This window comes from Panthera tigris, chromosome A1 (assembly GCF_018350195.1).
Source record: "Panthera tigris isolate Pti1 chromosome A1, P.tigris_Pti1_mat1.1, whole genome shotgun sequence".
Taxonomy (NCBI): domain Eukaryota; kingdom Metazoa; phylum Chordata; class Mammalia; order Carnivora; family Felidae; genus Panthera; species Panthera tigris.
This window is the reverse complement of record NC_056660.1, coordinates 176,050,210-176,172,105: the sequence shown is the minus strand read 5'-3', so window position 1 is coordinate 176,172,105 and position 121,896 is coordinate 176,050,210. Positions and strand designations below refer to the sequence as shown.

Sequence of the window (121,896 nt, the reverse complement as noted above, 5' to 3'; positions counted from 1 at the left end):
AGGGAAACACTTACATTTACCAGTTTATTAAAGGATATGATGAAGGATATAAATGAACAGCCAGATGGAAGAGATCTACATAGTGAGGTCTGGTAGGGTCCTGAGTGCAGGAGCTTCTGTCCTTGTGGAATTAGGGTGCGTTACCCTCTGGGTGTGGATGTGTTTGCCGATTTTGAAGCTCTTTGAGCCCCATACTACTGGGATTTCTGTGGAGTCTTCATCACGTAGGCACATTGATCATTAACCCCATTTTCAGCCCCTCTCCTCTCTCAAGAGAAAGGGGATGGGCTGAAAATGCCAAGTTTCTAATCATGGCTTGGTCTTTCTGGTGACCACTCCCCTTCCGGAGCCATCCAGGAGCTCACCCAGAAGAACCTTATTAGAACCAGAGCTATGCCTCCCACCTGGGAGATCACAAGGGTTTCAGGAGCCCTGTGTCAGGAAACTGGGATCAAAGACCAACTATTAGAACAAACATATTCCCTGTACTCTTATCATTCAGGCAATTTACAAGGGTTTTAGGAGCTCTCTGTGGGAACTTGGGGCAGAGACCAATATAAATCTCTTATTATCTCACAGTAGTGAGAAACTATGTCTTTTAATTTTTTTTTAACGTTTATTTATTTTTGAGACAGAGAGAGAGCATGAACAGGGGAGGGGCAGAGAGAGAGGGAGACACAGAATCAGAAGCAGGCTCCAGGCTCTGAGCCATCAGCCCAGAGCCCGACGCGGGGCTCGAACTCACGGACCTCGAGATCGTCACCTGGGCTGAAGTCGGATGTCTAACTGACTGAGCCACCCAGGTGCCCCATATGTCTTTTAATTATATATTTTTTAGCTCATCCTTCACTTTCAATTTTACATATGTGTTTTATTATTATAATATAAAAACTGCTATAATAAATCAGCTAAAATTAACTTCATCAGTAGCCAATAGGGTACTATTTAATGTTTATTTACTTTGACAGAGAGACGGAGGGAGTGGAGGATGGGCACAGAGACCGGGAGACAGAGAATCCCAAGCAGGCTCCATACGGTCAGTGCAAAGCCCGACATGGGGCTCTATCCCATGAACTGTGAGATAGTGACCTGAGTGGAAGCCAAGGATTGAACCAACTGAGCCACCCAAGGCGCCCCTATAGGTGGTTTTTAAGGAGCCTAACATATAACTTGCCTTTCTCCACACCTGAATTTGGAATTGAGGGAGACAGAAGGACCCAGGAATTGGAAAACAAAATGTCAGTTTTCTTCTTGAGACAGCCATGGGAGAATCTGGCTTAGGTGAGATGGGCAGCAGTCATGGGTTTCCTATGCCTGGGTCCTAGAATTAGACGTGCTCCTGGAAAAGCACAGGTCTTCTTTTGTGGGGGCTCCTTTTACCACTAAGCCTCCCACTGTCTGGGGCCAGCTGGAAGGGGTGCTCCCCGAAGATATCTGACTCCACACAGGAGAGAAGGAGGAGTGTGCTATGCCCTACAGAACTACTGCTACCCTAGATATCAATCATCTAGAGAATGTCCTCTTCTTGTCTAGGGAGAAAGAAAGCTGGAGTGTTGAGTGAAGTTTCTTTTTTTTTTTTTAATTTTTAAATTTTTAACGTGTATTTATTTTTGAGAGAGAGAGAGAGAATGGGGGGGAGGAGCAGAGAGAGAGCGAGACATGGAATCTGAAGCAGACCTCAGGCTCTGAGCCGTCAGCACAGAGCCCGGTGTGGGGCTTGAACTCACAAACAGTGAGATCATGATCTGAGCTGAAGCCGGATGCTTAACTGACTGAGCCACCCAGGCGCCCCTCTAGTGAAGCTCCCTTTAAGTGGAAGGGAATACCAAGCCTGGAGTGGAAGAATTTGCTACCTTAAAAGATAGTCCATGATATATTCATTTCATAAAACATATATAAATATATGCCACACACATGCTAAAATTTTTTATTGATTATACTCAGTGAAAACTGATGATGACTATTGTAAGCTACACTCTACACGTGTGGCCAATTTTCATGCAGTTAAAAGGAAGCCAGAGGACATAGTGAATTGTAGGATCTGGGCCCCGAGTCTTAAGAGGAGGTGAACCTAGACTTTATTACCTTGACTTAGAATGCTCTGAATACTGCTATTAACTTAAAGATCTCTAAAGGAGAATTCGGTTATGAGGTAGAACACAAACTGCATTCCTGGAGGCTATTTTCTGAACAGTTTCCTACATGGGGCAATTTCATTATGGAGAAGCCCATTCAGATTGCTTCAGGTTAGACCAATAGCCAATAAGAAACCTCCACGTTCACGAGCAGCTCCCCATTCAAGGAAGTATTTTGTACTGGTGATGCTGTGAATGTCAGCATTGAGGACTGGGTTGCGGTGCGGGGCAGAGTCACAGCTGGAGTCAGGGTGATGAATCAGCTAAGAATGGTGGTTCAGACAGAATTCAAGGGAGAGTTGGATTGCAAACTTTGACATTTTCCAGAGTTTATTGCATGAAACCAAGCTCCTGCTAGATGCCCTGTGAATGGTTTCACTGTCAAGTCCATTTGAGGGACCCACTATAAATAACCCCCTCTCAGCCGTTCACACTGCATGTTATTATATGAGGCTTTGAGACATCCTGTAATAAGGGAACTATTTAACTTTACTTAACCCAGTGTTTCTCAAGTTTCCCCATCAGTGTCTTATTTCAGGATATCTATTAACATTTGTTCTGGAAAACACTTTGAAAAATGCTGAATGGAGGGATTACAAATTTGGAAGCTGCGATGGTTTATTATATTCACGGGCTTTGGAGCTAGATATTGGATAGTTCATCCTCTTACTAGCTGTGACCATAGATACACTTAATCTCTCAGACTAATTTCCATCCATAAAATAGGCATAGCAATTCCTACCCAGAAGAACGGTAGCGGAGGCTTAAGAGATAATATCTGTAAGGTACCCAGCCAACAGCGTGTTCTCAACAAAAGTTAGACCTTTGCCCTTAATTACAGAGTTAGGTTTAGGGAAGAGAAAGCATTCCTTGAACAAGATTTTGCATCCAGGAAATAGTTATAGCAGGATGAGATATGTGCTTTGATTAGCATGCGGGAGGGGGCATAGTATGGCATGAGAAAGTCAGCTTTAGGATGAGTCACCACGCATTAGCTATGTGAGACTTTGGTCCCATGCCTTCACATATAAAATGCAGACATCTACCTTTTAGAGCATTTTGAGGATGAAATCAAAGTGTATGTAGCGTATCCCACAGGCCTGGACCATAGTAAATGCTCAGAAAAATAAGGGTGACATTGCTAATAATAGTGTATGAAGCACCATTTGCAACACTTAGACTACGCCAGGCAATGTGCTGAGTCTGGCCATTTCTCAAAAGCGGAGCATGCAGACCATTTCCTCACAATGTACTTTTAAAGGATGCAGTTTCTTGCTGATTCTGACTTTCAGGGGGTGCAGCCCAGGGGGTGATTGGGAGGCATGGGTTGCAAGATGGTGAGGAATCACACCTGGACCAGATGGATACTAACTAGAGAAGTGATGGACGTTAAACACCTTGGATTCAGAGAAGAGTGGCCGCATGACCTGGGTCTTATACACACAGCTTTACCATGACCCCTTAGAGGAAGGAGAGTGTGTGCAGGTGTGTGGGTGCAGGTGTTTTGTGCAAGCTGGGTCATGTTTGGCCTGGCACTTCTTAAACAGTATAAAGGGAATGGCGAATGTACCAGTTCCAACTGAGTCCTGAGGGCAATGGGGTAAGAACTGCCCCTCCCCCCCCCCCCCCCCCCCCCAGAGAGTCAGCCAGGTTTGGTTCCTGACCATGGTCCAATCCCATCCCATCAGGGTCAGGTGCCCCTGCATGCCTGCTCCAGGAATCCCATGCCCTTATCACTTGTATTCTTACGAACAACCACAATTAGTTTGGAAGATTTGGGAGAAAATGCTCCCAAGGGGGGGAGGGGGCTGAAGCACATGATTTTCTTTTTTTTTTTAAAAGGAAACAGAGACTAACACACAAAGGACCATTATCCTTAAGCAAGGTCCAGAAGGTAATTGCATTCTTTGAAATCTTTCATCCAAGGGAGGGTGAATATCAAATGTAAATTTCCCCTTTTGATGTTTTCTGTTCAGGGACTCTGTTGGTTCTCTTCTTCTCTCCCTAGGAAGGTGGGTGGTGGTGTCATTTTGTTTAATGATTCACCTGAGGCCAAGGAGGCTGGGGGTAGGTTTGGCCTTGCCTGTGCCCTTGGGAAGGTGATAACGCATCAGACAATGCCCTCCCTCTCCCCAGAGCAGATGGCTTGGGCAGTCCCCACAGCCCAAGCGCGGCTGCCCCTCCCCTCCACCCCACACTCTTGCCCATGGGTAGGCAACACCAGCGAGAGGTTCAAGACACCTCAGATGTGCTAAATTTTCCACCCTTAGGCACAGAGCTGAGGATATGTGGGAGATACCCAGTGAACACAAGGATGTTTTCCCTTAATTTCTGGACATTGTGATTCAAAGAATCAAGATGAACTAGGAGGCTGACAGAGAAGTCCCCCCTCTTGGCCAAACAGCTCACAGGCTTCTCTGTTTTTTGATTCCCCAAACTCAAGCCCAAAATGCCAGGGCACAAAGCTATGTAATTCTTCTTCAGCCAAATAAAATTCGTCGACACTGCATCTTCACAATGAAGCTTGAAACCAGTCAAGCACTTTTTTATTAAAAAAAAAAAAAAAAAAGTCTAATGGTATATAGTCTATACATGCTACAGCTAAGTGTTCACCACCCTCCCCCCCTCACATTACATATCCTCGTGTATTTGTGTGTGTGTGTGTTAAAAGGAAACAAAAACCACCACCAGAATTCGTCAGTTTGCCAAGAGGGTATGAGGAGTGCTGTGACATTCAGGGATCTCCAGTGTCACTCCGTGAGCAGATAGGAGGCGGTGGGGCAAGGTGGTCAGAGCTCCCCCGTTCCTGGAGGGATGTGAGAGATGGCCTAGTTGTTGGTGGCGCTCGGAAGCAGGAAATGTGGGGATCGCTAAGGTGACCATAGTTTATCATCTCCCCTGGACGAGTGAAAGGGGCACTATTAACAGCTACATGGGCACAAAGGCATAGACAGGCACGCACTGGGATAAAATACGGACACCTCAGCTGTGTTAGAATTGCTTATTGCTGTAACAAGCCTGGTGGGGGCACCTCCTTTTGTACGTTTATAGAAGACCTGGAAGTGAAGGCTACTGGCTGTAGCACTGGGTTTGGCCTCTTCAAGGATAACAGCAGTTGAGTCACTGAGAGGCCTAATTTGGAGGAGGGATGCAGACAGGAAGGAAGAGGGAAATGCTGAAGCGTGATGAGGGTGTGGATAACTTGGCAGGGTAGCACCAGAAACCAGACATTACCCTACGAAGCTGGACATTCAAGTCTGTGGGAAAGGGTCCTCAGCAGGTGGTCCATGAGCAGGTGAAGACCACGGAGCCTTCTGGGTTTTCGCTCTGCAGTGCTGGGACTGGCCCGTCTGGGACCCCGGCTGTGGTCCGTCTCAATGTCAGAACCTCAGCCAAGTGAGGAGCAATTCCTCCAGGCGAACAGAGGGCATCCTACACCCTCAGGCCTCAGTGTGAGCCAATTTCCCACTCCTCCAGGCCACAGAGTTTGACATTAGTTAATCTTTGGTCTATGGTGTGGTGTGGCTGGTTTGCAGCAGAAGCCTGGACAACTAAGGGGGAGGGATAGGACTGCAGTGCAGGGCTCAGGCTGTCCCATACCCACTGACGCAGTCCAAAGAGAAGGGCGAGACCTCCCAGGGAGCAGCCTGACCCAACACTTAAGAGACTTGGGCACAATGAAAGGATGGCAGCCAAGCCCCGAATGTTCCTGTTCCTGATGATGTCGAATTACCAGCTACTTGAAGGCAGGAGTGACTTCTTGATCCCACACAGTGCTTTGTACTTGATACAGGCTGTAACAATACTACACAGTGTGTCCCTCAGCCTAAGGACCATCCAGATCCTGGGGAGATATGGCGCCTGCCCTTTCACGTGGCAAGTTTGTTTTCCTACGTTTCGCCTGGTAGGGGGATCCTCGGTGGGCTCAGAAATGTCTTAAGGCCAAGAACTTTGCCTAAGAGATTGGTTACATGGGAAGGCCTTGTGGTGGAGGCTTAAGATGATTGATTAATGGGAGCTCATGTGGGCTCCAGCAATTTTCAGCGGGGTAGGGCGTTAACAGTGGTCCAAGCGAGCGCCCAGCTCCCCCGTCTCAGCCTGGGACAGTGACATAAACCCACCAAATGGCAGAGATTTTTTGCAAAGGCCTAGTCTGCCAAGTGGTGATCCTACAACTCAGATTTTCCAGAGAGTTGGTGGCACTGTAAGCTGTGGTTTGGTCGTAGGACGTAGGCTGAAACAGTCATCACGAGGAACGAAGCAGGGGTGAGAAGAGAAAACAAAACCCACCTCCGCCTGCCTTTGGCCTGTGGCCTACTGCTACGTGTGATCACGAGGTGAGGGGAGGAGAAACCGAAATTATGAGCGGGGGTGACCCGCTTCACGCACATTTCATTGCCATTGGCAGAGGAAAAGTCCCGGGACCTGGGGAGAGGGCACCCGTTGACGCAAGTCTCAACTCGGTCACAACTTGAATGAAACTGGGCACGTGGCTTCACCCTGTGAACCTCAACTTTCTCTCCACCGCTCAGGGCTGATCCTATGCCCTCACAGGGCTGTCGTGAGAGTTAAGTTAAAGGAAGGAGTTTAAGCACCAGTGACCTGCCCTGAGCGTGGCATGGGAGTTTTAACTGTGGTCTTGGGCATTTTTCTGTGGGCATCACCTCAGGGGAGTTTTGCATAGGCTTCACCAATTGCTCGCAGAATGGTGGCCACCAGGCTGAATGCTGTAAACCTAAGTTCCCGAGCAAGGACAGCTAGGGAGAGCCACAGGGCCATCAAGACCCCCTACTTCCAGTTGCCTGAGGAAGGGCCCACCACTGTGGCAAACGGAGCCGGCCCGAGAGAGGAGTCCTCAGGCCCTAGACGTGTCCTGAGCAAAGAACGGTGAACAGAGAGCAATGTGGTTTCAGTACCTTCAGTTCGCGTCAGAATACTACTAATAACAAAAAAGCAAATTCTTTCATTTGCAGGAACACTTCTGCCCACAGGGAGGTGGAACCAGTCTGTTCCCACCCGCAGACCTTCGGGAGGAGGGAGCGGAGCCAAAGATAACCCCTTCAGTGGAATCAGCAAACAAAAGCCAGAGCTCTCAGAGCCGGGCTTGGAGCCACACGTATCCTGGTGTACCCAGTGCCTAGCACGTGGTAGGCACTCACAAAATACTTGGAAAGGTCAACGGAAGCAGAAGTGAATCAGCAAAAAAGAGACCGAGTTCTGTCTTTGGAAATGTAGTCGAATCCTGCATAACAGCTTCATAAAAGCTGTTTAAGCCAAAGTGGGTCAAAAACTCTGAAAACCATGCTACGGGCTCTCTCCCTTCCAAATGAGGGGATGTCAAAGATGTGGGTGGCCCTCTCCTGGCTCCCCCTTTCCCTGACTGCTGTCCTTCCCCACGGTTCTGGGCAGAGGGCCAGGGGGCAAGCGGGCACTGCCAGAAGCACCTCGGGGCCCTGCCCGGGGTCCACGGACTGACTGAAGGAAGGAATAAAGATGCTACTGTGACTCAGGACGCTCCTTCTCCCGTAGAAGCATCCAGAGCCCACGTGGCAGTGCGGGCAGCGGAGTGCAGAAGAGGGCTGTTTGCACAGAAGTCTTTGGCACTGCAGGGGGCCAGTGGGCGTCCCTGGGAAAGCTGGCCCTGTGGTCCACAAAGCATCACAGCAGACGATCACTGAATTGGAGATTGCAGCTGGATCCTCTTCTGCAGGGTAGGGTGGGGCGAAGAGGGGTTCTGCCCTCTCACCCCGCAGGCAGCCTGGCCCACAGGCAAGCACTCTGGGCTTGGAGCCAGAAACCTCGGGGCCCGATTCTGATTCTGCAATGCAGCTGTGCCTCCGTGAAGCATATCTGTCCAAATGGGTGGAAGTGAGATGACAGAGAGGGAGAGTGCATGCAAAAAAAAAAAAAAAAAAAAAAAAAGAAAGAAAAGAAAGAAAAGAAAGAAAGAAAGAAAGAAAGAAAGAAAGAAAGAAAGAAAGAAAAAGAAAAATTGCTCTGTGAATGCCAGAGAGGAGCAGGAAGCAGCAGCAGAGAGGGCCGGGAGGCATCTGCCTGTGGAGATGCAGCTGCTGGCCCCTGAGCCACCAGGGCCCCTCAAGGCTGGCACGTGAGACCATCTGAGCTCCCTTGGCTCCACGAGCTTTATCCCCCAGAGCGGGCAGCAGCACAGGAGGAGGAAACAGGGCCCTGTGGCAGCCGCCAGAGCCCTGGGCATCCCCACGCTGCCGAGAAGTAGCTGTCCACGGTGTAGGGCAGCCTTCGGTGCAAGCTGTGATGGGTTGGAGGCGTGGTGGGTGTGGGAGCAGCTACTGGTGCCCACACCACGAGGAAGCCCTTGGCCACCTGCTCCTGACACTGTCAGCTTCTCCCTTTCCCCTGCCTGGTTAGCCTCTTACTGGGGGAAGGGCACCGGCATCGAAGTCACACTAGCTCGATTCAAGTTCTCGTTCTTCTTCTGCCCAGCTCGTGTGCCCCTGGGCACACTGAGTCTGAGGTTCTTCGTCCGTAAAACAGGTATACTACAAGAGAGGGTTGATGTGAGGATTGAAACATGAATGTAAAGTGCCAAGTACAGAATCTGGCACCTACTAGCTACTCACAAGGGGCATGGATTGGGATTAGCTCCTTTCAAACCGACTTTGAGATTCTGGCTCTATGGAGACAAAGCGAAATGCCCCATGGTGGGGCGGGGATTCCTATTTAAAAAGCCCTGCTGTGGGAAAGTGAAGCGTGCTGGGGCTGGGACCATGCCCTCAGGATCAGTCAGGGTCCCAAGACAGAAGATGGGAGGCAGAATGGCTCAGCAGACCTTCAGGTCCACTCCTGGGACAGCTGCATCTGGTCAAACCTGAGAGGCTCCCGGGCCCCGAGCCTCGAGGAGGACATCTCCTTGGGATTGGCAATGGAGCCAACTTCCAGGGGATGGAGTTCTTTCTGGTACCAGGCATTTTGGAAACTGAGTAAATAAAGTCACTGGGATTTTAGAAACACGGAGAAGTTGGGGGCCAGCCATCACGGACTGGGTGGGGTGCCAGCAATGAGAGACCCTTTCTGCAGTTTCCAGATCATGGGTTCTGGTCTTGGAGGCGTTGGAGAGTCACGGTCCCGCTGCTAGGTGGCCTACACAGGGTGGCAATGCCACCGGCCTTAAGGCAGGGATGCTGGCTTGGAGAGGAAGCAGGGGGTGTGGCCTCTGACCCTCTGAGCCTCCAGGGAATGCTGTGATGGGAGGGAAGAAACCACAGTACTCCAGAGCCTTCCTTCCTTTGAAGCTGCATGAAGGTTGATAAATTAAGAGGCATATTAAATATGTGGGTAAAGCCAGCAGGGATGCACGGGACCGCCACACAGGGAAGGAGGTGGCTACGGCTTCTTTCTGAGATAGTTGGAAGGAATCCACCCTTCCCAGGAAGGGGCCCCGCTCAGGACCTGGCAGAACCACCAGCCACTGCTGTTCTTTTCCCGGACCTCGAACACCGTCCCCTCCTGGAAGCTGCTGGTATCTTCGTCTCCTTCAAAGTTGGCCACAGCCACATATAAAGAGTCCTTCGGGCCATCTGCATTGGGGAAGGGGGTTGCGGCTTTCTCCCTGTTTTCTCCAATCTTGCCCGCCATCCGTGGTCCCGGACCACCTTTGCCTCTCATGTCGTCTTGGCCACCTGAGGAATTGGAAAGGAAAGGTTTGGCTTTAGGAGGGACCAGCAGGGCCCGGCCTGGGGCAGGAGGTGTCTTGCCTTCGTTGGCTTCCCGTTGTGGTCCTCTGACCTCTGGGAGGGGCCTGGAGGATGAGGTGGTTTTCTTAGGGGGCGGTGGTCTGCGGGGCAGGACCACGGGTCTCTGCGGGGAAGCCTCCTGCAGCGGGGCGGGCACACTCTTAGGCACAGGATCTGTGGTCTTGGCTGGCCTCGGAGGGGCTCTGCAGGACATCTCCTTTGGGCTGAGCCCATCCTGTTTGGCCGTCCTGTCCTGGGTGCGGCCAGGCCCGTCGCCTGGGAGGAAGCCCCGGCTGAAGGCTGCATCTTGGCCCCCAGCAGCCTGGTGGCCGCTCTCTCCGTCTAGTAGGGGTTTCTCTTGGGACTTGGCAGGCCTCAGCTTGCTCCTGAGGTTGCAGATGTCTACTTGGTCTTCGCCCTGAGGTGGCTCTGTCCTGGGGGAAGGAGTTGGTTTGGGCCTAACCTGAGGTTTGGACTTCAAGAAGGGATTCTGGGGAACAACTTCCGGCTTCTCCTCTGGTGGCTCAGCTTTGGGTCTGGAGATGGGTCGGAGGTTGGGCTTCTTCACTTCCTTGGCCAAGACCTTGTGGCCACACTCCAGCCCCATCTCGTTTTTCAGCTGGAACAACTTGCTTTTGTCAGGTTTGGGCTCTGGTCTCCTGCTGTCTCGGGACGGGGGGGTGTGCTTGGCTGGAATCATGGGCAAAATCATGCCCGGAGGCTTGGGTGAGGAGCCCCGGAGCTGTTCCATCCTCTGCCGCCCCCTCTCCTGCAGCTCCCCTTCCGACTTGACGATGGATTCTTTCCGGGGAGGGAGGCTGGGCTTCTCCTCCAGGTCGGGGCTTGAGATCTCTTCGTAGCCTGCGCACGAGGACATGTCGGAAGACGCCTTCCTCAGGACCTCCTTGCCGCCCTTCCAGTCTTTGGACCACGGCATCCCGGAGTCCGCGGTACCATGTGGTGCGTCGGGCAGGGGCCGGGAGGGGCCGACGGCTTCACTGCCCGTGTTGTTCTCCGCTGCTGCTGCATCCCCCAGACGGAGCTGGGTCACCTCGTTGGGCAAGGGAGCCAGGAAGTTGGGTCTTGAGGCATTGCTTGTCTTCTTATACTTGTCAATGAAGGTGGCTGGGGCCCACCCTTCCTTATCTTCGATCTGAATGTACCACCAGCCACTCAAGTTCTTCTCGATCACCTGGAGGGGAGGACACAGGAGAGCACTTAGTAGGGTTGGTCTGAGGGCCAGTGGACCAGAACAGTCTGGGAGAACCCACATGTGACTGGATTCTGGAAGCAAGCACTTTTCACTCAGCAGATCCCCAGACAACGGCTGTAGTGGACCATCTATGGAGACCTTACTGTGGGTCAGAAACATCTTACATGGGGGTAGGTTCTGGTCTAATCTTGGATATCCCCCAAAGCAGTCCTGGAGACATGGACTTGGGTATAAGTAATTAATCTGAGAGGTGATTTCAGGAAGTGCAAGTGAGAAAGTGGGAAAAGACAGCCAATTAGGAGTATGTTATTGTTTCGGGCCACGGGGGCTTAATCTGCCAGGACCCTTTGAGATCATGCAGAACTCATCCCAACTTGGGGGATGGGGACATTTATCTCCTGATTCCTAGTCCCTGCCCCCTTCACCCCCCTGGGGTATTAATCCCCTGGCCTCTCTGGGTGCTGCCCTAATGGGGGTGTAGGAGATGGGAGGCTGTCATATTCAGGGACCTGTGTGCGGCTGCAGGAGGGTCGGGCTGCAGGACTGGCAGTGTCTGCTCCAATTCCACACTCAGCTCATCTTTAGACAGAGGGGAACCTCTGCTGATGAAGGTAAAAGAAACTTTTATCTCCTCTCCTTCTCCCTCTGGGTCAGACACCCATGGGTGGAATCACCCATGGTATTTAAGATCTTATGTTTCCTGTCTCCTTTTTGTTCAGTATCATATGGCTGAATTGACTAGAAGGTGTGTATGTTGCATGTTATGGGCTGAAGTGTGCTCTCTCCAAATTCATAGGTTGAAGCCCCAGCTCCCATGTCTTAGAATGTGACTGCATGTGGAGGTAGAACCTTCTAAGAGGTAATTAAGTTAAAATGAGGTCATATGGCTGGGCCTTGATCTAACATGAGTGGTGTGCTTATAAGAGGAGATTAGGACACAGAGAACACACAGACTGAGGGACGACCACGTGTGAACACAGTTAAGAAAACAGCGGTCTCTAAGCCAAGGCGAGAGGCCTAGCGAGAGACCAAATCTGCTAACCCTTTGATCTTGGACTTTCAGCCTCCAAAACTGTGAGGAAATAAACCTCTGTTGTTTAAACCACCCAGCCTGTGACATTTTGTGGCAGCAGACTGAGCAAACCAATACTCTGCAGTTCCCTGGCAGGCCCCCTCCACAGGAGACCCGATTAATGCTTGCAACCGCTGTGTGAGATGGGGATTATCATCCCATTTTACAGATGCAGAACTGAGCCTCGGGACAACTGAGGGACTTGCAGAGGGTCTTACGGAAAGTTAATGGAGGAGGCGGGAGCCAAAGGCAGGTGTGTGGGTTCCAGAGCTGGAGCCTTTACCACTACACGACCATGGCCGCCGGGAAAGGGGACCTGCCTGGGGAGGAGCTGTATTCGAGGTGAGAAAGTGCTGGGGGCAGAGAGGGCCACGGGTGCAGTCCTGCCGCTGCACTCCTCCGCCCAGCCTAGCGCAGGAGGCAGAGGCTGGGCTCTGAGGCCCTCGGTGTGGGTTCCAGTTCTGGCTCCACCTTTTATCGCCTGCGTGGCCCCGCACAAGCCGCATGCTTGAGATTCCACAGCGTGAGATGGAGGACGGTGGTGAGAACAAGAACACCCCTTACAGGATTTCCAGGAGCACTGCATAAGTGAACGCACACAGTGGCCCTCGGTCAATGCCGAAAGGTAAATGTTTCCTATTATTAAATTACAGTGGAGATCACTGACAAGGCAGGATGCGTGTGACAAGTGTATATTTAACAAGCCCCGCTGGTCTCCCAGAAAGGGTATTGATACAGGCAAGCCCTTTGCGTGAGGGTGACCAGCATCTCCCTGACACCCAGTGGCTCTGGTAATAATTAAAGGTGACTCTGGGCATACAAGTCACTGTCAGCACACCCACGAGTTCAACCACTCCAAGTGTGTACATGAGAAACTGAAAACAGGACGATAATCGCGGTGAAATACATCAATGAGGATTTGCTAAGCTTACGCTCTATGCAAAGTCCTACGGCAGAAGCACTCAACATGTGTGTTCTTGATCACAACTTACAGGAGTTTTCATTTACCAGAGGGAGGCCGAGAGCTATCATGAATAAAAGCCAATGCCAAATCACAAGAATGAAGGGGAAGGAAAAAAGCCTGGGCTTTAACGCCAGAGACGCCTGGGTTCAAATCCCAGCTCCGCTTACTAGCAATACAACCTTGGGCAGTGGACCTAACCTCTCTTTGTCTCAGGTGCATCTGTAGAATAGGCTGAAGATATCGACCCGTTGGGACTTCTGTGAAGACTGTTATCAAGGGCGTAAGGTCCCCGGCACAGAGAGGTGCCTCTATCATCATCATCAGCAGCAGCAGCAGCAGCAGCAGCCGCACATGTTTTGAACATACACAGACCAGGCAGGCAAGTAAGGTGATCCTGGGCATCGTGTTGGAACACTGTGGCTCCATTAACGAAATCTGAAGGCTAAGAGGAGATTGAAATGAGCCAGGAAGCAAAGTGGGGAAGAAAGTAGAGGATACAGAACTGCTCATGAGAATACTTGGGTAAGCCAAAAGCTTTAGTGCCTTCCCACCGGAGGCCCCCAGGCCACCACTGGCAGAGCCGTATGCTGACATCATGGAACAACGAGCAGTTAAGTTTCAAGGTTGGGTTATGTCTGTGTTTTCTGGAAAAGAATGTCGGGTATGTGAGCTTTTAAAATGGATCAGCTTCAGCAAAGAGAGACAGGATAAAGGCCAGAAATAAAAAAGGGGACTGGTTCTAGTTGAAGTGGGGGGTGGAGACTGGCGGGAGGCACCCCAACACCCCCAGGAAACTCCAGGGATCCATGAGCTCCCGGCTGCACACAGAGTCAGGCCTCAGCTTTGGCGTATGGTCCACAACATCCTGAGCTGCGCTTGGCTGATTTCAGAACATTCTGAGCCAGGTAGCGGTGGTGCCTGTCAGCAAATATTGTTTGCCGACATGCTTGAACAACGGTGTGTGTGTGTGTGTGTGTGTGTGTGTGTGTGTGTGTGTACAAAATGCTGGAAACTTATTGTCTTGAAGGAGAAGGTGGTTTTATCATATTTTTCAGCACTCCAAGGAAAAGAAAACCAAACCTTTATACTATGCAAGTTGGATTTCTGGTTTCGAGAGGAGGGTGAATAGCAGCTTCCCCTCGATGCGAAAAAGCCAGGGAAATAAATAAATACAAAGCCAAGCTCAGAAGGAGGAAGGGGAGAAGTTAGCGGACCAGGAATTGTGACGACTCACAGATGGACAGAGGCAGCAGAGGGAGGCTGTGGCCCAGGGCTGCTGCAGGGGTACCTGCCACCAAAGGTGGAGCAGGGCTGAGGTCTGCCAGACTTCAAGGTGGCGGAGCCTGGGAACAGGGTGCCCAGGAGCAAACAACAGGGGATTAACTGAGATACCAGAGCAGAAGCAGCCAGGCTGGTTGATTTCCTCACACCCCTTCTTGCCATTCTTTTAGGGCAGGCAGAGTAAAGAAGGTGATTGCTCATAAGTGGAAACAGGGAATGTGAGAGCTTGGGTCAGAGAGACCCCACACTATTCAGTGGCTGGCTTGGAAGTCCCCAACCTAGCGCTGGAACTGGTGGGAGCTGACCAGCACTTTGTGTACAAGCCCCCGCTGGACTGTCTGACTGCTACCTCTTCTTGCACAGCCCAAGGCAAGTACTAACACCATGAGAAGAACGGAAATAAACCAACAGCACTGCAAAGGATATATGGCTGAGAAAAGAGATAATGGACTATAACAGTAGGACCTTAAATTCAACATATTTAATATTCTCAGAGTGTGATGGAAGGGCACCAAATTTGCGAAAGAACAGGCTCTGCTGAAACAAGAACAGGCGCCCAGGAAAAAGAATCATTACTGCACTCTCAGAAATGAAAATAATTGTGGAAATAAAACCAGCAACAGACTGAACTGTTAAACAGCAAATGAATGAACCAGAAGATGAGGCACAATGCTGGGGCACCTGGGTGGCTCAGTTGGTTGGGCAACTGACTTTGGCTCAGGTCATGATCTCACGGTTGATGAGTTCGAGCCCCACATCGGGCTCTGTGCTGACAGCTCAGAGCCTGGAGCCTGCTTCAGATTCTATGTCTCCTTCTCTCTCTGCCCCACCCCCCGCTTGCATTCTGTCTCTCTCTGTCTCTCAAAAATAAATAAACGTTAAAAAAAAAAAAAAAGATGAGGCCCAATGCTCCAAGAAGGCAGCACCAAGGGACAAAGATAGAAACGTGAAGAAAAAGTCAGGAGACGTGGAGAACAGGGGCAGAAGGTCACAAAGCTGTTTAATAACTGTTCCAGGAGGAAAGAATAAAGACAGTGAATGGAGGCACTGTTTAAAAAAGTAAAAGTGGGGAACTCTCTAGGAAGATCTCGAGGCCTAGATCAAAAAGGCCACCACAATGCTAAGCAGGTAAAAATAAAGAAAGTCACACCTAGACGCACTTTCGTGAAATCCAAGCATTTTAAAGATAATGAGCTCCTGCGAGAATCAGAGAAATGACAGATTATGAACGAGAGAATAAGAATTAGGGAGGTAGTAGCTCGTGACCAGCAGCACTAGATGTGAGAAGGGAACAGAGTGATCTATGCAAAGTGCCAAGGGAAGGGAACTTTCAACTTGGATTACAAAACCCAGTCACTGAAGAAGAAGAAAACAACACTCATTTCTCATCATGTCCAGAAAGCATGTACAGAAGTGAGGGGCTTGCTCTCAGCTGAAGACTGAGACATAGGGCCCAGATAAGCCATACAGGGTAGGGAAGGGAAACCAATGTGAATCAGGGGAGGCTTCCTAGAGGATTTAAAGAATGAATTTGATTTTGAGATGCCAAGTTCAGTTCAAAAAATGGCCTTCAGTGCCTTTTGTTTGTTTGTTTACTTATTTATTTTGAGAGAGAGTGAGAGAGAGAGCACAAGGTGGGGAGAAGTAGAGAAAAAGAGGGAGAGAGAGAAAATTCTAAGCAGGCTCCACATGGTCAGCACAGAGCCTGATGCGGGGCTCGAACTCATCAACCTGGAGATCATGACCTGAGCTGAAGTCAGACGTTTAACCGACTGAGCCACCCAGGCCGAGTGCCTTCTATGAGAAGGCAGGTGGAGTGCTAGGAGCTGGGTTAAAGCAAGGTCAGTCCTGGCAGAGAGAGTAAGAGAGCTGGAGAAGGGCCAGCTTGACCAGTGGGGTTCGCAGAAAAGCTGTGGAAACAGGCTTTGGTCGGAGACACGGCCTGGGGTGTGAAAAGACGCTCGGAAGAAGGCACATGTTTCATGTTGAATCGGATGTATATGTTTTACAGCAGCAAAATGGGGAACTGGGCATAGAATGATCTTTTAGCACAAATCAAGATGCCTTGAGTTCTCTGTAGATATGAAGTTGGAAAGGCCAGAAAGGCCAAAAAAAAAAAAAAAAAAAAAAAAAGGCAAGAGGAACAGCTATGAAGTCTTCTTAGAACTTTGTGGGTGTTTCTGCTTTCCCCTTAGTCTGTCTACCTAGATTGGGATTTGCATTTTATAAAATTAGCTGGAGAGACTTTAGCTCTCTGCAGATAGCCCTCCCTCAATGGGCTGAAAGACATTTGGTTGAGGATGACTTTCTGGAGATGCCTGGGTAGAATCGGTGGTGGAGAGGCCCAGGACGCAGCACCTTTGGGGAGCCACCTTCTGCTGAGCTGCCTGGGCAGCTGCCCCAGGGCATGAGGGGAAAGAGAGAGAGAGGCAGGAAGTGTCAGAGTGGGAGGGAACCAGCAGGTGCTTTGCAGATCTCTTAGAGAGTGATGAAAGACCCTCAGGGCAACCACACTTGTGCACTGGCTCAACAGTCATCCATCCACTGCTTATGTCCTGCAATCAGCCAAACGTTCACTTCTAAAGCACCCACTACGGACCAGCCCCAATGCCAGGGCTGTGGGTAAGAATGAAGAAGATACTCCCCGGCCTTCTGAGTGTTAGGCAGGAGGCTAGTGGGGAGACAGATTTTCACTGAATCGATATTCCTTGCAAACCTACCATGTGCCAAGCACTGTGCTAGCTGTAAGGACACAGGAGTGAAAAACAGATAAGGTGCCCGCCCTCCCGATGTTCCCAAATGTCCAGCAGATGGCTAACAATAGGAGGTTAACAGTCCTGGCTCAAATCTGGAGACAGACATGGGTTCAAATCCTGCCTCTGCCACCTTTCAGCTGTGTGACTTTGGACAGCACCTTTTTTCCTGAGCCAAAGCTTCCTCATCTGAAAAATGGGGATTGTTAATGGTCCTGCCTCACCAGAGTAAATGATTAAGAGAGAGACTGTGTGAAGTGCTGAGCTCAGTGCCTGGCAGCTGATTGCTATAGCATTACTTCCAGGCTCTCCGGGAGATACGGGAAACAGCCTCAAGCTCTGACTCCACGAGGAAAGGAGAAAGAAATGGAAGGAGAGAGAGGATTTATGTTGGCCTTGGTGCAGGAACAGAGCAGACAAGCAAAGGAGCGGGATGAAAAGGAGAGAGAGAAGCAAGAAGGGAAGTAGGTGGTGATAAAAACAGAATACAAGGCAGTCACAAAAGATCACATAGTGTATGGTTCCACTTATATGAAATGTTCATGTAGGCACAGCAACAGAAACAGAAAGCAGATTAGTGGCTGCCTAGGGCTGGGGGCAGGGGGGCTGAGAACAGTTGAGGGGAAACAGGGAGTGGCGGCTAATGTATACAGCCTTTCTGTTTTGGGTGTTGAGAACGTTCTAACACTGAATGTGGTTGCACAATTCTGTGAATATACTAAAAAACACTGGATTGTATACTTTAAGTCAGTGATGTGTATGGTGTGAATTATATATCAGTAAAGCTGCCACAAAGAAAGGAGAGAAGGGAGGAAGGGAGGAAGGGAGAGAGGGAGGGAGAGAGGAAGGAAGAGAGGGAAGAGGGGAGGAAGGAAAAGAGGAAGGGAGGGAGGGAGGGAGGGTGAGGAGAGAAATGAGAGAAGCAGGAGGTGGTGCCGTGGTTCAAGAGTCACAAGTAGGCAAAGGGACACCAGGTCCACTCACCTCGACCTTCAGACCCGCCTGGAAGCTGATGCCATCAGGGATGGTTGTCTGGAACTCAGCAATAGTGTAATACTCTTCCTCCACTTGGGGTGGAACGGGAGGCTTGGGCAGGTTAAGACCTCGAGGCTGGCACAATCAAACACAGTGCTAAATCCAGGGTAAGTCCATTGTCATTGGCTGAAGGGGGGAGGCGCTAAGGGTCGGGGGCACACGATCACCCTCGAGGGGAGCTGGTGGACCCATTTGGATTCTAAGGGACAAAACACAGAGGACCATCTGTGCAGATCGTCTCCTAGATGGTTCACTGGACCATCAGCTTCAGAGTGAGGAGGAGAAACATGGGACATTTACCTACAATCATGAAAATCTGGGGCAGGACAACAGTCTCTGAATTCAAGAGGCAGTGAGGGTTGTGGAAAGAACACGGGCTTGCAGGTCAGACCCATCTGGGTTGGGAATACTGCTTATGCGTGCTGTGCACCTTTGGACAAATCACTTCCCCTTCTGGAGCCTCAGTTTCATCTCCTGTAGAATGGGGATCTACCTGGTGGGATCACTGTAAGCATTCAATAGGTCCACGTAATGAAGCACCCAGCACACTGCAGGGTGCCCAACTGGTGCTCAATAAATGGTAGAAGGCTCAATTTTCAAAGTATTGGTTAGAAAAGGTACCTAAAGAATTAAAAACAGAGTCTGAAAGGAAAATACCAGAACGGCACCACAAACAATACTTATGCCTCATCCCAGCTTTGGTTTCGAGTTACCTTCTCTGAGAAGACTGATCTACAATAAAGCAAAGTGGGCTCAGGAAGCAGAGGGCACATCCTGAGAGCTAACCGTGGCAGAGCCATAGGTAACTTGCATCACTCCCAGGGGACCCTAGCCTTTCCCCCTCTGACCAGACCAACACTTGTCTGGTCTGCGACACTTGTCCAGGCAGCTGTGTGGAGAGGCAAGAGAACATCTCTGGAAAGGGCAAGGTGGGAGTGAGGGGCCAGATTCGGATTAGGGCCTGGCTTCCCGGCAGCAAAGGTCCACTTACTATGGTCATATCTCGGCGAGGAGGGGGTCTCTGCCTCATCTTGGGCGATCCTACAAAGAGACGAGAGCTTACTGCACACACATGCAGAATTCTGCAGATGGAATTCTTCAGGGGGACACCAGGCAGGCATTCGTGAGCCGCTGTGACCCTTCTTGTGGGAAGAAACAGCCTGACTGGGAAGGGGCCGCTCAGACTTGGCTCGGGACTATGAGGACTGCCCGTGTGCCGGAACGGCGTGAGGCTCTCCAGACAGGCCCACGATGTAGGCTTTGGTGGAACACAGGCGTGGTAATGCCTGCCTGCCACCCAGGGGCAGTGGCAGAGATGAAAGGAAAGGGTGCAAACGAGGCCAGGGGCACCTGGTGGGCGTGCAATGTTAAACCACACGTAAACAGAACAAACAATTGTGGGCTGACGACATCAGGGGTTTCTACTCTGGAACTGGGCTGCCCTTGCTCTGAGTCTCAGGCTCAGGAGGATGACTGCGTAATGGTCCAGGCTCCTGGCTCAAGGCGGAACATGTGTCATCCCCTGAGCTGGCTCAGCACAGGTCCACACGGAGGGCAAGTCTGGCAGCTGGGATGTACTAATCTCTTAAATCCCCATCTCCCCTGTCTTCTGTTAGAATTAGTTAGCGATGGAGTTTTAGCCAGCCACTAAGCTGCCTATGTAAAGACTGCACTTCCCAGACTCCCTTGCAGCTAGGTATTGCCATGTGACTAAGTTCTGGCCAGTGGGACGTGACAGAGTGGAGAGCATGTAGCTTCTGAGTCAAGTCCTCCACTTCCCCCTGCCTTCTTCACTGGCTGGACTAGTGGGGCACCACCCTGGACCAGCAAGATGAGGGCAACACAAGATAGCGTCTAATAAGACCTTTGACTGCACAGAGCTGCCCCAGCAGCCCTGGACGCAGAGCTGGACAGCTTTGTGAGAAAGAAATGAACATCTAAATGATCTGAGCCCCTGTTACTGGGGGTGGGGGGGTGTGAGGCAGGGGTAGGGAGAGTTTGCTTGAGCATCGGAACCCATCTCCTAACAAAGACATGGGGGTTCAGATTCTTATTTGCTCAGCGTTAATGGGAATCCTGTGCTCTTGGCCATGATAGATTAGAATCACAAAAGCCAGGGGCTGGCCAGAACCCCCGCCATGGCATGCCAGTGTTTTTTTTTTTGTTTTTTGTTTTTTTTCCTGAGACATCAGCTGAGCAGAGAATGGAGAAATTCTTGAGTTTCAAGAATTCACTGACTTTTACAAGTTTGCTGAGCTGCTGTAAACAATTGGAGAAGATTAGCTGGGCCAGGGGACTTTCCCAGCAGACGGCTTCCTCCTGCCCTGCACAACTGGGGCAGGGTCACGTGCCCGGGGGTGGAGTCCCATGCTCACTGCAGACAAAAATAAGGAACCCATACTCTCAGGTGTGTTGGGAACATTCAATGGAAGCATATATACAGAAGGCTTTGGAAAGTAAGATGCATAAAGAACTGTTGTTCGAGTCAACTCAACGCAAGGTCAACAACTTCTGGCTCAGAAACGAGGCCCTAAAGAGAGGGCACAGGTGTTGGGGTCAGGTGGGCCTGGGTTCAAGTCCCAGCCCTACCATTTACTAGCTGGTGGCCCTGGACAAATCTCATCTCTCTGGTTCCTAATCTGTAAAACAAAACTAATTTAGTCCCTCTGAGGTTGTTACAAGGAGCCAATGAGACTAATTGTAAGATTCCTGGTACACAGTAGGGCTTGAGAGATAGAAGCTATCACGATCAGCGCAAGATCGTGGAAAAACCATGGTCTGGAACAAGCTCCCCAGGGTTTCTGGGACTGTTTTCCTGTCTACAGGATGTTGGGCAGCAGGGCTGTTGTGAGGATGAGGGACACGTGAGGAGCTCCGAGCACGGAGCCTGGCACATAGTAGGTCCTCAGCCCCCGAGAGCTCGGTGGGGCGTCACTCACTCTGCTTGATGTCGCTGTCGGGCCCCGGGCGGCCTTCAAACCGGCCGTCCCTCTGGTTGTTGAGCAGCTCTCTCTCCCTGCCCACCGTACTCTGCTGCCGGGAAACTCCGTCCAGGTCGAGAACGCCGGTGTGGGCGGACGAGCCGGGGCCCAGCTTCGGGGGTGAGGGCTCCCCACTGCTCTTCTTTAGGTAGGAGGCTGGGGCCCAGCCCTCTTTGCCCTGGTACCTGGGAAGAAGAGGGATGCTGGACAGGCTGCTCTGCCAGACGCACAGAAAGAAGCCGTGTTCCTACCACGCACTGCACTTCAAGTCCCAGACGGCAGGAACGATGGGCCAGAGGCTGGCACACCCCTTGCTGACCTCAGCTCGGCATTCAAGGCCTTTCCAACCCGCCCTCTGCCTGCCTCCCCAGCCTCATCTCTTAACAGCAACCCCCATGCCCCTCCTACCACACGAGGCTTGCAGTCTCCCAAACGCACCACCATCGTTCACTCCGGCGGCCTCTGCTCTTGGAAACTCTGTGTCGGGAAAGCCCCTTCCCACTGTCCTTCCTGTTCTTTCTTCCCCAGCTCTGCTTACTGTCATTTCCTTTCTCAAGCCTTCCCTGAGCCTCACAGAGAATGAACCCCTCCCTCCACGGTGACCCAGTGTCTCCCGCACACAACACCACCCTAGCACCTGGGACACACAGTGCACTTGGCTGTGGCGGTTCTGTCTCCCCAGCTAGAACACGAGCTCCTGGGGTACGCTGCACCTGACTGATCTCTGTGTGGCAAGAGCCTCGGTGCCAGGGAGTTGAATAAAGAAATAAAAGGACAAGTGGACAAACTGCCCACGGGCCTGGCAAAGGCGAGCAGCCATAAAGCTCTGCTACACTCACTGTCCCATCACAGTCATCGCAGAGATGACAACAGTGATAACTGCCACTTAGTGGGCACCTACTGTATGCCAGTCTGTTCTACCCACTTTCCCGCTGTTGACGTACTTCACGCATCCAACCCTGGGAGGCGGCAGAAACAGACTGAGACCTAGGTAGTCGGCACCAGTCTAGTCTCTGCTCCTAACCTGTTTTGCTGCCTCTTCCCAGCAGCCCCAGCTTCTGGCACAAAGCTTGGCACAGGCAGGGCATGGCTCCAGTCACACTGGTTAACATGTAGATTAAACACGCATTCAGGGGGCGCCTGGGTGGCTCAGGCGGTTAATTGGCAGACTCCTGGTTTCAGCTCAGGTCACAGTCTCAAGTTTTCGTGAGTTTGAGCCCCACGCTGGGCTCTGTGCTGGCAGCATGGAGCCTGCTTGAGAGTCTCTCTCTCTCTCTCTCTCTCTCTCTCTCTCTCTGGCTTCCCCCACTCATACTATATCTTTAAAATAAATAAACTTAAAAAATAAAAAAACAACCGCCATGCATTCAGATGGGAACCAAGCCGGTCAGGAGCTGGTTCCACAACTTGCTAAGAGTCAGCTGGTGGTCACTGAACTACAGAGTGACCGAGACCCTGACGGACAGCTCACTGAATTCCAAAGGGATTCAATGAATGCGATCGCTCAATTCTCTGCACAACAGAGCTCAGTTTCATAGCATGAGCCGAGGGGTCAAATTGGACTAGAGGGGTGCTGGAGCCTGCTTGCACCAACTGGTGAGCGTCAACTGTGTTCGTCTCTTCCGAACTCCACATTTAGTGACGTTGCACGGGAGGCTTGGAATCACCCGGTGGGACTATGTACACTTTGGAAAACACCACAACTCAAGGGTAGTTTTCCCTTGAGAACCGGATGTCAACTATTTGCAAGCACCCCGCTGCTCTGGCCCACATAATGCATGCCCACACCTTTGGGGGAGAGTGGAAGAGACCCGAATGGCTGGAGATGATATATGGCAAGGCCAAATCTCTCGTCAAGAATCACTTCAAGAACTAAATAGCACTGTTTCAGTGACGAAAAAGGTCCTTTATAACTGGAAGCCAATTTACAGGAGACAGAAATCTGCAGGATGTGATGCCTTTCAATCTTAAAATATCTTCTGAGAGGGAGCAAATCTTGTCCTAACTGGAAAATGTCATGCTACCTAGAATCCAGGCCCTCGGCACGAGACAATTCACTGTCTGGGGTCACAAAGCCACAAGCAGAGCAGCACACGTAGAGGTGAGTGGCTCTGGGGTGAGAAAGGTACAGGTTTAAATCCTGGTTTGTCACTTTCCAGCCTCAGCTGAACCTTCAGATGATGGCATGCGTCGCTGACATCCTACCGCAACCTCAGGAGGGACCCAAGTAAGTCACTCCTTGAATTCCAGAGCCACTAAGTTTTGGGATAATTCGTAATGTAGCTGACACCATATACACTCAGGATATGTTAGGTGTCACTGTCACTACTCCTGCTTCAAACCTCAGTTCTGTAGACCCCTCCCAGGAAGCCATCCTGCCCCCTGAGCTCAGGAGCTCCTCTTCTGTACTCCAGAGTCCCCATGCATCACCACCCTGCCAGGGGACTGAGCCTGCCTGCTGTGCCTGCTGGTGTGAACCTCCGTGTCTTTCTCACTGTTGACTCCCCAACTCCCAGAAAAGGGCTTGGCCCAGTACAGATTCTTGGTGTGTGTTTGTTGAGTGAATGAATGAAATGCCACAGGCTGAACCCCGATGAATGGCCCTAATATCCTGCATCACATTGCTGTATAGACACCAGGTCCCAAGGACTTCTTTTTTTGCCCTGATGTCTTGTTGCCACTGCCTGCCTACTAAGGTAACCAAGGAGGGGTTCCCAGGACTAACACTGGGGAAGTGGCAGGCAGGCCAGGAGGAGTTGGCGCTCATAGGGTGCTGACTGCATCACATAGGCAAAAGAGCTGTGATAAAGAGTTCGAAAGCTGGCCTCCAGCTTATACTACTGAACTCTGAGATGAGGGCAATTTTTGGCTCTAGGATGAGCTGCGGTCCTGTGGTGTTATGCATCCTGTTGGTGTCAGAGCAGGGCTGGAGTGGGAAATCACCCGCACAGGGCAATGCAGCGTCTCCTTACGAGAAACACATGGGGGTGGAAACCAGTCTTGCTCAACAGGGTTACCGCTATCTGTGGTTTGGGGCATTTGGAGGTTTTGTCTATTACGGATTTTTAGAGAAGGATCTGGATAGGGAGGGAGTCTAAACGGCATCGAGGAGAAGCATCCTTTTGTGGCTCAGGCCAAAACCTCATCCCATCCATCCGTAATCACTTACAGACCTCTGAGCAGCCAGAGACCATGTGACCACTCAGTTGCAGCAGGTACCTGATCTTCCACCAGCCTTCCAGGTTCTTCTGGATCACCTCCACCACAGCCCCTCGCTCTAGATTCATTTCATCCTGGTCTCGAGCTGTGTACGGGTAGATGACTGTGTACTTCTCCTCTGCAGGGACAAAGGGATGCTGGGTTAAGTCAAAGACAGTGAGAGTCCTGGGATGCTGACGGCCAAGGGCATGAGACGTGATACATGAGACGTCCTTGCCCACTGAAAGGAAGGATTTCCTCCAGAAGTTTCTGGGGACCCCCTAGGCCCTCATTTAGGCCTGGATGACCCTGTGCAAGCAGCAACAGGACACAGGTTAGGTCCCAATCCCTCTGAAATCCCTCAGGGTCATGCAGTCATCCTCATCTTCCTCAAGGTCAAAGCTGTGCTTCAAGGTTACTTTCCTTGACCTTGCTTTATGCAGTATTCCAACTCATGGCAATCTCATCCCCCTTACCCAGGTTTATTTTTTTCCTCATACCAGGAATTACCTTCTAACACACCATACAATTTACCTGGTGACTGTGTTTTGTGTCTGTGTTCTCTGCTAGAATACAAGCACCACGAAGGTAGGGATTTGTGTCTGTCTCAGTTACTCCTCTGTCTCTAGCACTGGGCACGGTACTGGCAATACTGTGTAACTATTCAGTAAATTAGTCAACGTTTAGTAAATGAATAGTTCCCAAAGGCCCGGTGGGAGCCACCTAGCTCATGCCAGAGGGGGTTAAGTCATCTGTGGCTCCTCCACAGTTCTTGCTGGTAGAGGGTTCAGGGGTAAGCTGGATTTGGCAACAGCTGGTTTCAGGCTGAAATCCCTACCAAGGAGGCTACAGCTAGCAATTTTCTTTCTTCCTTTAATTTTTAAAAGCAATTGTCATTACCTAGTGGGTAACTGATCTTCATTTTTCATTAATTATTTTCAAGCCGCTGGATCCAACCACGCCTGAAGCTTCAATTTTATTTTTAATATTTTGTTTTTTTAATTGAGATATAATTGACATTTAACACTGTATTCGTTTTAAGCGTGTCACATAATAATTTTATGCACACACATGACCGCACGCGCGCACACACAGGTGTGCGCAGTGAAATCACTGCCTGCTTCAACTTTCGTTAATGTGACTGGGGTGCCTTCCACCTCACTCTCAGTGGTGCCTCACTCTTTCCCCTCAAAGCCATGGGACTATTTCTCAGGCTCTGCTTGGAGGACTGCTCACTGTCACAAGCTGGCAGGGCCCTCTGGAGAACAAGAGAATAGCTCCCGTGCTCAACACTGTCAGCAGGGACTCCTGAGACAGAACAGATGAGTGTCCCCAGGGACCCTGAAGAGGACACGGAAGGGCTTTCCTATTTAGCTTACATTCCGGCCCCCAGGGAGTGACCAAGCCAGCTGTGGGCTGGTGTTGATGGCCAGCGTGTTGGGGCCAACTCTCTTCTCTTTGGGAAAACACCACAAGCTGTCTGTGGCCTGCCCAGCTGGTGTCGAGGGAGGTGGAAAACACAGAGGGAGTTTATTTATTTATTGATCTAGCCCACTGACCTGCTCTGTGGGGGCTGAGCTGACTCAAGTTGCAGATATCCTGCGTACAGCAGAGTCAGCTGCTCTCCTCACTCATGGTAGCTGCAGGGTGGGTGTGGGTGCCGTGAGGGGTGCAGGGGGTAATTCAAACCCGTAGATGCACAGAAGTTCTCTCTGGTTGGGTGGGAAGGGTTGCTGCTTCAGTCCTAGACTAAATGCAGTCAGTCCTACGGGCCCTGGACTCCTGGGGGCCCACCCCTCACCTGAATTACACAGGGAGATTCTCCGGCACCCGGAGGCGCCCTCTGGGCTCCATTAAACACTTAGTGATCCCGAACAAACCTTACGGTGGGAAACCTTGCAGACTGCATGGCAGGTGCCCGCTAACACTGCATGCTTAGCGTCCGTCTGCCCTTCCTCTGTCACCACTACCAGCCTCCATCCACATGGTTTGGGTAAGGCTGACCTCACCACTGCCTTGGAGGGACGGGGAGGGTGCAGGACCCTGGCCTGGCCAAAGTGCTGTCTTCCCCTGGCCACTGTGATTGGGTCAGGGATAGCATGGGGGTCGGTCAGAACCAGTCCTAAGACTTGTGTTGAAGGAGAAGCACTTTCTTTGGTAGGTATCTCTGAAAGGTGCCTGGAATTGCTGTCATGAGAAAATGGTGTCGGCAAGGTAGACAGCAGAGCAGAGGGGAGGAGAGTTAAGTCCCAGGTCCCCATAATGTTTTCAAGCCCCTGGATCCAGCCGTGCTTGAAGCTAGTCCTTCCCCAGACTTTTCAGTGATGAGCTGATACATTTCCCTTTTGGCCTAGGACAGTTTGATGTGGGTTTCTTCCCCTTGTGATGTGTCTGCTAAAAGAAACAGGTCACTGGCTCAGCATTATAGAGGCCCCAGGCATTATTTTTCAACCTGGTAAACTTTAGAGCCCCAGGCCGAGAAATACTGCCCAAACCTACATACCAAAACACGCAGAACAGGCAAGGTCACTGTTTCTCACATGCAACAGGCATGGGCAGTCCCCGAGCAGGAAGACGCATGCAGATGCAGGGACCCAGCTCCAAACACTGAACAGGGAAGAAAACCCCAAGGTAGGCACCTTGACGCCAGCTGATGGCATACAAGTCCCCCAGAGTCCGGCGGCGGCCCACAGGCCGGGGCAAAGACCAGTACCTCCATGAGACTGGACAGGCAGCATGTAGAGGTGAAGGGCAGAAGGCAGAGGTGAGAAGAAAGCACTCCCAGTGTCTGGAGGCAAAGGGGACGCTGAGTGCGCGTTCCCGTTTGGGAGGAATTATTTCTGAGCCTACGCCAAGCCCCAGGTATCTTAAAAGGACCAACTTCCTGAGTATTAACCTTGAACTCGGGTGCAGAGGCCACCAGTAGATATAATTCTATTCCTAGCGTGACTTATAAAGAGGCACTAAAAGAAGCCCTTGCGTCAAGGGAGAAGAAAAATGTGCAAACTTAGGAAAATGTGGTATCTCTCCACCTTTTAGCTGTGTGACCCCAAGCAAGTGTCTCTACCTTTCTGAGCCTGTCTCCTCATCTATCAGATGGGGTTAACAATCAGTCTCTTACAGCGGGGTGCCCACAATGGTCATCATCAACTGCCTAAGGGAGCTACAGCTCTCATGTAGAACACCACAACCCCTGAATCTGAGTGGATTCTTTGAGTTGGCCCAGCCCCTCAGAGCTTGGGGGCCCCACAAAACCACCAGTAAAATGACATATGTTTTCGATGAGGGGTGCTGGCTGTAATAAAACTAAATGCAAACCCACATACACATTTTTTATTAACCTTTCAGCACAGAATTATCCCCCTTCTTGTCACCCTCTTTTCTGATAAACACAAAAAGTGGTTTTGTGCTTTCCCCCAAACAGTCAGCTAAAAGCCCAAATAGTCACCCCTGGGTAAGGCATAGTTATTTAATAACTGTTCCTAGTTATTTATTGTCTCTGGTTCTTTGCCAAATGCTTTGCATGTGGAATCTCCTTTAATTAAGAAAAAAAATCTCACGGTACAGACATCATCATTTCCATTTTTAGAGGAGGAGGCTGAGGTGGAGAGAGGTTAAGGTGCTGGCCCGACTCAGCTAACTCACATTCAGGTCTGACTCTAAAACCCTTCGATTTATTAGCTAAGATGGACTCCTACTCTAGTCTCAGGAATGCTTCTAGTGGGGAAAACAGAGTCAGCTGGGCGTTAGCATTTTTGACATTGTAGGAACCACCCTTCAGGACACCTGTAGGGTAAGTTCTCCAGGAAACGGAAGTGTGCGTGGAGAGGGTCAGTCCTAATGCTGACACCCAGACTGGTCGCTGAGAAAGCACATGTTGATAGATACTTTCAGATGTCTTGCGAATGAGCTGGAAGGAGCCCAGCATCTTGGCCATCAGAATGGTTCGAATGAGGAATAATGAGGTGCTGGGGTGATCAGGCTGGGGCCCTCCTGGGGGTCCCATGGAAGTGTTAGGTCCCCAGCTCTGGCCAGCCTCACCTGGGTTGGCTCCCAAAGGCCCCTAAGGGTGGGCTTGCTGTTAGTCCCAACCCCACGGCAAGTGCAAGGCTGCAACTCCTTCCTACCTTCTTCAGGCTGTAGTGAAAACTCATCCTGCATACCATCCTGCCCTTCCAGGCAGGTTGCGGGGACCCAGCCTTGCTCTTCAGCCGTGCTGACAAACCACCAACCTGGAAAATGAGAGTGCAGACTGATGTTAGTTGGGTCAGATGTGAAGCTTGGGGGTCAGAGTATAATAATATGTTCAGCCACTATGAGTCCATGCTTAGGGTAAGGCAAAAAAGTTGCCATTTTATCATAGAACACAACTACCTATGTTAGCTGCCTGCTAACTGCTAAGAATAGCCTAAGAAGAAACCCACTTCTGGGGCACCTGGGTGGTTAAGCATCGGGCTTCAGCTCAGGTCATGATCTCACAGTTTGTGAGTTTGAGCCCCATATCGGGCTCACTGCTGGCAGCACAGAGCCTGCTTTGGATCCTCTGTTCCCCTCCCTCTGTGCCTGCCCCCCCTTCTCTCTCTCTCTCCCTCTCTCTCTCTCTCACACACACACACACACACACACACACACACACACACACACACACTCTTTCTCTCTCTCTCAAAAATAAATAAACATTAAAAAAAAAAAAAAAAAAAAAAAAAAGAAGGGGCACCTGGGTGGCTGAGTTGGTTAAACGTCTGACTCTTGGTTTCGGCTCAGGTCATAATCTCATGGTTTTTTGAGTTTGAGCCCCACACTGGGCTCCACGCTGACAGTGTGGAGCCTGCTTGGGATTCTCTGTCTCCCTCTCTGTCTGCCCTTCCCCTGCTCACGCTGTCTTTGTCTCTCTCAAAATAAATAAATAAACTTAAAAAGAAAGAAAGAAAGAAAAAAAAACCCACTTCTGAGCTGGGACAGGGGAGAGAAAGGTCGTCCTGAATGGTGAGAGTAAAGAATGTAGCTATCTTCACTAAGGTATGCAAGGCACTAACCCTTTTACTTACACTGTTTCATATAATCTTCAGATTATCATCCCCATTGCACAGATGAGGAAACTGAGGCTCCAAGAAGTCAGTACACTTTTCCAAGTTCACATGGCTCAGGGCAAAGCTGCTATGTGCACCCAGGGCTAAGAGATACTGAAGCCACTGCCCTGATGACTTATCTGAGACACTGAGTTTGCATTTGCTCGTGTCAATGTAAACCTGGCTGCAGTGTAACTGAGAGGCCTCTCACCCAGACTCAGGTCCTCCTCCTTTCGAGAAGGGCTTGTACCCTGTGGCAGGCAGAACAGTGACTGGCCAAAGATGTCTGTGTCCTAATCCTGGGAACCTGTGCCTATGTTAAGGAAATAAGGTTGCAGGTGGTGGGATCAAGGTTGCAAAGCAGCTGAACTACAAATAGGGGGTTATCTGGGGTTATCAGGGTGGGCCCCATGCATTACAGGGGAGGCAGAAGAAGAGTCGGGGAGGTGTGGCTCTGGAGGAAAGACGAGAGAGGCACAGTACTGCTGGCTCTGAGGACTGGGGAGGGACCATGAGCCAAGGGATGGGGTGGCCTCTAGAAATTGACTGGAAAAGGCAGAGAAGCAAATCCTATCCAGAACCTGCAGACAGGAACTCAGCCCTGCCAACGCCTTGATGTTAGCCCAGTGGGACCCAATTTGGACCTACAGAACTGTAAGATAAATAATTTACATGGTTCGAGGCCACTAAGTTTGTGGTACTTCGTTGCAATGGCAACCGGAAATTAACACAGGGCCCAACAGGCTCTGCACAGTATAATGGAAAAACAGGATCTGCTCCCCAAGATCACGTACCTCCAAGCCCTGGAGACCCCAAAAAAGAAGAGAAGGAAGGGGCAGCCTACTGAGTAGCCTTTCTGGTTTTACAGGGAGGCCTTTGCTTTTGACCTCCCTGACTTGGAAGTCACCTACTTTACTCGGCTGGACACTCCTTTTGCAATACAAGTTTTGGTGTGTGTGTGTGTGTGTGTGTGTGTGTGTGTGTGTGTGTGTGTGTGCGTGCGCGCGCGCGAGTGAATGGGGTGGATAAGTCTGTGGAAAACCAGAAATTAGAAGATACATCGTATGTCTTCCTAAGAACTCGTATCTGCCGGTATTTGTGTGGGGGTTCAGGAAACTCACTATATAACAACGACAGTAACGTGTGCCAGACTGTCGCAGTGCTTGACATCTGACTGGCGGGATCCTCACAATAGCCCTACGAGCTGCCTACTATTACTGCCTCATTCTACAGATGAGGAAGCCGAGGCTCAGAGAGAGGCAGTGACTTGACTAAGGTCACAAAGAAAGTGGCAGAGCCAGGATTCATTCCTAGGCTGTCTTAGCCTCACAGTCTCAGCTCTTAACTCTGCACCAATGCCTCATGCGTTGCTAGAGGGAGAGTAAATTGCCATGACCAGTTTGGAGGCAATTTGGCAGGATCTTAAAATTCAAAATATGTGTACCTACGGTCCAGTAGTTCTATGTCTCATTGTCTAACCTAAAGAAACACTCACCAGTGTGCACAGATATTCTATTCATAGTAGAGAAAAATATGGCTTATGTAGATCAACAGTAGGCAGATGTTAAAGGAATAAAAGCTGAATGTTGACTAAAAAGCATGTTGCAGATCAAAATGATCAAAAGGTACAGAATGATAACACTGGGGTTAAACTATAAAGTTATATCAACACACACAAAATGTTGTGTGTGTGTGTGCATATGGTTATGTATCTATGTATGGGCACACATGTAGACATACAGTTCACACACATACACACATGCACAAAGACACATATATACATATACGTATATGTACGTGTATACAGTTATCAAGAAGGATTCGGAGTGAACCGTTAGAGGGTCTATTTGGGGTTTTGAGAGGGGACTAATGTTGAAGCTAGTGGAAAAAGCAGATTTTAACTTTATGGTTGTTCTAAGAAGAATGTGTCCAGTATTATTTGGCTGGTAAAATACAACTAAAAATAAATGTTGCCAGTTTTTTGGCCCCAGGAAGATTTCACTGTCTGCCTCCTTTCCCCTGCCGCCTTCTGGACACACCAGGCTTATCCTCAACACCCCATCCTGGCTTCTACTCTCCTCCCAGCCACGGAGTCTTCCCGACTTCCCGCAAGCGGGCTGCCCAGAGGGGTGGGGGCTGCCTTCCTTCGTCCCTGCGAAGCACATATTCATTCCCAGGAATTAGAAAGTCACGTGCCCTTGGGGCCAGCTGGAATTGGTTTGGAATTCCAGCTCGGTAACCTGTCATGAGATCCGGGGTGAGCGACCACGTCACTTAGCGTCTTGTTTCTTTGGCTGTGATGCGGGGATGGTAGTTGCTATATTGAGTAATTAACGAGTTTGGTTGGCTAATGCAGATCTCATGACTGTGGTAACATGATTCAGATGCTGCTGCAAACACAGCTTTCCCTCTGTTTGTTGGCCGTTTGTTGGTCCTTAACTGGCCAATGGGGTGTCACAAAGACGGGCCTGCCAATCATATTATTAGGCAAGGTCACATTTTAGCCACAACAAAGCGGGTGGGTTTATGCCACTTTTTCCTGGAGAGGAGCTGCTCACCCCCTACTCCTTGCCCTTTTCTTTCGATAGTGCTGATGGCTACTCTGTGGCTAAGGAAGGCAACCGGGAGGGAAACCCACATCCTTGAGTACCTTTTGTGTGCCAGGCACACTCTAGGCACTATCTCATTGGATCCTTATAATAGCTCTTTGAAGTAGCAGCGTTTTCTATTTTGCATATTTTGCATATGAGAGAATTGATGGTCTGAGAGAAGCAGCAAGCTGGACTGCTGTGAGATGCAGAGTTCAGGCTAAGTGTCGGATCATACCACATTCCGTCCCAGACCTGGCCAGTGTACATGACCAGTGGCCCCTGTGATGACAGGTGGGCCGAAGAGTCAGGTGGCGTGTCCATCCCACCAGAGCCCACAGCTGGCAGAGCCTTCGTGAAGACTCCCACGGTAATCAAAGGCAATGTTCCAGTGGAATGCTGGACTCCATGTCTCTAAGTGGCTTTGAAACCAGAAGACACGTTCACGAAATGTGACCCGCAGAATAAATCGGTAACGACGGACCCAACAGGATGCTGGCGAGTGACCAAGGGGGATATCTGAGCCCCGTGATCAAACAGAGGCAGCTTTCTAAGAGGTTGTCAGCTGGATCTGTGGAAACGGCCCAGCTCAGATCAGCGATTGCTGTTTCTGTGTTTCTAAACATCTCCTGTCCTAGGGGCTCGGGGACAGTGTAGGGCGGGGAGGGAGATGGTTTAGTTCCCCTACCTGACTCGTTCTTCTCGATGATGTCCACCACCTGCCCCACGCTGAGGCTGATCTCCGAGCTCTCCTGCTTCTGGTAGTCTGCCACCACCACATACTGCTCCAGGACCATGGGGTCCACTGAGGTCAGGTCACCCCCTGTGGATACAAAACCCACATGCAGCCACTGCCCACACGTGAAGGAGCGAGAGCCAGGGAAGAAGGGTGGGTCAGGAGAACATTCCAAAGAGAGAAAGAAGCTATCATAGGACTTACCTTGAGGGTCACCTCATCCATTCATTCCTGCATAATTTGCTCGTGCAACCACCAAAATTTACCAAATACCTATTCTATGCAGATACTGTGCAAGGCTCTGGGGATTCAGAGTTGGTCAAGATATGGTACCTGCCTTGAAGAAGCAGACAGCCTGATGGGAAAGTGCATTCATGCATACCAATCCTTCCTTCCATCCATTTATCTGTCCATCCACCCGCCCATCCAAAATCACTCATCTCGTAATTCAGGAAGTCACCAGTGATGTTCCAGACCCTCTATTAGGTGCTGGGGGTACTAAAGTGAATGAAACAGACATGACTCCCAGTCTCAAGTAAGTTAACCTAGTTGGGGCACATAAACAAATATACATCATGACAAGTATACAGGATAATAGAAGTATTAATTTTTGATAGCTACATTGCTGGAAACAACCAGGAAGCTGGACCAAGACTGGGAAAGGGGATGCCACATTCAATGGGGTGGTGAACAAGACCTCCCTAAGACAGGGGCATGAACAGGAGACATGAGAGGATGGGGAAAGAACGGTGCAGGCAGACTCTCGGATGGGAAAGGGCCCAGAGCCTTCTAGGAACTGGGAGGAGGGTAGGGGACTGAAGTCCAGTGAGTGAGGACAGCGGTCCCGTATGAAGACACAGGCAGGCAAGGGCCAGAGCAGGCAGATAAGAAGTTTGGATTTTTTTCACCCTCAAGTAGAAAGCCAGTAGAGGACTTGAAGAAAGGAATGGCAAGTACAGATTTACATCTTTAGAAAGATAATTCTGGCTGCCACACGGAGCCCGGAAAGAAAGCAGGAGACCAGACGGAGACCAGCTGTCAGGCAGGAGACGGCGGTGGCTTTGGACCATGGCAGTGGCAGTGGGAGAGAAGGGTGTGGACAGGTCCGCCAGGAGAGGCAGTTTCCACAGGACACGGTGGATGGTGCCCTCTGGAGTTGTGTGGTCCTGGTTAAGCAGTAAATCACACCTGCCTAACAAAAGAAAAGATATTGCAGACTATGGCTGATGTAAAGGGAAATCTGCATTCAGAGACTCCAAAGAGAAGGGAATGGCCCTCTTAGAGCAGCAGACGGAATGCGGTGGGAGGGCAGCCTGACATTTCTGGCCACAGGGTCTTCGTTTTCTGCAAGTCCTGATTCACAGCATTTCCTCCTATTGTTTCCATAAACAACTGAAATAGCCAAGAAATCCCACCTCTCTGTGTCCAAGCACACCCGGTAACGGAGTGGTGTGTGAGCGCCAGGCCACCCTGAGCCCGTTTTGTGCATCTCTTCCCAGCTCTGTTGGGTGGCGCCTTGCCGGTAGCTTGAAATTGGCCACCGTGGGAGTATTTACACCATGGATATTGGCAAATGCTACAAAGCAGGGCTTTCGACCAGAAAGCTGGTTGTGAAGTATTCACCAGCACGCCAGTGCCCTCCAGCCTCCGGCATCCAGAAAGAGCACAAAAGCCCTTTGTCAGCACCATGCGCTCTGAATTTTTGATGTGGGAAGCCAGAATAGGGCATTGTAGCAGGGTGAAGCGTTACTGCCTCTTGGCTCTGTGACTGAGGCCAGTCCCTCTTCCCAGCTGAGGTTGATGGAGGGAAACAGGAGTGGGAGGGTCCCAGGGCCACCCTGGGTAGAGAAAGCACGGGAATAGAGAAAGAGCAGAGGAGAGAGAGGGAGATGTAGGCCGAAGGTTCAGGAGCAGGTCTGGAGGGAAGCAGCCCCACACGAATGCCCGTCACATCACACGTAAACTGTATGGCTGCACACCATACATAAACTATGTCAACACAACCACCTGGAAGGTGGCTACTACCTTGTTTTACAGACACGAAAAGAGAGGCCCCGAGATATCAAGTGACTTCCCTCGGGTCCCACAGCTGGATGGTGACAAAGCCAGACTTGAATCAGGTCCACCTGGCTCAAAGGCTCCCAGTGTGGTGGGGTGTGGTGGGGGTAGGTGAGGAAAGAAAAGACGCTAGGGAAGGAAGTGTGGTCTGAGGCCCGCTTGCTTTCCTTCCCTGTGGGTTCCCATGAGCACCTGTGAGCACCCCCGGGGACCAGTAAGGCCAAGTTTTATTTCCTTGTGTCTCTCAGGGGTATCTTCTCTCCTCCAGCACCTCTCCTGAGGCTGGCCTGCAGGGCTGATTTCCTCATTGCCTTGAGCACAACAGTCCGCCCCAGCCAGCCCAGCTGGGCTTTCAGTCGCCTTCGAGCAAGCTGATTATTGCCCCTCCCGCTACCCCCACTAGATAATAAGCTCTGGACAGCAGAAGTCTTGACGGTGTCTTGAACCACCTGGCACTGGGCCCACAAAGATCCTACCACGTGAGTGAATGGAGGTAGATTCTGGCTTGCTGGAGGCTCCTGGCCATTGCGAGCTGGGGACAATTTCCCCAGGGAATGCAAGAGGTAGAGACTCCAGAGTCTAGAGTTTTTACCCCAGGATATAGCCTGCCTTGGGGATCACAATCCCAGGAATGCAGCTACTCTTCTGATTTGGCCCTCCGGTGGGCTGTATCCAGGCCAACTGTGTTTCTGTGTGCCTTAACTTGAGAGAAAGAACTGGAGAAGACAGGAGAAAAGTATCCACTTCACAGTCAGGTTGGAACTTGTGCCCACTGCTCAGGTGCCCAGGGTCTTCCAGGCAGGAGGTCAGGGGGCTGGTGGAGTCACAGTGCGGCTGTACTCATGCCTGGGGGTTCTCTGCTGCCACCTGGAGGCAGGTCGGGATTCTTTGTCACAGAGCCACAGGTTTGATGCGGGTGGACCTTTTTAGTGCTTCGTCACCTGACTTTACTCCTATCCTCTGCACCAGGGACTGAGTGAGGCTTCTTTGGGATGGTGGTGGTGGGTGGGGGGAGGGGGGAAACGACACTTATAACTGGTCTCTATCCTGCCCCTCTGGTCTGTCCTCCATATTGCAGAGTGCTTGCTTCAAAAATGCTACTCTGATCATGCCTCTCCCTGCTCAGCACCTGCTGTGGCTCCCCAATGCCCTCAGGTTCTCTACAATCTGGACTCTGCTGGCCTTTATGGTTGTGTCTTTTGGCTCCCTCATCCCAGGTGTACCTAGAAAACATCATAGGCTGTTTTCAGGATGCCTTTTCCTCTCCTCTGCATTCACATGGGAACCACCTATTCTTAGCCTCCTAACTCGTCTCTTGCCTCAGACTTGACTGCTACGATTTGCTCTGGACACAGCAGCTATAGTGATCCTTTCAAAAGATGTGTAAGATCATGTTCCCCAAAGGTCAAGACCCTACAATGGCTCTGCCTCACTCAGGAAAAGCCCAGTGGCCTATGGGGTCCTGCCTGATCTCTCTGACCATTTCTTTTCCACTCTCCCCAATGTGGCATAGGAAATTGCATGGTTCAGCGTCCTGCTCAAGTGGTATCTCATCAACGGAACCTTCTCTTGACCACCCTGCACTGCCTCACCTAATTTTATTTTGCCATAGAGTTTAAAAAAAAAAAACCACAGAGTCTGTGTAGTCATTAGTTTTCCTGTCTGTTTTCCCACTCTAGAACATAAGCCCCATGAGTGCAGGCTCTTGTTTAGTGTTGGACTCCCTGCCTAAAGGCTCACAGGCCCACGTGGTCTGCTTTGGTGCAAAGGGAATTTGGAAAGTTGTTCTATTTTTATAGGGTTGTAAAGGAGAAGGAGAGGAAGAGGAAAAATTATTATTACTGACAGAACCTGTATGTGGCCTGCAAACCCTAAAATATTTGCTTTCTGGCCCTTCAGAGAAAAAGTTTGCCAACATCTGGCCTAGAATGTGAAGGGCACCTACTAGGCTCAATGAACATCTGAAGGAAAAAAAAAAAAGAATATTCTAAAACTCACCCTTGGCAGACTTCCTTCCTCAGAAAGAAATTAAAATGTCTTCCTTTGCCATACCTATGACATTTCATTTTCTTTATCCACCTATTCATTCTACCAGACTGTAAGAAGGCTTCCCACATCTTATTTACCTTTGCATTCCCTGGGGGCCTAGAGCACTGTCAGGTACACAGTAGGTGCTTAGTAAACATTTAATCAACAACTGCGTCTGTCCTGTTCACTCGCCACTTAGCACAGACACTCAACGGATATTTGTGGACAAATGATGAAGGGAAACTTCCAGAAACTCTTTGCTTTGCATGGCGCCAGGCCTCCTCCTGTGTTGAGAGTTACAGAAGGCACCTGTCCATCTTATGGGCAACCAAAGACTGTTCCTTCTTGCCTACAAGTAGGGATAGAGCTTCGATTAGGTCAGGGTCCAGTTAAGTATGGTTGCTCTTTCCAAAAAGTTAATTGTTGCCACCCAGTTTTAACAACTGATGGTGGTACACCTGTACCATATAGTTTTCAGGAATCTGATCAATGGAGTGATCTATTCATTTTTGCACCAACTCTCCCAACCATGCTGCCAAGGGGATTTGGGAGAACCAACAGCAGTGACAGAATCAGAAAATCATGGGACTCACTGCAAACAAGACACAAATCCAGGAAGTGAGGAGGTCAGGGAGCAAGGGTTAGGACTCTGGGCTGGCCATGAGCAGATCTGTTACTGGCACAGGGCTCAGGGCTGGCACTTCCTCCAAGACTTGCTCGGGGGCCACGTCTCTGTCTTACATCTCCTTCTTCTTCTTCTATGACAGCAGCTTTTATACCGAAGTACCCTGCCATTAAGTGGTTCAGAAAAAAGTGCATGGGGCTGCCTTTCCAGCAGTTCTTTTGCCTTCGTTTTACCCAGAGCACTCAACTATGAAAACCTCACTGGTTTGACTACCAGAATTCTCACACTAGGCTTCAGGCCACACTAGGCTTCAGGCTTTAGGTGGACACCTACCGGTGGACAGTGATATTGCACCCAAGCTCTATAATGCATAGTAATAGCAATACCTCAAGTTGATGCAGGTAGCTAAGTACTAGGAGCTACAAGTTTGAAATCAAAGTGTTCCTAGGTAAGCAGTGTCATTCTTGTGGTCCAGCAGGAATAAGGGAAGGAAAAGGTCAGCATAAAGGAGGAGATTCGACAGCAGAAGGGTGATTTTGACATTGAGGAAGTGCTATAAAATATTCTCAAGAGGTACAGTGCCTAATCTACCACAGGATTTCCTAGTTGGAATGTTTCGATTCATGATGACATGTTTTGAATTTTATTAAAATTTTTTTTAATGTTTATTTATTTTTGAGAGAGAGAGTGAGCAGGGGAGGGGCAGAGAGAGAGGGAGACACAGAATCTGAAGCAGGCTCCAGGCTCTGAGCTGTCAGCACAGAGCCCAATGTCAGGATCAAACTCACGGACCGCAAGATCATGACCTGAGCCAAAGGTGGATGCTTAACCGACTGAGCCACCCAGGTGCCATGACATGTTTTGAATTTTATTTAAATTTTTTTTTTAATGTTTATTTATTTTTGAGACAGGGAGAGACAGAGCATGAACGGGGGAGGGTCAGAGAGAGAGGGAGACACAGAATCTGAAACAGGCTCCAGGCTCCGACGCGGGGCTCGAACTCACGGACCGCGAGATCATGACCTGAGCCTAAGTTGGACGCTTAACCGACTGAGCCGCCCAGGCGCCCCATGTTTTGAATTTTAAAGATAACTGCCATGGACTGAATTCTGTCCCTCTAAAATTCATATACTGAAGCTTTAACTCCCATGGGATGGCATCTGGAGGTGGGGCCTTTGGGAGGTAATTAGGTTTCGATGAGGTCATGAGGGTGGGGCCCCTAGGATGGGGCTAGTGCCCTTACTAGAAGAGACACCAGAGGGCTTGCTCTTGCTCTCTCTCTGCCATGGGAGGACACAGAGAGAAGGCAGCAGCCTAGAAGCCAGGACAAGGGCTCTTGCCAGAACCTGATAATGCCGGCACCTTGATCTCAGACTTCCAGGCTCCATACTTGGAAAGAAATAAGCTTCTGTCGTTTAAGCCACTCAGTCAATAGTTTTTTTGTTATGGCAAAATATAGTGAGCAATGATAACATGGGATTTTCTTTCCAGAAATTGACCATACTGCCAATCTTACTGGAAGAGCCAGTAAATCAGAGTATACTTCAATAAGTAAAGGGTAGAAAAATCAAGAAGAAAGATGCTCCTTAAATAATCAGATGACCTCTTCAATTTTGGTGGGAGGATTTTTTTCTTGCAAGATGAGCAGAAGTTGAGACCACATTAGCCAAAGTCTGCTGGCAAATTCTGGAGACAGGTGAGCTTTCTCCAATTCAGAGTACCAGCACAGAAATCTCTGGGTTTGGGCTGTCGACCTTAAATCCCTTTCACACTCAATCAAGAAGGCCATTTCTAACACAGAGGAAGAGTTCAAAGGTCAGATAAAAAAATAAGGCTCATCTCCGCATGGGTCCTTAGTCTGAAAAGAAAAATGTTATTTTCCATCCAGCTGAACTATAAATAAATCCACCCCTCCATCATTGCAGGTGAATGATGTAATAGTCATCACCACAAATTAGAGCTTCTTCTCTCTTTTCCAGACCAGTCCCCTCATCAAGCCTGTTCCGACCGGACACTTTGGTTTTTGCAAACTAGAGCTGTCTCTTTCCTCTCTTCCTTCAGCCGTTCCCTCCAGGAAAGTCTCTGCACACTCAAAGCCAGAAACTCTTGTCATCAGCCCAAGAGTTCCTCTTCTCCTCTCTGTTCTTTTCTAAGAAACGTATCATTATCCTCAGAGCCCAAGGGCCACGCACAGCTTGAACAGGATGCCATGGCTCTGGCCAGTACTTATTAAACGCAAAGTGCAGCTCTAAACAGACTGGCTGGGGAAAGGCGGGCGTTCATTCCAGACACGAGACCTTGAGGCAGAGACCTAGCTCCTCTCTACTTTCCCTTGCAAGCACAGCTTGGGCCCTGTAAAGTTGACCACAGGCCCTGTACCCAGGGGGCAGTAAAGGGACCAGGGCTACTGAATTTGGAATTTCTACTGATGCTGGACAGGGACATCCATGTGCTTTGAATTAATGGCAGCAGTATAAAGACGGCAGCAAACACGTATCACTTAAAATGTGCCAGGCACTGGTCTGAGTGCTTTATACATATTACTATAAATCCTACAATAACCCTCCAAGATGGATTACTATTATTATCCCCCATTTTACAGATGAGGAAATGGAGGGCCACGAGAGGAGGCAGGCATCCTTTTTTACTTCTGGGATCTCTGCTTGGCCCTTCTCTCCCCACAGCATTATCAATGCCCTCAAACTTCCTGGAGTCCTAGATACATAAAAGAACTTGGAATTCTGGAAGCTCTGAGGACCATGCTGGCTCCAGGTGTGGTGGTATGGGTAGGGGACTCTGCAGATACGGGGGGGGGGGGGGCAGATAATACTGGGTTTGCAGAAGAAAAGGTTGGACTATCGTGAGTCCAACCCCAGGCCTGAGATGACTCAATCATTCCTCTATGCATACCTAAATCCCCACCTTCTCTTTTCCTATCACTGCTCTAGGGAGTGGAAGGGGTGCTGGGAAGGAAAGGAACTGGTGCCCGGGAGAAGGGAGTGAGTGCCAGAGGTGGTGGAAAGAGTGGCTCTTATTGCCCAGCAATAACAGCAGCCCAGAGGCTGGGCCCAAACCTGTGCCTCCCGCCTGCGCACCTCCCCGCAGCCCTAACTGCCCCTTCGCTCTGTGGAAAGCTCCCGTTCACTCTTTAAGACCCAGTGTCCCTCCTTTTGTGACCCCTTCCAACACCTGAGAAGAATGCTCTTAGCTGTGAGTCACCACATTCCTCTGTCTACAGCAGAATAAAGGTATTTAACCCCCTACAGGTGGTCAGGAGATATCGGGCTCCCCTATTCCTCTGAGGCATTCTCAGGGAAAGACAGCAGGTCTTATCCACTCTAACTTTTTGACACAGGATGCAACAACCTCCAATACTTTTTTTGGAAAACAGGCTGGGGTGTCAACCAATCAATCAAGCATCAACCCATCCATCCACCCATCCACCCACCCAGTCCCATGCTGTATCCCTCAGGCAGTGCCCAGGGACTGGCAATCATCGGTGCAGAGTAGGGGTATGCTCACCATTGAACGAACAGGAGAAAATGGAAAAATATTCTTACCAGATTTCTTTTTCCCAACATGCTCCCTGCACAGGAAAGAAAGGGGTGGGAGAGGATAACAAGTCAGTACTGTTACATAGCGACACGAGTTATTCCATTAGGAAACAGAGATTCTCCATTCCACATCATCTCCAGTGAATGAAGAAAAGCCAAGTCAGCCCCAGGGACCCAGACTCTTCAAAGAAGAAAGAACTCCTTTTCATTTACTCCTTTTGCCTGATAAGTGCTCCGGTGCCCTGGGGACTAGCATCTCCACTCTATTTGTAGAGTAGGGGGCCCTGGGGAGGAGCCGCTGTGGGGGCATGCAGTATAAAAGCAAGAGTAGGCCCCCATGTTGCACTGAGCCTGATGCCCACCTCGTCAGGCACAGCAGAGGCCCTGTCCCACCTCCTGGGGGTGCCCTGAGCCATATACATGAAGCAGAAAGCTCTTGGCAGTTAAGTGGTGAGGGGAACACACTATAACACTGGGTAGGAGTCTCGATAGCAGCGAAGAAAACACATCTCCCTCGTGGTGACAGAGAGAACACTACCGTGGGCTAGAATTCACACCGAACAGTGAGTAATGTATTTGTCAACCCTTGTATTTGTCAACCACATCAGAATGTGTACACATCGCTGCATCACAAGTACAGTATGACAAATCAGGGTTTACACATACTTTTTAAGTAAATTATCCCAGTAGTAAAAAGGTTTCCAATGCTATAAAGAGAAAAGGGAGGTGACAGGGTGGTTGGGTTGAGACAGATGTTGTGGTGGCAATAACATTAGCCAAATGTTATTACCATATGCCAGTACCCTGCTAGATACTGTTTAGTTCACTCACTTAACACTCAGAACAGCCCTTGGGAATAAGTACTCTTTTAATGCCTATTTTATAGATGAGGAAAATGAGGCCCAGAGAGGTTAGGTAACTTGCCTAAGGCAACACAGCTAGTAAGTAGCAAGCGGAAGCCAGCTCTACCTACGTAATTTTTGTTTTATGTTTATTTATTTTTGAGAGAGAGAGAGAGAACGCGAGCAAGCAGGCGAGGGGCCGAGAGAGAGGTGGACAGAGGATCGGAAGCAGGCTCCGCGCTGAGAACAGAGAGCCTGACACGGGGCTTGAACTCACTAACCATGAGATCACGACCTGAGCCGAAGTCAGGCACTTAACCAACCAAGCCACCCAGGCGCCCCAGATTTACCTACTTTTTAAAAATTGAGCTATCATTCACACATCATAAAATTCATTCTTTTAAAGTGTAGAGTCCACTGGTTTTTGGCATCTTCGTAAGGTTGTGCAATCATCACCCTAATGCCAAAAAAATATTCATCATTCCACAGGGAAGCCCTGTACCTATAATGGTCACTTGCTATCCCCACCCCTCCGAGTAGCTGGCAAACACTAATTTGCTTGCTGCCTTTAAAGACTGGTCTATTCTGGACGTTTCATATGAATGGGATCATACAGCAAGAGGCTTTTTGTGATGGCCTTCTTTTGGGTGGAATGTTTCCAAGGGCCATCCATGTTGTACCATGTGTCAGTATTTCATACCATCTGATGGCTGAATGCTATTCCCTCATGTGGGTAAACCACACTTTGCCGATCTGTTCATCAGCTGATGGGCATTTGGGTTGTTTCCGCTTTTTGTCCATTATGAATATGCATCTATCAACATCTGAGCTGAGGTCAGATGCTTAACTGACTGAGCCACCCAGGTGCCCAAATTTAGTCTCATTTTACAGTCTGGCTTTTTAACCACCGTGTAATGATGCTTTCACCGTTATCTTGGAAGGGGGTGAGGGGCTTAGACAATCCCCTGAGCCTGGGGCCACACTCCTGTGCAGCTGGGAGGAGTGGCAGGGCCCCAGTGCTGGGCTGCGCAGGTCGATCGTGATGTCCCCTGGCCAGGCACTACCTCAGTGGGGCTAAACTTCATCACCCGTGTGTGGGGGGTTGGGGGTGGTGGTGGTGAGAGCTATGGAGGAATAATGTAGCTCAGGCTTCCTGGCACTTGCTGTGGAGACACTGCTGGTCAGAGTGCTGTATCTGGACTGCCCCAGTGAACCCTCATGACAATCCTTGAGGGTTACTCCATTTCACAGACGGAGACACGGAGGCCCAGGGAGGCGAAGCAACTCAGCCAACATCAGAACCCAGGAGACCTGGCTGGGGCCCACTCTCCTGCCCGAACCCTGGCCTGGCCAGGGGCAAGGGTGCTGCAGCTGGGGCAGGGGTCTGGGGGCAGGAGGGGGCTCTTGGTTTCCAGCAGCAGCAGCATGTGTGGGCTCATGTAGGCACATTACCTCTCTGTGTGACATGCTTGGCACGGTCCCAAGTTTTCCCGTGCATGGCAGCAAAACCTTCCTTTAACAGCACCATTTGGAATCCATCTTCTGTCTGCCTCAAGACTGCTGAGAACGACCCCCCAGTCTCCACCTTCAGCCCTGACTCGGGAACGAGCTTCAGGAGGCTGACCAAGGGACCAGCTGCTTTGCTGCTGTTCATTCCTCCCTAAGCCAACAACCAAGGCCCACCAGGGACTGCCTGAGGGGCCCCAGAGCCATCCCCTGGGCCCTCAGCAACCCTCCTACCTTCCTACCCTCTTCCTTTCCCCTTCAAAGCCTGCTTTAAAGACAGGAAGACGTCGCCAGGTAAGTACCTGCCGCGTGCCAGACTCTCCTTTATCGGCAGGGTGGTGTTCAAGCCTCACAACCACGATGCGATCAAGGTTAGCCAAGCCCACCTTGCTGATGAAACAGAAGCTCAAGGAAGTCAAGACACTTGTTCAAGGGGACAAGCAGGAAAAGGAAACAGAAATTGGGAACTTTTCCTTCTTTCCAGGAAGCCTCTTGAAACTAGATGCATATCCTCCAGCAGGATGCTGGTAAGCTGTGCTTTCTTTGGTACAGTCCAGGCGATGTTTTGTATTTTTAGTGGATGTTCTACTGGTGTGCATGTGTGTGTGTGCACGTGCTCTCTCTCTCTCTCTCTCTCTGGTCAAAGAGCCTGGCTGGCACTTCTCAGCCCTTCCTGACAGGTGCTGTCTCTTGCTCCTAGGACCCCATGACGGCCCTGCACCTGTAGGCTGGTCTCCCCTCCCCTCATGGCGACTGCAGACACACATGGTGGTCTCCCCCACAACAAAACTTGTCAAAAAGCACTATGTGTATATCACTGTCTCACTGGTGGGGCATCTGGTGCCATCAACTCCTGGTATGTGAAAGCTAGAAGGCAGGTGGGGAAATTCTTTGCCGCGTGCCCCAAGCAGTGGGGACTATCGGCTGTGCACGGACAGGCGCCAGGAAGCGTCGTCTGTCTGCTGTAGGGGCTGTGGTGAACATTTTGGATAGCACTGGACCCTGGACGACCAAGATCAAATCCTGGCCCCGGCCCCGTAACCCTGAGCGGGTCTCGTCACTCACCCGTCCATCTCCCTCACGGTCCTGAGCACATGCACCCTTGTGGGCAAGGCACTGGGATGAATCTCCTGCACAGGCCCTGCCTCAAGGGCCCGTAGCCTCCTGTTTCTAGCATGCTCCATGCGTTCCGTGGTTAAGTGTGGATCTGTAGGGGGTTCCTTCCCTGGGAGGGCCACATGGAGCAAGTCCCCACCAGGGCTCAATCAATGGGATCCAGCTCAATTTTTACTTTGCTTCAGCGGCATCTGGGTGGCTCAGTCCGACTCTTGATTTTAGCTCAGGTCATGATCCCAGTGTCGTGGGATTGAGTCCCACATCAGGCTCTGTGCTGAGTGCGGAGCCTGCTTGGGATTCTCTCTCTCCCTCTCTTTTTGCTCCTCTGCCCCACTCGCATGTTGTCTCTCTCTCTCTCTCTCTCTCTCTAATTAAGAGAAAATCTTTACTTCGCTATACTCCCGTTCTTCTTGGGGCTGGCCTGGCAGCAGGGACGGCTGTGAGGGCACACTCTGGGAAGCTGTACACACGCCAACTTACTCTTTGGGGGGATTCAGGTCCTCAGGTCTTGTCTCAAAGAACTGCAGCACCTCGTCACACTGAGAGATATAGGGGGGCAGCTGGATCAGGGCCTGGAGAAGAGACACAAGTGAGTCCAAGGGAAGGAAAGGGGTGTCGGGAACGCAATGAGCCAGGGGTTCTCAAACTTGGGTATGATCAGAATCTCTTGGCGGAGGGCGGGGGGTGGGGTGGCGTGTGAAAACAGATGGCTGGGGACCAGCCCCAGATTTTCTGATTCAGTAGATGTGGGGTGGGGCCTGAGAATGTGCATGTCTGACACCTTCTCTGGTGCTGCTGCTGGTTTGCGGACCGCACACACACATGCATGCACACACACGCACTCTGTATGCACACACACACATGTGCGCACGCGCATTATGGGCGTATCTGAACAAATAACATGCACACATTTAGATAAAACAGTCAACTATGGACTTCATGCCACGTCATCATTCTTATACAACTTCAACTCTACTGGATATTGGGTGTCTACTGCACAAACGTATCCTACTTTACTGACCCAGCTGCCTAGTGGTGAACGCTTAGCTTGTTTCCAACACGCCCGCATGGATGTCTTAACTCACAGATCTGCAGTGTTAAAGTGAAGGCGCAGCTTTAGGATTTGGGTAGAGGTTAGAAGTTCCCAAGTTATGGGGCATGTGGGTGGCCCAGTAGATTAAGCATCTGACTTTGGCTCGGGTCATGATCTCACGGTTCATGAGTTTGAGCCCCACATTGGGCTCGCTGCTGTCAGCACAAAGCCTGCTTTGGGTCCTCTGTCCCCCCTCCCCCACTCGCTCTCTTAGATAAATAAAAAAAAATTTTTTTTTTAAGTTTTACATTTTTATTTTTTTTAATGTTTATTTCTGACAGAGAAAGAGAGAGGGAGAGAGAGAGAGAATAAGAGAGGAGAGCAGAGAGAGGGAAACACAGAATCTGAAGCAGGCTCCAGGCTCTGAGCTGTCAGCATAGAGCCGGATGTGGGGCTCGAACTCACAAACCAATGGACCATGACCTGAGCCAAAGTCGGACACTTAACTGACTGAGCCACCCAGGTGCCCCCCCGCCAAAAAAAGTTTTAAAGAAAAGAAGTTCCGAGGTTACTGAGGGATTGAAACACCTGGTATCTCCCACTGCCCGAGCCATAGAAAGTTGCCATCCCAGCTCATCAGTTAAGGGACCCTCAGAGGTGTGCCAGCGGACTGGATATGGGGTGGGTAGAAAGCACAAATGGGACTAGGTGTCGTGCTAATTTACCTACCAATAGGTATCCATTCATTGATTCAACAGACATGATCTTTGTGCCCAGAACTGCATGGTTTCTGTGTCCAATACAAGAAGGATAGGGTACATCCTGATCACGAAGGGATTTGAAACTAAGACATGGCTCCACGACGAATAAACAGCTCAGCTTAACAAATCTATTTAAGCCCCTTCTGGCGCAGCTCCTGAGGACGCGGATCTGTGTGCAGTAACGCAGCTTCGTGCACGCATTTTATTACAAACTTCTATGCAGGGAGGGCGCCTGGGCCCATGCACAGATTTGAATAGCACAGGCCATTCTGCCAGCCCACAGTCATGCTCTGGAGTGGGCAGGACTCCCGTACCCCCTTACCATGCTGAGTGTGAGCTGGGCATGGAAAAATCGTGTCTTGTATTTTCTACATGACAAGCCTCCATAAACTCACCTCCCATTCATCCCCTGCAAAGTGACCCCCCCCCCCCCAGCTACAGGGCTGTGATGGACTAATGGGGAGACGGATGCAGGGGAGGTCTCAAACGGCACCCTTCTTGGAGTCTCAGGAGGTGTTCTGAGTTATTTTTCTGGTTTTTAAAAAGTTAAAAAAAATTTTTTTTTAAATTTTATTCATTTTTGAGAGACAGACAGAGCGTGAGTGGGGGAGGGGCAGAGAGAGAGGGAGACACAGAATCCGAAGCAGGCTCCAGGCTCCGAGCCATCAGCACAGAGCCCGATGTGGGGCTGGAACTCACAGACCACAAGATCATAACCCGAGCAGGAGTTGGGACGCTTAACTGACCGAGCCACCGGCGCCCCTGGTTTTTAAAAAGTTTTAATTGTGGTAAAAGACACATAAAATTTGCCATTTTCATCATTTTTTTTTAAAGTAGGCCCCATGCCTGACATGGGGCTCGAACTCATGACTCTGAGACCAAGAGGTACATGCTCTATTGACCGAGCCAGCCAGGTGCTCCATCATCTTAACCATTTTTAAGCATATGGTTCAGTGGCATTAAGTACATCCACTGTGTTGTGCAACCATCACCAACACCCATCCCCAGAACTCTATTTTGCAAATCTGAAGCCCTGTACCTATTAAACAATTCCCCCTTTCCCCAGCTCCTGGCAACCGTTCTGCTTTCTGTCTGTATGAGTCTGACTACTCTAAGTACCTCATACAAATGGAATGATACAACATTTGTCCTTTTGTGACGGGCTGCTTTCACTTAGCCAATGGCCTCTAGGTCCATCCATGTGGCAGCATGTGCTGGAATTTCCTTCCTTTTCAAGGCTGAGTAACATTCCACCGGAAGGATATGCCACATTTTGTTTATTCGTTCAGCCAAAGATGGTCACTTGGGTTGCTGACCCTGCACAGCCTTTGAGTCAGGCTCCTGTCCCGGATCTAAAGTGGGAGAACACATGTGAAGCGGGTGGACATGTTTTTAGTAGGGTGATGTCCCCAGTTACCGTCCATGCTCTATCCTTCTGGGTTGAAAGATGTTGACCATACGGGGCCTGATATTTGTGGTTCGTTGATTTTATTAGCCTTGAAGTAGCTTCTGCTCTGTAGCAAATCCCCAGGAACTGACCTTTTCCAGGCCGGAGGCAGACAGCCCAAGAGGGAGAGGGTGGGCCCTCCCCTCCTCTGCCTCTGGTCCCTGACCGCCTTCTCCTTCTGGTTTAGAGTATTCATTCTTCCTGGGACGAGCTGCCATCTTGGGGACCCCTGTGGCTCTCTCATTCCTCCGAAACCCTGCAGTTCTTACAGTTAGAACCACATAATGAAAGAGCTGATTATATGCTGGACCGTGGCTGCTTAGTGGGCAGAAATCTTGCGGCTCCCCCCCGACTGCAATAACACCATTCATTCCCTTATGTGGGCTCAGCACTCGATGGCTCCTGAAACGCGCTTGTCTGTGTCATTCCATGTAATCCTGGGAGGGCTGGCCCATTTCAGAGATGGGCAGATGGAAGCTCTGGGGAAGCAGGGAGGACTTGAGAGCCCAGGACTGGCTGACACCAGCTCCTCTACCCCAAATCTACAGAGGGCAGGGGTACATAGTTGCTCATCCTGCACCTTTCTTCATGCCTAGACAGTGCTGGGGAGACCTTCATACCTGGTTGAAAGTATTCACTGGATCAATGACACGAGGAAATGGCCTGGATGTGGCCACGTGGCCCTGTTTGGGGACAGCAGGGTGGGCCCCGAGGTGGCCATGGCCTCTGCCTACAGGGGCTTCCCAGGGTGCTCCTTGCTGAAATGAGCAGAGGCTCCAGAAGGACCAGCGAGGGAAGGGACAACAAGGCCCACGGAAACTTCCTGACAATGCCAGGTTCTCTTTTGGTTTTGAGTAATTCCTGGGAAGTAAAAGCCAAACCTCCAAACCATAAAATACAGCCAAGTTACTAATAAAAGGCAGCCCGAACGCTTTGATGTTTGCCCCTTCCATTCTGGAAGGACAGGCTAACAGTAAAAACATGACCTGGGGCAGAGCAATACTCCAGAATCATCTTGTGTTTGGTCAGTAAAGACAAAGAACCATAGTTCCAGGAAAATTCGGTTCTTCCCTGGATAGAGTCCGGGCCTTTTGGATAAACGTGGCTGGTCAATGCAGGGAGGAGAGGAGAGGTAAGAACAAGTGTTGTTTGCTGAGGGTGACGAGGAAAGGTCAGACAGACCCAGCTCCTCATTCTGGCTCTAGCCATGTCCCATCACCTCTCTGAGCCTCAGTTTGCTCATCTGTAAAATAGAAATCACTAACATCCATGTCAGAAGGTTGTGCTACAAGACTTTAAGACTTCCATCATACACCAGCCCCTTGGTAACATTAAGTTAACCCTTTGTCTCTCAGTACTGTATCAAGTACAATAGGGTGGTGGTTCCCAGAGGTGGTTTTGGAGCCAGCAAGAGGACTCTTAAATAACAGCGGCTTGGCTAATGAGGGAGTTTTCTCAGCTTCAAAAGAGTGCCCCAGAGAATGAACACTTCTCTTTACATTTTATTTTGATCATGTTTAAAAATTGACTTATTCTGAGTGAGGGGAGAGAGAGAATCCCGAGCAGGCTCCATGCTGTCAGCAGGGAGCCTGATGCGGGCTCGAACTCAAGAACTGTGAGGTCAATGACCTGAGCCCAAATCAAGAGTTGGATGCTTAACCGACTGAGCCACTCAGGTGACCCTCTCTTTATATTTCAACAATTTTATTTTAGGGTGATAAGAACAGTCCCCACGAGATCTACCCTCATAGGAAATTTTAAGTGTACAATGCAGTATTGTCGGCTGTAGATCTCTACAGCTTATTCATCTCGCTTGCCTGAAACTTTATGCCCGTAGGTTAGTAACTCCCCATTTTTCCGTCCCTCCAGCCCCTGGTTAGCACCATTTCGCTCTGTGAGTCTACGAGTTTGACTATTTTAGATACCTCATGTAAGTGAAATTATGTAGTATCTTATCTTTTTGTGACTGGCTTATTTCACTTTAGCACAGGTTCATCCACATTGCCACATATTCAGAATATCCTTCTTTTTAAAGGTGGAATAGTATTCTATTGTACGTATATACCACATTTAGGTTGTTTCCACATCTTGGCTATCATGAATGGTGCTGCAATGAACATGGGAGTGATTATATCTCTCCCAGATCCTGACTTCAATTTCTTTGGATGTATACCCAAAAGAAGTGCGATTGCTGGATCACATGGTAGTACTATTTTAAGTTTTTTGAGGAACCTCCATACTGTTTTTCATAGTGGATGCATTTTGCATTCCCACCAACAGTATGCAAGGGTTCCAATTTCTCCATATCCTTACCAACACTTGTTTTTTTGTTTTTTAATAATAGCCATCCTGACAGATGCGAGGTGATATCACATTGTGGTTGTCACTTGCATTCCCCTGATGATTAGTGACATTCAGCAGTTTTTCATATATACAGTTAGTCATTTGTAGATCTTCTTTGGAGAAATGTCTATTCAAGTTCTTAGCCCATTTTAAAATCAGGTTATTAGCTTTTTTGCTATTGAGATATATGGGTTCTTTATATATTCCGGAGATTGACCCTTTCACAGACACCTGATTTGCAAATATTTTCTCCCATTCTGTAGGTTGCTTTTTTCCCCACTCTGCTATTTCCTTTGCTTTGCAGCTTTTTAGTTTAATACAGTCCCACTTGTTTATTTTTATTTTTGTTGCCTCTGCTTTTGGTATCAGATCCATGAAATCACTGCCAAGAGCCCTGAAATATATCCACACATATGGGCAACTGATTTTTGACAAAAGCGCCAAGAACATACAATGAGGGAAGTGACAGTCTCTTCAACGAGTGGTGCTGGGAGAACAATATCCACACGCAGAAGAATGACATTGGGCTCTCATCTCACACCACACACAAAAATTCACTCCACGTGGATTAAAGATTGAAACATAAGACCCCAAACTCTGGAATTCCCGGAAGAAAAGGCTTTTCTAACTTGCCGGGCAGGCAGGCAGCAGCAGCTGGCTAGATTTAAAGACATATCCTTTGTTGCTGTCGTTTCATTGCTCTTTTATTTTTATGGCAAATGATGCCAGTTTTATATTATGGTCGTGTTAGAAAATTTCCTCTAAAATGTGTATTTTTAAGAAGTTAAAAAAGTGAGTTAATTTGAATAATAATAATACAGGGGGTAGCATATACTAAAACTCTTGAAGAGAGGTCTCAAATGACTGGTGTCTGGTGAGCACTGCTGTTAGATGCCTACAGTTTACTTGTTTTTTAATGTTTATTTATTTTGAGAGAGAGGGAGAGAGCATGCACGCATGTGAGCAGACGAAAGGCAGAGAGAGAAGAAGAGAGAAAGAATCCCAAGCTGAGTCAGAGCTGTCAGCACAGAGCCCAGTGCGGGGCTCAAACCCACCAACCGTGAGATCATGATCTGAGCCAAAATCAAGAGTTGGTTGAGTGTCTGACTCTTGATTTCGGCTCAGGTCATGATCCCAGGGTCGTGGGATTGAGCCCCGTGTCAGGCTCCATGATGAGCATGGAGCCTGCTTGGGATTGTGTCTGTCTGTCTGTCTGTCTGTTTCTCTCTCCCTCTGCCCCTCCCCCCTCTTGTGCTCTCTCTTTAAAAAACAAAACAAAACAAAACAAAACACTACATTATGGCTGTGCATACTCACGTGTGTGTAAGCTACACTCCAATGATGGTGAAAATCTGAAGCATCTTCACTAGAAATGATCATTTTTAGCAAGTAAAAAACTCTAATCACAAGCCCTCCCTCCTGAAAAGGCTACTTCATGGCTTCTGTTGTCTTCACCTCTGATCAACACCATGGCCTTTATCCATCAGCATAACAGTTGTTAGAAATGAAATTCTTTACTGGTGGAATGAAGAATGTTCTAGAAATATTCTCAGATACTCTAACCCTTGCATAAAAAGAACCTGACACATCCATCCTCCAAAATGGTGCACTGGGTCTAGGATTCTGAATCCACTGTGTTCTGTTTCTTCTAGGGGATTTTACTGTCACACCAGCTAATCACCAGTGGGATTAGCTGATCCTGGCACAGGGATAATCATTCCATTTGTTTTGAGGAAACGTTCATGTGAAGTGGTGTCAGACAGTTGGCATTCCAGTAAGCTTGCAGAACAACTTGAGAGGCTGTTTAGGGAGGTGCATGATAATAAATGTTTGTATATGTGGCAGAATTTGGCATGTTTCCACTGTGTTCTTCAATGAACAGAGGTTCTTAAATTTAATGTAGTCAAATAAATCAATCTCTTTATGGTTGGTACTTTGTGCCTTTAGAAAGCCTTCTATACCTAGAGATTATGAAGTTTCCCCCCCTATTTTTACCTTCTAAAGCCATTTATAGTATTGCCTCTTACATTTAGGTCTTTAATTTCCTTGGAAATGATTACATGTGTGGTGTGAGGCAGGGATTAGTTATCTTTTGTTTGTTTTCCTCATAAGGATTCCCATTTAAATTTTTTTTTTTTAATGTTTATTTTTGAGACAGGGAGAGACAGAGCATGTACAGGGGAGGGTCACAGAGAGGGAGACACAGGATATGAAGCAGGCTCCAGGCTCTGAGCTGTCAGCACAGAGCCTGACGAGGGGCTAGAACTCACGGACCACAAGATCATGACCTGAGCTGAAGTCAGCTGCCTAACCGACTGAGCCACCCAGGCGCCCCATAAGGATTCCCATTTACTGAAGAATCCAACCTTTCCTCAATGACCTGTAAGGCTGCCTTTGCCAGTATTAAAATGTCCAAATACACACAGGTCTGTTTCTGGATTCTCTATTTTGTTCCAAAGGTTTGTTTCCTTATGCCAACACCATACTATGTTAAGTACTGTAACTTTATAATAGGTCTAGCAGAGCAGAAGGTTTCTTCCTAGCTGGTAACTAGGTCTAGGGATACCTACGGCCTTTGTCTATGTTTCCCTATTGGAGACTACCAATTTCTACTAAAATAAGGCTAAGAGTGATAGATTAAATTGGCTTAAGTCAGCTCACAACAATGTCAATAACAGATACCCAAATGCTAAATAAGTCTATGTAGTCTGTAAAAGATTTTGCAGACTGTGTGAATAGATAGTTTCATCTCCCTCCAGGAGGGCAGTTCCCTTGAAGCTAAGCCAGGGACTTTGGCCAACCAAAACCCCAAAATATCTGCTCTGCTTCTTATGATGCATTAATAGCAGGGGGTGGTAACTTCCATGTGGCTCATACAACATAAGCGGCTTCTTCCCTATGGCTAATCCAAGTGAATTCATGATCTCCGTACCATTCCAAGCATCAGCCAGATGCAGGCAGCTGCTGCTCTCTGTTCGTTTCAGGGTTTTATTAAATCTCCTTTTCAAAATCAAATGTCTAGAGGTTCGTGACCCCCTGGGTATGAGGAAAGTGTGACTCTGGAGAGGAGGTGGGTGGGCAGGGGAAGAAGCAGGATAGCACAATTTGGTCTGAGAAATCCCCAGCTGGCCAAGGTGACCCCAGAGGTCCAAAGTTCTTGCCAGCAGGGCTGGCACAAAGGACTTTTAGGCTCTAGAGGTTTGAAAAGACACAAAGCACAGATGATCCGAACTTTCCTCTGAGAGCTGGGAGGCAGTAGTAGCATCTTTGTGCCTGGGTGACCTTCTCTGTGCTTCACTCCCCAATCCTTTTTTAAGGGTATCTTTAGGAGAAAAAGAGTCTGAGTTTATCTACGTCTATGAAATATATGCTTGAATATTTTGATCTCTTGAATTTTTACTTTCTTAAGAGAGGCCATATGTGGTATGTGAGTGCCAAGGCCTAAAAGGCCAGGGTTCAACCATCAAACTCTGTAATACTCTCATTGTAAGTAACTTTGTCGGGCCTCTGTTTCCTCATCTACACAATGGGAATAGTAAAACCTACTTCTCAAGGTTATTGGAGGGATGAAACGAGGTTATGTCCAGTAAAGAGAGGACAGGAGTGATCAGGAATGATTTTCTACCCTTCCATGACATCTCCTGCCAAGACAAGGGTCATCTATGCCCACACTGCCTCCTTTAAATTTTTTTATAGATGTATTGAAGTATAATTTATGTACATAAGAACCACCCATTATAAGTGCACAATTCAATGATATTTAGTAAATTATAGACTGTGCAACCATGACCACAATCCAGTTTTAGAACTTTTCCATCACCTCAAAAATTTCCCCCACCTAATTTGCAGTCCATGTCTGCCTATGCTGTCTTCAGGCCTAGGAAACCACTGATCTGCTTTCTGTCTCCGTAAAGTCGCCTCTTCTGCACATTTCATGTAGATGGAATCATGCAGTATGTAGTCTTTTGCATCTGGCTTTTTTCAGCATCATGTTTTTGAGATTCATCCAAGTTGCAGCATTTATTGGTCTTTCACTGCATTTTACTGTCGAATAATGGTCGATTGTATGATTATTCCACATTTTCTTTATCCATGCGCCTGACGATGGACATTTGGATTGCTTCCAATTTTGGGCTATTATGGATTAGTACTGCTAGAACATGTACATCCGAGTCTTTGTGTGGACATAGTTTTTCAATTCTCTTGAGTAGATATCAAAGAGTAGTTATACGGTAAATTTCACTTTTTGAAGAAACTGCCAAACTGTTTTCCAAAGTGGCTTTCCATCATGTATACCCTCCAGATTGAGGGCTCTAATTTCTCCATATCTTTACCAGCTCTTGGTTTTGTCTGTCTTGTTGATTATAGCTATTCCAAGGGCTGCGTAGGGTATCTCATTATGGTTTTATTTTGCATTGCCTAATGAATAAAGAAGCTGAACACCTTGTTATGTGTTTTATGTGCTTCCTAGGTGAAATTTCTATTCAAATCTTTTGCCTATTTTTAAACCAGGCCATCTTTATTGTTGAGTTGCAAGAGTTCTTCATATAGACTCAATACAAGTCCCTTGTCAGAGATATGATTTACAAATATTTTCTCCTAATCTGTGGTGTGTGTTTTCATTTTCTTCATGGGATCTTTTTGAAGTACAGAGTTCGGAAGTTTAATGAGTCCCATTTATCAATTTTTCTCTTTTGGTGTCACAGCTAGGAACTCTCTGCCTAAACTACGGTCATGAGGATTTTCTCCTCTGTTTTCTTCTAGAAGTTTTATAGTTTTAGCTCTTACGTTTAGGTCTGTGATCCATTTTGAGTTGCTTTTTGTGCATGGTGTGAGGTAGGGATCCAACATAATTTTTTTCTTCTGTTTGGTGTACGGATGTCCTACTATCCCACACTGTTAAAAAGATTATCCTTTTCCTACTGAATTTCTTGGCACCATTGCTGAAAATCATTTGACTATAAATTTCACAAAAGTTTATTTCTAGCCTCTTACTTCTGTTCCGCTGATCCACATGCCTATCCTTATGCCAGTACCACACTGTCTTCATTGCTATAGCTTTGTAGGAAGTTTTGAAAATGGATAGTAGAAGCCTCTAATTTTGTTCTTTTTCATAACTGTTTTGGCTATTTTGGGTTCCTTGCATTTCTCCACACAATTTAGGATCAGCTTGTAAATTTCTCTAAAAAAGCTTACTAGGATTTTGCCAGAGATTATATTCAATCTATAGGTCAACTGGGGGAGAATTGCCATTTTCTTTTTTCTTTTCTTTTCTTTTCTTTTTTTTTTTCTTTTCTTATTTTATTTTATTTTATTTTATTTTATTTTATTTTATTTTATTTTATTTATAGTATCTTTTGTTTTGTTGGTCATTGGGAAGTTTGAGACAGACAGCGTGAGAGGGGAAGGGGCAGAGAGAGAGAGAGGAAGAGAGAGAGAATCCCAAGCAGGCCCTGCACAGAGCCTGATGCAGGGCTCAAATTCACTAACTGTGAGATCATGACCTGAGCTAAAACCAAGAGTTGGACTCCCACCAACTGAGCCACCCAGGCGCCCTGGGATTTGTTTTTCTTTGTATTTCTAGTCCTGTCTTTCATCCATTTTTCCTATATGGTTGTTTGTCTTTTTCATATCAATTTCTCTACACACACACATACACGTGTATATATTATACACACACACAAATATACAATATATTGTCCTCATTAAGACATTCATCCTAACACTCAAATTCTAATTTGCCCTCCTAGATTTTTAAAAAGTTTTTATTTAAATTCCAGTTAGTTATACAGTGACTCAACACTTCCATACAACACCCGGTGCTCATCATAAGTACCCTCCTTGATCCTCATCACCAATTTCACCCATCCCCTCCCCCTCCCACCCCTCTGGTAACCACCAGTTTGTTCTCTATAATTCAGAGTCTGTTTCTTGATTTCTCCCTCTCTCTCTCTCTCTCTCTCTCCCCCTTTGTTCATTTGTTCCACATATGAGTGAAATCATATGGTATTTGTCTTTCTCTGACTGACTTATTTCACTTAGCAATATGCTCTCTAGCTCCTTCCATGTGGTTGCAAAGGCAAGATTTCATTCTTTTTTATGGCTGAGTAACAACTGCCATTTTAACACTATTGAATCTTCCAATCCATGAGTATGGAATGTCTCTCCATTAATTTTGAGCTGGTTTAATTTCTGTCAAGTGTTTTGTAGTTTCAATGTATAAACCTTGTAATTCTTTTATTAAATTTATTTCTAAGTATTGTATTTATTTTGATATTATTGAGAATGGAATTACTTCCTTAATTTCATTTTTGGATTGTTCATGCTTAGTGCTTAGAAATACAATTGATTTTTGATATTGATCTTGTATCCTGTGATCTTACTAAACTTTTGTATTAGTTCTAGTAGGTTGTTTTTTTTTTTGTGGATCCCTTAAGATTTTCTACAATAGAATCATGTCATTTGTGAAGGAAGGCAGTTTTACTTCCTCCTTTCCAACCCATATGCCTTTTATTATTTCTTTTTTTGTCTGCTTACATTGGCTAGATCCCCCAGCAAAATGTAGAACAGAAGTGGCAAGAAAAATGTACTTGCTTTGTTCCTGATCCTAGGGAGAGAGAGCATTTACTGCTCCATTGTGATAGTATTTCTTGCTCTTCCCACCCTCTCCAATCAGAGCTTCTAGTGATTTGAAGCTAGAGAAATAAATACTAAAGATAAGGGAAACTAAACAGAGGAAAAGCATGCTTTTTTTCCCCAACCACAGCCTCCAGTCAAATGAAATACAACCAAAAGGCAGGCACCTTGTGGTTTAGAACATTCAAGGGATTGGAAGCCAGCTGCACTGTCCAACAACAGGGGCTGGCTGAATAACTTCTGGGACATTCACACACAGTAGAATACCATGCAACCAGTTACGGGAGGTTCAAGAGAATGTTTTTATAGCATGGGGAAATTCTTATATTACAATATTAAAGGAAAAAGAAAGAGCAACAAAAATAACACATGTGGGATAGTGTCAAAACCATAAAGAAATTCATGTAGAGAGAAAAGATAGAAAGGAAACATAAGAACCTTAATAATTGTTGCCTCTGAGTTGAGGGATCATGGGTGTTTGTTTTTCTGTTTTTACATTTCTTTGAACTGCAGATGACTATTTTGTAGCCAGAAAGGGAAAAGAAGGAAAAAAAAAAAAAAAACACAACCCAATGAAAGACATGAGACACAGGGCAAGTGTTGGCATTTCTTAGACCGACCTTACAGTATTCATCAATTGGGATCAGGCGTTTGACAGCAACATCCCGGATGTGGCTTCTTCGGAAGAGAATTTTGCCTGCAGAAAATGAAAGCACACATGACACTGTATGCGAGCAATGACAAGCTGTCAGCAATCCTGGAGGGTGTGGATGTGGCTGCCTCTGTTAGGTGTGAGTGGTACCCAAATTCCCGGCTTCCATTAATATCCCCTGTTGGATGTCCACAGGGCCTGGATGACCCCATGCATGGTCCTCCAAAGCCTTGTTCACAGATCAAGTGCAAGGGCTTGAGTGACTGGGGTCGACTAGACAAGTTTTGGTGAGATAAGGGAGGCTGGACCAATCGTGTGGAAGGAAGGGGCTCCTGCCAGATGAAGAAGGTAGGTCAGATCTGATGATCCAACTCCAGGGTTCTCAGATGGAGCGAGCAGTAGAGAGGACACTCTGATATGTCCAACCTAACAGCTCAGTCTCCTTTCTTCCTCTTTCCTCGTACACCTAGTCTAGTCTTACATTCCCCAAATACTCCACAGTCTTCATTATTTTCTGTCTTTTGCTCTGTCTGGAAAACCTTCCCCATCCAACGTCACCCACTCTCCCAGTGGGAAACTTTTACCCACTTTAAATGGACTAAGAGTTCATGTCTCTTTCTGACTGCACACATCACATTGTTGATTTACATCTTCTTCTTTCCTACTAATCATGGAGCTCTGCACAAGAAGGGATGGACTGGGCCTTAGTCAATTGTGTGCCCTCACCACATGGCACTCACGTTTGATGAATGTATAAAGGGGGATTTCACTTGCCAAGATGACAAATCCTTCAATTGACAAATCCTTCAAGATGACAAATTCCTTGCAATCAGTTCTCTCTAACAGAAGAGTTCCAAGCCTTCCTATTTCACTGAAAACGAACTGAGAATCAATTGATGACTTGCTTGGTGATATCCAGAGCTTCTAGTGTGACATGTGGGCAGGTCACAGGCAAAGACAAGTATATAAACGATGCCGCTGAGGATGTCTGGAAATATCCAAGATGCTAAAATGTTATGGGTGAGCTTTGTTTAAAGCAAATTGGTGAGGGGCTCCTGGGTGGCTCAGTCGGTTAAGGGTCTGAATCTTGATTTCGGCTTAGGTCATGATCTCATGGTTTGTGGGAGGGAGCCCAATTCAGGCTCTGCCCTGACAGCACAGAGCCTGCTTGGGATTCTCTAGCTCTGCCCCTCCCCGCTCATGTGTAGATGCACATGCTCTCTCTCTCCCAAAAGACATAAATGTTAAAAAAAATTAAGCAAATTGGTGAGTTCCCGTGAGTCTCACAGGGGAGAGTCATGGGCAGATGGTGGTCAAGTACATGCACTGACCATTAAGACAGCTCGGCCTTACCCTTTTGGACCTGTCACACAGGGAGGGGGTGAGCAAAATCAGAAATAAGACACCAAGGGGAGGCCAAAAAGGTGGGGGATGGAGACAAGCTCCTCTGCCAAGCTTATCAGAGTGTCAAGAGGTCTCCAGGGGGAAGTCAAAGAGGAAGACACAGGGGGGCCATAGCGTTTCAGACAGCAGAGTACAGACAGCTATGGAGAGCTTCACTTACTTCTGGCCTGAGGAGGCAGGTCAAGGAGAGGAATTTGGGCCACCAGCCTGGCAGGGTAAGGAGAGATCAATCAGCATGCCAACATTGCTCTGGTGAGACCGCATAGAATGAACTTGGGTGAGCAGGAACTGAATAGCAGGAAAGGTCCAAAGGAATTTTCGTAATAGGACAGAACTGGAAATGATGATGGGAGACAGTGTACTGCCTTTGAGATGTTTCATGCAAACTGGTAAGGGAGATTTGCACCCAAAGAGACTGTGTGGCTAATCTAACATTTAAAATTATCTGACCACTTGCTCTTGGGCAAAAGGGCACAATTAGGATATTAGGTAGATATGGTCAGCCTCATAGTGAGGTGTTTTTTTTTGTGTGTTTGTTTTGTTTTGCTTAATGTCTACCAATTAGAAAGAAAACAACAACCCACAGTGAGATAAAATACATCTTCCTCATATTCCTTAATAACAAGGAATCTCCTTTGTGTATTATGGTGATTGTTTTAATTCTGCTCATGAGTCAAACTTCGGACATACCATGTCTATTAGGAAAGAAAAAATCGAGAAGAAAATGCATCACAGGATTCAAAGTGCTTGTCTCCAAGGGGTAGAAGACAGAGCCTTTTTGTTTTCTTCTTTGACTTTCCCCAAATTTCCTACCATAAACATGCATTGCTTCTGGAATCAGAAAATCTTCTTGTCCTTTACAATAAAAAAGTAAATTACGCAGCCAAGTGGGGAGGGTTTACAACCTGGCATCCCTGCTCTTATTCAGTTGATAGATAAGTCTCCACGTGAGCCCTCTGCGGGCCAGCGCAGGGGGCTGCCCTCTTGGCACTGAGTCAGTGTTTCCCAACAGGGAGGGACCCTGCTGACATTTCGGGTGGGGCAGTCTTTCCTTGTGTGGGAGGGTTCCCCACCCTGCAGGATGTTTAGCATCCGTGGCCCAAATCCAGAGAAAGCGCACAGCCTTCCCAACCCCTTTCCACCCCCAGTCACTGTGATAATCACATTACCACCCTCATGGGTGGGACCATTTGCAGTTTAGAACCCCTAGGAGAATCCTGAGCCTTGAGGAAAAACAAGGAATGCATGCCTGTGAAGAGAAATCTCCTACAGCAAAAACATTTGGTCCCATTTCGATATAACGTCCCTTTCTGTAAATCAGAGGAAGGGTGGAGAGTGGGGTTGTTCAGGCCTCTTACTGGGGAGATCGTGACCCGACTCAAACAATTCACAACGGGCATGCTGCTAGCACCGGCCCATGGGAACAGCACAGGCTGGTCCTGGAGGCACCACCATCAAAGAGAATTCACCCAAGGCCCAGCCTGCAGGGGCGGAGAGAGAAGGATGGAGAACTCAGGCACCTTCAATGTCTCCTGGATGGGTGACACAACAACAAAAGCACCATTCCTCTCCCTGCATGGCCTCCGTGGGATAGGAGTCTCTGGGTAGATGTCTGGGGACAGGAAGCCCCGTGGCAGCAGTGGCACCTGCCAGGGAGGTCACAGACTCTGCAGTCAGAGAGGCCCTGGGCCAATTCCAAGGTGGTCTCTTACTGACTATGCTGCCTTGGGAAATTCATTTCTCTCTCAGATCCTCAGTCTCCTTATCTGTAAAATGGGAGAGCAGCCCCTATTCCTTAGTAGTACCCTCCATGACACACGCAGCACAGGGCCTGGCCCTTCCTAGGTGCTCACAAAAAGAGTAAATCACTTAAAAAAACATGGGTTAGACGATATGGCCTTATATTCTGCAATTAAGAGCACACGTTCTTTCCTCAACCTGCAGCTTAGTTTGTGAAGACCTGTCTCCAATGGGCTAACTCATCGTCTATCCGCAGCAGAACTGGAACCTGGCTCAGGCCCTGGGCTGCGGGGCAGAAGCACGTGGTCAGTACCTCCTTGACCGGTGGCTCTGAGTGAAATGCCAGTTGGGCAACGGCCCCTCGTCTGCACCTGATGCCTTTTGGTGTGAGCTGTAGGGAAGGAGGGTGAGCCCGAGGCTTCCCCGGCAGGCCAGCTTTCCTGGAGTGGAAAGGGTGCTCAGCGGAGAGCACAGCCTTTGGTGGGAATGGGCAGGCTTTTGTTTTCCACAGCGGTGGAAGGCCAAACTGTAAGTCTTATTTTTCAAGCTGCATCCTCTGCCAAGTTGGCTTCCCCAGCTCTTGCTGGGATGGAAAATTGTACAGGGCTCCTTTCCCCTCCCCCTGCCTTTGTGCTAACATGAGACTTGCTTTTGTTCTGCTGACGCGGCAGTCCTGGCAGAAAACTGACCCCGAGGAGAGGGGATCTGTCTCCCGCGTATCCCTGCCGTTGGCCTTGGCTTCAAGGAAAAGCCAAGGGGTGGGCTGGGAAGGAATGCTCTAGGGGTCCTGGGGCCCGACCAGACCACTCCAAGCTGCAAGTCGGTACCCTGAGCAGAGCAAATGGGGCTGAGTCTCTGAGAAGAGCATTTTCATAAATTCGTGGGTGGAAGATTACGTAACCACAAAAGCTTTCAGGGGCTTGGGAGAGGGTCGGTTCAAGTTCTTCCCTGTCCTGGGAAGTTTTTTCAGAGCTGGTTTTGCCTTTCATCCAGTGAAGAGTTACAACTTACTGCTTTCCTTCGTTTCCTTGAAGAAAAGCCTACATTTAGAGTCCAGTTCAACTTGAATATTCAGACTGATCATTTATGTATGACTCTCAAATATCAATAACAAGACATTCCAAAGGAATATCCCAGGATCCTGGTTCTGACTTTGACAGAGAACCCACTATATCCAAGGGCAAGAAGCTTGTAAAAGGGGGTCATGGTCCCATTTTATAGATGTAGAAACTGAGGCTCAGGGGCAGGGGGATGTCATCTGCTGGAAGTCACACAACTGGGTCTGTTGGACTTTAAAGCACACGCTGTGGGGCACTGCTATTTGGCAGCTGCAGTCGGTGCACTGGGTTTTCTCCAATAGGAAACAAAAATTCCAGGGTGATTGCACACTTTCTCCGTGGAAGAACTAAAAACATTAGCTTTTTTAGGCAAATGATTCTCCCAGTGGATGGGAGCCTGGCAAATACATCTACCCTGTCTCTAAACCCACTCGATGATGCTAACATCTGGAAGAACCCACTCGATGTGTTGCCGACTGCAGAACTCTGGGGTGGGGGAGGGGAGAGTGGGCTCCTGTGTGACCCAGGGAGTCCCCCTCCTCTCTGGGTCTGCTTCCTGTCTGCAAAATGAAAAAGATGGAAAGGGCCCTCAGCGCTAAATATTTGTGATTTGGGGCGATTGTCAATTTGCTGATTGTCTGTACATCAAAATAGTAAGTGCTTGGTTGCTGCTAGTTCTGTGCCAGTCCCTTAGCTAATCCTCATAACAACTTTATCATTTAAGTATCATTATTATCTCCAATTTGCAAATGGAAATAATGTGCGTGCTTAAATAATTTACCGAAGGTAACCGAGTGGATCCGCAGGGCACTGGGATTTGAACTTGGGCCCTCTAACTTCAGGCATGAATTTTGGGGCCAGCCCTACCAGTGTTTAACCCCAGCTCTGCTACTTGTGCAAATGCTTATAATTCCTCTGAGCCTCAATTTCCTCATCTGTGAAATGGGCACAGGGTTGTTCTGAAGACTAAATGTGGTAATGAATGTAAAGCACTTAGCCCAGTGACTGGCCTGCAGTAGACATCCAATGTTACTACTTGAAGCAATAACTCTGGTTCGGGTAGCCCCGTTTTTTGAGCTGAAGCCTTCATGCTGTTCCTTCGGTAAGGGAATTTTTGCGGGGGAAAGGAACACTTAATGTCTTGACAGCAGGGACCAGCCATGATTGTATTAACTCCTCCACAGTGCCCAGAGTGGTGCTGGGCACTCAGAAGGTGCTTGGTAGCTATGGTAGATAGGCAGGCAGAATTTCTCAAACGGACCCCAAAGACGTCCCATCCTAGTCCCCAGAGCCTGTGAATATGATGAGATCTCATTCCTGGGCTCATGTTACAATATATGCCATAATTCACTTTAAGTGAGGGAAATTATGCTGGATTAGCTAGGGAGGTATACTGTAACTGTATGAGCTCTTAAAAAAAAATTTATTTTTAATGTTTATTCATTTTTGAGACACAGAGAGAGACAGAGCGTGAGTGGGGGAGGGGCAGAGAGCGAGGCGGACACCGAATCTGAAGCGGGCTCCAGGCTCTGAGCTGTCAGCACAGAGCCTGATGTGGGGCTCGAACTCACAGATGGCGAGATCATGAGCTGAGCTGAAGTTGGACGCCCAACTGACTGAGCCACCCAGGCACACCGGAAATAGTACTTAAGCTCTAGAGGTACAAGGAAGTAAATTCTCCCAACAACCTGAATGAGGCTGGAAGTGGATTCTTCCTCAATCCTCCAGCTAAGAGCCAGCTTGGCCAAGATGATGACTTCAGCCTTATGAGACCCTAAACAGAGAACCCAGCAGAACTGCCTGGCCTTCTGACCAACTGAGCTGTGAGATAGTAAATGAGTGTGGCTTTAAGCTGTTAAACTGGCATTAATTCGTTATACAGAGATAGCAAATTAATACTGCAGCCATAATAAAGATGCCACTCACTACAAAAACTTTATGAGCTCTAATTATTCCCCTTTTAGAGACAGAAAAAACTGAGGATCCTGGAGGTGAAGTATCTTGCCTAAGTAGATGGTGTGCTATCTAACCAACCCCGAAGCCCATATTCTCAGGCACTAATTTCCACAAATGACTGGGACTCTGGTCATTAGTATTATGCCCCAAGGAAACTGAGCTGAGAGATCTGGGGGCGGTCCTGGAACCCCCAGAAGCCCCTTCTGACAGCATGTGTCTCACCTACCTGGCAGAAAGGGAATGATCCGCTGTTTGGGATCCTTCTGTCCTCCTTCCATGGGAAATTTGTCCAACATCTGCATCTAAACAGGGAGAAAATAGCAAAAATGGAAGCCTTTAATATGATACATGCATCTCTGACATTTTAAGGGAATTATGTGAAATATGTGATTTGATACATAAAGGCTCACTTTGTTCAGCTTTTCAGAAACCCAGACATGTGCACATGGGAAAGACAATGTCAACTGGACTTAGGTTCTCCATGAAAACAGTTCTTTATGTCCACAGCCGCCATATAAGTGAAGGCTCAGAGCTGGGAGAGACCATTCTCAGTTTTCTTGGGGTTCTCTAGCCACAGGACCTGAAATGTGAACAACACCCCCAGAGCCACCAGAATCCCACTGACAGCAGGCCAATCTGCTTCCTAAGAACTGCAGGTTTTGTTAAGTAACAAACCAGTACGACTCAGTCTGGTTAGGTCTATGCCTGTGAATCATTACACTCCCATGTCCCACTAAGACTCCCCAGGTTGGCTCAACAGATACATCTGTGCCTGAATCTGTGCTAGGCGCATGGGGTACAGAGATGGAAAGATGCACAGTCTAGAGAGAGACTGCAAAGGAAACGGATCGTTACAGGGTGGTGTAGGCGGTACCTGCAGGGAGAGGTGTAGGCTGCTGTGGGGGTGAGAAAGAACAAGGGCAGAGTACCCGAACTGAAAACCTTTACCAGTGGGACGACGCTTCGGATTTGATACACAAAATCACAAGGACCTGCAGCTGTGGTCTTGGGGAAGTGACATACCTTGGGCCTCAACTTTTAATTGGCCGTAATGATACCAACTTGCAGCCTTACTTTATGGATTAAGGCCGGGTCGTGGTGGTGACTAAAGCTGTCGTCGGATTTCTGGTTCTTCTCACGGTAGATGCGCACATGGTAGGTTTGTACTTCCCACCCCGCACTTGAGCTGGGACATGGCCAGTTAAATGTGAGGGACAAAAGACACACGTCACTTTGGGGTGGACGAGTTACGAGCGGTGCGTGATTCACTACCCCCCACTTCCTTCTGCCACGTGACTGGCCACACTCCAGACCCTGGCTTCTCTGCCACTGAGGGTCCGGAGCCCCCAACAACCTCTGATGGACAAGCAGCCCGAGGGAGAGCTGACCCTTGTTGTATAGAGAGGCTTTGTCATGGTGGTATGACCATCCTCCTGGTATCTGGGCCCAGGATTCAAGCAGAGGGAAAGGGAGTCTGGGGTGTCCCAGAGTGATGGCTGGAATGTGAAAAGTCTGCTCATTATTTCCCCTAAGGAGAGAGTCACCCTGGCTTTCAAGATGTCCCTCCAATAGAAGGAGAGAAGCTCTGACCAGCCCTGGAGAAATAAGCAGGGCTCTTGCGCAGGGGGAGGGAGAAGAGGCCGGAAGAGCAAGAGAAGCAGGTTGTCCGTGCCAGGCATAGACTCGATTCTTTAGACACAGGCTCTCACTAAATCTTCAGAATGCTCCTTCAAGGTGGACAAGATTAGCCAGGAAACTGAAGCCCAGAGAGTGGAGAAACCTGCCAGAGGCCTGCAGCCAGCAAGTGGACGGGCCAGAGATGGAAGTCCATGGCTTCTCCGCTGTCGCACACCCCGCCTCTACGAAGCGGCAAAGATAACAACTAACACGGACTGCTCCTCAGGCTCGAGAAACGGGCTGGGGTTTCACGCCTCCTCCGCGCTGTCTTATGGGATGCCCCAGGGAGGTGGGTCCCCCTCAGCTTGGCCAGCACCCTGAAGGGCTGCCCGGAGGCCATGGTTTTATATGTGGTTCCCCCCCCCCCCAAACCCCGGCCCTACTCTGTGCTGTGTGGTGATGGGGAAATGCTTGGTTCACATCGTTCAGCAACTGGCGAGGCCACGGCGGGCCTTCTGGAAAAGGCAGGCTTCTTGCTTCAAACCCAGGAGTTTTTCGAAGCCAGCACAAAGTAGGCTCTCAATAAAAACCGACGAAAGCAACCAATGTTCACTGAGTGAACACTGTGGAGGACAGCTGTACATGTTTGCCAAGTACCCTGCTTAATACTATTCATGTCACCAATATTAAGTAACAATCAGTAACCTCTACTAACATTTGCTTGGCAGTTTACAGTTAACAAGACTTCTCCTATGCATGATTTTACCTGCCCTTTACAATAACTCTGTGATATAAACGTATGCTCCCCATGTCACAGAGGGGGGAAACTGGGGAGCAGAGAGCGACGGCTGCCTTAGGTCGCCCAGCTAAGTGGCGGTCCGGCCAGTTCAAGTATCTTAATGTAAATCCCATTCTCTTTCCCTAAGATCACCCTCAGAGGTGGCTTTGGAATGTCATGCCAACGTGAAAACTCAGCCCGAGATGTAGTAAGTGTAACATTCTGGGCACAGGTGAACATGTTTTCTTCTGAAAAGCGGGGTGACCCATCAGTCCCAGCTGCAGTCTTTTAGCGATTATAGGTGTTGCCCGACACCATCTTTTTTTGTCCTTCTCAATTATATTTGTTAAGACACTGCTGAAACACCATTACAGGGAACTTAGGGGGAAAAAAAGGGTCTGCACCAGTAATCCATCCACCCTCTCATGCCCGTTCTCCATTCTTCAGGCTTCCTTCTGAGCCCCTGTCCGAATGTGCATGCCAGCTGAAGAGGCCTCCCCCCAGTGTTTCTTATGGTCAACAGTCTGCTTAGGAAGCTATTCTCTCGTTCTCTGTCCTGACTTGCTTTTTTTTTTTTTACCCAGACAAGCATGGCCCAAAGAGCTGAAGTGTCCCCCCAAGTGTTATTTATTAATTTGAGGCAGCAGACCTGGGTTTAATGCTGCAAAGAGTAACCACAGATTATTATTACCCCTGGGGACCAGACAGCCCTGGGGTTAAATCCTGATGTTTCCTCATGCCAGCTGTGTGTCAGCGGCCAGACTCCTCACCCAGGGAGCCTGATTCATCATCTGGGGAACAAGGACCACAGCCTGCCTGTCAGGGTCCTTGTGTACATGAATGCTGAATGTGAGCCCTTTAAGGACATACAGGTGCTCGCAAACAGATCCTCCCTCCTTGCACTCTGTTCATAAGGAATACATTATTCTGAAAGTTCTTTGGGAATAATTAGTAGTTTGTGAGGCTGTGATTTTCTTTTTCTTTAATTTTTTTAAAGTTTTATTTACTTATTTAGAGAGAGACAGCATGAACAGGGAAGAGGCAGGGAGAGGGAGAGAGAGAACCCCAAGCAGTCTCCGTGCCACCAGCGTGGAGTCCAATGTGGGGCTCAAACTCATGAATCGTGAGATCACGACCTGAGTCGAAATCAAGAGTTCGACGCCCAACTGGCTGAGCCACCCCCGGAACCCCGAGGCTGTGTGTTTTTAAAAACTGTGTTATATACACTTAACATAAACCATTTCGACCATTTTAAACATACAATTAAGCGGCATTAAGCACATTCATACTGCTGTGCAACCATTACCATGATCCATTTCCAGAATTTCTCCATCTTCTCAAACTAAAACTCTATCCCCCATTAAACACCAGCTCCCTGTTCTCCTTCCTTAGCCCCTGGCAACCACCATTCCACTTTCTATCCATATGAATCTACCTATTCTAGGTACTGCATATAATGAAAACACACAGTATTTTGTGTCTGGCTTATTTTACTCAACATAATGTCCTCAAGGTTCATCCGTGTTGTAGCAGGTGTCAGAATCTCTTCCCTTTTTTTTTTTTTAATGTTTATTTATATCTCAGAGAAACAGAGAGAGAGAGAGAGAGAGAGAAAGTGGCAGAGGGACAGAGAGAGAGGGAGACAGAATCTGAAGCACGCTCCAGGCTCCAAGTTGTCAGCACAGAGCCCGATGCAGGGCTCGAACTCATGAGCTGTGAGATCAGGACCTCAGCCAGTCGGATGCTTAACTGACCGAGCCACCCAGGTGTCCTTTCTTTTTTTTTTTTTTTAATGTTTATTTTTGAGAGACAGAGCACATGCATGTGCGAGTGCACGAGCAGGGGAGGGGCAGAGAGGGGGACAGAGGATCTGAAGCAGGCTCTGGGCTGACAGCAGAGAGCCCAACGTGAGGCTTAAACTCACGAACTGTGAGATCATGACCTGAGCCATCGTTGGACGCTTAACCGACTGAGCCATCCAGGCGCCCCAGAATTTCCCTCCTTTTTAAAGCTGAAGAACATTCCATTGCAAGGCTGTGTTTTAAACTTAGCAAAACTCCTCAGACTATCCAAGGCCCCCCACAAGCCAGAGCTGGGTTGTCCAACAGAACTTTCTGCAACCATGGAAATGTTCTCTATCTGCATAGACCTTTTACGGTCGCCACTAAGTCCTAGGTTGAGCTCCAAGATTGAGCACTTGCAACAAGGCTCTGGAGACTAAAGAATTGAACTTTTAATTTAATTTAATTCTTATTAATTTAAATAGCCTCACATGACTACTGCCATCATAGTGAACAGTGCAGGGCTGGACTAGAACATCCATCCTCCTCGTTTAGCCGTATCCAGGTTTATTTCGCTTTCTTTATCACCCTGTCAATGGCAACTATAGTCTAAGACTGCTATTTGAAAGGACAGAAGATCGGAGGCTTGGAAGCTGTTTTGCTTCTGGTCTTAGTGTGTCCAGTTTCACAGGCCACAAGCCGCTCCTATCCAGAGAACCGTCATCCTTGGCACCCACAGGCCACGTTCCAGACACTCTGTGGGGACCCCCAGACCCAGCTGTCTGCAGCAGCAGGACCAGAGACATGCCAGGCTAAGTCCCACTGTGGACCGCTCTCCTTGGAAACTAGAAAATCCATGCCCCTCCCCCCAGATAATAAAAGGAAGTGGTGCTCGGGGTGAGGAGGACTGGAAACCAAGGAGGAAAGTGAGTCAGTCTGAGGGGTAAGGAGGGAGAGGGAGCCACGTCAAGTGGCTACACTGCAGGCCTCCGAGGGGGATGAGAGAACCCTCCATCAGCAGTTTTCAAGACATCAGCTTGTGGTAGAGAGAAAGGAGACGTGCTGTCCAAGGAAAACAGCATGGAAGCTGGCATGGAGGGCCACACGTGGTTTGTGTTAGTGGCAGACTGGACTTGGAGGGCTTTCCTCCCTCAGTATCACCAAGCCTCACAACCCAGAAGAGCCAGGGCGGCCCATGGGGACCGTCATGTGCAGTCGCTGGCTGGATAGAGGCCGCGTGGTCCTCAGAGCAGGACACAGCATACCTGGACCTGTGTGACACGGCTCGCTGTCCTTGGGGCTTCTGTCCCCTCGAGGAGCTGGCCCAAAGGTTAGCCTGCTCCGGCGTCCCGGTGGACCTGCCACGTGGGGCCCGCCTCTCGTCCCACCGATCCCTCTCTCTCTCCCTACTGCCCCTCAGTCCATTGCCTCAGTCTGACCTCCTCACTGGTCTGCCTGCCCGTTGGCCTGCGCCGCCACCTCCCCACTGGTGTGTGCCAGCAACTGTGCAAAGAGGGAACGGATGAACGAACGAACGAACAAATGAGTAAAAGAAAGTGGCTATCTGGTTTGGCCAGCCATTGTCCAGGAGAGGGGAAGTTACATTATAATGTTCCAGGTGGAGCAACAGGACCCGGGCTGGGATGCAGAGGCAACTGACCAACACAGTCTCGCTTCTTTCTAGTTTAGAAAGAAAGACTTGCTAACTGTGTGGAAAAGGGCAACGACGGTATTGTCTTCTTAGCGACACACAACTGAGGTGGCAAGAGCTCTTCAGACGGAAGGGAAGGAGGAGTGTATGAAGCACGTACAACACGTGGGAGGTGCGCTGCGATCTCAGAAGAGAACGTCTGTGGAAAGGAGTGTGTCCGAACATTTGGATAAATATGCATGGCGGGCTCCTCAGCCGGCTGTGGGCTAGGATCTCACTGGGAAGCCCCCCCGGGTGGGCAAGGCCCGCCTGGGGAGTGAGAGCTCTTGGGTTCTGCCACCCCTGTACTTGCCTCCAGAAGAGACGAGAAAAACACTCCCTTCCCTTTGGCCCCTGGGGTGGAGCGTGGGGGCTCCTGGGCAGACAGTCCCCAAAGCTCAGAAGTGCACGGGGGCGGGGGGGGGGCAGTTAGACTCTCAGCAGGGGGACAGGCCAGTCCTGTCTCAATCACAGTGGGAAACAAATGACTTTGCTCTGTGACTTGGGACGGCCGCTCCCATCTCTGGATCTCAGTTCCCTTCTCTGGCGAGAAACAAAGGCGCGGATCGACATGCTGCCTCCAGGTTGCCTCCAGCTCTGAGATGTGCGGCGTCCAGGGCGCAGCATCCCGCGAGAGCCCCTGTGCCTAGGAACAGCCCTCTCTGGGTCCTCAGAGATGGAGCGTTCTTGCACGTGGGACACATGTGAGCTCCCTGCGGGGCAGAGTGACCCAGCTGGCTCTGTGTCCCCCACCATTGTAATTCTGCAGGGCGCCCTAAAAGTCCTGCTTCCTCACGCCTTTACACCTTTGCACACGTGGTTTCCTCTTTGCGGAAAGCCTTCCCCCCGTCCTGCGGGCAGGTCAACTCCTTACTCCTTGTCAAGGCCCTGCTCAGATGTTTGTTCCTCCAGGAAGCAAGCTCTGCCTGGGCTCCCTGGCTGGGACAGAGGTCCCTCTCTGAACACCTGGGGTCTGGCTCAGCACGTGTTTAACCGTGCCTTCTGTGAGGGAAGCCCTGGCTCCAGGGATGACCGTGACCCCAGCCCAGGGGATAGAATGAACCAGTGGGAAAACTCAGAGGGCAAAGGTCGCACGGTGCAGTATAAAGCGGACCCCCTCATGCATCTGAGGCCCGTTTGTGAAGGGCTTGTGGTCTGCTCGGAGTAGCCCTGAGGATAGGCCCCGCCCACATCTAGAAGGAGGGCCAAATGGGTCTTTGAAGGCCAGCTACAGGCAGAACTCTGAGGCAAAGCTAACTCTGAAGAGACATGGGTGAAGGCAATTCTGGGCAATTCTGGGCCTCAGGGAGGCCGGGGGGCTCCGTGGTTAGGAGCCCAGGTTTCAGACTCAGTGTGCCGCAGCCTGAATCTTAGCCATGCTGTTTCTGGGCACATGACTCCGCCTCTCTGAGCTTCAGTTTCCCCATCTGTGACATGGGCACAATACCGACTTCGGGCCTGCAAATCAGGACTAAACAAGGCGGTGTAGAAAATGGGCACCTGGCCCATTTCAGTACGTGATTGCTGATACTGTTACTGTGCCACTCAACCCAAATACATTTTCTCTGGGCACTGCCCTCAACCCTGTGGGCATCTTGCTCAGAGGCCAGCTCCCTCCGTCACACTCTGATGGACTCTCCAACGTGGGCCTAGGCTAGGGCAGAAAGGGGTTCAGAGAGGCTGAGTGGCCTGCCCAAGGCCACACAGCTGGGAAGACAGAGGACTAGGACCTGACACCAGGTCTGCCCATTCCAAGCCCAGGGCTCTGTTACCTGCACCCTCATGTCAACGAGACTTGTGGCCAGATGTCAGCTAGTAGTGGCAGGTATGACGATCAGGGTCCGGCTCCTCTAAGCGTGAGAGGGTTAGGAAATCACATTGGAAGGTGAATTGTCGTAAACAGGACCTTCTCGCTGGTGACTGTGAGTCTCTCTTCCCACAAAGGAACCTGAGTCATGCTCCTTCTTTCTATTCCAGGCAGCCTCTCTGGAGAGGATTTCCTCTGCCTGAATGTCTCGTCCCGACCAGAAGGAACATTTACTGGTTTTTGTCATCTACGGGCTATTTCTCCCTTTCTGGAAGCAGCTGTCTGATTTCTTCTGGGGACTATTTCTACTCCTCGATTAGTCTACACTCATTCTCCTCCAGTCCCTAGGCTGGCCCGGACTGACCCAGCCGTCGACCCAAGATGAACCAATGAGACTTTTGCTTAAATTGTTGGGGGCATTCTTCTTTTTCTGAAGCCACTGAGCTGACCTGTTGGATACAGCTTGGAGCTGTGGCCACCACTGTATCACACACCATCCTGCTTGGGCATGAAGAAAGCTAAGAAGTGGAGAGAGCCAGGTCCTCGTGGACATTTTTGCTCCTGGATCCAGCCACACCTGCAGCCTAGTACCCTTAGACATCTCAGTTACATTTTGCCGATCAATGCTCTTTTTGAATAATCCATTTTGACTAGGTTTCTGTCATCTGCAACTAAAACAGTTCTGACTAAAACAAGATCTCACAGCCAGTAAGTGGCAGTATTTGGATCAAGGCCCAGGATCTTAACCACTCTATTAAACTGGCATCGTCGCCTCCTCTGATCTTCATGCCAGTTCCTAGCAGCAACCCACGCCCATCAATAATCCCAACAGCTGACATTTGCTCAGGGCTTGACAGCCCAGAGACTGCTCGCACACATCATCACTCTTTTTAAAAAAGCAATTGAGAGATACTTCGTGTGCCATAAAATTCGCCCCTTTAAAGCGTACCATTCAGTGGTGCTTAGTACATTCACAAGGCCGTGCAACCAGGGCCATCATCTAATTCCAGAACATTTCCATCACCCCCCAAAAGATACCCAGTACCCAATAACAGCCTCTCCCCTTTTGCCCCTCCCTCCAGCTCCTGGCAACCACTAGTCTGCTTTCTGACTCTACGGATCTGCCTCTTCTGGACACACATCATCACTTTTAACTCCATATAAACTTTGTGAAGTAGCCACTAGAGACAGGGGCACTAGACGGCACAGTGGCAAAGAGTGCGGTATCTGGTGTCGCCCGCCCAGTTTCAAATCTAAGTTTGGACATTCACTAGCTGTGTGACCTTGTGCAAATGACTTAACCTCTCTGAGCCTAGAATTCTTCATCTATGTAATTTAATAAACTTAATATGAGGATTAACTGAGTCATTATATCTAGATGCTTAGCCGTCCGTGCTCCAGAAATGCCAGCTGTTTCTTTTGTCATTACCTTGTTACTGGTGAGGACAATCAGGCACAAAGGGGTTAAGAGGCGTGCCCAAGGCCTCATAGCACAGGTGGCTGGGCCCCAAGTCTCCTGACCGAGTCCTCTGCTTTTTCCATTACGCCACATTGGCCTAGCTGTTTCTCCACGAAAGCTTGGCCCTCTCCATACTCTTTTGTGCCAAGTTACTTTTGACAAAGCCAAGGCTACTCACCAGACAGGAGGAAGGGGAGTGTGGGATCATGAAATCACCTCACTTTAGGGTGTCACGGCCCCACACGGGCCGGCCTCCTTGCCTGCTCCTCGGGAACAGCTGACTTTGGCTGGTGGGATCCCGCCCTGCCCTCTTCCAGCTTCCTCCTCTGGGTTTTGGGGGGTGGCTGTTTCTAGGACAGCAGGACCCTCTGGAATTCTATGACTTTCCCACTCCAGCCACCCATCTGGGCCTCTTTAAGGCTGGCTGAAGCACTGCCTTTGGACTAACAGGGAGGGGAGTCTGAGGCAGCTATTTATGCTATACCAAACCCCCAATTATTGCCAATTATGCTGAGTGGGGAAGAAAACCTCACTTTTAAGTTCTGGTAGAAACAAGAAAGTTGAGTCAGAACAGGAGAGTGGAGGGAGTACAGGCTTTGGGCCAGGGACACTCGTGATCACGCTCTGGCTCAGGCATTCCGAAATGATGTCACCTCGGGCAAGTCCCTTCTGAACTGAGGGACAGCTAATGGCAGCTAATGTGCTTATTGAGCAAGGCGCAGCTCGATTAACCATCACCACGAATGCATGAGGAAAGTTCTTTCATTCTTTAACATGCAGATGGGGAGACTGAGTCTCAGAAGCATACAGAGGTGACACCAAGCTGAGACCTGAAACACGAAGCTGAGACTTAAACCCAGTCTCTCTAACCCCAGAGGTCAAGGTCTAAAGCTGTGGGTATGCCGCCCTGTTGGCTGCAAAACAGCAGCCATGGACATTTCCATATGCCCTTCTCCTCACTCCCGTCTTCATCCCACCTCCTCTTCTAGATGATGCTGGAGCAAACACCCCAACCTCTCTGGCCAAGCTGACAGGCGTGGAGGTACACTTAGGACCCTTGGGACAATCAGATTCTCTCTCTCCTGGAGACTGGACTCAGCACCTAGAAACTCCAGAGGGTTGACAACAGGGAAAAGTGAGGGACTGAGGTGCTGTCTGGGGGATGTGGGCCAATGGGCTAGGGGAGGAAGCCGGTCCAGAGAAGCTAGCAGTTAAACAAAATAGGCTTGATGGGAGAGACCCTGTGGCCACAATGACAGACGGCTGGGGAGCTGCTGGTCCTCTGAGGGCCAATCAGGTGCTGGTTCTGGGGCCCTGTGGGGCCAGCTTCATTTCCTGCTCTGGGGCTCCATGGGACATACCTGCCTCCTCCCATAAATCTACCCCACTCCTCTCTTCCTGCCTAAGCTGCCCAGTGGCCACTTTGCTCTGTGGATTCCCATAATCCCCGGGACAGCAATCCTGAGTGTCGCCGTTCTCTGTCCCCTCTTATCCTTCATCCTTCTTGGAGGTGTCAGGCAGGCAAGAGGCCTCTGAAAGCAAAATACAGGTGGTCGTCCCTACACAGACCCTCTGTGCGTGAAAAGTCAGTCTAGCAACTTCAATCTCTGAACTGAAGATCTGCTATAATGGATCTGCCTAAGTCACCCCTGAACCTGGCAAAGAGGGTGTGGATCTTGGTCCTTCTCAGACAGGACGATGCCTCCAGCTCATCACATTCATAGGTGTTGGGCATCATCTTCCCTTCCTTTCCCCCAGGGTTCAGCCCTTTCCTGGCCCCCATGCTGCTCCTGCCAAGTCTGTTTTAGCTAGAGTCTTAGCATCGTTACCATATAGTCTCTTTGTGCACTTCTAGGTCTGCTGTAGACTAGAAGAAAAATATAATTTACATATGGTACTGTTTAATTTTGTTGCATTTTGTCAACACAGAACACCACTAATGAGTTCACTGCATTTTAATAATTAGGTAACAGGAGTCTCGGTTGACATTACACAACGACTCTTGGCAGTTTGTTATGCAGGCGTTTGAGATGGTTTTAGTGATACTGGGGAAACCTGCGAGAAGCACATTATCATCTCCTCTTCCTTTAAAATAATGAAATACAGGTTCTGAAAATTCTTTATTCAACATTTTTAGGAATGGATTAGGTCCATACAACCAAGATGTCGGTGGTTAATATCACCCAAGCTTCTAAAAGAACATGTGGGGTCAAGAGATAGGATGGCGTGCAGGACACTGTGTTTGCTGGGACTTCTGGGAAGTGACCTTTCACTCTTTCCTGCTGAGTATAATCCCAGAGCATTTTGTAACCACGTGGGATCTGAGGATAAAGCCAACACCACTGAAAGTAGGAATGCAGGATGAGAGGAAGGAGCTGGGTGAGGTGGTACCATTGAAAACCCTGGATCAATCTGTGCCTGAAGCCAGGAAGGTTTTTTTCTCCTGGGATATTCAAACGTATGCTCCACAGATTTGCATGTCATTCTTGTATAGGGACCATGTTAATTTCTGTATCCTTCTGACTTCAGTAGCTGTGCTGCTCAAGGGAGCACAATGGACATCATTTTTAAGTCTAGGAAAAAAAAAAAAAAACACTCTGTGTCCGCTGTGGGGTGAGCATCTAGACCCTGAAGTCAAAATGGAAAGTTAGTCCAATTAAACTTTTCCGACCCTGCAGCCCATTGGAGACTCCAAATCCTTACCTGGAGGTCAAAGAACTTGCTGTAGCGCCGGTAAATGGCCTCTGTGGAGCCACTGGACCACGTGACCCGGATGATATAGACCTATAGAGAGGGACAGAATAGACAGGCATTAACACCAAGGGATCTCTTCCAACATCCAGATGGCGAACAGACACGTGAAAAGATGCTCAGTGTCACTCCTCATCAGGGAAAATACAAATCAAAACCACAATGAGATACCACCTCACCCTTGTCAGAATGGCTAAAATGAACAACTCAGGCAACAAGAGATGTTGACCAGGATGCGGAAAAAGAGGAAGCCTTTTGCACTGCTGGTGGGAAGGCAAACTGGTGCAGCCACTCTGGAAAACAGTATGGAGGTTCCTCAAAAAATTAAAAATAGAACTACCCTACGACCCAGCAATTGCACTACTAGGCATTTATCCAAAGGATACAGGAGTGCTGATTCAAAGGGGCACATGCACTTCAATGTTTATAGCAATGCTATTGACAATACAAAGTATGGAAAGAGCCCAAATGTCCATCGGCGGATGAATGGATGAAGAAGATGTGGTATATATATACAATGGAGTATTACTCGGCAATCGAAGAGAATGAAATCTTGCCATTTGCAACTACATGGATGGAACTAGAGGGTATTATGCTAAGTGCAATCAGTCAGAAAAAGACAAATACCATATGATTTCACTCATTTGTGGAATTTAAGACACAAAACAGATGAACATAAGGGAAGGGAAGGAAAAATAATATAAAAACAGGGGCCCCTGGGTGGCTCAGTCGGTTGAGGGTCCGACTTTGGCTCAGGTCATGATCTCACGGTCTGTGGGTTCCAGCCCCGCGTCAGGCTCTGTGCTGACAGCTCGGAGCCTGGAGCCTGCTTCAGATTCTGTGTCTCCCTCTCTCTCTGCCCCTCCCCTGCTCATGCTCTGTCTCTGTCTCTCAAAAATAAATAAATGTTAAAAAAATTAAGTAATATAAAAACAGGGAGGGAGACAAACCATAAGAGGCTCTTAAATACAGAGAACAAACTCAGGACTGCTGACAGGGTGTTGGGTGGGAAGATGGGCTAAAGGGACAAGGGGCATTAAGGAGGACACTTGTTGGGACGAGCACTGGGTGTGATAGGTGAGTGATGAATCACTACATTCTATTCCTGCAGTCATTATTACACTACATGTTAACTAACTTGGATTTAAATGAAAGGAAAGAGTTGGGGGTGGGGGCGGGGAGCTCTTCCATCTCCAGGACTCTGGAGTAAAGCACAGGGCTGTCAGAAAGACCTGGGTTTGAATCTAAGTTCTGCTGCTGAAATGCTGTGTGGCTTTGGAGAAGTTACTTGCTTTCTCTGGGCCTCAGCTTCCTCCTCAACAGTATGGGTATAACTCCCACCTCTGAGAATTATACAAAGGATTAAGTGAAATCAAGAATGGAAAACATTAACACCCTGCTCATCTCGGGAGATAGTGTTATTTTCAGCACTGCAGGGACTTCTTGCTTTCCACTCAATCCAGAGAGCCACAGGGCTGGCTATTTTTCCAGTCATTCTTAACACTTTGCCTTTTGTCAGAAGTCGCAGAGACCTATGGCTCTTAGCATTGTGATATTTCTCATAAGCTAAGCCTCACGAGCCACTGCCACCAATTAGGGGCCTGGGGCCAAGTCATTTTCTCCCTCCAGGTGTGTTTCCTCATTGGTAAATTGGTCTGACAGCATCTGTTCAGGGTGACAGTGTAAGGATCTCATGCGATCGACGATGGGGGGGCAACCACAGGCCATGTTTCCAATCATTGTCACAAGTCACGGCACATGCAGAAAATAATATATGATGACAAATTTGGGCAAACTGAGGTGGCAGCTGGTCAGAGGCGGTACCTCGTGGCCCCGCACACCACCTGGACAATTAAAAAGGATGTATGTGAAAGCTCTTTGGAAAGGCGGAAATGCTGTATAAACACGATGGGCTCGACGGTGATGGAGGCCATGAGCTGAGGAGTGGCTGGAGGGACAACACATACGTAAATGAAAATAACCTGTGGGCAGTGCACGCCTGTTATTTTTTGCCCAGTACTGATTCCCTTTTCTTCCCACCAAAGCTTTTTTGACTTTTCTCCTGGGAACCTCCTTCCCCACCCCAGCACAGTGCCTTAGATACAGAGGTGGGTGCCATTCATGATCCATGGTGATTGGTTGAGAAATGAGCACGTGACCTGTGCTGGGCCAATCAGAGCCAGCAAGAGTCGGCTCTTTTGCTCCAACCCTTAAAAAAGACAAGCTGTCTTTTCTTTGAAGTTGCTAGGCTGTTAGGCAGTAGATCTGGAGCTGTTGCAGGCTATCTCACTACTGCCTGCAAGGATGCCAACATCAGCAGGTTCCTGGGAACACAGTCGAACCGTTAGATCCAGTTCTGCTTGAACCTCAATCTACTCCTGGTCTGTCAAGTTTACTGAGCCGAGAAACCTTGGGCCAAACCTGCCCTCTTGAATTATTTCTGAAGCCAGTTTAAGTTGGGTTTTTGACATAGGTAATCTAGTCCTGACCGAGGCAGGATGGGAGGTAGGAGAGAGCTCTCTGAAGCCTGGAGTCATCACGGTGCACTTTGAACGATGTGGAAACTTTACAAGGAAACTTCCATTCAAAATGGAACAGGGTGGAGAAACCATGGGGGGCTGGAGCCAGGGACCAGTGTGAACACCAGGGTCTCACAGGTAGAAGAAATGAATAATGGAAAGGTAATTCAGGACAAGGTGGGGAAGTGCCCTTGAGTGCCAAGCTAAGTCCACCACGAATGACCTCTCCAAATCCAACATGGATTTTATTTCAAAGAAGCATGATGGAGAGGAAGAAACCTGGGCTCTAGACTCACACAATTTCCTAACCTTGGGGCCACAGCCTCCTTAACTGTAAAATGGGGTCAGTAAGCCCATCTCACACATTGTTACGATGATTATAAGAGGCAAAGCTCTGAGCTCTTTGCCTGGCAGAAAGGAAAAGTTCAAGAAACTTTAGTACCCTGCACTCTGATTCCCCAGGGCCTGTCCCACCCTGTTCATAAAAACAGGCTATTTCAACATCAGAGATTTGGGCATCCGGGCCCACCCCCCCTCCCTTGTTGGTGCTCCCTGGTCCTGGGAACCTCATGGAGCCAAAGAACAGGTCAAGACATCCTTTAGGAGTCACCTCGGAAAGGTGATTTTCTGACAAAAAAGAACTGTCTCCAAAGCCACCCAGAGAGTTGTCAGTTTTATGAAAAAGACATCCATTCTGTTCATCAAGACTCCGGCACAGAGATTCTGAATGGCTCCCATTTGTCATTCATTCATTCATTCATTCACTCTATGACATTTATTAAGCACCTCTTGTGTGCTAGGCACTCTCTGGGTGCTGGGACGTAATGAAGAGCAAGAGCGACCTAGACCTTGCCCTTGGGAAATGGGAAGATGGGCAACAGACCAGCAGACAAGCAAGTACGTATGAATTATAAGTTCCAGTCAGTGCTTAGGAAGGACCCAAAGTCTGGTATGATTGTACAATGGGGGAGGCTGGGGTGGATGAGTGTCCCCGGAAGGGAAGGCCCACTGGGGCAAGCAGGCTTTGAACGGAGACCTGAGGGACAAGGAGCTGGCAGGGAGAAGAACTGAGAGAAGAGTATTCCAGGCAGAAAGAAAAGGATGAATAAGGATGCGGATGCCGGATGGTTCAGGACATGTCTGAGGTGCAGGAAGGCCGTCATGGCAAGCAGAGCCGGGGGAGGAAGGAGGCTGGGGCTGGGAGGCAAGCACCATCGGCATTATGAGGGGCTTGCAGGTCACAGGGAGGAGATGGGCTTCTATTCTGTTAAGGGGTTTCAAAGGGTGGGGTGTGTGTGTGTGTGACATGATTGAACGTATGTTTCAAAAAAAGTTTTCCTATGTATCCTTCTGGCTGCTGTGTGAAAAATGGTTTGACGAGGAGCAGGGACACCACTAAGGAGGCTTTTCTGTCACTGAGAGGGACACAGCCAATCCAATGGCCCAACATCCAGATGGGTAAATTGAGGCCCAGAGAATACCATACCAAAAGTCTTGTCACTGGGGGATGCTTAAGCAAAGTCTGGATGACCATGTGTGAAGAATAATACTAATGGGGATTAAAAAACAAGGGAAAAGGGGCGCCTGGGTGGCTCAGTCAGTTAAGCATCCGACTTCAGCTCAGGCCATGATCTCACGGTCCGTGAGTTCAAGCACCGCGTCGGGCTCTGTGTTGTCAGCTCAGAGCCTGGAGCCCGCTTCAGATTCTGGGTCTCCCTTTCTCTCTGTCTCTGCCCCACTCACACTCTGTCTCTCGAAAATAAATAAATGTTAAAAAAAAAATAAAGTGAGTATCGAAATAAAGCTCGTTGAGTAAACTAAAAAAAAAGGGGGGGAAAAAAGGTTGACCATCAAAGTTTCATTGTTTTCTGAAAACCAGTAAGAAAAACATTCCCATAAATGGAAAAAAATTCTGCTTACACAATTCATTTTCGATCTCCTGTTTATAGTTTTTAAAGTTCTGTACATATGGTACAAGGACTCTGCAGCAGGCCTAATTGGTTTAGTGGAACCAACCTGTGAACACAATTTAATGTCTGCATTTTTAGGCACACATCTAATTTTTAACGAGCATTGCCCCAGTGCAGGGTTTTGGTCTTGCCCAGGGTTTGGGGTGAAAGGGCATACTCACTGGCTTCTAATGCCAGCCCTGTTGCTGGGTGAGACTCACACGCACCAACCTCTCTGGCCGCAGTGTCCTTCTCTCTACTTTCCCTTGAGGATTCACTGTAATCACTAAGGTACATGGGGCTTTGCCCGATGCCTGGCACACAGGACGTGTGCAAACAGTCTTTCCTGCATAGCAGCTGTCCGACACATTACTGCTTCTCTGGTTCTCCTCTACTCCTCTTGGTAACAGCACCTGATTTCCCTTGGAAGATCACTCCTCTGCTGCCACTGGGTCTTTGTGACAGGGAATGGGTGGGTGTCCCAGACTACTGTCTACCCCTGGCCTCCACAATTCTTCAGGGATGGGCACATGACCCAAGCCAGGCCAATGAGACTCAATTCTGGGACTTTTGATGGCACGATCAGGGAAGAGCCCCTCTTCCCTACTGTGACAGCTAGCTGGGAGAACCATGTGGGAAGCACCTGCCACACAGAAGCAAGCAGCCAAGAGGGACAGAGAGGGCCTGAATCCTGTGACATCATTTGAACCCCTGGACCCAGTGTCCCGGTCTTTTCATGGACATAAGCCAAAACCTTCCCTTTCTTGTGTAAGCCTGTTATAGTTTGTATTACTTGCAACCAAAGCAATCCTAACATATCTGACCTTGACTTTTAGATTTTTTTTTTTTTAACGTTTATTCATTTTTGAGACAGAGAGAGACAGAGCATGAACGGGGGAGGGTCAGAGAGAGAGGGAGACACAGAATCTGAAACAGGCTCCAGGCTCTGAGCTCTCAGCACAGAGCCTGACATGGGGCTTGAACTCACAAACCACGAGATCATGACCTGAGCCGAAGTTGGACGCTTCACCGACTGAGCCACCCAGGCGCCCCAACGACTTTTAGATTATATCCCAAATCCAGTTAACGCTCCGTGGCCTGCCGTTGAAGGAATTAAAAGCTGACTTCTTCATGGCAGCAGTATTCACAACAGCCAAATGAGGAACAAAATGTGTTGTATACATACAGTGGAATATCACTCAGCCTTAAAAAGGGAGGGCATTCTGACACATGCTAATAACATGAATGATCCCTGAAGACATTATGCTAAGTGAAATCAGCCAGCCACAAAAAAACGAATACCGTACGATCCCACTTATAGGAGGTCCCTACAGGAGTCAAATTCATAGAAACAGAAAGTAGAGTGGGGGTCGCCAGGGGATGGGGTGGGGAAATGGGGAGTTAGTGTTCAATGGTGTTAAATACAATATAAGTGTTAATGAAAAAATAAAAGGTCTGGAGACGGATGGTGGTAGCAGTTGCACAACAAAGAGAATGCACCTAATGCCACTGAACGGGACACTTAAAAACGGTTGAGGGGCGCCTGGGCGGCTCAGTCGGTTAAGCGTCCGACTTCAGCTCAGGTCACGATCTCGCGGTCTGTGAGTTCGAGCCCCGCGTTGGGCTCTGGGCTGATGGCTCAGAGCCTGGAGCCTGCTTCCCATTCTGTGTCTCCCTCTCTCTCTGCCCCGCCCCGTTCATGCTCTCTCTCTGTCTCAAAAATAAATAACCGTTAAAAAAAGAAAAATTAAAAAAAATTAAAACAAAACAAAACAAAAAACGGTTGAAATGGTAAAATGATATGTCATATATATTTTATCACAATTAAAAAAATAATTAAAAAAGGTTTTTTTAATGTTCATTTACCCTTGAGAGAGAGAGAGAGAGAGAGAGAGAGAGAGAGAGAGACAGAGTGTGAGCGGGGCAGGGACAGAGAGAGAGGGAGGCACAGAATCTGAAACGGCCTCTAGGTCTGAGCTGTCAGCACAGAGCCTGATGCAGGGCTCGAACCCACGAGCCATGAGATTGCGACCTGAGCCGAAGTCAGACGCTTGACCGACTGAGCCACCCAGGTGCCCCTAAAAAAATAATTTTTAACAAAAGCAGATTTATATAGTCCATGTCACGTTCCTCTGGAAATGACACTGAAATGTTCTCCCTGGTACAGCCTTCAAAACATGTACTGCATATCCAAGAAAGGATTTGTATCCAGAGCATGTTTTTTTTTTTTTTAAACTCTCAAAACTCAACAGTAAGGAAACAACCAACGTGATCACAAGATGGACAAAAGATTTAAACAGACCCTTCACCACAGAGAATATATGGATGCAAAGACATACATGAGAAGATGCTCGACATCATTAACCATCAGAGAAAGGCACGCCGAAACCATGATGAGATTTCACCACGTACCTATCAGAATGGCTAGAATAAAAATTGCTGACAAAAACAAACAAAAAATTACTGAAAACAAATGCTGACAAAAGTGTGTGGTCCCCAGAACTCTCACACATTGGTGGGAAAGCAAGATGGCACAGCCACTCTGGATGGAAGCGGAACCACAGGGTGAAAGGCTGTTGATCAGGTAGTCAGACGGTGAAAGGATCACCCCACGGATTACTCTCCCAGCAAGGGGACAAATGTACCGTTTCAATGGAGGTCTGGCAGTCAAACTGGAGCCAGGTGACCAAACCCAGCATTACCAATAGAGGCAAGCAGGCACCGCGCGGCCCCCGAGGTGATGCAACGTGGAATCAAGAAAATCTTCTGTCAAGTACTGTCGCCCAAATGTTTAACCTGAATCTCAAGCCTCTTGACCTAATTTCCAATTTACAGAAAACAAAAGAGGATGGGGAACAAGCTAAATGACACCATGAGGAAACAAATTCCGAATGTGGGCTATTCTAGAAGTCTGCTAACAGGGCATCGTTCAAATGCTACTTCTTCCGGAAAGCCCTCTCGGACTGCTCCTTCCCCACCAATACTGGGTTGGCTCTCCCTGCTACATGTCTCCTTTGGTACCTGTTTCCCCATCACCGTTTCCTCATGTCAGTTAAGCTTTATTGCAATTGCTAGGTGTCTGCTTTCCCACTAGGTTCTAAGTTTCTTGACAGAAGAGACAATGCCTGTCTTGTTCCCCGGGTGCTGTATGCCCAGCTCTGAGCACAGTGGAAAATCTATGCTTCATGAAAAAATGAGAAAGAGACGGAGATGCCAGGTGGTCAAGCTCTCACAGGTGGCAATGCCTGCCTGAGGCAGGCCTGAGGTCTGTGGGAAGGGAGCCTGGTCCAGCCGTGTCTCTCAGATGGTCCCTCAGGCTCGCCTATCCTCTGTGCTCCGTGCCCTGCTTCACAACCCCTCCCACCGACCCGTCTGCCTGGAGCAGAGAGAGTCTCCCCGAGCAGCCGGGACTCCTTCCCTCTGGGAATGAGGAAGCAGAGACCACACTGGTGTCTGAGGGCCCCCAAGGGTTTCCTCCCGCTCCCTCACAGGAGGCCTTAAACTGGAATTAGCCACCATGGAAACCCCTTCTTATTCAACCTCAGCAGTCAGGCCTGTGTGACTTACAAAGCCCAGACTCCCCAGGCCCGGGTTCCCACCAGGCCCAGAAGTGCTGGGTTTCTTCACTTCCTCTAAGTCAGTACAGAGATGGACTGGTGGAGGGGAGGGCTGTGGGGGCAGGGTATACCATGACCAGGGTGCTTGGGGTAGAGTTGGGCACATGGCTGGGCCGTGGTGTCTCCCAAATTCCCCAGAGCCCACAGGTTAGGATAACACGTCTCACATTTTCCTAGCCAGCAACGGAGGCACACAAGTGCAGTGACCTGCCTGAGGTCACGAGCTCTGCAGTTCAAAATGAGGACTCTGATCCAGGTTGCCTCTAACCCCGATGGCCTTGCTGCACCAGGGAATCAGGCCTCCACCCCGGCAGCTGGACTGCAGCTGGACTGTGGGCCTACAGGAAGATGCATGCTGGTTCTTCTGTTTTTGAGAGCCCACCAGGAGGCTGTGGGATTCAGGAGTTAAGATGGCCCTGATTCACCTCTGCTTTCAACTACTCAACTAGCTGTGTGGTCTTGGGAAAGTGGTTTGAACTCTCTGTGACTCAGCTTCTTGTCTGGAAGAAATGAGGATCACAACAGTTGCAACCTCAGAGTTGGGGTGATGATGACACGAGAATGTGCACACAGAGTGCCTAGCATGGTGCCTGCACGCGGTAAATGGTTGGTGTAGAGAAGGTACCATTGCCCTTAGCATGCTGAGCTAAACCCAGGGACACAAAGCTGAGGGAGACCTGGTCTCTGCTCACTGCCTCTACAGATGCGCCTCCCACAACCCGCCCACCTGCCCCCATCTCTCCACCCCCTCCAGGGCCCTGCCTCTTCTACGGTCTTCTCCAGGCCCCATGAGGGTCAGAAGGACTGGCCCCTGCGTGGCCTGGGAACACAGGCCCAGCTCACCTGAGCCAGGGCACACATCTTCTAGCTGTCAGATGAGTCAGGGCCCTGTCCCCTCCCCGTGAATGTCTGCGGGGAAGGCCCCCGCCACCTCCTACCCCCACCCTGAGCCTCAGCCTCAGTGGAGGGGAGTTCTGTGTCTGGCCCAAATGCAGGGTCACCACATACCTGTGAGCCTGCCTGGTGCCAGGCTTTACCCACCCTGGCCTTTCCTCCTCTACCAAGGGGTGAAGACTGTTCCAGGAGTCCTAGGTCAGTCTGACCTTGCCAGGAGGTACCTCACAAAGGATGAAGAACCCCATCTGCTCATGGATGGTGTTGGGTGTGGCCTTGGCCACAGGGACCCCTGGATTCTGAGGACTACTCTGTTCTGAGGCTTCTAGAAGCTACTTTTCTCAACTTAGACTGCTCTCAGAAGACAGAAAAAAAAAAAAAGCCCTCTGGTAGATGCTGAGAGTCCTTCTTGGACCCCCCACTTGAGAAGCACCACCTGTCCTGCCAGTCTCATGGCCACAACTGACCACAACTGATCCAGGGCGGGCCAATCAGCTTCTCTCTCTCAGGTATTTAGAATCAGACCACATGTCAGCTCCAGCCAGGGGGTTGGCTGCAGCCTGAGCACCTCCACACTTTATGAGGGCGCTCAGTGTGCAGAAAGGGACAAATGAAGGAAAGGCACAGAAAGGAGAGAGAGGGAGAGCCCTGCTAGGCTCCTGCCAGTGCTTCAGTTCCTGCTTCCAGGGCCCGCCTGCCCACCCATGGCTTCTATGACACACGACAGGGGCCTGGGCCTTCCAGTTAATTCCCCTTTTGGCGAGAAGAGAGTTTTTATGCAACGAAAAGAATTCTATGATGTACAGAAGAAAGTTCAGGCACTATCTTAGGTAAAAAGAACAGGCTAAAAAAATGTAATCTCCATCTTGAAAAAGTTATACGTACTGTATATAAACGTATGTGTGTGCATGCATATACATCATTTGCGGTAGTTATGTTCTATAAAGTCTTTTGTGAACACTGATTTAGCAAATACTGAACCACTGCTCCTGGGGAACTACAAGATTAGGATCCTGAAGGTTCTGGTTCCAACGTTTTCATTAACCAGTCAGTATATAGCCTGGCTTTTTATGTGTAAAGACACCTTATTTAATGTATATTATAAATTCATTAATACCGAACTCTGGGCCAGTGATACTATATCTCATGCCTAAATGAAGCTTATCTAACACGTGTATTTTCTCTGCTATGACACATCACAGCCCTTCTGAGCTTAGGAACGCTAGACGGCACTTTAGCACTATGGGGTCATTTTAAAATGTGAAATAACTGGGCGCCTGGGTGGCTCAGTTGGTTAAATGTCTGACTTCAGCTCAGGTCATGATCTCACAGCTTGTGGGTTCGAGTCCTGTGTCAGGCTCTGTGGTGACAGCTCGGAGCCTGGAGCCTACTTCAGACTCTGGGTCTCCCTCGCTCTCTGCCCCTCCCCCGCTTGCACTCTCTTTCTGTCTCTCAAAAATAAACATTAAAAAAAAAAGGTGAAATAATCAACAAAAGTACAAAAAAAAAATGGCACTAAAGAGATTATGAAAAAGACACTTGTTTAGCGTATAAGGGCTGAAACCAGAGGGCAGAATGTCGTCCTGTCTAACCTCAGCTGGGAACACGCACACTGTGTGTTTTTGCTGCTGTGCACATGCCCATCGTCTGCAAGCGACCACAAAACTGTGGTACGTTTTGATGCTGGATTACGAATCAATTTTACCAAGTAGGCAAATTCCCAAGTATGGAATTTACAAATACTGCAGATTGACTGTAGGGCATATAAATGTGTGTGTGTTATGTGTATAAGCCAGTGAGATACATATATCATATATATGGTTTGCTTGGGTTGGCAGGAATATGTAGGACTTTTTTTTATTCTGTTCTTGAAGTTTTCTCATATTTTTCAGATTTTCTTTTATAATCAGAAAAAAGGATGCCACTATTCTAGGAAGACAGAAGGGTCTGTGGCCCACTTTCTTGCCTTGCGCCCCAGGACAGCATCTTCTCTCACTACCCTGGCTCAGTCCTGGGGCCATCCCTCTGGAATATCCTTCCACATCACAGAGCACCCACCGGGTGCTAGCACAGCCGATGGCACAGGTGAGAGTGTGGGGTGGGAGGAAGTTGGGAGTTGGCAGAGGGGGCCTTTGTCCTGACCTTACCATGAGTTGGGTTAAGTCCTCAGCCTCTTTGAGCCTCTTTGTTCTTTGAAAAATGGGGATAAAAATCCAACCTTATGGCATTGTAAGATCAAATGGGTTTTTTGTTTTTGTTTTTTTTTCTAAGCTCCAGAAATGGAACCCGTGTTGGTTGGAATCTCAGCTTATGGCTGGGACACCAGGGAGGGTATTCAATGTGTGCTCCCTAAGCCCTCTGCCCTCACCTCACCTGGCAGGTCCAGCCCTGGTCCAAGGGGGTGAGGGCTCCCAGTGCCTGGAGGGCCCCCATTAAGCATGCAGGAATTTAGACCCCATTTCCAAGAGACAACAGCCAAGGGGCCAATCTGTCCATGAATAAAGATTTAAATCAGAACAAAGCTTAGAGGTCCCTGAAACACTCCAGGAGCAGTGGCTGGTCTGAAACAAGCCAAGCGCCTGGGTAGCTCCCAGCAGCCTAGTTAACTGTCACCCCCATTCCCCGCAGACCCACCGGCCATGGCTGCAGCTTTTGGAAAGGCCCCAGTACTACGGCCCCAGGGCAGCATGATATGAAGCAGCTGTCGCCCTGCCTCAGGAGTGCTCTGATCTCAGACGCTTGCTTTCATCATATGAACTCTCGAAAACATGAGAAGGTGTTTCTGCCCTGTGCATAAAATCTCTGAGACCCGGGGGAACACCCTCCAACATCATATTTGCATATATATTCAGTGGGGTTTTTAGGGTTGACAAAGAACCCAGCTTAAAGTCCCAGCTGATACTATTAGAAGGGGTGGGGCTGCTGCACGAGTCATGGCCAAGTGATTACATTTTGATCTGGATTGGAGTGGCCAGAGCTTTGATTTGGTGGGGTGGGGAGGGTCTGGTCCAAGGGCTTTCCAAAGTGACGGTCTTTCCTAAGATCACTGTGTCTCAAGGTCCACAGGAGCTCAGGGCACACGAGAGGGTACTAGCTGATACGGGATCTCAGCACTAAGCTGCAGGGAATCCCACAGAGGGAAAATTAGTCTCTGACATTCCCCTCCCTTCAGAAGGCTGGCAATAATGGCTTTTTAACACTTTCTCCAACATTTGCTGGTCTCTTCTTAGAAAAGAAGGGACAGCTCAGGGCAGGCAACACTAGCCAGGAACAACTTGAACACACGGCTTTTTCCTTTTCCTTTTTATTTAGTTTCCTTCTATTTCTAGCAAGTGCTAGTTTTCCATTTATGGTAGACAGTGAAAGCCTCACCTTTAAAAATAATTTAAGTAAAAAAATGGAGTCAATCTGAAGAATACTGAATTAAGAATATGTAGCACAGGGGTTTGTGGATATGTCAGACACTGTGACGGGGCCAGAAGGAGGCTCGAGAATGAGGGCAGTACTGTTTCAGTGGAACCCACTGCCATTCTCACTTGGTTTGGAGTTCTGTTGTTTACAGGCCAATGAGCCCACAACATTTCTTAAGTTGGAAGCCCTCTTCTGGCTCTACAGTGCTGGTGGGCAGTCTGGAATGACCTGGGAGATGGAAAAAAAAATATCTAAAGAGAGGGCACCAGTGGTGCGGAAGGGACTGAGGCTGTTTTCCTGCAGAGGCTGTAAGAAAGGCACATCAGCAAGACAGAGTTCTGTGATCCATTAACAATGTCTGCCACGGGCACGGGGATTGTAGGATGTGTGCTGCATGCTCAGCATCCCTAATCTGGATCAACCCCTCCATTTTACAAATGAAGATACGGATGGGCCAAGAGGTGCAGCAACCTGCCAGCTGTGGACTCTTTCACTTCCACGAGAGTGTCCAAATTTCTATACAGGATCCTCTTGCCCCGGCTCAGGCCTCCTGCACAATGACTGGTCTGGAGAACTTTAGGAGTGATTAAGCCAGTGGCCAAATTGGCCTGTAAGGAGCCCCAGGATCCTGGGGAGGTGGCTGGGTCTCTCTACCTTGGTTTCCACTAGGCAGCACCACTTTAGCTCTTGTATATATGAAGAAGGATGTAACCCAGCAGCCTACAGGCCCGACTGCCAGACCTTGTGGGTCCACAAGGCAATCATCAGTGAAGGTTCTGATAGGGCCTGGCCTCTTCCACTGCCCACAGTCCTCACTGCCAACAGCAGGGGGTTCCAAGACTTCAAAATACTTGAAAATCCTGTTCTAGACCATCCCTTATTTTATTTTTTATTTTTTAAATTAATTTATTTATTTTGAGAGAGAGAGTGCGAGAATGTGCATGTGAGCAGGGGCGGGCAGAGACAGAGGGAGAGAATCTGCACTGATAGCACAGAGCCTGATGTGAGGCTTGATCCCTCCCATGAACCGTGAGATCCTGACCTGAGCCGAAATCAAGATTTGGACGCTTAACCAAATGCGCCACTCGGGCACCCCAGACCATCCCTTATTTTACAGTTGGGGTTATGAGGCCACAGAGGGGAAGCGACTTGCCCAGGTCACATAGAGGGCAGATAGGAGGGTTGGAACCAGACTCAGAGCTCCTCTTGGGAGGTGCTGAGGACGCAGGAACTCTGCTCCAGAATGCCATTCTTCAGATCTGAGGAGCAGCTGAGTCCCTTTCAGATGGAGGAAGGAAAAATGGTCTCTTACGCAGCTCACCGAGGGGCTACAGCTTCTGCTTAGAGTCACATAGTTTCTGCAGCGGGTGCTCAGCCAGCAATAACAGAAGCTGTCTTGTGCCGCAACCTTAACTGCAAAAGCACGTGCAGTCCTGAAATCAGGCAGCTGTGTCAGTTTCAAGATCCAGATGAACCCACTTCCTGCAGAGGAGGCTCCTGGGGATATGTCTAAGGGCGCCCAGGAGACGCAGACCCTAGTTTAAGTAAGAAACCAGCTTTAAAAGGCTAGTGCAACCCCCTCTTCCATTAAGCTCCCACACTCATTGGGTTTCTGGGTTGGCGGATCCCGGGGACAGCCTGGTAATGACTGGCCGGGCTCCAGTCTCTGGCAATATGCTGGCCTAAGGTGGGCCACGGAGCCCAGTCTGAGGGGGGTAGGAGGCAGGCAGGGAGAGAAAGAGAAAAGGGTGGAGGAGACAGGGAGAGAGCAGAGGCAGTTGGATGGGCTCCGAAGGCTTAACTAATGGGAAACATGATTCTGCCGCTCCCCGTGGAGACCACGAGTTCCCTCTGGTTCCGATCTGTCGGCTCTCCCCAGCTGTCTGCCCAACATCTGGCCTATGTAGGTCAGCACTCCCAACCTCTTTTTGGAATTGCAACACGCTGCAGTTTGTCTGATTCCCAGCACCCCGGAGCAGCGACACCACCGGAAGTGCTGAAGACCGTGTATTTATCTTTTCAGAGAAAGTACGTTGAGTCTATTCCTGGGAAAACGCTGCCAAATGTCACGATGTCCTGGAGACCCAGGAGGTGATCGCAGGGTGTCACAGTGAGGCAGGACCAAGGCGAGTGGGGGCCCAAGGCAAAACTATTGACCATGTTGGGAAATGTGCTGCTAAACACTGGGCCTGTGCTAAGTGCTTTATGAACAGAGTGTGCAATCCTCATGAAATGTCTGCCAGGAAGGTGGGGCCCCCCCTTAGGTCAGGGGAGGGAAACTCAGGCCCAAAGTGGTGATGTGGCATGCCTGAGGTCACGCAGCTGCGAAGGGCAGGTGACTTCAGATTGGATCCTGGCCCCTTCAGCCTCTGAGGTCCTGTCTCCTCCTAGCTTCCCAGGGCCAGGCCTCAGGTGTCCTGGCCCCAGGCCAGAACTTTCCTGTCCCCACATCGGCGTCAGGAATCACCAAGCTCAGGCTCTACAGCAAGTGACACATTGGGGGTGGCTGGCTGCCAAGTTTTCTTTTTCTTTTTTTTTTTTTTTCCCAATCTTTTCAATTAAGTGAATGCTTGGAATGGGGCCCAAATCCAAGTGCTTGTGGCGTTAGCTGCAGATAAGATGCTCTGGTTCAGGGCTGTGTTCCGACCGCTCCTCGTCCATAGGGTATGCAGTGAATGTGCAGTGGAGCTGAGGGTCTCTGACCACCCGTGGGCAGAGGAGTGCGAGGCTGGGAGATGGGACAAAGGGGCATTCTCTCTAAAGTGAAAATCTAATTGTGTCTCTTGCCTCTGCTTCAAACACTTCAGTTCATTCATTCGCTCATGCATTCAGCCAATACGGATAGAGTGCCCACTGTGTACCAGGCTCCCTTCCAAGAGCTGGAGCTCTGGCTATGGAGGAGGCAGAGGCCCCCGCCCTTCTGGAGCTTTCAGCCTTGTCAAGGAAGACAACGGCAGCACGCTATGGGGTTTTAGGGGCGTCCTCCCAGCAAGGCTCTCCCTTGCCTCCTGGCCCTGCACATGCTATGGCCTTTGGCAGGAACACCTCTCCCTTTGCCTGTCTAGTGCCTCTTTACTTCTCAGGGGTCAGCTCAGGAAGCCTTTGAAGACCCCACGTCTGGGTCTGGCCCCATTCTCTGGGTTCCCGCAGCCACTGGGACTGCCCTCTCTCTGTATACATTCCTCTGGGTGTGCCGTTCTGTTTGCACGACTGTCACCCCTTCTCCCCCAGGAGGCTTGAGGGGGCAGGGGCCAAATCCATCTGGTGCACCGTGGCTTTGCCACCCAAATCCATCTGGGTGACATTAGGCCCTTGGGAAACATCTGGTGAAAGGCAGACGGATGGACAGGCAGGCAGGCAGGCAGGCAAAGTGACAAAAAGCCAAGACAGGGCCACGCAGTCATAAATCAAGGTGACCTCACTCAAGGCTCTCTGTGTCTGGAGAGTGACAATGCTCTTGAAATGGCTGAATGGACAGCTCAACTAGAAACAGAACCAGCTTTGTGACAGAGGAGAATGCAGGCATGGGGCCCAACCCGGGAAGAGAAGTCCACCTCTCACCCCCCCCAGGCTTCTCGGAACAGGCGATGGAGAAAAAGAGCACACCACAGGAGCAAATTCCCATCCCACCAGGCCAGCCTGAGGGAATTCTTTGGCGGGGATGATGGAATTGTTCTGTATCCTGTCTGTGGTGGTAGTTATGAGAACCTGCACATGCATAAAAACTCAGGATGCTGTACCAAAAGAGGGAGTTTTACCGCACACAACTAAAAACTAAAAATAACACTCACACACTCTCTCACACACACACACACACACACACACATCAATCACTTCTTAATGTCATTAAAAAAACAGGCAGGCACTGGCCTTAGAGTACCGGGTATGAATCTCGGCTCTATAGCTGGAAGCTGTTGTGTGACTTTGCAAGTTCATGCATGGCTCCAGCCTCCATTTTCTCATCTGTAAAATGGAGAGAATAGTACCTACTTTTTTAGGGTTGGCTAAGGATTACAGGAGCTAATGCACGCAAGGTGCTTGGCACACGGCCCGACTCTAGGTAGCTTCCAGCACTATCACTGCTAACCCCATTATAGAGATGAGGCGCTGGAGGCTCAGACAGTCCGTCTCCCCTGGGGCCAACTCAAATCTTTTCGAGGTAAAGCTATGTTAAAAGGAACAGTCAGGAAGGTCATGCTGTGAAACCCAGTCAACCGTCCCCTCCTTGTGTGCCTGCACATGGAGCTGCCCACCCTTGGAGCCTGTCTTTCCCTCACTGCCAGAGTCTTCTCCAGATGGCGGGCAGCAGGAACCACTTCCAGGCTGGCCAGGCTACCTCCATTCTTCTATACTGAGCCATGGAACTGATGGAAACACTCGCTGGGCCGGGTGTGCAGCTCCAGCCTGGGCCTCTGGCTGCCAACACACGTCCTCGCACACATCTGGCCCAGAGCAGCATGGGGAACTTTCCAATGGCAAGCAGAGGTGCTGGCAGCTGGAGCCCAGGCTTGCTGAAACCAACCTGAAGGCTGGCTTTCTAGGAAAGCCTCCAGGGCAGGCACTTAGGGCTTGTGGGGATCTCTAAGGCTGCCAGGCCTCAGAGGAGCCCGGGGCCTTGCAGGAAACAGAGCTGAGAGATTTCAAGTTGGGACCTGTCCTGTGTTAACAGGGCTGACGGGACAGAACTGGGAAGCCCACGTGAGCACCCACTATGTGCAACACATCTGTATGTAGGGATATCCCCACAGACAGTAGGGATAAAGCTGCCCAAGTAATGAAAAAGAATCAAAACGGGCCACATTTATTGGGCTGATCGGGGGCTATGCCAAGTACTTCGTTTATGTTATGTCGTGGGATCTGGAGACTCGGAAAGGGCAACTAGCTTACCCAAGGTCACACAGCCACCACGTGACACAGCCAAGATCTAAACCCCAGCAGCGTGACATGGTAGGAAAACCCCAGGATACGTGGTCAGGCAGGCAAGGTCAGATGGGTCTCAGTTCTTACCTAAAGGGTCTGGCACAGTGCCTGGCACATAGTGGGTACTCAAGAGAGACGACATCACAGGCCACAGGCTCCCTAGAAGCACTCTATAGACTCTTGTGGGGGCACAGAGGGGATGAGGGCTAATTGTGCAGGGAGAACTTCAGAGAGGCTTTCCAGATGAAAAACAAACAAACAAAAAAACCCCACAAAAACCAAAAAACCAACTGCTCTGGATCTCGAGGAATCAGTAGGAGTTTTCCAAAGGAGGACCAACACCTAATGACCACTTACTAAATCCCCAGCACTCTGCTCTCAGGAAACCCTATGGAGTGAAATTTACTATCCACCCCATTTCACAGCAGAGAAAACCAACATTCAGAGAGGTTAGGTCACTGCCCCAAAGCCATGCAGCTGGTGAAGGAGGATGACAGAATGTGAACCCAGATTTATTTCACTTCAGAATGCCCATTCCTAACCAAGAAGACCAGGTAAAAAGGAGTCAAAGGGACCATAAGTAAGTATGTTCATTTCCCCTGGCTCCCAAGAACATCAGAGCCGACCTCGAATCCTGCTTTACCACTTACCAACCAGGTGACTTTGGGCAACAAGTCTCTGTTTTGAAATGTAAATGAGGCCACATATTCCAAGTCAAAGAGTGCCTATGAGCAGTAGGCGCTCTCTAATGTACAGATTACATGGGCTCATAAACCAGTGCACGGCCCCAACCACATACCTACTGTCCCCGACAGGTTCTCAAACCTGGCTGCACAGTACATTTGGGGTGCGTCTGAAAACTCCAGAGTGTGACCCCCGCCAGACCCACCCGAAGCCTGGGTTCAAACCCTGTGACTTCCTAGCTGCATGGGCCTGGGCAAGTCCTATCTCAGCCTGCTTCTCCATCTGTAAAATGGGGGTAATAGTGGTGCCTCCCTCATGGGATGACAGTAAAGATCAGCTGATTCAACGCATGCAAAGCTCTAAGCACAGCACCAGGCACACGGCAGCTACTCAATAAAGAATAGTTGTTACTTCTCCCCCAACCTACAGTTAGTGGGTACCAAGGCAATGAAATGTGTGCAGATGCCTGGCTATTCTTGATCCTGCAGAAATCAGAAGACCCCAGAAGTCTGGCACCTTCTAAAACAAGGTCACATGGACTTGGGACTTCCAAGCTGGGAGGGAGTTCAGTGGAGGAGGAGATGGGGGCCAGGGTGGCTGGAAAGATGTAGGAGAGAAGACAGAGCAAAGAATCTGGCAGCCAGCTCTCATCCTGGGTCCTCCCCGCCCCGCTGGCTCATGCTGCCTCCTCGCTGGCTATTTCCTCCACCACGCAGCCTCAGCTCAGGCCTGGGCCACCTCATTTTGGATGCAGCAGCTGCTCCCTCCAGGGCCTCCTGCCCCTCTGCTCACCTCAACAGGGATATTTCTAAAACACAGCATCTGACTGGATTTCCTTCCTCCTTAGAGTCTCTCAGGGGTTCCCTCTTAATGAAAAACAGCAAAACAACCACACAGATTCACATTTAAGGAGCACTTCCTTACTACTGGCCATGCTCAGGCCAGTTAATCCTTATTCCCCTATGGGGCAGGACCTATTGTCTTCCCCATTTTATAGATGGGGTAACTGAGTCTGGAAAAGCCAATGGCCTTATTTAGTTCAGGCCAACACAGTCACCAGTCTGGGTTTCTGCAAGGGCTCCCTGTCCGGCCTCCTGCCTCTAGTGGCCACTCTGGCTCTGCCTCAGTGGGGCTGTGGACAAGGGCTGGACGAGGGGACACTGTGCCTGGATCCAGAGTCTAGACACCAGGATCTAGGTGTTGAATCAGGTGAACAGGAGGGCTTGGGAAGAACACTCCCAAAGTTCGGAAGGATAACTGACACAAGTCCTTATCACCCTCCAGTCCTCCAACCAAGGCCAAAGGCACTGCAGCAGAATACCGTGGAAGCGGAGACAGTCTAACTGAGGGTCAGAAATGTGGGGTCCCCCAGGTGACATCTCAGGGAGCCTCTGGTCCACATCTGCCAGCTGCTGGGCCAGGGGGCTCAAGAGAATGCTGGGAGCTCTTCCATGCATTCGTCCATGACACCACACAGGACAGGCAGCCCAGCCTCAAGACAGCAACAATGCCAACCACACAGACTCTGAGTTGGACAGGCGTGGGTTCTGATCCTGCTAAAAACACTTCCTCAAGCAAGCTACTGAGGAGCCTCAGTTTCCCCGTCTGTAAAACAGAGATGCTAATAAAAGTATTTCCTGTCTCTCAGGGTTGTTGTAATGCATATGATGGGATAATGTCTGCAACACATCTGGTATAGTAGCGAATCTCCTTCCACGCAAGCAGAGTGAGTTCCTTAGGCCCAAATCAAATTCATATCATTAGGTTGAACCCAGTGAAACTGCCATTTGGGTAAAAAATGGACAATTTCATAGGGTTCAACCTAACAGCATCCCAGAGGGTTAGAGGATTCCTTCTGTTTCCAGATAGACTAAGAATTACAGTTACTTTTCTCTTGAGTGTTTACTATGTGTCATGTACTGGGATGACTCCTCCATTTATAAATGAAGAAGATACTGAAGTTAAGTAACCCACCCAAAATTGCACAACTAGAAAATGACACAGCCGGGATTTGCATCCAGGTCTGGCTGCCTCCAAAGCCTGTGCCTTAACAGCTATGACAAAAGGCTTGGTCTGGTGGCAAAAGGAGGTCGTCAGGAGGAATCTGATTGTCTCAGCTGAACAATGTCAACGGCCATCGCCCTAGAATCATGGGACCTTGGGACTGAGAGAGCCCAAGCAGTTATGGCTTCAAGGAATACACGTGGCTCCTGTCCTGAGTAAGGCCCTGGACTATGAGGGACTCAGGCCCAGTGGGAGAGAAGACACGTCAATGGATGACTGGACCCAATATATGGGCACTGCAATGGTGCTTGTCCATTGAGAGCCTCAGAATCAAAGCTGGGTGCCCTGGTTGGGTGACAGGCAAAAAGAGGCCAACTAATCTAGAATACTCCCTAAACAACTGCCCCCTACCCCTAAGTCTGGCCTCATCTTGTCCCACTGGGCTTGGGGACATGGAGGAGAAAACAACTAGATGAGAATGTGGAAGGACTGAGCTCTCAGACCCTGAGGACAGCCACCTAGTAGAGGTGTCATAAGGAGAGAGGGATTCTTGCACCAGATAAAGGGGGGGGGGGCTACAGAAGTGGGTTTCAAGCTTTGTACAGACAAGGAGCACTTTTTCCTGCAAAAACCGTAGTGATTCCTAAGGGTCAAGTTCTGTGAGTATCCTTGGCCACCCCTGTCCCCATATCCTGCTGGGCTCATCTGGCAGAGAATATTCCTCCCAGCCTCAATTCGAGCTCCTGTGTGGAATTTTCTGCCAGCTTCTCATGGTTCATACACAAGTCCATGAGACAGGAAAAGGGGGAGCAAGGGAAGCAGGGTCCCCTCCTTCTCCCTCTCTCCTTCCCACCTCTGCCATACTACACTGTCCTCTCCCCTCCAGGGAAACGTGCGATAACACACAAAAATATAATGCAATATAAAACAATATAATTCTTCACAACGACTAACAGCCTAGATGTACTTCCTATGAGGCTGCATTGTATCGCTGTTTCCATTCTGTAGTGGAGGAAGTAAGGCCTCGGGAGGTCAAGTCACTTGTGCAATCCAGCTGGGAACAAGCCCTGACAGCAAAGTCTGAGGTCTTAAAACTGTCCGTGTTTCCACCACCAGAAATGCTGTTTTGGGCATATTTCTTCCCCAGACTCTTTTCGGAAGTACTCAAGAAATGAAGATCACATTGTATATACAATTTGTCTTTTTCACTTGCATTATATGGTGAGCATTTCCTCATCTCGTTAAAAATTCTTTGAACAAACCATGTTTAAAGAACCCTTAATAGTCCACCGAAGGCCATCTATCATTTATCTAATCACATTTCCAACGACAAACATCTAGGCTATTTTCGACATCGCTTTAATTACCACACCGCTGAATATCCGAATATATAAATCATCCAGGAAAACTGCTTTAAATCTCAGGGGGTGCATCCCGGGCTAGTCCATTTAGAGGATGCTTCTCAACGTGCGATCATTCCAGACCACCCGAGTCATATCAGCTGCGTTGCTTGTCTGGAAAGTAATGGTGATAATGATGATGCTAAGACAATACTAACAGGTAACTACCCAGCCCTTTCACAGCCGGGTACTGCTCTAAACCCTTTATGTGAAACAACCCACAGTAGGTGCCATTCTTATTCTCATTTTACAGATGAAAAAAGTGAGGCACAGAGAAGTTAAGACGCTTACTCCAGCTCACACAGCCGGGAGCCAGCAGAGATGGGTCGAACCCATGCCATCTGGCTTCCAAACCCAAAGTTGGAAACTTCTACCCAGAAGTTTTTCATCTTTTTTTTTTTTTTTTTTGAGCTTAGGACCCCGTTGGCAACCTCACGCAACCCATGGACCACTTCTCAGAATGATCTAGCATTAATAAAATAAAGCACAAAGGATTTCAAATGAAAACGGATTACACTGAATTATATATATTGAAAGGGTTTCAAAAACCAAAACGGCGAATACAGGTACCCCTTTATTAACGAAATCTAGCGGTAGTGAATGATCTACTTACTACCAGCAGACGATAAATGAATGATCTTTGGGATCCATGCAATAACTATAAAGTGATACGACACTACCTCTGGCGACAAAGTCCCAGGTATTACTAACATCACCGAGGGCTGCTGCCTTCGTTCACAAAGAAAGGCAATGCTAAGTTATGGCCGGAGGCTAATGGAAATAAAGATGAACTTTCCCCCTTCCAAGTTCAGGACCCTCTCAATTCTACCTGTGTTGAGGATTCCTCTGCCAGTTGGCTTTCCCCCTCCAGAGCAAACCTCTCTGTCCCAGTGAAGAATAGGCAGCCCAGGCCTCAGACCCCTCCCTGTCACCACAGCTCCATGCTATGCCCCATCAGGGCCCCAGTGCAGTGGTGATGCATTCCCAACAGACGGTGACCTCCATGGGGACAAAGGCTGCCTGGCTATCTTAGCCTCTCTCCGGCCTGGGGCCAGGCTTGGCCAGGGCAGACAATAAACCCACATCTGTGCAAGGGACTGGCAGCCAAGGCTGGCCCGAAGCCAAAGGCTGCTGATTCACACCTTGGCTGGGGAGGAGGAAATGGTGACGCCACTGTGTGGGTTTCTAGCTGTCTTTGCCAATGCAGTGGGCAGGGGGTCCATGCAATTCTGCTTAATTAAGCAGACTAGAAAATATTATCCTTATGTGCTTTAAGGCAATGTTTCCCTTCATGTCTGGGGAGAGAGACTATACTCTCATTTGTGGTCAATGATGCACATAGAGCTGAGTGCAATCCTGGGTAAATTATTCCACCTTTCCAAGCCTCAGTTTCCACACTTGTGAAATGGGCTAATAATAGTACCCACGTGGCCGGCATCAATGGTTTCCACCAGCTCCTTCTTCAGCAACAGTACCCTGAATCTCCTACAATGACTGTCTCTCCCACTGCTTGCAATTTAGGGGGAGTATCTATTCCAATATCTGGCCCTTGCTGGGCCAAAGGACGGCCAGGTGATCTTGGGCTTGACCAATCAGATTCTCTCTTCCTGGAGCTGGACTCCCACAGTCCCCTCTAATATTTCCCTCCCGTCCCTCCCACCCTGACTTCATCTTCACTGCACACAGCCCTTCTGTGGACAGGTGCTTTCTTTCTCCAAGATCCTCCCACTTTTTATCTGTGTTCTGCCCCCTCCATTCTCCTGTGAAAGGCCTTTCTAACCACCCAGCCAGCAGGAGGGGCCCTGACTACCAGCTTCCTGACTACTCCAGTGACTTCCTTTTGGACACCTCTGGTGCCGACCCCTGGCCCCCAGCCCGTGTATACTGGGGCCATGGCCTTCTTGAGCGTGGCGTCCATGCTTTGTATTCTTTCGTGGTTGCTGGCCCACTCAGGAGCCCCCCAGGTCCTTCTGGCCTGCACCTGCCAGGCACACTGCATCTCCATCACTCAAAGCTCTCCTGCTTTTCTCAAACACACTTTATGCTGGGGTTTCCATTTCTTCGCCTTCCTGTTCTCTGCCTGAAATTCCCCTCCCTTTTTCCACTTGTGGAATCCCTCCCCGGCTCTGTGATCGGCCTTGGATCACCTCTGCCATGCCGCCTCATCCAAGTCCAACTTCCCCAGAACCCAAGTGCCTACTCCCCAAGTTCCAGACTAGCTCTGAAACACCCTATCTACCTGTCTCTCTCAGAACACTGACCTCCTTGAAGTCTGAATTCCTGGTTTGTTTATCTGTATATCATCCCTGCATGTCAAAGTGCCAGGCTCCTGTAAGGATTTATATTTGTTCAGTGAATTCTCAAGAAACATGGTCGACTACAAAGTGCAAAGGTCTCTTGGTTGTTGTTTTCTTTTTGAAAGTTGTGGTTCTGGTGGAACGGCCAGACAAAGTACAGGATGCCTGGTAAAACCTGAATTTCAAATAAAAAATGATTAATTCCGTAGTGTCAGTATGTCCCAAATATCGCATGTTTATCTAAAATTCAAATTTAACAGGTCATCCTGTTAAAGTTGGTAAATCTGGCAACCCTAAGGATGCCTGAGGATGGCCTGGGATAGGCCTGCAGAGAAGCAGGCAGGAGAGCTCTGTCCACCTGCACACAATAGATGCACCAATAGTCCCTCCTCCCTTCACCACCTCAAGAGGGCCCTGCGCTTGGGCTCTCTGCCCACCTGCAGGCTTGCATCCAGGCCAGCAAGTATGGGAGGAAAACACCCCGCAGTCTGGAGAAGGGGGCGGAGGAACGATGGATGTGTGACAAAGCTTGGGCCTGTGGGCTCCTGGGAGAGTCCCAGAGGAGTGAGCCACACAAGCCCCTGCCCACTGGCCCACTACGAGACACCGAGCCTCCTGACTCAATTACAGCCAGTTCCCATGTCGTGGCAGGGGGCAGCAATGCCAGCTCTAGCCAGGGTCTGGCTAACCCTGCTGACAAGGGCTCTGAGGAAGGAACCACAGGGCCCCAGTGTCTGGGCATTACCCCAGGCCAGGAAGCTCCAAGGACAACTGTCCCAGCAGTACTGTCCTCAGGCATTCTGCACAAAAGCTCACTTAATTTGCAAAGCCACCAAAGCCACCCATTCCCAGAGGAGAAGGCTCGAGGCCAACAGTGAGTGAATGGCAGATTCAGACTAGAACTCAGTCTCTGAGGGCAGAAGCCACACTCACAACCCTCCGGCCACGTGGCCTTCTTAACAAGCGTCGACTTCTCTCCTTCAGCTAGGGATGGGTGCCCATGACTCACTGCTTGTATCCACCAGGCTGAGAGGACCCTCAGCCAATGGCCCCCTTTCTTGCAGCTGCAGTGGCCCACGGCTGGCTTTCATCCCCAAGGGGAAGGAAAAAACTGAGTCACGCAAAGCAAGACTATTCCCCCTACCACAGCCCTCCCTCCAGGAAAAAAGCACTCATCATTTGCAATGAGGATAGCAGTGTCCTAGATGTTCAGTACAACGAATGGTGCGGTCCCCTGGTACTTTTCTGGCAGTGTGATAACTGTACTTCGTGCTGACCCCCCTGCGCCTTGGGGTGGGCTAAAAGCGAATGAATGAACACCCAGGGAGGGGGGTGCAGGGCATCCCTCTAATCTGGATGAACTTTCTTGTGCCCTGTGACCTCGGTGCAGACCATAGAACTCAGGCCTGCAATTCTTTCCAACCCTCCTGAGCTGCAGGCGATATGGGAGGAGGGCCTGGACCCACAGAGCAAACAGCATTTTAACTAGAAAAGCGTCTGCTCAGGCCTTCCCTCGAGGTATTTTAAACTCATTTCTTTCCATTTCTTGGGCTCTCGCACTGGAAAGCCACATCCAGAGACCTCCCTCTGCAGCAGGAGAGCGGGAAGAGTCTTGGAGGCTGGCGCCTACCTTGGGAGGACAGGCTCTCTGAGGAGCCGGGAGAACCCCATTGCTTCGGGACAGGATGGGGCAGCAGGATGTGGGAACCCGGCTGGAGCCACCCACAGTTTGGCACTGCTTCTTTTAAAAAAACCTTTTTTTTAATGTTTATTTATTTTTGAGAGAGACAGAATGCGAGTGGGTTGGGGCAGAGAGAGAGGGAGACACAGACTCCGAAGCAGGCTCCAGGCTCTGAGCCGTCAGCACAGAGCCCGACGTGGGGCTCGACCTCACGAGCTGCAAGATCATGACCTGAGCCGAAGTTGGATGCCCAACCGACGGAGCCACCCAGGCGCCCCGGCACTGCTTCTTTTTTAAAATGAGCATTTGCTGTATTTTTTATTTTCACTAAAAACAGGAATATGTGTTCACTGCAGAACATTTGGGAAACAGAAAAGCACAGACGAGCAAAAAAAAAAAAAAAAAAAAGTGACATTTTATCAGCTATATTTCTGTGCTTATACAGACACATATTTTCATCCTTCATTCGTAATCAGGTGGGAATCAGCCTGAGCATGTTGTTTTGCAACCAGCTTTTACTATTTAATATTCCCATGACAGAAGACAGAATATATTTTTACCATCTTGATGATATCCTAGCATGCCACGGGCGTTTAAGTGGATACCAACTTTTTACTATCATAAATGATACTATGTTTGTATGTTCCCAATAAAGCTCATAGTTATGAGATGCTAGGCTTGTTTAATCCTCACATCCGCCCTATGATATTGGAACTGTTATTATTCCCATTTTACTGAGGTGCAGAAAGGGTAAGACATTTGTCTGAAGTCACACTGCTGGTAGGTGGCAGAGCAGGGACTTGAACACAGGCTTTCTGGTGTACTTTCTCTGCTCACCAGAAGCACGGAATGACACAGGTTCAAAGTCTGAACTAAAGTGACATGTAAATAATCTGAAGATATGAGAGCCCCACCTGCCTTGATCTTGAGACAGCTGCAGGAGCCCAGAGTATAATCAGCAGGCTGATATCTCCTGCTGAGATGCCCTATCTAGCTCCTTGCATCTGTGGGCCAGACAGAGCAGGATGGGGCAATGCAACTGATAAGGTCCACTATTTTTCAATCAGAAGAAAGCAACAGCCATTGAAAACAAAAGCCTACCTAGGGGTGCCTCGGTGGCTCATTCCGTGCAGTGTCGACTCTTGGTTTGTACTCAGGTCATGATCTTGCGGTTCGTGAGTTTGAGCCCCGCGTGGGGCTCTGTGTTTGACAGTGCAGAGCCTGATTGGGATTCTCTCTCTCTCTCTCTCTCTCTCTCTCTCTCTCTCTCCTTCCCTGCTCTTGCTTTCTGTCTCTCTCTCAAAATAAGTAAATTAATTTAAAAACAAAAAAAAAGCCGACCTGAGGGGTCTTAATGTCTACTTCTTTGTGACCCACATAGGGCGCACGACAAGAACCCACCTACCGAGTAGATAGGAAGGCTCAGCCTTGCTCAAGGGCCTATGCCAGCAGCCGTAGGGTGTCCAGCCTGGGGTTGGCACCCTAGAAATGCCTCTTGAATGAAAGAGCATGGAGAACCTGTAGCCTGGCCTCACAGCAGCAGGTAGGAAAGAGGCACAGATTTGGATCATGGCCATTATTACTGTCAATATTATTTTTCATGACTACTACGATTGATTAAGTGCCTCTTATACATGATGCATCAGACTGAATATTGTGTGACACGAGTGAATCTTCATAACTGCCCACACTTTAGGTAAGGACTATTACAACTCCGGCTCCCTTTTTACATACCCTCAGAGAGCTCATCTAACCCAGAAGCGCTTGGAGAGGACTCAAAGCTAGGTCTTCTTGGGGTGCCTGGGTGGCTCAGTTGGTTAAGTGACTGACTCCGGCTTAGGTCATCTCGTGGTTGGTGAATTCCAGCCCGACATCAGGCTGTCTGCTGTCAGCACAGAGCCTGCTTCGGATCCCCTGTCTCCCTCTGTCTCTCCCCCGCCCCGTCCCCCAATATAAACAAACATTAAAAAAAAAAAAAAAAAAACCTTGGTCTTTTCATAATGAAAGAAATGTGCTAGTCACTGGCATTTATCTCTCCCGGCAGAAGGCATGGAGTGTAGATAGAGTCCATATGTTATCAAAAACAGCACACAACAGTCTTAGGAGGACGACACTGTACTCATTCTACAGATGCAGAAACTAAGGCTGGGGTGGAGTCAGCCAAGGCCATGTTCATCTCTAACACCCAAGTTCTTTCCACTCAAGTTCACTGCCCTGTCCTGCATGTTTCTGCAAAAAAGGGGGTGCCAGGTAACTAGTAGCTGGAAACTGAATGCAGCTAATGCAGATTCACAATTTGTTCCAGACCACCAAGCTCACCACCCAGAGGCTTCCTACAGGCTGAGCTGAGACTGCCAGTAATACCTAAGAAGGGCGTGATCAGCAGCTCCGAATAGTGACCCCTGGGCTCTAGGGGCCTGGCAAAGGGAGAAAGGTTTCAAGACTGGTGGCACAGGGTCTGCCACCCCATCACTCCAGGGGCACAATCAACCCAGAGCTTCCTGGGGTGAGAATGTTTAGGGATGGCGGCCGCCTGAGCTGCATCAATCCAGGCTGAGGGAGCAGTGAGATGGGGGGAAGGGCAGGGTGGAGAAACTGGGGTCCAGAAGCCAGGTGACACACCCGACATCACTTGGCTTAGGGCTGGGATCACACAGTTGCCACCTCTCCTAGAGCACGTACGTATCTGGCTCAATCCCCATGCTGCCATTCCTCGCTGTGTGACCTTAGTTAGGTGCACGCCCTCCCTTTCAGTCTCAAGGGGAGAATGGGAACCCTTAATGTAATAACTACCTGAAGGATTAGGATCTTGACTGTATAAATAAATCGTACCAATTAATAGAAGACAAATAACTCGATATACTGAGAAAGGAGCAAAAGATAAAACAGGCAATTCACAGAAGAGGACACTCAAATGGCCGACAAAGGTGTGAAAAGATGCTCAACCTTACCAGCAAGCAGGGAAAAATCCAAACACACACCAACCATCGGATACTATTCTGCACCCAGCAGCTTGGCAAAAACTAAAAAGGCTGACAATTTGGGGTGTTAGCTAGGACACGCAGCAAAGGGATGCACAGACACTGCTCTGGGGGCATCTAAACGTGAAGGCTGAAAGTGCACAAACCCCTTGACCCAGCAACTCCACCACGTGCAGGAAGCAGCCACACAGATCTGAACTGCTGGGGACACCCCAAAAGACCCCACCAGGAGCTAGAATAAATAGTGGTATATTCAAATGGAATATTAAAAAAATTTTTTTAGTACATTTATTTATTTTTGAGAGGCAGAGAGAGACAGAGCGCGAGAGGGGGAGTGGCAGAATCAGAAGCGGGCTCCAGGCTCTCAGCCGTCAGCACAGAGCCCGACGCGGGGCTCAAACCCACAAACCACGAGATCGTGACCTGAGCCAAAGTCGGATGCTTCACCGGCTGAGCCACCAGGTGCCCCTCAAGTGGAATATTAAATAGTAGTTAAAATGAAACTGGGGCCACGTGTGTCAGCATAGATCTTGAAAGGGCGATGTTTTTATGTAGTTTTAAAACACTCAATGCAAGATTTGGGGCAGTTAAAAAGGTAAAAAACATTAAAAGGGGCATAAGGGCTGGGGTGGGAAGGGGACTGACTGCAGACCAGTCCAAGGGATCTTTTTGGGGTTGATGCAAATGTTAAAAAACTGGATTGTAGTGGTGGTCTCACAGCTCTGTAAATTTACTAAAATAATCAGCAAACATATGCTTAAAATGAGTGAATTTTATGGCATGTAAATTATACTTCAATAAAGCTGCTAGAGAAAAAAAATCCTATCTAATAGACCGAATGTTCTATTTTTTTTTTTTTAAAGCGAATGGGAATGACAAACATCAAACACCAAATGCAGGACACTGGTTCATTTGGGTGGGGGAGGGGGTTGGCGTGAGCTGGGGAGGGTACACGAGGGGCTTTGCATCTGCCATGTTTTATTTCTCAACGAACAAAATTAAAGATCTGAAATATGGCAAGATATGAAGTTCTGACAGAGCTGGATGGTGGATAGATACTTTCTGTATTCGTATATTTGAAACAGTAGATTAATATAATGAAAAAGTACCTATTGTATTATTATTAGTTTTTAAATATGCTCCATGCCCAATGTGGGGCTTGAACTCATGACCCTGAGATCAAGAGTCGGATGCTCCACCAACGGAGACATCCTGGCGTCCCCAAGAGTACCTATTTTAAAGGACTGTTATGATGACTAATTATATAGAGAGCTTAATCCAGTGCCTGACCCACCACGACTGATCATATTTCAGCTGTTGTGATTACTGCTGTTGTAACGACTACTACCATCTTGCTCCTCTTAACATCTCAAGATCTCGATTAGGTAAGCCAGCATCTCCTAGCTCCTGCAGACAGCACTGTCTTCTGAACCCAAGGCTTCTACACATCCCGCTCCAGTGCAGGAAATGGGGTGATCCAAATAAAACCTGCAAAACGTACAGGGAGCACTTCCTCCTCCCCTCAAGTCAGAAAGAAGACAACCTATCCGGGAAGGGTCTCCCCAGGGTATCGCACTTGAAAGCCCCCTTTCCATTCATTCAGAAAGCCCTGGGTTCCGGGGCAGGAAAGGTGGCAGCACAAAAATGGAGCAGCTCTCTAAGCCTTTATCTCTCCCTGCCTCTGACAGAGGGTGGTGGCTCCGGGAGAGACTCTCCAAATAATCCTATCCTTATTACCAATATTATCACCAACAAAACCCCCTCTCCAACTGTTAGGCTCTCAGAGGCCCCGGGAGCTTCTGCCCCTGCATTCTCCAGACCTCCTGACCTGTGGCTCTGCCCCTGGGCCCACTGATGATGTCTGTGCCCACAAGCGAAGGAGGCGGGGGCTGGGCAGAGACAGGATGTCACCCTGATCATGGAGATCTGCCTTTTCAGGTGGAACAGGGGGCCCAGCCCTGAGCTCAGATGCAGTTTCTCTATGACATCTACAGTCCCTGTTACCTGTTCCTTCCAAAGCAACTGAGGGATGAACAGGTGGTAGGCAAGGTAGCTGCAAATGGGGAGGAGGGGGTGGAAAATTACGGGGCATGGCTAACGGAACTCTCCACAACTGATATGTATATTCTAACACAATGGTTGGGGCAGGGGGTTGGGGGGAATCATGGGAGACATGTCCTGGGACATTTTTGGTTGTCACAATTTGGGAGGGGGATGCCACTGGCACCTAGTGGATAGAAGCCAGAGAGGATTCTAAACATTCTACAGTGCTCAGGACAGCCCTTGGCAACAAGAATGATCTGGCTCAACGTGGCAACACGGTTGAGGTGAGAAATTCGGTCCTAGGGGGAAGCAGCAGTATTTACAGCTTGCAGATTACAGAAGCTGGAGCTCAGAGAGAGAAACTGAGCAGCCTAAGGTCACACAGCAGAGCTCAGGACTGTCCAACTTCCCTTCTCATGCTTTCCCTCTAGGGTGGCTGGGCCAGGTTCTGAGAGGAGGGTACCAAATGGGATGAGAGTCTAGGCCTATGCCAATAGGTGCCTCCACACTCTTCCAGAGTGGTGGGGTGGGTGTGTTTTGAGAACAGGAGGGGGGAGGCACTGGCAGTTTCTGGTGGGTTCAGGTCCCCTGCCATCATGGCATTAAATCTGCCCTGTTCCTGTAGATAACTCAGGCTTCAGTTCAACCCATTGCCCCATGTCATCTGACGAACCCAAAAGGCTGGATCCAAGGGAGGGGGCCCCCTTGAGTCACAAGAGTGACTAACCCCACATGCAGAAAAACAAGTTTTTGGTGAAATCCCTCCACATGTGACCTCGGCACACTCCCAATCAGGGTGACATGGACACCATGGAGCAGGGAGGCAGGCTTCTAACAATGATGGCAAGCCAGCCCTGCTGTCACATGGTCCCTCCCCCGAGGAAGTGGGCACCATCACCCCCCAGGTACAGATGAGAAAACTGAGGCTCAGAAGCCGCACAGCTATCAAGTTGAGGCCACGATGTGAACCCAAATCCATATTGTAATTTGTCTCAAAGGACCCCGAAAAAAGGGATGGAAAAGCAAGCAAGATGCCCCCTAAAGCTGCCGAACCTTCAAACAGCTGGCGGATATGGATCCGACTAAGCAGGGAATGAAAAGCCGCAGGATGATCACAAATGATGGCAGACTTCTTGGTTCTTAAGGGGACTTTGCTTCAGGAAACTATGAAGGTATGGGATCTAGAAAGTGATGTAGTGGTCAGGTGAAACACCACCTTTTGATGTCCAACAGACGTGGATTGACATCCTTGCTCTGCCTGTGACTGTGACCTCAGGCAGAAGACCTCACCTTTCTGAGCCTTAGTTTCCTCATCCGTCAAATGGGCTCAAGAACCTCTGCCTCATGTGGTGTGCACCGGGAGCGGAGAGGAGAGGGTTAGTGGATGATGATGCCCACTTCGTGGTGACTGTATCTATTCTGGTTTTGCCAGCTCACAGATTGGGTGGGAGGCAGCATGGAGAATTTTAGACTTCCTTTTGTTGCCATGTTGGTGAAAACTGTCTTCATACCAAAAAGGCAACTCAGTTACACACTCAACAAGCTCAAACAAGAAACCACGATTTGGCAGTATTTGAAACAGTTGACAAAAAAAAAAAAAAAAAAAAAGAAGAAGAAAAAAAAGACAATTTAGCTCAGCTCTGGAATCAAGGGAAACTTCACTCTATTTAAGGATGCCACAGGTCCAGGAAATTGCTTCCCACAGCCTGGCTAAGGGCTGAATAACTGGCTGCCCAGCCAATAACAATACGGACTCACACAGCACACCCTTTCTCGTGGAGAGTGCAGAGTGGATTCCGGCTATCTCCTTTCAGGATTTTATAAGCTATTCACAGAGGGCATATAGATCTGCTCTGTAAGAATGAGCCTCTTAAGAAAATAGATCCAGAGAAGACTTGCAGGGAGGCCAAGGAGCTGAATTTAGCCAGCCAACGCCCTTTGCTATTCATTGTTCTACACTTCTTTGTTAGGATTTTTTCCCTCCCTCTTGCTTTTTTCCTTCCTGGTTAACTTCTCTGCAGCTAGGCGCTGCCACTGCCCCCTTCTCACCACCAGAGACACCAGAGCCCCCTTCCCTCCAGTAAGGGAGGCCTCCCCAAGGCCTCACCTGGGCCCAACATCCCACAGACCCATTATACCTCCACCCAAAACCTCTGAGGTGATCCCATGGCCCCTGAACCCAGATTCAGCTCCTAGATTGCTGCAGAATCCATTTCCCATGTGGGGGTCACCGCCTGCCCTGGCACACGTTCCAGAGGCAGGGAAGGCCTGAATGCAGCTCGATGTTCTAGAACCTGCAGCTTCTTGGAGCCTCAGCCTTCCCATCTGCACAATGAGGTTACTGGCCCATTTTCTCAAGTCCTCACTAGCTCTAAACAAGATTCTCATTTTACAGAGGGAGGTACCAGGAGAAAACTTTCGCACATTTTTTAACAGAAGTTACTGGAGAAAAAGGGCAGAGACTTTTTTTTTTTTTTTTAAACCTTTTCACGGTGCAGGCACTCAAAGGATCCATTCTCAGAGATCGCTTAGGCTGGCTGGCTGCTCCAAAAGGACGGAGCCAAACTTGGCGGTCCCTAGAGGGGCTACCTGTGGCTAAGACACTGCGGGTCTGAGTGCCTCTGGACAAGGAGGAACAGGGCGGGCGGCCCGAGAACAGGAGCTTCTATCTGTGTCTCTCTCTTTCCCCCTCCCCCTCTTTCTGTCTCTCCGTCCCCTACAGTGCCTGGGCCAGACTTTTCCACAGATGGGCAGGACGGAGTGGGGGGCCGAGGAGAAGACAGTTAAGGGGGAGACGAGCGGCGGAGGGGCGAGGCGGGAGAACGGGAAGGAGGGGAGGAGAACCGGGCAAAAGAGAGGAGGGGGAGGGGGAGGAGCTGGAGAGACCCGGGCTCGAAGCAGCAGGGCCGAGGAGGGGAAAGAAGGAGAGGGTGGGGAGAGAGCAGACGGTTCGGAAGTTTTCAGAGCCGGGGGGCTCTCGGTCGCCCCCGGCGGGGCACGGGCTCGAGGGGGCGTGGGGACCGCGCGGCACTCACATAATGCTTGTTGGGCACCCGCCGCTTCTGCACGTCCAGCACCTTCACCTCCACGATGCTGCGCCGCGGCGGCATGGCCGTCCTCCGCGGGGCCGAGCGCGGGTGCGGGGGGCGCGGGTGCGGGGGGCGCGCCGCCGCGGGCTGCGAGCGGGGTGCCGAGCGCTATCCGGAGCCCGGGCCGAGCACGAGTCGCCGCCGCCGCCGCCGCCCTTCGCTCCGCGCGCCCTCGGGCCCGGCCGGCCGCCGCCGCCGCCCGCCCCCGGCCCGCCCCCGGCCCGCCCCCCGCGCCGCCGCCCCGCCCCCCTTAAAGGGCCCGGCCCCGCTCCCGCCCCCGGCGCGCGGACCCGGCTGGCCCACGTCCGGCCTCCGCCGCGCCTTTGTCCCGGCGCCCTGCCCCGGCGGCCGGGGGAGGGGACGGGCGGGCACCCGCCGTCCAGTCACTCACTGGCTCATTCCCGCACGCGCTCGCTCGGGAGTCGCGGTCCAGCGCCGGATCTGAGGGCCTGGCTCCCGGGTTCAAATTCCGACTCTGCCGCTGTCTATTCTGTGGCCTTGGGCGAGTTGCTTCTCCTCTCCGGGTTCAGTTTCTCCATCTGTAAAATGGGTCTGGTACGAGTGCCCACCAACCAGGGCTGAGCTCCCCGCGTGAAGATGCACGTGAAGCTGTCGGCAATGTCTGGCCAGGGTATAAAAGTTGGCAGTTTTAAACCCAGACCCGAGCCTCGGAGATTCAGGGAGTAAAATGGCAACAAATACAAGTACAATATAATTGCAAGAGTGGCAGAACAGCGTAGGGTGGTCAGCGAGTGAGGGGCAGTTGGGTGCTTGGTAACAGAGGCCATTGAGTCCCAAATGTGGGACACTTCTTCCTTGCCAGATGCAGAACCTTCTTTCTGCTTTTCCAAAATGTTCCCTTTGAATCCTCAAGACAACTCCGGGAGGAAAAGATGGTTGACCCGTATTACAGAGGAGGTGACTGAGAACAGCCTGCGGACTCACAGAACTGGTGGAAGGAACCCATCACTATCTGGCTCTAGGCATATTTCACAAGCTAAGGGTGGCTGGGGCTGTTCCACATTTCTCCATCCAGTGCCTCCTAGCCCTGGCTTGGCTCAGAGTCATATTCAGATGTTGGCTGAACAAATGTCTGAATGAATGTACACATCGATGCATGGATGGGAGCCTGGCCAATGCTGTCACACTAGTAAGCGGGGGCTCTTTCCAACAAACTGCGTAACTCCCCTCCGGGCCTGACAGAACCCAGGGCTCCTTCCCACCCTAGATCTGAGGTCAGCCTTTGAAAGACGGTGAGGGTCATCCTGGGGAGGATGCTTCTCGGCAGCCCTGGCCAGGTTCCTGGATGGTTTGGTGCTGATTCATTTTGGATTCACCCCTCCATTTGCACCTCCAACTTCCTTGCCAGGTTTTGCCACCCTGCCCTGGCCCTAGAGGATGGCCTGTTAGGATTTCAGGGACAGGCTCCCTGTCCTCAGCTTCCTCTTGGGCTTGGCCAATGGGAAGCCCTGGCAGCAGTTTGAGGGCAGAAGAAGAGAGAGGTCTAGGTATTAATTTCCTGAGTTCTCTTTTGTCCTGCAGGGTTGTGCCTCCAAGGTGGCCTTCCACATACCTTTTCCCTGAGGGTTCCTGGGACCACTGTTTCCACTAGACATGTTAACAGTCCTGTCCCCTTTTGGTTCCCCAAGTCCTGCCACACCTTTGCAAGGGGACTTTTCAGTAAATGTCCCCTGGTCGCCCTGTTTGAGGGTGGCATCTGTTTCATGCCAGGACCCTCACTGATATCATTTCTGTAAGGCACATTCTTCTGAAGCACAGTTGCAAGTCGGATTACTTGGAAATGTCCAGTATGTCGAAGGCCTGGCTTTTCTGTTCCTTTTACCTCATCCTGTGAATAAGCCCGGCCTTCCTAATAAGGCAGAACCACAGAACGCAGACGCTAGAGGAAATCTGTGAATCAGCCAGCTTCCTTGGTTTTCCCAGAAAGGCGATGAGACCTGGCCCTAATTGTGTGCTGAGTGGCAAAGTTGGGTCCTCAGCCCGCCTGTGCTCACCTCTTCTGTGGTGGCAGGAATGGCCTGGGAAGACAAACTTTCCTCTCACCTGCCCGTAGCAGAAGAGGCAATACCTGTATCTTTCCGTACCCTTCCTTTGTCATCCATTTTCTTCTTTTTTATTGTAGTGAAATATACACAATATAAAATTTACCATTTAAAAAAAATTTTTTTAACACTTATTTATTTTTGAGACAGAGAGAGACAGAGCATGAACACGGGAGGGGCAGAGAGAGAGGGAGACACAGAATCTGAAACAGGCTCCAGGCTCTGAGCTGTCAGCACAGAGCCCGACGCGGGGCTCAAACTCACGGACCGCGAGATCATGACCTGAGCCGAAGTCGGCCACTTAACCGACTGAGCCACCCAGGCACCCCTAAAATTTACCATTTTAACCCTTGGTGAGCATACAGTTCTGTGAAATTAAGTACATTCACATCATTGTGCAACCGTCACCAACAACCATCTCTAGGACTTTTTTCATCTTCCCAAATTGAAACTTTGTACCCTTTAAGCAATAACTCTCCATTCCTCCTTGCCCAGCCCCTGGCAACCACCATTTACCTAGTGTGTGACCTTGGCAAGGCACGCCACCTCTCTGTACTCTATCTCCTGATCTATAAGATGGGATAAGAATAGCCACTGACCTCATTGGCTTGTTCTGTAGTCTAAATGAGACAATGCATGTAAAGTACATGTATTTTTGTTATTTTGCTATTAGCTGATCTGAGATAGCTAAATATCTCCCTTTAAGTGCATCCAAAATCTCAAACCTAATTTTAATCCCAACTGCCATGAATTATATCTACTCTTTCCTAGTCTTTTTTTAAAAAAATTTTAATGTTTGTTTATTTTTGAGAGAGAGAGAGAGACAGGGTGTGATTGGGGGAGCGGCAGAGAGAGAGGGAGACACAGAATCCGAAGCACACTCCAGGTTTGAGCTGTCAGCACAGAGCCAGATGCGAGGCTCGAACTCGTGAACCTCGAGATCGTGACCTGAGCCGAAGTCGGATGCTCAACTGACTAAGCCACCCAGGTGCCCTTTTTTTAAAAATTTTTTAAATGTGTATAGGGAAGGAACAGAGAGAGGGAGACATGGAATCCTAAGCAGGCTCCAGGCTCTGAGCTGTCAGCACAGAGCCTGGCACAGGGCTCGAACTCACAGACCACAAGACCATGACCTGAGCCGAAGTCAGATGCTTAACCAACTGAGCCACCCAGGTGCCCCTGCTCTTTCCTAGTCTTGACTCTCTTTTTAGCCCCTGATTTTGTGTCCAGCCTCATCTCCCACCAGCTGCCTCCCTGTTCCCCCAAATAGAAATGACTTGTGATCTCCAGAAGGAAATATATTTTTGTTTTTTCCTACCTGCGTACCTAAGGGTAAGCGATTCATTTCCCCACCCTGTCTGTCAGTGACCTCTTATTCAGCCTTTAAAGCCCAGGTGGGATATCACTTCCTCCAGGAAGCCCTGCATCCCAGATATGTAATTGTTTCCCCAACACCCATCCCCCACAGCTATTACTATCCCTTGTCATAGCCATTATTTCCTTCTTATAGATCTGATTCCTTTGCCATACTCTGAGCCCCCAAGGAGCTGGAATGGGCCCCATTTGTCTCAGATCCCCCAGCATCTGGCACAAACTAGCACAGAGAGGCCCCGGAGGAAATGCCTGTGGGATGAATGAATCTATCTCCATCTCCTTAATGCTAACCTAACTCCTCTCCAGGGTTGGGCTGGCTTTTGTCCTTACCTGTTCCCCAGAGACCTCTTCACACCAAGCTTCACTGTGTCCACACTCCTGGGAACACTGGCATTTTTCCTGATTGGGGTGGGAGGAGAACAGGGCAGAGAAAAAGGTAAATTTGTTGCCTTAGCTGACTTCATTCTTCTAAATTTCTGTTCTAGAAGTGCATTTTGCAAGCTCAAGAGCTGTAGACCGTAGAAAATCAATGCTGAAGCCAACGGACCGCAGAATTCCATATGGCAGGTTTACTTGAGAGGAGGGCTATACATTCGAGGGGCATTGAGCCCATCAGGCTGAATGAGGCCTCTGGTCATTTGGTGATTTTTGATGTCTGCCTGACTGTCAGGCTTCACTTCTCCCAAATCCCAAGTCCCCAAGACAGACGGCTAGGCCCAGGGAACTGAGGCTCCGCTCCTTTCCTTCCTCTGTCCATCAACTGTCTGAGATGGAGTCAGACCTCTCTCTTTCCAGAACAGAGGCGGGGGACTGGAAAAGAGGTTCTTTCCCTCCAAGACTGGCACAGCAAGATGCTCATAGCTAAACCTACAAGTGCTCAGTGGCCAGGCACACGTGGTCCTGTGGAATGGATTACGGGCTGGAAGGAAGTGGGCTTTAAAGCAAAGTTCCAGGTGCCCAGGCGGCAGGGCAGAGCCTTGGATGTGGGGGAGGAGCTTGAGTGAAGTTACATTTCAGCGGCTGGAAGGAGGAGAGCACAGATTCCTTCTATCTTCTCCCTTTTCCTGGCTGCCATAATTATCTTCCTCCTGAAGGAAAGCACTGTCCCCACCACCCCCTGCTGCTCAGAAACCTTCACTGACCTCGCCCCCCCTCCCCCCGCCGCGCCCACTGCTCAAGGTGTTCATGTGCTATAGATTGGCATTCAAGGCCTTCATGACCTTGACCGTTCAGTACTGCTTTCATCTCTTCCTACTTTGTGTCTATAAATTGTACCTGTTTCTGTCTGTTCCTTACTTTGTAAAGGGATGTGCATGTGTCTTGCAATGTGTCTTTTACTGGGCACCTACCAGGTGCTATGTACAGCCGCAGACATTCTATGCGCATTCCTCTATCTAATTCGTCCAGGAAACCTGAGGTGTGTTATTTTTCCCATTTTCAAGTGAGAAAAGCAAAGTTCAGACAAGTTGCCCAGGGGTCCTAGCACAGAAAAGTGGTGAAGCTGGGCTTTAAGCTCAGATCTACTGGGTGCGTGAGCCATGTTTTTTTCTGGAAGCAAGACCCCACTTGAAGATAAGACTGATGTTTCCTTTTCTTTAAATGTTTCTTTATTTATTTGGAGAGACAGAGAGAAAGAGAAAGCATGCACATGCGAGGGAGGGGCAGAGAGAGAGAGAGAGAGAGAGAGAGAGAGAATCCTAAGCAGACTCCTCACTGTCAGCACAGAGACTGACACGGGGCTTCATCTCATGAACTGTGAGATCATGACCTGAGCTGAAATCAGGAGTCGGACGCTCAACCTACTGAGCCACCCAGGTGCCCCAGGACTGATGTTTTCTTAATGTTTGTATCCACTTGTCTTCATTAAGTAGATATCTTTCTGCTACAGACTGAATGTTTGTGTCCCCATATCCATGTTGAAATCTAATTCCCAAATTGATACAATCTGGAGGTAGGGGTCTCTAGGAGGTGATTAGTTCACAATAGTGGAGCTTTCATGAAGACGATTAGTGCCCTTATAAAAGATATTCTGGAGAGTTCCTTCACCCCTTCTGCCATGTGAGGACATGGTGAAAAGGCAGCTGTTGATGAATTAAGAAGTGGACCCTTTCCAAACTCCAAATCAGCACCTTGATCTTGGAATTCCTAGACCCCTGAACTGTGAGAAATTACTTTCTGTTGTTTATAAACCAGCCAGGCTATAATATTCTGTTATTGCAGCCCAAATGGACTGACACCCCTAAAGCCGTTCTATGTCTCCAGCTAGATGGGTGTTTACAAAAAGAAAGTTAGAAAATATCTACAAAGGTTAAGGCCTCACTATGGTCAAGCCTCTGCTGACCTCTTGGCCTCATCTCATCCCCTCCCCCTGGCACACTCCCCTGCAGACACTCTGGCCTTCTCTCCATTCCTAGAATACTCACCATTTTGCACATGCTGTTCCCTCCTTCTGGCATGCTTTTCCCTCACATGGCCCGTTCCTGTCTTTCAGGCCTTAGTTTAAATATCATCTCTTATGAGACCTTCCCTAAAGTAACCCCTCTCTCCCATGTGCATTTCCTTCACAGCATTTATCATTGTTGTCATGCTCTTTTTTTCTCTGTCAGTAGAACATCAGCTCCACCATTTCAATTCAGACTGTCTCATCAGTTATCATCTGTAATGTCAGCACAGCGCTCATAGGCTCGTAGTGGGTAAATAGTCTTGGAATAAATGAATGGCCTTCTTCTCCACGAGAAAGGTAGGGCCTCTTCTCCCCCACAGTGTCTGGACCCCTGGCAACTGCTCAGCAAATGTTTGTTGAAGAAATGAATGGAGGGGCGCCTGGGTGGTTCAGTTGGGTAAATGTCCAACTTTTGATTTTGGCTCAGGTCATGATCTCACGTTCATGAGTTTGAGCCCTGCATCGGGATTCTCTAACTCTCTCTCTGTCTCTGCCCCTCCCCTTCTCATGCTCTCTCTCTCTGCCTCTCCCCTGCTCATGCTCTCTCTCTCTCTCTCTCTCTCAAAATACATACATACATACATACATACTTTTTAAAAATTTCAGTCTTTAAAAAAAAAGACATGAACAGATGAACAAATGGATGTGAGAGTGTGTGAGAGATCAGATAGATAACGAAAAGGGTTTGGGCTACATTTCAGGTCAATGGGCATATACTCCAGAGACCTTGGACGGGGACAAGCCTGGTGACTCCCACCTTGTTCACAGAGCCTAAAGAAATTTGAAGAAAGGTATTAACAAGGTAGAGATCACCTGTCAGTTTCCCAAAACCAGACTGGGTGCATTTTCTCACTCAGCCACAGGGTGGCAGCCAGCTTGTCACTCCTGCCAATGCACCGCCCCATTCCCGTCCCAGGTACGACAATTACTGTTTAATCATCCCCAGTGCTTCCCACACCCCACATTAACAGGTGAATCTAACTGCTTGATTACCCTATAAGTTTGTTGCACCAAAGGTTATGGTTCAGCCTTGCCTACTCGTATAAAGTGCATCAGAGCATGATCCCACGAAGGTAGCTCATGGATCCCAGTTATGTAATCTGATACTTATTTATGGCTTGTAAGCAAATACTGATCACTTGCATACGCAGTGCTTATTGGGTGCCTAATATGTGCCAGGCACTGCATGAGGTTCTTGGGACATATCAGTTTTATTAAATAGGTAAAGATTTTTTTTTTTGGTGGTACTCCTATTCTAGCAATAAACATAAGAAATAGGGAAATTAGAAGGTAAAAAGTGTTCAGAGCAAAATAATAGCGCAAGGTAATGCGGACTAGGAAGCTGGGGGTCAGGAGAGCAGGAAGCAATTTTATATAGGGTGGAACAGGTAGGCTTCATTGAGGAGGTGACCTTGAGTACAGACTTGAAGGTGAGGCGGTGAGCCATGTCTGCGCCTAGGGGAAGAACCATCTAGAAGAGGGGAACAGCCAGTGCAAAAGTGGGAGCATGACTGGCACGTCTGAGAACAGAAAGGAGGTCAGTGTGGTTGGAGTGGAGCAGGGAAAGGGAAGTGAGGTAATGGTGCGCTGACTTCCACAGGGTCTTGTAGGGACCATGGAATGCTGGCTTTGACCCTGAGGGGCAGCGTGATCCGATGTATGTTTTACAGAGATCGCTGTGTCTGCTAGAATGAGAATAGACTCCAGCTCTCCTGGACACATGCTTGGATTGCAGTCTGCCACTCCTTATTCAGAGTGGGTTATGAGACTTTCTTGGCCACTGAAATGTGAACCGAAGCAGTGTTTCACTTCCAGGCAGAAGGGTGAATAGGCAATTTCACCTCTACTCTGTTGCTTGGCAATGCTCCAGATTGTGGCTGCTCTGCCAGCTTGGGTCCCGCAAAGACCATGGTGATGCTATGGTCTGAATGTGACTCCTGCCCCACCCCCCATTCATATATTGAAACCTAGCCCCAAAGTGATGATCTTAGGAAGGGAGGCCTTTGGGAGGCAGAGCTTTTACAAATGGGATTAGCGTCCTTGTAAAGGAGACCCAAGAGAGCTCCCTTGCCCCTTCTACCCTGTGAAGACACAACGAGAAGACTCCAACCATGCTAGATCTCTGACTTCCCAGCCTCCAGAACCGTGAGAAATAAATTTCTGTTGTTTATAAGCTCCTCAGTCTGTTGCACTTTGTTATGGCAGCCCGAATGGACCAAGACAAATGAGCAGAGTCCCTCTCCAGAACTGTGCTGAACGTGAGTGTGGAGCGAAACCATTGCTGGTTAAGTGGCTGGGCTTTTTGGAGTTATCTGTCACTGCAGCATAACCTGGCCTATCCTGACTGCTAGATGCAAGGGGAGAAGGGGAAGACCGCTGGGAGGTTACTTGAATCATCCAGGGGAGAGATGATGGTGGCCCAGACCAGAGTATTGGCAGTAGAAATGCTGAGGGCAGTAGGTTCTAGATACGGTGAATTTTATCCTGTTGGGTGCTGGATATTCTTATATTCCTATAGACATTTTTGAGCTTTGTTCTGGAATGCAGTTCTGTTATGTGGAAATAGTTTGGTCCTTTCAGATCTTATCTTTACGTTTTTTTTATGAAGTACCAGAACGGCATTTAATCTAGGGCTAATTTTTCCCCACTACTGAGGCAAGATCCTTCTTAGATACCTTAATGATGCCCTGAGGCCCTTTAGAAATGAGTGGGAACATCACTATGAGGTTTTCTGCTCTTGCTGTTGGAGAAAGGCATGACTCCTGCCCCTGCGTGGGCTCTGTGCACATTTTCCTCTAATCTTTAAAGGTAGTTCTTTGCCTGGCCTTGGTAGTTTCCTCACATGCATGTGCTGATAAACTTTCAACTGAATACTCATAGGGGACCCTCTGTAGATGTCTGGAATTCTCTCTGAGAATCCTTCTCCTCTCCAATACTTTGTTCTGCAAACTCTAGCTGCCTTGGCTTCCCTACGCTCCCAACTTTTTCTCTGTTGGACTCAGGGAGGCTGCCAAGGTTTCTCTTCCTTGAGCTGTGTTTGGGGCACCCTAGGGCTCCCTTCAATTGTTCCATGGCTCCCTGGAGTCACCATCCTTTGTTGCTGGTGTGCAATATTGCGACTGCCATGGTTTCATACACCTTATCCTACTTTTTAGTTATTGCTGATGGAAGGGTAAATCTGGTCTCTGTTAGTTCATCTTGGCCGGAAGCCCTGTACTGCATTTTGATACTGAAACTGTGCAAAAGATTGCCCATGATTCACCAAGCGATGCTACTGAAGGCAAAATAATTGCCTGATCTCTTCACATGGCTGAAATCCATTTCAAAGTCACGAGAGGCTCATGTGACCTATTGGCAGCCTAACCTTCTTCTTTTGGTAAGACATCAAATAATGCTATGTCTAATGATTAATGGCATTTTGGAGTTGATAAAATATAGCATTTCACAGTCTGTCTAAGGATTCAACACCCGGGATTCTATGGGTCTATTTCCGTGGCTGGTCGTTTCTGCTGTTTCTAGTTTATGTTTGTTGGTCTCCTCATATCTTCCATTTTTTTCCCTAGACATTTTATTTGAGAAAGTATTTGTAGAAATAGTTTGAGGCCCAACATAATATTATCTTCCTTCATAAAGGATTTTGGGGTCCCTTAGCATAAGCTCTGGGCTTAATGCTACAAAGTTAGGCTATAGTCTATCCCATGGCTGGCTTCCTTCTGATCTATAATTATTTCTTGAAGATAGTCTATCAGAGTCTCAGACCAAATGTGTTGTACTAAGATCCCTGCCTTGATTCTAAATTGTGCCCACCTAGCACTTGGAACCTGACAAAAGGGCAATTTAGCCTCTCAATTGATTGCATTGGCAAATACCTCTAGAATAAAACTGGCCTTGAGTTCTTTGGTCACCAATTTGGGTTCCTGGCCAGGGACACATATATTATTACATTTCTGATGCTTTGGGGGAGATTTATTCAATTCTTTTAAAGTTTATTTAATTTGAGAGAGAGAGAGAGAGAGAGAGAGAGAGAATGTAAGCGTGAGTAGGGGAGGAGCAGAGAGAAAGGGAGAGAGAGAATCCCAGGATATGGGGCTCGAATTCACTAACCATGAGATCATGACCCGAGCCAAATCAAGAGTTGGATGCGTAACCAACCGAGCCACCCAGGTATGACATCTTTTGGGGAGATTTAAAAATACTTCCAGCTTAAAAAAAAAAAAAAAAAAACCTTCTATTACTATTAACTTGCCATTAATATCACATATGTATTTTTATTTATTTGCTTATTTACACAAACATTGTACTTACCTTGGGCCAGGCACTTCTAAGCCCTCTGTATATAACAAGTCAATCCTCACAGCAGGATTATGGGGTAGATACTATTTTTGTTCCCATTTTGCAGACAAAGAAATTGAAAAAGAATGACTTGTTCAAGGTCTCAACAGCTGATGAGTGGCAGAGCTAGAATTTGAACTGAAGCAGTCTGTCTGCAGGTATCACGTGATTTACGTCCATGGCTGCGCGTGAACTTGTGGCCACAGCAGTGACTGGTGTACAAAGGGACCAGTTGTCTGCTGGTTCCCTAAGGAAGTCATTTTTTTTTTTTAATGTTTATTCATTTTGAGAGGCAAAGAGAGCATGAGCAGGGGAGGGGCAGAGAGAGAGGGAGACACAGAATCCGAAGCAGGGTCCAGGCTCTGAACCATCAGCACAGAGCCTGACGCGGGGCCCGAACCCACGAACCGCGAGATCATGACCTGAGCCGAAGGCAGACGCTCAATCGACTGAGCCACCCAGGTGCCCCAAGGAAGTCATGTTTAAGTGGAGAACTGATGGATAAGTAGGACTCACCTAATCACATTACTGGGTGGCAGGCCAGAGGTTCAGAGCTAGCTGGTACATTCAAGGAATGGTAAGATGCTTCCCCTCTCTTCCCTCCGAAGGATGACTTCTCTGCTGAGCCTGTGGGATCGAGCAGCCAGTCCCCTGAAGCCCTGGCCGCTGGGGGGCATTTTGAATGGCTCCCCCTCCTGCCCTTCCCTCCTGCTCCCTGAATCCCAGTCTTCAGCAAAAGGCTTCCCTTGACTTCAAGCTCTGCTTTCCCAGGACCCCAGGCTGCACCGAGCCGGTGTACTGGATAGTGGGTCATGTGAAATGGCAGAAAAGGATCACACAGGTTTGTGCAGAGAAACCGGGATGAGAGGTGAACACGGAGTCCTCGCTTCCTTTCAAGCCTGGGTACAGAGTCGTCTGGAGGCCCAACTTCATCTCTGCCTTGTAGTTCATCAAGACACGTCAGTGTCCCTTTCATCCCCCTTTTGACTTAATCCGGTGTAGTAGGTATGGAACTCAGGCCACAGATGTTCGTATCCAAGAAAGACCTAATTTCTTAATTTTCTCAAATTAGCTAATTGTTGACTCTCTCTAACCTGCTGGTTGTTGGATAAATTCATTTCAGCCACTCTCGAGGCAACCCTTCCCCTAGGCTCTAACAGGGCAACTTCTTTCTGGGTGTCGTGGCCAGCCATTCTTGTGGTGCTGCCCAGGGCTCTAGCCCACGTGGTCCTTTCACGTCCCCTGCCCAGAACATCCACACCCTGCTAGGGGTGCAGGATCTCTGGGGAGGCTTAGGGGGCGCTCTAGGCCAAGATCCAGCCTCTCTGGTAATCCCCAGGATCTCTGCAGAACTCCCATCACTCTTCAAGGTGCAGCTCAAGAGGGAACACAGATCCCTTCTACAGACCCTCTTGCTCCTCCCCAGCCTGGGGAGGGGGGGCTCTTTTTGTCTTGGGGGAAATCTTAGGTGATGGCCACCAGCCCAAGAGCTCAGGCACACACACCTGTGTGCAAACAGAGTTGGGTGTATCACCTGCTGCATTGAGCAGGACGCACACAATGGAGAGCTGAAGCATCTGGGTAAGAGAGGTTAGGGGGGCTTATTAGAGCGCTGGGGTCTGTGTTAGGGGACATGGGGGTTTGTTTTGGATTGGGTGCTGTCAGGAAGTGGGGTAATTCAGTGATCGGGTGACACTTTGTGCCCAGGAGGTGGGAGGACCTGGGCAGTAATCACTCAGGTGAGGGGGGAGGGGATGTTTGCTAATTTAAGGGATTGCTCGAGGGTCTCTGTTTTTATCTCTGCTTGGGTGTGACTAAGGACTGGTCTTTTTTTGTTCTGTTCCATCACAATCACAGAACGTCCTCATTCTGACACTGGTGCTCTAGGAGATTGTGTATGTTCAGGATGGACCAGCACAGTCTGGCTGGGAGCAAGAGACCATCATATTGCTTTTTTATTTTTCATCCCCTTCTTCAAGCTTGTTCTCATTAGGGGAACCCTGTTATTCCTTGGGTTTGGGAAGGGAAAGGTCTTGCTTCAAATCTCCCAAGAGGCAAGGAGGCCCGGAGCCTGCCACATGCTTGAATTGGGAGAGGAGGCATGTCTATAGAGAGGGGTAGGAATTCATTTGTAGACACATGTTTCTGGCCTTGTGGGCTTGAGGTTGCTGTGGAGTCTAACCAGGGTCCTGATGGCAGGATTGGGGGTCTTACTTTATAGGACCAAAGTTCAGAGTAGGGAACTGTGGGGTCTAAGGTATATAGCCACCAAGGATTAGTAAACCTGGATTCTAAAAAAGTAGTTATTTAGTTGTAGAGAGTCATTTTATGTTGAGAAAGAGATACAATTTCTTTTTTTAAATTTCATTTAAATTTTAGTTAGTTAACATGCAGTGCAATATTGGTTTCAGGAGTAGAATTCAGTGACTCATCACTTACATACAACACCCAGGGCTCATCACAAGGAGTGCCCTCCTTTTTAGAAAAAAAAATTTTTTTTTTTTTACATTTTATTTACTTTTGGGAGAGAGACAGAGCACAAGTGGGGGAGGGGCAGAGAGAGGGGGAGACACAGAATCCAAAGCAAGCTCCAGGCTCTGAGCTGTCAGCACAGAGCCTGATGCAGGGCTTGAACCCACAAACCGTGAGATCATGGCCTGAGCCAAAGTCAGTTGCTTAACCAACTGAGCCACCCAGGCGCCCCACAACAAGTGCCCTCCTTAAAGCCCATCACCCATCTAGCCCATCTCCCATCCACCTCCTTCTATTAACTTTCAGTTTGTTCTCTATCATTAAGAGTATCTTGTGGTTTG

The 121,896-nt window shown here is 49.1% G+C and overlaps 1 protein-coding gene and 1 long non-coding RNA gene across 3 annotated transcripts; one reads left to right on the top strand and one right to left on the bottom strand.

The window, feature by feature from the left end:
• Window positions 1-8,069: 8,069 nt before the first annotated feature.
• SH3PXD2B (SH3 and PX domains 2B) lies at window positions 8,070-108,892 on the bottom strand. Of its 2 annotated transcripts, none has more exons than XM_042992301.1 (13): window positions 108,818-108,892; window positions 75,335-75,415; window positions 63,726-63,801; window positions 57,310-57,386; window positions 44,950-45,041; window positions 41,012-41,037; window positions 32,693-32,827; window positions 28,475-28,579; window positions 24,369-24,486; window positions 21,108-21,334; window positions 19,160-19,209; window positions 18,118-18,243; window positions 8,070-11,042 (listed from the first exon to the last, which is right to left on the bottom strand). In XM_042992301.1, exons 1-13 carry the CDS (start codon window positions 108,890-108,892, stop codon window positions 9,501-9,503), a joined length of 2,730 nt encoding a protein of 909 aa, XP_042848235.1. In that variant the 3' UTR covers window positions 8,070-9,500. The 2 variants fall into 2 exon arrangements, with proteins under 2 accessions (XP_042848235.1, XP_042848243.1); XM_042992309.1 differs by lacking the exon at window positions 108,818-108,892 and adding an exon at window positions 83,635-83,667.
• LOC122240352 lies at window positions 84,660-87,509 on the top strand. The gene is made up of 3 exons (XR_006219947.1): window positions 84,660-84,870; window positions 86,254-86,446; window positions 86,990-87,509. It is a non-coding gene; the product is annotated as an uncharacterized LOC122240352 (long non-coding RNA).
• Window positions 108,893-121,896: the final 13,004 nt, after the last annotated feature.

Coding starts and splice junctions, on each gene's coding strand:
- SH3PXD2B (XM_042992301.1), bottom strand. CDS start 108,892: ATGCCGCCGCGGCGCAGCATCGTGGAGGTGAAGGTGCTGGACGTGCAG. Junction 57,387..63,725: donor GATCATTCCCTTTCTGCCAG/GTAGGTGAGACA, acceptor CATTTTCTGCAG/GCAAAATTCTCTTCCGAAGA. Junction 18,244..19,159: donor CTCGCCGAGATATGACCATA/GTAAGTGGACCT, acceptor TGATTGTGCCAG/CCTCGAGGTCTTAACCTGCC.